Below are 133,373 nucleotides of genomic sequence, written 5' to 3' on the forward strand. Positions count from 1 at the left end.
GTAACTGTTGAGATTGGGCCCCAGAGTAAAAGGTAATTATCGCACTGAGGGCACACAACTGATTCACAGAAGCAAGTCTATGTTCCAGACAGGGCAACCGAGGCTGAAGAGGTTGCATCTAAGTCTTCTTCCGTTCCACTGAGGTGTCAGGGAAATGGAAGCTTCAGGACACCTGCCCAAGTGCAGCTGGGCTTAGTTTGCCCGAGCCCTTAGACTTCACTGAGGTTTAGAAATGGGTGCCCTCCTTGTCTGTCGTGTTCAGCTGCAAGTATTCCAGGGTGCCCTTCTTGTAGCTGGCTACCCGGGTTGGTTTTCTGTTCCTTATCCCTGAGGCCTGTCTTTTCTGTAAAGAGCTGGCGATCATGTCTACAAACTCGGCTTGCAATCGCTGTTGGCTTTCCCTGGAGAGAGAGTGCGGAGGGAAAACGGATCTTCTCAGCAATTCATACAGACTATCCCTCAGCTCCAGAACCGCCAGTTCCATTCACTGAATACTTGTTGAACACCTATTCTGGGCTGAACACAGGAAGTCCAGAGCACACAAAATGATCCTTGCCTTCCCTTGATGAGCTTAAAGATCTGTCATCCCTGCTCTGTGTAGTTGTAGGAAAAGCAGAATATATTTCGAGCAGGAAATTATTGATATATTTCAATTTCAAAGTGAAACAACATGCTGCGGAATTCGGAGGCACGGTTAGGTTTACACATACCTCTGCAGGGAGGGGAAAGGAAGCCAGGCGGGTGCTAGGCCCCTGCCACCACGAAACTCTGAAAACACATTGGTCCCACACCTTCCTAGGAGTGTGGCTTGTCTGGGGAGGGCTCACAACAGGTGGAGGGTTTCAAGAGTTTAGAAGGGACCTGGGGTGCTCTTAATAAGGGGCCAGCTTCCCCGTGACCCAGGGACGATCTGGGTTGTCTTGGCATCTCTACGGTCTTCCCCATGTGTCTGGGTCCTGCGTCTAGGAGTCTGCAAAACAGGGTTTCTCCACCACAGCAAAAGCCATTCCAATGGCCACAGTGACTGATCGCAGTGGCCAAGGTGCAACTGAAGACCGTTTGAATCATCTTTAGGGGAACCTGAAACCGGTTACTTGGACAGGAAACCTGTCTTCCTCATCTCACGGGGAACACATGCTCCATGTGAAAACCCAGACCCGCAGTCCTGGAGCTGGGGGCGTTCCTGTTTCATCGGGTGACGGCAGAGCACTGCAGGCACGGGAGGCAATGCAGTACAGTGTGCTCCACTGCTCTACTTTTGTTACGACCAGAGGGGCAGGGAGGGAGCCCTAAACTGTCCTCTGGTCTCCTGAGCAGACCTGAAACCCTCTAGCAGTCAGAGAAGGGAGGTTTCCAAGCTTTTTCATGTGTGTAGTCTCTCACCTTGTATTCATTGCATCACTGCCACTGGCAAAGCACTCGACCACAGTTAAACCGGCTGCACGTAGCACAACTTACAAAGCCAAGACCTCCCCTCCCCCACCCCTCCCCATCACAGCCGCAGGCAGCTTACGCGGTCGGAGGGGTTGGCAGGTTGTACTCCTGGTTCTTCCCCCCGGTCAGCCAGTAGGTGGTCTCAGTTCCTCTTCCCTAGAGAGAAAAGAAAGGTGTGTACCATGGAGACCAAGACAGTCGGCTCTAGCCCACCGTTCTGACAAGTATGTTTGCAACAGACATTTCACCTCTGAGTTTCTCATCAGTGCCCATATTTTAGGACAGCACCTGTTCCTGATATGATTTGCATTATCTGTACACCGATCTTTATGTCTAAGTGCCTGTTAAAAAATAAGTCTCTCATCCACCAGACGTGTTTTTTCAAAGTAGAATTTTCTTTTTTCCCAAAAGATATTTCAAAATATCACCACAGCAACAGCACTAGAGCTCTAAATGAAGAAGGAAGAACATTCCTCTGCAATCCTGCTACGCCAACGAATCCAACTGGTTTCTGTTGTCTACGTTTTATTACGGCCCTTTTTGTCCCAAAACTTTGCCACGAAACTTGTGCCACAGTTTCCCCACATTAAGTGTGTAAATTATAAACGCATGTGCATCATAATAAACATTCACTAAGTACCACTGGCTGGGCCCATCTGGAGGCTATAAAATAAAGGGAAACACAGGCAATTCTGGTTTTGCTAGAGCTTGTATTTGAAAAGGAGACTGGATGTTTATGTTTTAAAAAATCACTCATTCAAAACAGTTGTGGTTTGGGGCTCTGTTTGGACTGTAATAATCCTTAGACCACTTCTGTTTTGGGGGGAACACCCTGCAGAAAATGTATTTATGGAGAATTAAAAAAGCAAGTGTGATGTTTGGACACAACTACCTAAAAGGAGGCTTTCCCAGTTGTCACAGAGTAGAGGCCAGCGGCCCTATGACTAGTAGAGGCAGGTGGTCTTGGCCGATCAGTGGCTTCAGACCAACCGTGAGTGCGGTTGCCTTCAACTAGCAGCCGGTGGGCCACCTGGAGACGCGCGGTGGCTCTCGAGGGCTGCTGTTCTAAATGTGCGGGGCAGCGTGGCGCATCTGAAACGGGGATTCTTCCGTCTCCCTGCGCATCACAGTCACATAGAGTACGTGTTTCAAGTACAGATTTCTGATCTACACCCAAGGAGAGTCTGACTCCGCAGGCCTGTGGGGGGAGTCCAGGCATCCGCATTGTAACAAGTGCCCGGACGATGCTGAGTCAGAATGTGGAGCCACACCTTGAGGTTCACTGGTCCAGAACCTCAGAAAAGTACAGCAAGAAAGGTGGCCTTAGAGAGTAGCAGCATCTTGCAGTAAAAGCGAGGACATAAGTGGGGAGAGGGGGGCTTTGACTAAAGTAGTCCTGCAATAGACTTAGCTCTTGGGAGTGGAGGGGGAACTGGGGACAAACCTGGATACAGGTGAAAGAAATGGTGGCAGCATTTTATAACGTAGTGGCCATAGTTCAAAACATCAGGAGGGGTCTTTGGAGTAAAGGGATGTTCTGAGTTTATAGTCTTCGGTGGTAGCTTCTCCTACAGGGGAGGGTGGGTGATCATTGCGGGGAGAGTAGGAAAGCACCCTTCATTCTCATGCTCATCAATATACTGATCATTGGATATCCAGTCTCAAAGGAGGCATCCCCCAGGTGCTGGTGAGAGCTTTCCTCTGGGTGCTGTCTCCGTGGACTCCTTACCTTTAAGTACGTTTCTCCTCTCACTTCATACAGGAACTGGCACTCCGTTCTCTTCAGGATGGATATCGTGGAGCCGCTCACATGAATTCTCAAGGCTGGAAATGCGAAACAGATCAATGAAAATCTCACCCGTTTTGAGAGCTATTATGTGGCACCATTGGTTTCCCCTTGAGCCAGAATATTTATTACAGGTGCTCTTGGCAGCTTAGATACTGCAGTAAAAATACTAAAAAAATATCATCAGTGAGATAAGAACTATTATCGCACATGGGAAGAGAGAGGGTCCTGAGGGAGGGGGCTCCTTAGGCTGTGCCCCGTAAATTCTCATCCCAGCTCAGAGTGGGAGCCCCTGGGCCTGGCTTTGGATTTAGCCTGTGGTGCTGAGCTTAAAAGGTGGAATTTGCTCCGGTGTCTCCATATAGACATTCCAATAAGTAGCTAAAGTGTTGGCGGCAAGGTGAAGATTCTGGAGAGAGTTATAGAGTCTTGACTTTCTCGTATTTTACTCTTCCCGGGTAATGGTTATCCTTCTAACAAACAAGTGGTGAGGGCAATCTTGTTCACTGATTGATTACTATATAACACCTTCCCACTCTGGGTGCCACAGACAGTAACAACAGTAAGAATAACGAAAACCCCATATTGCCTGCCTACCATGTACCAGAGGGCTGCTCAATGCTTAAAACACATCACTTCAACTCCTTCCAGAAACACTTCCAGCAAGGTTGGAATCCCATCCTCAATTTGTATCTTCAACTTTCTGATGCCTAGAAAGATGAGGTAACTTCCTCCCAAGCTTACACAGACAGTGACTTGTATAGTTATGATTTTAACCCGTCTGTTTGGCCCCAACCTTATTATTTCCTTTACACCGTGATTTTCTAGTTCAAACCAGTATCAGGTTGTCAGTAGACTGCCAAAATACCATACTACCACCAGTGTTTTGTAAGCCCGCACACACATTACCAATGCTTTCTTTCTCTCTTGTATATATTTCTAATATTATCATAGTCATAGGTATTTATTGAGCATTTACTACATGTAACAAACACTGCCTCTACCTTGCCAGAAAAACGCAATATAAGCTTTTGCATATAACAAATACTTATCATTTTCTTTATTAAAACCAATTCCAAGGAAAACCAAATAAAAGAGGAATAGGAAAGTGAACCAGGGTATATACTCTGTATCTAACTCACTGAATTTCTATTCAGTTTAAGAGAAATCCTGCGTGCAGGAACGAAGACCCGACGTAGCCAAAAATAAATAAATTTAAAAAAAAAAGTAAACCTAAAAAAAAATTTAGCCCTGGAATGCATACCATGTCCTTCGTTTTTCCTTATTAAATGCTCAGTCCAGCACTTTGTAAGGCTATGTACATCAGGCAAAGTTCAGTGTTCACAGGAGCTTGACATTAGCTGCCTCAATTTATAGCTGTGGTAGTTTGTTCACAGGGGTGTCAAATTTGAAGTCTGTAGGAAACAGATCTGGGGCCCGAGGACAGATTAGTCTGTAGGACTGTCTGACTGTAACATGAGCAACACCAGTAATATCTCCAATTTCTTTTTGGGTCCTTTTCTCAGCTGATGCCTGTGAGGCCATGTAAATGGCGGCTGCTGCCACAGATATCAGGCTCCTTCCAGGAACCAAGTCCAACGCCACAGCTTTACGGGCTATACATGTAACTACCATCGTACTTTAAATGTCCTAGGAACTCCTTCCTGTCTGCAGGCAATAGAGAGACAAGCAGAAGCTATGGCATCATTAGCCCTTCCCTTCAGGCTCTTCTGTTCATACCCTTGCCTGAATAGATTCCTGTTAAACGGAATTTCTGTTTAACTTACATGGATCTATGCTAAATTTCATGGCTATTCCAGGTAGAGCATGCCTGAATGCATTGCAAATGAACCCAAATTAATGATAACAGTCTAAAACTGAGTCAAAAAGGAAGAATAAAACAGTTATCAGTAGGGCTTCCCTGGTGGCACAGTGGTTGAGGGTCCACCTGCCGATGCAGGGGACGCGGGTTTGTGCCCCGGTCCAGGAAGATCCCACATGCCGCGGAGCGGCTGGGCCCGTGAGCCATGGCCGCTGAGCCTGCGCGTCCGGAGCCTGTGCTCCGCAACAGGAGAGGCCACAGCAGTGAGAGGGCCGCGTACCGCAAAAAAAAAAAAAAAAAAAAAAAATTATCAGTAAACGGCCATTTGTAGCAAGGACCGGATTGGCCCAGGCTCACGGCCAGTCAGTGTGAAGAGTCATTCTTCATCTCACTGGCACTTATTCTGCATTTTATCCTACAATTCCCCTCTGCTGGAAGACAGAATCTCTGTCCTCTAAAAAAAGCAGTCTCCCTTCTTACGGAGGCCAGTGGATTCCATCCGCGAGGCTGTGTTGACTGTATCTCCGAACAGGCAATAACGGGGCATCTTGATGCCCACAACTCCGGCAGCACAGGGACCTGAGAGGGACAGAAAACAAGAGGTGGAGGCAACAGAAGTCACACAGTGGAGTTGGGGGGGGGGCAGGCCTCTTCTCAGGGTCACGATGCGCGATACCTCATTTCATGGAGAAGCGGTTCAAGGTGGGAAATGCGACCTGTGACTTTTGCTTTAAGTCAATGTATTCACTGGGGGAGCACCATTATTCAAATCACGCTTTCAGAAAGTATTTTGCTCTAGCACAGAGAAGCTCATCGGCAAGAAACAAGGCATCTAGAGATCCAGGCTGCAGAGGTGTAAAGTGCTCCTTGAGATTATATATGTGTGTGTGTGTGTGTGTGTGTGTGTGTGTGTGTGTGTGTGTGTGTGTGTGTGTATATATGTATATATGTATGTATATGTATGTGTATATATGTATATATATACACACATATATATAAAGATTTATTTATTATTTATTTATTTAATTTATTTTCAGCCACACTGGGTCTTAGTTGTGGCACACGGGATCTTTTGTCGCAGCGTGCGGGCTTCTCTCTAGCTATGGCATGTGGGTTTTCTCTCTCTAGTTGTGGCGCGTGGGCTCCAGAGCGCCTGGGCTCTGTAGTTTGCAGCACGCGGGCTCTCTAGTTGAGGTGCGTGAGCTCAGCAGGCTTAGCTGCCCCGCAGCATGTGGGATCTTAGTTCCCTGACCAGGGATCGAACCCGCGTCCCCTGCATTGTTAAGGTGGATTCTTTACCACTGGACCACCAGGGAAGTCCCCCTCTTTAATATATTAAATAGAAGGCTCTCAGGAAGGATGAAGACTATCCCACTGCTTGCTTCCTCTTCCAGCCACACAGCCCGGAGCTCTGAACTGCTGGAGGGCACAGTACACTCGAAGGCTCAGTGGCCCAAGTTTTATTTTATTTTTATTTAAGTCAGAGTAGCCTTTTTCGCATTGGTGGCCTGATGATGGAAGACCCAGAAGACAAGGACTTGGCATCTTCTTCCCTGAGCATTTCATGCACCATGTGAATACAGAATGGGGAGCCTGTCGCACAAGGATACTCCAAAAGGAAGAACAAAAGCCAAGGCAAGGCGATGCACAGTGGCATATCAGGTAGGAAAGAAGGGTTTGCTCATGCAAGCATTTGTGTGGAATGACGGAATGCAAGGAGTTAAAATTTTCGAAGTTAAAGATTAACTCCGAAACTGCAAAATTGGGTTTTGGATAGAGGTAACTATTGATTTTATGGTTGGCTGATTGGGTCTTGACCTCTATGAGTTTCTTGATAGATTCGTCCTACAAATACTCTGTGTTTATGAACACTGAAAAAATTGAACATTGAGTTGTTCATTGTTTATGAACACTGAAAAAATAAAAATACTGAACCCTCCCCTGTTAGGTTCAATGCAAAGAACAAAACAAACCACAGAGAAATAAAAAACAAGCAAAAACAGCAGCAGCTACTTGATTAGAAGCTCTCTGAGCTTCCCAGAATCTAAAATATGACACAAATGAACTTATCTACGAAACAGATACAGACTCACAGACATAGAGAACAACCTGTGGTTGCCAAGGGGGAGGGGGGATGAGGGGAGGGACAGACTGGGAGTTTGGGATTAGCAGATGCAAACTAGTATATGTATGTATAAATGAATCACTTTGCTGTACACCAGAAACTAATACATTGTAAATCAACTATACTTCAATAAAATAAATTAAAAAAAAAAAAAGATCTCTGAGCTTCCCAAGGCTGTGTCTTGACTAGTCACTTCAAAAATGGAATGATAAAACTGGGAAGGGCCTGGAGGTGGAAAATGCCTGCAGATGTTATGTTTTGTCTTCAACTATCAATATTTAACTGCAACCTTTTAATTTCTTAGGGATAAACCCGTCCCGGTATATGTGTCTACTATTTACTCTCATTCCAGCCCAATGTGACAGTGCCTGGGCCCTGGCAGTCACTCAGGCATTGAGTAGGTCACAGAGGAAAAGAGAGGGGACCAGGACCCAGAGCTCCATTCTCTCTCCCTGGTTCCATCAGTTCTGCTGCTGTCCCTTCCTCCAGGCCTGACAATTTGTGATGGGTCAGGGAGATGCCGAACAGTTCCCTTATGTGTATATGTAAACATCTACGACAATTTGGTTGTGACATGACCGGGGAAGGCCACAGCTATGTTCCTGGCTGTCAAAGATGTGGCAGCAGTTTTTAACTTCTAGTTCACTGATTCATTACTCAACCAACCATTACTCAACTCAACCATTACTCAACCAAATATTTACTTCTGTGCTAGGCACGGTGGATACAGGATGACTTTTGCAAATGCAGTTGTCTGGCCCTCACCACAAAGCCTGGAGTGACCTCTTGGGTTTTCTCTACCCTGTGTCTTCTGTGAGGCTTGGAGAGCAGAAAAAGGGGCAATGACAAGAAATTATAGGGAGATGTGATTTACTTTAACACAAGGAAAGACTGTCTAACAATTACAACTATTTGATAAAGGAGTGAGCTGACTTTGGAAATACTGAGTTTTCAGGGAGTCCTGGGATTACTTGTTCTAAACGTGGTTATATTATTACTTATCTTGGAAAGTATAATTTATGCCCTGTAAAAGATTGATCTAGATGACTTCTGAGTTCCTCTACCACTATATTCTTCTGTAATACCATAAGTCCCTACATAGGAACGAGCTCTGTTCTGAGAGTGTGTTAAGTCTAATTTGTTTCTAAGTCCAGCAAAGTTAGCCTAGGTAACCAACTAACACAATTGGCTATATAGTACTGTACTGTAATAGGTTTATAATACTTTTCACACTAATAATACATAAAAAACAAACACAAAAAATAAAGAAAACATTTTTAATCTTACAGTACAGTAGCTTGAAAAGCACAGTAGTACCAGCGACGTCATCGCTGCTTTTACGCTCACTTCTGGACATCCTGGGCTCGAAATAAAGATACTGTACTACTGTACTCTAAACAGTACTATACAGTAAAGTACACAAAAGCACAACCACTTGTAGAGGATGCACGCATGTGACAACATACGCCAGACATGTGAACTAACTTACATGACTGGACACGCGAACGCATGTTTGCATCTTTAAAAGTTCGCAACTTGAAGGTTCGTATGTAGGGGACTTGCTGTATTTGTAACTCATCTTCTCAAATCTCTACATTCAAGGTTGGATAAGGTTCATGGTCTTTAAAGTGATCCATGTACTTTCTGTACCACTGAGGGGTTGGGGGAATATAAACGCCCTTTTATTGTAGGGATCTGACCAGATATGTTTTCCCCCTGTAGATAACATAATCCATTTAAGATATTGTAATATTTCAGTGGGAAAAAAATACACAGAAGTTGGGGGTGGGGGAGAGGGAGGGAATGGGGAAGAGATAAATGACATAGTAAATAGGGCACCTTGAATAGGAAGTCCGGAGCTTGGTATTTTAGTTCGTGGTTGGTGGGTGTTTATCGTTCCATGAGTGCTGTCACGGCTGTCGTTTCCTAGAACTCTCTAGAGACTAATTATAGGTCTAATTATGTCAGGATGTGTAACGGGACTTCGTATTTGGCAGGAGGATTCAAGAGTAAACCTCATGTGAAAATTGATCACGTCTGAAGATCCTTTAACCTTTCTGACTTAGTCGGTGCACAGAGGTACATACGGTTCTCGATTGCTACAATGCTCAACTACATACCAGAGTGAATTCCAATGCGAATCCATATTGGGAGGCCGGGAAGATGCTCTAGCTCAAAGGTCCCCATGAAGCTGAGGATGTCCAAAGCCATCTTGGCGATGTCAATTGCATGCCGGTTGCCATTTCTCTTAGGCAAACCACTAGCCACCATGTAGGCATCACCAATGGTTTCCACCTGTGGAAGTAGTTTCTCATTAGTGAATCTGCCCCTTCTAATGGCACAAGAAATCAAACAGAAGCAGTTAGTCACATAAAAAATACAAAAATTTTCGAGAACTCAGTATGAGCATGGCCCTGTATGCTTTTTCTGGGACTAGCTCAAGACCAGTTCTACGCTAATTTCTTCAGGGTTTTTATAGCCTAGTGAAATAGCTGATAAAACAACTATAAAGGATTTTTAAAAATATTTTTTTTTTTTTTGCGGTAAGTGGGCCTCTCACTGTTGTGGCCTCTCCTGTTGCGGAGCACAGGCTCTGGACGCACAGGCTCAGCAGCCATGGCTCACGGGCCTAGCCGCTCCATGGCATGTGGGATCTTCCCGGACGGGGGCACGAACCCATGTACGCTGCATTTGCAGATGGACTCTTAACCACTGCGCCACCAGGGAAGCCCTAAAAATATTTTTAAAATTAATTTTTAAATTAATTTTTGGCTGTGTTGGGTCTTCGTTGCTGTGCACGGGCTTTCCTTAGTTGTGGCGAGCAGGGGCTACTCTTCGTTGCGGTGCACAGGCCTCTCATTGTGGTGGCTTCTCTTGTTGCGGAGCACGGGTTCTAGGTGCACGGGCTGCAGTAGTTGTGGCGCACGGGCTTAGTTGCTCCGCGGCATGTGGGATCTTCCCGGACCAGGGCTCGAACACATGTCGGCTGCATTGGCAGGCAGATTCTTAACCACTGCACCACCAGGGAAGTCCCCACTATAAAGGATTTTAACCATATGAAAGTACTTTATAATAATATGAATCATCCAGATGTAATGACAATTCTATCAATGTTGAAATAATCTGAATGGTTTTATATAATTTTAGGAACACCTCCAAATACCAGAAAAGTCATCTTTGGCTCTTATCATTTTTTATAAACTATTTGGCAAAAAATAATTATAAAACTCAAAATGGATTAAAGACCTAAATGTAAAGTCAGACACTATAAAACTCTTAGGGAAAACACAGGCAGAACACTCTATGACATAAATCACAGCAAGATCCTTTCTGACCCACCTCCTAGAGAAATGGAAATAAAAACAAAAATAAACAAATGGGACCTAATGAAACCTAAAAGCTTTTTCACAGCAAAGGAAACCACAACAAGACCAAAAGACAACCCTCAGAATGGGAGAAAATATTTGCAAACGAAGCAGCTGACAGAGGATTAATCTCCAAAATATACAAGCAGCTCATGCAGCTCAATATCAAAAAAACAAACAACCCAATCCAAAAATGGGCAGAAGACCTAAATATATATACATTTCTCCAAAGAAGATACACAGACTGCCAACAAACAAATGAAAGGATGCTCAACATCACTAATCATTAGAGAAATGCAAGTCAGAACTACAATGAGATATCACCTCACACCTGTCAGAATGGCCATCAGCAAAAAATCTAGAAACAGGGCTTCCCTGGTAGTGCAGTGGTTGAGAGTCTGCCTGCCGATGCAGGGGACACGGGTTCGTGCCCCGGTCCGGGAAGATCCCACATGCCGCGGAGCGGCTGGGCCCGTGAGCCATGGCCGTTGAGCCTGTGCGTCCGGAGCCTGTGCTCTGCAACGGGAGAGGCCACAACAGTGAGAGGCCTGCGTACCGCAAAAAAAAAAAAAAAAAAAAAAAATCTAGAAACAATAAATGCTGGAGAGGGTGTGGAGAAAAGGGAACCCTCCTGCACTGCTGGTGGGAATGTAAATTGATACAGCCACTACGGAGAACAGTATGGAGGTTCCTTAAAAAACTAAAAATAGAACTACCATACGACCCAGCAATCCCACTACTGGGCATATACCCTGAGAAAACCATAATTCAAAATGAGTCATGTACCACAATGTTCATTGCAGCTCTATTTACAATAGCCAGGACATGGAAGCAACCTAAGTGCCCATCGACAGATGAATGGATAAAGGTGTGGCACATATATACGATGGAATATTACTCAGCCATAAAAAGAAACGAAATTGAGTTATTTGTAGTGAGGTGGATGGACCTAGAGTCTGTCACACAGAGTGAAGTAAGTCAGAAAGAGAAAAACAAATACTGTATGCTAACACATATATATGGAATCTAAAAAAAAAAAAAAAAGGTTCTGATGAACCTAGGGGCAAGACAGGAATAAAGACACAGATGTAGAGAATGGACTGGAGGGCACCAGGAGGGGTAAGGGTAAGCTGGGACGAAGTGAGACCGTGGCATGGACATATATACACTACCAAATGTAAAACAGATAGCTAGTGGGAAGCAGCCACATAGCACAGGGCGATCAGCTTGGTGCTTTATGACCACCTAGAGGGGTGGGATAGGGAGGGTGGGAGGGAGACGCAAGAGGGAGGGGATATGGGGATATATGTATATGTATAGCTGATTCACTTTGTTATACAGCAGAAACTAACACACCATTGTAAAGCAATTATACTCCAATAAAGATGTTAAAAAAATAAATAATAATAATTACAGGTTCCTCTAAGACATAATACACTTTCTTGTACTATGATTCCAATCACTTTTCTTGCAATAGGTAGTAGACTTATTTATTCTTTGATAAATGTTCTCCCTTTTAATATTATTTTCATAATCATATACATAGTTCACGTGTGTTGGTTAGTTAACTTCATTTTGCTGAGTATCTCTAAAATGCATAATCGGGCTTCCCTGGTGGCGCAGTGGTTGAGAGTCCGCCTGCCGATGCAGGGGACACGGGTTCGTGCCCCGGTCCGGGAAGATCCCACATGCCGCGGAGCGGCTGGGTCCGTGAGCCATGGCCGCTGAGCCTGCGCGTCCGGAGCCTGTGCTTCGCAACGGGAGAGGCCACAACAGTGAGAGGCCCGCGTACCGCAAAAAAAAAAAAAAAAAAAAAAAATGCATAATCATTTTCTATTCAACGGGAACTCTTGTTAGCATGGCTTTCTGATCCACATAGGGTGAGGACTGGGCTAAGATAAATCCTAAAAGGAAGTCCTCCCGGTGGGTAAAACCATCATAACAGACTGTTACATGAATGACCCCTAAACTTAAGCATACAGAGTTTTAGTCATATTGTTTATCTCAGTAATCTTCAAAATAATCCACTGAGTTAGGTATTATTGCGCCATTTTACTGATAGGTAGATTGAGACTTGCTGAAATTAAATACTATATTTTATGAGGTGGGGCAACCTGGGATTTGAATAAAGAGCTCTAATTCTGAAGTTACTTGTTCCACATGCTCTGCTGCTTTTCCAACATGAAAATGTGGGAATGCAATTCTCCTTTACTCTTCCAATTCAGACATTATCAGCCCGGAACTGGCCGGCACCCTGGTCAGGCAACAGATCCAGCTCTGTTCTTTACTCTTCTTCGAACGATGCTTGCTACTTCAGCAACAATGACAAAAGATTCCAATTCTCCTGAGAATACCTCTGGTGCCTTCTCTCCTTCATTCATAATCAGCCTAAACACTGCCCATTTTGTGAAGATGACCGAAGAGTAAACCATTTTCCCTAACTTTAACACCCCAAATTCATTCCTGCTGGACTGTATGTTGTGTCTTTCATATTGGTCCTTAAAGTCACAAGGTCATTTCGACTTACGACCCTTCTTATTCTTCCACTTCCCTTCACTTTTAGCTCAGATTCAACCACTAATTCATTAAATCTTAAATTACAAAGGACAAGACCTGAGTAGAGCTGGCCTCTGTATCCACAGGTTCCGCACTGTGGATTCAACGAACCATGAATCAAAAATATTTAAACAAAATTCCAGAAAGTTCCAAAACGTAAAACTTGAATTTGCCACACTCCAGCAACTATTTATATAGCATCTACATTGTATTAGGTATTATAAGTAATCTAGAGATGATTTAAAGTACATGGGGATGTACATAGGTCATATGCAAATATGTCATTTTATACAAGGGACTTGAGCATCTGGGGATTTGGGGATCCATGGGGGTCCTGGAACCAATCCTGGGGCAGAGGGGCTAGTGGGTAGCGACGGAGGACTGTAATAACAGAAACAACCAATTCTGGCTCTGCTGACCTGGGGCTGAACCATCATTCAGCCTATTAGGTGAAGTGGTTACCTTGTACACGTCGTGGTGATCGAGAATGTGGTCAAAATTCTTATAGATGTCATTGAGCATGTCCACCACTTCCATGGGGGTGCTATACTTGCAGATGGTGGTGAACCCCACAATGTCACTGAAGTAGATTGTAACTTCCTCGTATAGTTCAGGCTCCACGATGCCTTTCTCCTTCAGAGACTTGACCACCAGCCTAGATGAGGAAGCGAAAAACAAGGCCTTCAACTTCAGCAAATTTCTTCTTCCCCTACAGAAATCTTTGAGGCTGTACTAATTGTCCACCAGGAATTCTAAAATTGGGGATTTCCAGTGAATTGTGTGGCTAGGAAGCAAAGATAGTTTGCATAAACAAAATGTATGAATATACTACACACACACGTAACACATGTATTTGACCTCAGATGAATAGGAGGTTCAGTATTAATTTAATACTTGATTATAACACTAATATACATGTACACATAACTGTAATACCTACACAATCCTAATACTTGCTCACTTTTTACCTCTCTATTGATAGCTTCTTTTAGATAGCGCTCTACATCCAGAAGCCGAGAAGGAGAGTGTGTCATTGATGTAAGAGCTTGACTCACGATAGCTATCAGATCTGACTTTCTCATCAGTAAATAGTTTTACTTCCCTGGCATATTTAACACGGCCTTGTTTAATATCACTATGAAGAAATAATGTATTTAAAATGAATTTTGATATATTCTGAACCCAGATTTATTTGAAACATTTTGGAGCAGAATTGGGTCCTTTAAAAAGCAACATCAGTTACCACGTAAACAAGTTAAAATTCTGCTAAAACTGCACAAGTCGAATAGAAGCAACTTAGACTATCTTTGTTGAACAGACATAAAGGGCAGTATATTAGGCTCAGAATTAAGAGAGAAGAACCACAAGAAGAGATGCCACGCTTCCTTTATGTGCCAAGTTGCCTTTTCATTGAGTAAATGGGGGGGAGGGGTGCTGACATGAGGCTGCGTGTTCCCTGTCTGCCTTTGGGATCACTTGGTAAAGGACCAGAGTATGGACCGCCTGCAAGCTGGGAGGTACGACAGAGGTCATAAAATCCCTTACTTTTCCAGATGAGAAAGCTGAGGCTTAAAAAGAAAGTATGGGGAGTTCCCTGGCGGCCCAGTGGTTAGGACTCCATGCTTTCACTGTCCAGAGCCTGGGTTCAATCCCTGGTCGGGGAACTGAGATCCCACAAGCTGCACGGTGCAGCCAGAGAAACCCAACCAAATAAAAAGTATGACTTGCACAAGGTCCCAGAGCCACTGAGGGCAGAGCCAGTGCCGGAACTCAGTAACTCCCAGCCTTCAGCCTTGAATTGCATCACATTCCTGCACAACCCAGGCCTCGGATCCTCGGGGTGATGGGGAAGCTTTGGAGGTGTGCTGGCTGCAGTAAAGGAAGAAGGTCTGGCACTTTCCTGGAAAACAGACAGCCAATCAACCACCAGCATTCCCAAAACTCATTTAGAAAACCTCCAGAGCATCAAGGGAGGTCCGTTCAGTGGGTACGACGATGAAATCTGGGAACTTGAAAACCGTCCCCGCCGTGTGGCTGGTCAGATTCGCAGGGGCACGTCTGGGGCGGCGGTTCTTTACGTGCCCCGTAGAAGGGTGCAGATTATTTGGAGGCTACATAGACTAATGATAAGATTGGATACTTCGCCATCTTTGCCCTTCATTTTACTGCTTATAGCTGAAAAGTCATATGAGCTTAGAAAATAGTATGTTACCTGAGAGAGAAACTAATGTTGGTGGATAAATGAAGGAAGGGCTATGACTTAACCTGGTGAACTTCGATAACAGGTTTTTGCTGACACAGTATACAGAGTCTTAGAAGTGCTTCCCACAGGTAGGTAGTTTTCTCCATAGGTAGAAAAAACTTCTATTTTAACCTGTTTCAAACCCCCCAGGAGTACTGTGAAATAAGTGTCTAAGTATTATCTGGCTCCTACCTGTAACTTATTCACAATTTTGCTGTAATATTTATTTTGGATTCTTCTAGGTGTCATGCATGTATATTTTAGTTTTCTTTTGCAAATACAAAGAACTTGTATATAAATGATCAAAGTGACTTGCCCTGCAGTCACTGTGTATTGCAGCCCTTGCTCTACAATCTTTGGTGATCCAACGGGAACATCTCCCGTCTAGTGGTCGACATGGCATACTGAACCAAGGGTAGGAAAAAAATCCACGGTGCTGAGCCAGTTGTTTCAAATCGTGAGTGTCATTACTGGTTAAAACCATCAGTGATAAAAAGCTGGGAAGGCAGCTAAATCATCAGGATGTTGTTTTTGTCACAACTCAGCATGAAAGGCCAGGCAAGGACTGATGCATTACATAAAGAACATTCGCAGAGCACTAACAGAAACTCCCTCTCTAAAGTGAATAATAAGGGCTCCAGCCTATGCCCAGGGTACCAATGCCAGGCTGAGGGCACGTGGGTTCTGCATTAGGCTTTCTTCAGGGCCAGATGGCTGAACAGGGCATGTGAGTAACTCCTACCTCCTCATTCAGGCTTGTAGAAGAGAAACTATTTCTTTATTTAGAAAACAACTCATATGAGCTCAAAATCATTCCTTTATTAATGTAGAGCTGATATGCTCAATGAGCATGGGTTCAAAATAAAATAATAATTAATGCAAGTAATATATAAAAGTCGTAACTACTATGCATAGTAATAACAACCATGGATGTTACAGACGCTGTGCTAAGTACCTTATATTGTGCACATTATTTTAGAGGATTCTTTGAGCCAGTCTATGACGGGAAACTGAGGCTTGCAGTGTTTAGGTAACTTGTCCAAGGCTGCAGATCACAAGTAGGTGGTGGAACCATGATTTGAAGTCAGGCCTAGCTGACCTCAGTTTCCATGATTTCACCCAATGCGACACTGCCTCGCTTATCCTTAATCTAAGAGGACAGTTTATCATTCATTGAGCAGAGAACATTACCTCTCACTTGTGACAGTTGTGGGCCCCTTGGTCCAACCTATTTCCCAGCTGTTCACATTTTAATTTCTTGCTTATCTTAACATTTCTTAGTTATTACCTGAGGACCAACACTTATAAAACGTTAAACTGGGATTTCAACCTTAATTTCTTTCTCTTCTGTCATGGTTGTAATATTGTTTCACAAAATAGAGGTCAGCCCGTAGATGCCTGTGTGATGAGACACCTGGGGAGAGTGGGACCATATCTTCTCCACTAAAGATGCTCCCACTTCTTGTAACTTGGCCTCTACTTTGAGGCAGACAGAAGAAAGCAAAGAAACTAACACTTAGTGCCTGAAAATGCCTTAAAGCTCACAGATTCTGTAGGAAAACTTTAATTTCCATTTTTGGACTGGGGAGAGACAGTGATTGGCCTAAGGTCCCAGACTTAGCAGAAGTGGCCAAGAGGTGCTGGAACCCAGGTCACCTTAACTCTACCATCCATGCTCCTTCCACGGCACTGCACAGCCACTGGAAAACAGCCTCTTTCTTCTAGCTATTCAGACAGTGCAAACCAGGGCAAGGCTTAGCAAGGTACATGAATTTTTAAAAAATATGTATTTTCTCATATTTTATTGTGCAATATAAACTTGACTAAAATGCACTAAGTAACAACATGTTATATTTAAATCAGCACTAAATTAAAATGTTTGGTGGGAAATAGCATAATTTATTTTAATATACTCCAAATCAGTCTGAAGGTGAGCAGTTTACTTCTGAAGGTTTAGAGATTCTACCTATAGCTTATTATTGAAACAGACAAATTTTTTGGTCTCTTTCTTCACCTTTGATTTTTAAAAATTCTTCTTCTCTAGTTCACAGTGTCATAGAAGTGTAAAATAAGACTGATAGAAACCACTCTAAAACATATGGCTTTATATACATAAAAAATTCAATAATGTTGTCACAACGCCTAATACAGTATGATTCTTATTTATTTACTAGCATCCAGAATAAATACATGTTCTGTACATATTAAATTGTTCAAGTGTATCTAGAGCAGTGCCTGGAAAAGTGGGGATACGTGCATTTTTAAACACAACAATCTGTTGAAGAATATGCGAAAGGGACCAATCCTGTATAAATACAGAGAAAACCAAAGCTAGACAAATATGCTTTGGCTTTCAGCCTTAAGGGCTGAGCATGTCTGCGGAGTCTGGAAGATCACGTCCGTGGGAGGACTTCCTTACCTTGGGAGCAACATGAAATTAAGCCTGTCAGCCCTGTCCCTCTCTGCCTTGTACAGCTGTGTCCTTTCTTCCACCAGATGTTCCAGGTTTCGGGAATACAGCTGCAGACGTCGGATCAAGGTATCCATGTAAGTTTCATTTTTTTGGTCATGGAAAAGGCTGTAGGTAGCGATAGATGAAGAGGTCTCCATATTATCAAGAAAACATGAACATCCATTAAAACAATGGGCAAATATCATAGACAGGTAATTAAACTAAGAAAGGATAAAAATGACCAACAAATGTAGCAAAAATTTTTAACCTGAGGAAGGATCAAAGAAATAACATTTTTTTTTTTTTTTTTTTTAGAAATAACATTTTAAAAAAAGAAAAACAAATGTGAGCACAATGGTAATCAATGTAGGTGAGACGGAAGAAAAATATACATTACAGCCTTTCTGGAGGGAAATCTGGTAAAATGTGTCATAAGCTTTAAGAATGCTCGTGCCGATCGGCCCATCAACCCTACTTCTAAGAATTATCCGAAGGAAACAATCATGCATGTGCTGAAAGTTAACTACAAAGAAAGCCACGGTATTCTTCACAAGCAAACATTTAAAAGTAACCTAAATGGGTAACAAAAAGTGATTGAAATATGAAACGATGGAATATGAATGTATCATTAAACACAAATTAGAATCGTGGTACACACAAAGATGCTACCTCTATATTATTAAGTGAAAAAAGCCAGTTTATAAAACAGCAAAAATTATCATCCCATTTTTAATTTTTGAAAACTGGTGGCCATCTATTAAAAACCAGGTGATGTTTTTACTTTCTTGTTTGTTTATTCATATTTTCTAAAATTTTAATAAGGAGCAACTTGCAATAAAGAGGAATATAAGAAAAGGACCAAGAAAAGTAAAGCTGCGCCTTATATAGTATCTCCTCAGACAGAGTCAGGGTCCTAGAGCAAAAGCCCTAACTCTGCAGTATTTTGTTAGATCAAGACAACTCAGATGAGATGGCAGCTTCTCGTGACCCTGTGACACGCCTAGGTGCAGAGCCCAGTCGAGAGGCACACTGAGTCCCACACAGCTGTTGTGAAGGGATGAATAGATCATACCATTTCATTATCACAACAACAATTACAAGTTGCCATTTCTGTACTCAAAAAGATGGACTACATCATAATCCCCTTGGTGTGGGGCGGGATGTTGGTTAAAAATTGAGTACTTTTCTGAGTCCTATCACAGACCTATATGACTGGAAACTGCTAGGTTTGGGATTAAGAGAAATATTTAACAAGGTCCCTAGGAGATTCTTACCGGAAACCATTATGGAGTCTAGTTGGGTAGAAAGAGTGAGGGAGCAGGTGTAAGGGATGGATTATCTTATTTCATGATGAATTGATTCAATTAAAACAGTTTCCTCAACCTTGGCTGTGTATTTTAATCACTTGAGGAGCTTATTTAAACTCCTGATGCCAGCCTGCACCCAGATCAATTACACCAGACTCTCTAGGGTAGGATTCTGGCATCAGTAGTTTAAAAATCTCCCCAGGTGATTTCAGTGTGCGGCCAAGTTGAGAACCACCATATTAAAGGCTAAATATCAGGGGCCTAGTTTTATCTTCACGAGCTTACATTTCATCTGCCACACATACAATCTCATCTGCTCTTAGTGACAGGTCTGGGAAGGAATGAAAATAATAAATCATTTATTATTTCCTGCTCCTTTTCCACATATGACGGTTTAGATCAAACAATCAATGGTCACACTTTCATTGTCTTCACTCTACCCCACCTCGGTCCTGGGCTTTATTAAATTAGCTTCACTAAGTATCTGTGTCTTTGACTTGATGAGAACTACAGAAAGAGCTGGAAGGAACTGCAGAAATCATCTTTTTCATTCCAATTTTATCAGCAACAAAATTGATACCCAGTTCAGGTGTTTTGCCCAATGTCCCACAACTAGCTATTATTAGATCCTAGCCTAGAAACTAGATCTCCTAACTCTTACCTCAGAGCTATTTTTCTCACCCTGCACCCTAACCGAAAACATGGGAAATCTAAAGTTCAGTCTTACTGGATAACCGTATGTTACTTTTTTTGATCCTGAATTATAATCCGATTCATGGCTCAAGTGCTTAAGGCCGAAGTTGCTGATCTTAAGATTTTAAAACTGTAAGAAACTTTTTTTTTTTTGCGGTACGCGGCCTCTCACTGTTGTGGCCTCTCCCGTTGCGGAGCACAGGCTCTGGACGCGCAGGCTCAGCGGCCATGGCTCACAGGCCTAGCTGCTCTGCGGCATGTGGGATCTTCCCGGACCGGGGCACGAACCTGTGTCCCCTGCATTGGCAGGCGGACTCTCAACCACTGCGCCACCAGGGAAGCCCTGTAAGAAACTTTTTGATCTTCAGAATTATCCAGGGTTTTGTGCAGATTTGTACTAGACTTCTAAATCCTAATTACCTGCAGAAGGGTCAGGGAACTATATTTTTTACAGATCAGTCAGAATTTATTTTCGAATCAGGCAAGTTTTGCCCTTGAGTACAGTACTTAACGTTTCAAGTGATTATTCCCCCAAGAAAACGGTCTGTTCATCTCCATACCATTTTAATTTTTTGGAGACAGGTATTGTAGTCTGTGATCTTTCATTAGAAAAGACATTCTCATACTTAGCTGCCACAGAATGTCAGCTATTATTAGAAAAATCTGAAATTAGAAGGGAAAAGTAAAAATTTCAGCCCTACCCAAATATCTTGGCCAGTGTATTCTCGATTTTCTTGAAGTCTGGCCTCTTTTCTGGATCTTCCTCCCAGCAGTTTTTGACAAGCAGATAGACCTGGAAGAAAGAAGAGGTGGAAGTGAAGTAAGTTGGAAGGAGAAAGACAAATACCATATGATATCACTAAATCTAAAATACGGCACAAATGAACCTATCTACAAAACAGAAACAGACTCATAGACATAGAGATCAGACTTGTGGTTGCCAAGGGGAGGGGGGAGGGAGTGGGATGGACTGGGAGTGTAGCGTTAGTAGATGCAAACAATTACATTTAGAATGGATAAACTACAAGGTCCTAGTGTACAGCACAGGGAACTTTATTCAGTATCCTGTGATAAACCATCAACCCTTCCCTTCGATCCTAAACTAAGGAAAACGGAGATACTGATTTAGACCAGGTGGGGTTGATGGGAGAGACAAAATGCTTCACGGACGGACGTTTGCAGGCTTTGTGCAGGGGATGGCAATAAACAGCTGGGCTCTGTGAGTACGAGGCAAGTGACTCTAAATGAGTGAGGCTCTATGACGTTAATTTCTGACCGTGGAATCGCCTGGGGAGCGTCCACAAAACTTCTTATGATTTTGGGAGATTCTGAATTAACTGGTTTGGGAAGGGGCCTTGTTAGGGTTCTCAGATATAGCAAGTAGAAATACAGGACACCCAGTTAAACTTGAATTTCAGATAAACAACGAATAGTTTCTTTAGCATAAGTATGTCCCAGAAGTTGCACGGCCAAAGGACACTAATCTATACATTTTTAAGTTCCCCAGGTGATGCAATGCCCAGCTGCGGTGAAGAGAAGCGAGGAAGGGAAGGTACGGAGGGAGAGGGAGATGCGAGGAAGCCTGTGAAACCATCTTTCATTTGATACCATTTGTTTGCAGCTTTTGTGGGATCAAAAAGCATGGTGAAAACCATTTGTTTTAAATAATAAAGTTTGTTCTTCACTCTGACCCCAAACAGGATCACAAATGGTACTAGATACAGTCCCTACCTGCGTTCTTTTGCCTTAACAAGAGTCCCTGGGGAGGGACAGGACCACGGTATGGAACCGTGGTTGCCTGTACTCACCATTAGGTGATGCTCCTGCCTGGGAAAACGATCTGCTGGCTTATGCCTTAGCAAAGAAGGGACAGAAGAAGCACTGACAAATGGGCTGATACGGCACCGCCCGTGAAACAGCAGATGCTCTTCAGGCATTGCCAAGTCTTGGAGTTTTGGGCCTGTATTCTGTTGGAACCAGCTACTAGATAATGCAGTCGAATTCCTCATATCCAATTCCAGAAACATCCAGCCACATGAGTGAACTGATGAGGAGGATGCTTTGGTGAAAGAGGTTGTAAATGACATGTGGATACACTCAGGCTAGAAAGGAGGGTTTGAGAAGAGAGATGCTGATGTGTGGGGAGGAATCCCAGGATCCAGAAAAGCAGGAGGAAAGGAAGGCATGAGGAGAAGCAAGGATAGAAGCAGATGTAGCTCAGAACCCTGGGTACAACCTGCCTTTAATGCTGCAAAAGAGAGAGAGAAGTAAAAATGGCCCATTCATGCCCAGCAGAGTCTGGCCATAACCGCATCTGGCAGGTTGCTTGCAAATTAAAGCAAAATATTTTTATCTTTATCCTGCAAGGAACAAAAGTTTAAAAAAATTTTTTAACGACCATAAATATATATATATATATATATATATTTTTTTTTTTGGCGGTACGTGGGCCTCTCACTGCTGTGGCCTCTCCCGTTACGGAGAACAGGCTCTGGACGCACAGGCTCAGCGGCCATGGCTCACGGGCACAGCCGTTCCGCGGCATGTGGGATCTTCCCGGACCGGGGCACGAACCCGTGTCCCCTGCATCGGCAGGCGGACTCTCAACCACTGCACCACCAGGGAAGCCCCCCGACCATAAATATTTTTTAAACATTTACTTACCATCTTCTGGATTATAAAAGCTCAGATAAAATTCTAAAAAAAAAAATTAGAATTTTTTTTCCCACAGGCCTTAAAGGCCTCTGTGAGGGATTACAAAAAAATTAAGCAGATACAGAGGAAATCTCCATTTTCTTCAGGGGAAGGATAGAAAGAGTGAAAGTACGTTTCTCTATTGTTTCTAGATGTTGGCGTATTTATTTTTTAACCAGGAGGTAGTATTTATAAGCTTAATATGGGTATCACATGGAATCTTGCTCTTTTAGCTCCTAAAAATCGAGAATGTAATGTGTACTTGAGTTCCTTCCTGAGCTGGGAGTATGGTAGGCTGATAGCGGCTCTCAAGGGTGTGTCCCAACCCCTGGAACCAGTTACCTTATTTGGAAAAAGGGTCTTTGCAGATGTGATTAAGTGAAGGGTCTTGCATGGGGAGATAATCTGGATTATCTTGATGGGCCTGATTGTAATCACATGTATCCTTATATAGGAGGGAAGTAGAGGGAGATTAGACAGACAGAAGAGGAGAATGTGGCCTGGAAGCAGAGATTAGAGCATTGCGGCCACAAGCCAAGGAATGTCAGTAGCCACCAGAAGCTCCTGGAAGGAGCAAGGAATGGATTCTCCCCTAGAACCTCTGGAAGAAGCATGACCTTCTGGCAACTCATTTCACACTTCTGGCCTCCAGAAGTGTAAGCGTATACATTTCTGTTGTGTTAATCCACCCAGTCGGTGGTCCTCTTGCAGAGGCCCCGGAAAACTCCACGCTGGGAGACATACTCACTTCCAGCTCTTTTTCCTCTGCTGTTTCCAGGAACAGATCAGGGCGGAAGGGTTTCACTCCGTTGGAATACTCCACTCTGAAAATCTTCTCTGGTGGGGTAGGAAGAATTCAAATTACAAGAAAGAATGCAGCGTGAAGGAATTTTAGCAGCAGCCTCCAGACTCTGAATTGGTTCACCGTGCCTGGGTGGGTACCCAGTGGGAGCGTGGCAGAGCCCAGGCCAGCACTTGACAGACAGATGTGAATGAATGGACAATCCACCAGGCGAAGGGGTCTCATGCCCCCTTACACCCAGGAGATTACCTTAAGTTAAGGCTACTAACCCTTTAAAACTTAACTCAGAGACCGCTGTCTTAGGGAGGCTTCCTCTGACCAAGACCCTAGCCTGTCCGCCCTATATCCCTTAGCCACCTCCATCCCCCAGACAGGTAAGAGCTGGCACATAATAAGTGCTCAGTAAAGCGAGGACTGGATGAACGGAAGGAGACGTTTCCTCCCTGAGAGGACATGTGACAAAACCATAGATCTGCTCTTAGTAAGAACTGAAATATGTGTTGTCCCGCTAGAGTGATCTAGTTCAGGTGTGAAGCAGACACACGTCTCTTACTGGAATCAGAAGAAAAGCAAGAAATGGTAAGGCGGGATTCTCTATCTCACAAAATTGCTGGCGGTAGTGGCAGCTGGCAGTGGTATATTGTCCTATGCTTTTCAGAGCCCTCTAATGTTCATACTGTCACTGAATTCCTCCAACTACCCCATGGAGTGTGGAGGGTAGATGCGACATTGTTTTCGCAGATGAGGGACTGAGATGTGGTCACAGAAACCTCGGGGTCTCAGTCAGCCTAGAATTCCTGCTGGGTCCCAGGGAAGGCCCCCAAAGGGTCAGACTCTCACCCTTCTGGTCCCGACAGCTGAGCGTGTAGAAGGTTTCTCTCCGCAGGATGATCTCCTGGGCGATGATCCCATAGCTGTACACGTCTCCTTTCTGCGAGATGCTGGCTTGGCGCAGGTGCTCCGGGGCAGTCCATAGGTCTGTGCATTCAGCATTGAGATCGCGAGGTTGAGGCGGGGGGTGAGCAGCCCAGAGGTCCCCAACTTGCTTTTATTTTTAAGTCCCTCTACCATACTGATGCTGGTGATGGGGCAGAACACACACTTGCCTTCCAAGCTGACTAGGTAATGCCAGGATTTGGGTGAGGACATATGGCAACGCCTTCCCTAAAACTGCCTGGATCACAGTTCTGAAAACCCTCAAGGTCTACCTAGACCAGAACCTGGGGTATAGGAAGCGCTCAGTAAATATTTGTGGGGTGAAGGCAGTAGAATGTAAGAGGCTGAGGATTTAATAGCTTACGGAACATATGGCAAAAACCTATGAAAGCCTCTATAAATATTTTAAAACTATATATTTATATATTTTATGTAATATAAAACATTATAAATACATATATTGATGTTTCCTGAAAGAAAATAAAGACAGAACATTTGAACAAAGAGACCATCACTGATATATTCTGTGTGTGACATACCGGCAGTCATGAAGTCAGCTATTATCCACAGATGTGTTTTCTTTGGTGCTCGCAGTATTATTTAAAAAAAGAACGCACACACTTTACTCGCGTTTTACTAGTGTGCCTGCTATTCCTAGTGCTTTCCATCAAGTCTACTTCACACGAGTGAAGCAATCCTGTGTCCTGTGTTTGGCTCCTATAGACACTTGGGTTTTGGACCGCTATCACATATCTTATGTATAATAATGAGGGCGTACAATTAATTATCCTCCAACATCCCTTGGAGGTTTTCCAGGATCACCTAGCTCCTTGCAGACTTTTTGAGATTTCTACCTTCAGCATTTTCAAGTAAATAAACCTACAGATTCATGTGTTTTCAGTACGGTGATATGCTTAAGATGAAGCACACTTTCCTCATTTAGTTTTCCATCCAACTGTTCACTGCCTTTTTGAATTTGTGTCTTGTGAATTCATGTGGCTTGTGATCCATGAACGACTGATCCTAATGGTTAAACTTGTGGGAAGGGAACTAAATCTGCTTATGCTAAAATTTCCGATAACCGACCCCACAGATAGGTAGGTATAACTGGATGATGTCCAGAAGGATAGGATTTGGCCTGCAGTTCATCTGATGCTGTGTCAGGGTGAGTCATTTCATGAAGGTGAGTCATTTCATGAAAGAGATTTGCTCACTCCATGATGAGCACTGCTTGGCACACAGTAGGTCCTCAACAAGCACTTACTAGATTGAGTCCAATGTCCTAGCATCCTTGACATGACTGAAGAAGTGGGGGGCAGAACTCTCATTTTTCCTCCATTAAGGGAAAACTAGAGGATTCCAAAGTAGAATTAGAGGCAGAATTTAGTTTTTGGATCCAGGTAGTATTTTGAGGCATATATGAGTCCTAGCCTTCTGAGGCTGTTTAACCCAGAATTCTAGTAAAGAACAGGTGAATGTTCAACATGAAAAGCCCTTTGTACTTTACAAGTCAGTTTTTTGTGTTACTTTTTTGACCCTCATCACAATCCTGAAAGGGATAAGTATGAATATGTTTTACTGATAAGATTTTTTTCTTATCATCATTTCTTATCATTATCACAGATAAATGAATGAAGTCTAGAATTGGGAAACGGGTCCTCAGCCTTGTACTCCATCTTCTTGGGCAAACCTCTTAACCTCTCTGAGCTTCAATTCTGTCTTCTACAAATGAAGAGGGTTCGATCAGACGATTTCTAAGATCTCTTACTGCTCTAACTTCTGTATTTTCTCACGCAGTCCTGCTTCCACAAGCCAATAACTTCTTTATGATTTCTCCCTGATATCAAGGACACACAGATGAAGGAAATCCACAGAGGAGATCTGTTCAACTGGACAAGCATGCACTGAACACTGAGAAGGGGGTAGTGCTGGAGAATGACCCAGCTGATGCCTCTTACAACTCCAAGTGTTTATTTTCTGATCAGTATCACCATTTCCTGAGCACCTTAAATGGACTTGTGAGAAAAAAAAATTTTTTAAGTGGGAAACTAGTAAAAATTTCATTCATCACAGACCTTTTCTTGGAGGTAAAATGGAATTGCAGCCAAAATCAGTTATCTTCACCACCATCCTACTATCCACCACGCAGTTGGTGGACTTCAGACGACCGTGGACTTCTGTCTTACTGGAGTGCAGATATGACATCCCCTGTAGTTTTTCACATAACAGGAAAACAAAGAGATATGACACTTTTCAGCAGCTCCATTATTTTAAGGAAAGAAATGATGTTTTGAAATTATTTTGGCATGCAGATAGAATCACCATCAAATTTTACATTTAATTCCATTAAGTTTAACTTTCAAAATGTTGTTAAAGCCCCAATATTTGCCTAAGCACTGCATCTAGTTTTGGAGTCTATTTAGGTGACACAGTAAAAGGCAGTTGTCTAAAGACTCTGTTTAGTGGTTGTATATAATATGAAGCAAAGACTGATCCTATTTTTTTAAAGCGTTTCCGCTTACCACTTATTCTGTGACTTTGAGTATGTCTCTAGTCCTCTGCTACCTCAATGAAAAAATATGAATAAGGCCTTGCCTTCCTGAAGGGAGGGGTGAGGCTAGATTATTTCCTAAAGTCTAAACGGTTTCATTCTATTTTGAAATAGAATGTTTCATTCTGTTTTGAAAGAGGAAGCCCTTTTTGAGCTGATGTGCTTCCCCCTGGTGGCCAGAGGTGGTATTGCAGAAACTGGTGTTGGGCCTTGATCCCAGGGATGAAATGTACCAAATAAGGTATTGTGTCACATTTTTTCCAACTGACTCTGATCCTATGTGACTTTCAAGTGATTTAAGACTGTATCACATAGCTTACTCTCGGGACTCGCTTTTCTTCATTCTTGAATGGGGCCCTAGTTACTGGTATCCACCTCCTTTTCATAGCACATCTGGGAAATATACATGTCCAGATTTATTATTGCCTCATGCAAGATGAATGCCTGCCCTTAATATTTTCTCTTATGAAGATGAGGATTCAGTCATCTTCTCTGAGACCTTACGTGATTTTTTTACTTCCAGCAAATCTGTGAAAATGTGTGCCCCAAGCCCAGTGTAGAAAGAATTTAATAATAAAAATAATAATGGCCAACATATATTGAATACCTGCTTGTCAGGTCTTATTCGGAGCACATGCATTGTTTCATAAAATCCTCACGACAACCCTATGACATAGGTACTATTTTTATTATCATTTTACAGATGAAGAGACCAATGCAATAGCTTGCTAGATCTGTTTTCCCAGATTTAACTTTCATAAATGTCTTTTGTGTTTGTGGGTCTCTTACCTTAGCAATGTCATACAAGACAGAGATCTTAAACTCCCAATCCATGAATGTACCATCAGGATAGGAAATTGTGTCATTTAAAACTTCCTGAGCAGGAGAAAAAGAAGAAGATGAGTTGTCTGAAGGAGGCTATTGTGGAAAGACTCTTACAGGCAAATAATGACTTTCTGATCATGAGGCCTTGGGCTCAGGAACAAGTTGGAACTCCATTGTCCTGGTTTTCCTGAACATGTGTTTCTTTTCTCTCTGATTTAAGAAACATTAGGTGGTTCTTATCCCAAGGAGATGAGCAGGAGATGACCATAGATCCAATATACCGGTTCTTCCACCAGGAGTAAAGGAATGAGCGGGCACCTGCCAGGAGAGTGGGGTGGTGGGCTGAGACGCAGGCTCTGTCTCAGCAAAATTACCCTAGTGTTTTTCAACAAGGAATTGCTATTAGGAAATTCCTTCATTAGGCTACGTTTTCACTTACATGATCAACTGTATCCATTGGCTTAATATCTCTAAGTGTTTCTTCTGTTTACTAAGTCCTCTGTCGTTAAGACAGAGAGCTTGGACTTTCATGGGAACTGTAGGACCTAGAATTTTGAACTCACAGTATTAACGTGATGATGGTTCTATCAAGATACAGGGTTTTAACTAAGCTGAAAACTATTCTTCGCAGTAAAACTCTAAACAGCACCCTAACTGAGAACCTAACAATAGTTTCTTGTTTGGGGAAAAAGCTCAGTTTTAACTCAGGTACTGTACCAATAGTTTCCAACAGAGGGTCCAAAGCCATCAGTCATTTCAGATAAGGGGCTGTGGATAGCAGGCCAAGTTAAGGGAGAGGAGTTCTGAGCAGACAGACCCTAAGTAACTCTTTCCTTGAGCACTGACATTTTTTACGTTTTTATTTGTTTACTATCTCTTCTCCTTACGAAAATGTCAATTCTGTGATAATCTTCATTTACTGGTGTATCTGCAACATCTAGTAAGTGTCTGGCACAGAACAGATGTTCGATAAATGTTTATTGCATGAATGCATCAACTGTTCCTAAACAAGGTTAGCCAAGGTTGCTGTATATATTTTTTTAATTAATTAATTTTTGGGCTGCATTGGGTCTTCGTTGCCGCGTGCGGGCTCTCTCTAGTTGCGGCGAACTCTTCACCGTGGTGCGCGCGCTTCTCATTGCGGTGGCTTCTCTTGCTGCGGTGCGCAGGCTCTGGGCGCGCGGGCTTCGGTAGTTGTGGCTTGCGGGCTCTAGAGCGCAGGCTCAGTAGTTGTGGCGCACGGGCTTAGTTGCTCCGCGGCATGTGCAATCTTCCCGGACCAGGGATCGAACCCGTGTCCCCTGCATTGGCAGGCGGATTCTTAACCACTGTGCCACCAGAGAAGTCCCGGTTGCTGTATATTTGTAAGATGGGAAGTATATTGTTTTTACTCTGTCTAGGGAGAGACTTTCTCATTTGTTTCCCCATAAAAGTAGTTTTCTGATGGGATTTGCCATGGGTTGAAGCCTAAAAGGATTACATCAGGGAGGGGAATGTAGTTTGCAAAGGCACAGCCTTTGCTTTGAGGTTCACAATACAAAGGAGTGGATAAGTTTCCTGTAGAAGCTTGTGTGGTCTGCTCCCAGCATGAGTCAGCAATGCCAGATGGGGGGCCCAGGACCACTCAGGTAATTGAAGTTTCCCACCATAGGGGAGAGAGCCAAAAACACTACGTATATGATATTTAAATGTTGGCCGGGCATTTTAGGGATTAAAAGACGGTGTGAAACCCTTTGACCAGGCTCTGTTAATTGGAAATTTCTGTTGCACTGAAATCAAATGAATCAGATATGGTCTAGCCTTTGTATGGAAAACACTGAATTTTGAAAGACCTGAAATTGTTATTATTAGAAATGTGTATATTTTATTATATCAGCAGCAATTTAAACGATCACTTTCAGCATCAATTAAAATGATCATATGGTCTTTCTCCAAAGACCTTTTGATATGATGCATTAGAGTAATATTTTTTCCATTCGTAGAATTAACTGTATCTAGTTGTATTACACTTTCCATATACAACTGGCTTAGTTACCAGTACTTTATCTATAATTTTTCATTTACATTCATAAATGTAATTAGTCTGTAATCACATTTAAGTATCAACTTTATGCTAGCCTTGTTGAATGTTAAATGAATTTAGAGGATGTTCATGTTTTTTGTTTAACTTTAGAACAGTATTTACATAGATGTTGAGAATTATTCATTGAAGTTTAGAAAAATTAAGCTGAGTCTGGTTTTCTTTGTAATGGGAGTGTTAATTTCTTCTATTGTTACTGACTTCCCTAAGGTTTTACTTTGAGTCAAGTTTTCATGATTATATTGTTTCTGAAGTTTTTCCTTTTTTTAAAGATTTTTTAAACTTAATAGTCATGACATTCTTTCATAATTGAAAGCATCTTTTTTATAGCTTTATTTTTTTTAATTTTCACTTTTGTGTATTTTTATGTTTGTTTTAGAGACTTAATTATAAGTATGAGAAGCTTGTATGTTTTGTAGTTTTTTTAAAAATAAACAACTCATGAATGCACTTTAAAAATTTACCAGTTTTATAGTAATTGAATTGTGAAGGTTTCCTGCCCTTAGGCCATAGTTATTCTTCTAAATTTTGCATTGAATACTTAGATTTTTTTTTTAAGAGAGAATAGCATTTAGGGATATAATTGTTTTCTTTGAAGACAGATTTGAGTTTATGCCATACATACATTTTTAAAGCTACATTCTTTTTTTTTTTTTCTTTTTCTTTTTTGGCCACGCTGCGTGCACATGCAGGATCCTAGTTCAGGATCCAACTCGTGCCGCCTGCAGTGGAATTGCGGAGTCCTAACCACTGGATTGTCAGGCAACTCCCTCTTGTGTTCTTTTTTTTTTTTTTAATTGAAGCTTATTGAACAAAAATATTTAAGTTATTAGTTCAGCACTTTTTATTATCTTAAAATTTTATTGAACTATGAATGTTTGGACCTCTTTGAAGCTGCTGCCCCCAATATTAGTATTCTGGCTTTGTTGGGGAAAACATTGAGGTTTTTAAGAGATACGAGGTCGGAAAGGAGCCCATAGGTAGGGTGACCACAATTCCTGGTTTGCTTGGGGCCAGCTGCAGTTTATGTCCGCTGTTAACACATAATTATTTTGGTACCCACTTTCATTCTCAAAGGATCCTGAGAATGAAATTATATGGTCACCCTACCCAAAGGTATTTAAAAGGCTGAAAGCTCTTGTAACATATGCCTAGAAAGTGTTCAAGGTGAGCAGCAAATATTTCGATGCTCTTTGAAGCAACTGTGCTGGTTTCCTTCCTGCCCCTCCCCTTTTCCTCGACACCTGACTTTGTTTTTTGTGTGAATGCTTCTGTGTGTGCCTGCCCTTCTGAGCTAGCCAATGATTTGATATTCTTAGCTCGATAGTTGGTTCTTCCCAAGAACTTGCCTCAGTCCTGTCTTTCTTTTTCTGCTTTGGACTTGTTCAGCCAGAATTCCTGACCCCATCTGGCAACTCCTGGGTCATCCTCAATCCTTCCCAAGGGAGACAATGGTAGGATTTAGACAGCAGAACTAGGACTTATGAACAAGCCTCCTTGCTATCGTAATGACCATCCAGTTTCCCTTTAATACAAAAGCAAGTATGCCAGTAAAATAAAATGAATCAAGAGGCAATCACTATTCCACATCTGTTCTTTGTTTTCTCAAGTCTACACTCCTGAATATTTTTTAGCTAGTTTTCTTATAAAGATATAATATGGATGACTGACAAGATCTGAGTGATCTAGTTTGACAAGCATATGGGCCCATACACTTTTCCTGATAACTCTCTGATATTATTTCACTGAGTGAGCCTTTACAATCGCTACTAAATATTCTTTTTTGCATATGGTTGGCTAGTTAGGGAATTGGAAACGATCCTGGTTCCTTACCCGGAGGGATCCTCTCTCGCAGTACTCGATCACCCCAAAGATCATGGAATCAAGCTTCACCGTGCCGTAGAACTTGGTTAGGTTGTAATAGTCAATCTGAAGCAACTAAGATATAACATGTTTATTTACAAAGCAAGTCAGCCAGAAAGGAGCGCCTGAGTAAAAACTAATATGTTAATAAAACGTGCCGTGTCTCAGATCTCTGGGAAGATGTACTGCTCTTGATACAATGAAGTGTCAGTTCATTTCCTACTGCAGTTGGAATTACATCTTACCCCACAGCCTTTCTTTTGTTGGCAAGGGGACTTGAATACAAACCTTTGAGTACTCTCAAATCACATCAGGACCACCTTCTAGGACATGCCAACATGTTTTACACCATCAAACATCACTCTTCAACATATTTTGGTACAATTTTCAGCGAGTATGATCACCCATTTCTTGGTCTGAGGGCTTCTCTGTCAGCATCCCCAATAACACCTTGCTCCACCAGGGACCTCAATGCTTGGGGAGAATGGGGTGAAGCTATTTCTCACTTAAAGGTTTTAAGGAAGGGACGCGTACCTTGTTCAATTCTATCTTCTGTTTCTCGGTGAAATTGCCATCGTTGTGCTTGAGATCCTTTAGAATCACTCGCTGCAAAGACCCATTGAATTAAGGAGATAATGTAGCATGACCACTCATATGCATGTTATAATAATTTGCTCACGTGTCTATCTTTCCACAACACTGTAAGCTCTCGAGAGTGGTAACACTTTTATTGCTGTTTATATCCTTGGTAACTAGTGCCTGGGATATGGTAGGCTCAGATGGGAATGTTTCTTAAAAATGACTAAATGAAAAGGAAGGAAGGAAGGAAGGGAGGGAGGGAGGGAGGGAGGGAAGGAGGGAGGGAGGGAAGGAAGATACAAACCCCCCCATGGGATTGTCATATTCCCACTGCAATGAGCTGAAATATATACAGGGTTGCCTGGACTACTCTGAATCTCTTTAATTTTTCCTTTTCCTTCCTTAACTCTCTCCCTCTCAAAAATTCTATTTTTCCTTCAATACACTCATGACTTGTGAGTGTTGTAACCCTTGAAGCAGAGCCCTGCCCACCCCTTGGAAGGCTCCAGGAACAGCCCTTGGGGTCAGCCCGGGCACCCCGGCCATCGTACTGGCAACATCAGAGCTGGGGCGACGATGAGTCAGAAGGCCCAGCACATACCCCTGATTGAGGGTTCAGAAGAGCAGAGGAGACTAGAGTCACCTTTTTGTCGTACTTGCACTGTCGCAGTCTCTGGATTGTATCACGTCTCTTGTCGTCATCGATCTGCCACAAGGAAAGGCCAATTATTCCAGAAGCTCCATATCTAGTCTCCCTCCACCCCCTGCCAGTGAAGGCTGAGAGGCTCTGTGGGTGGGCTGTATCTGTTGTAGTTGCTCACAGCACTCTGGGCGGGCTCAGAAAAACTGTCATAATTGACGTGTGTTCCCTATCATTCTCACGCTCTCCCTCCAAGGGTATCTTCCTTCCAAGTATCCGCCAGCTTAACCCTGGGTTTCCCTCCCTTCCTCCTGTGGCTTATTTCAGCCAGCGATTTCCTTTGCTTCCTTCTCTCTCAGCTCCCCCATCTACTGGGAGCCATTGCCTGTAGCTCCAGACAGACGCTCTCAGGGGAGCACGCTGTGCATCTGAGTTGCGAACTCATGCCTAAATGCACAAGCAGCAACGCAAGTGAGGACGCCGTGCTGGGGCTTCAGAGGACAGCCGCATCAGCTCTGGGTTCAGCCTGGAGTTGCCGGATCATCTGATTTGTCAAGAGAAGCTTGTAATATGCATTTTCTATGCCATTCCAAGATGTTTGTATTTGGTAATTAATGTTTTAAAAAGTTAAATGTGGAACGAAACGTAACACACACACACACACACGCACACGCACACGCACACACACGCACGCACCTGCAGGCTAGCATGGCTCTTGGTCTGCCAGTCTAAAGGCAGAAAACAGATTGAGAGCTATTGCATCTTTCCACTTGATTCTCATAAAAACCTGTGTATTATATTTGTTAAAACTTACCTCATAGGGACATTTTGAAAATGTGAGTGAAATAAGTTATACCCAATTCCAAGCATGATGCCCAGCACACTGCAGATTAATAAATGCCACTTGTCTCCCCTTCTCCTGTTTCTCATTTTATACATGAGGTACAACAGGGTGGCATGATACCACACGTGGCCTAAGAACACATGGAACCCAAGCATGACTTCTTGTCTAGTATTCTTTTCACCCGCTCAGGCCTCGATACGTCCTTTAAACCATTTGAGCCTCAGTCCCTTCCTTATCTGGGCAATCCTAACTCAGGGATACCTGGGAATCAACCGAGACAAACTTTGTGACATTTTCTTGCAAGCACAGGCGTTTTATCCTCAAATGAGTCCTCTGCATCTTTACCATTTTCTTCTGTCTGTTGCTCTCCCCTGGGGCTTTGCTGACTTCTCTCCCTCTGGCTGCCTTGGTTTTCCGACCCTCTCTCTTCTAGCCCGGGATGCTTTCTTCATCATCTCGCCCCTTAGTCTTGCTTCCTTATCCAGAGCTCGAACCACCGCCTGTCTGGTTGTGTGGCATTTTCCCCTTTTGCAGACTTTGCTGACGGAAGGTCAATTCCCAGCCGCCTGCTCCCTAGCTGGGCTGCACCTCAGAGTGACAGCGACTCCCCAATGCTCTGAATCACTTCTAACCTTCTTCCTTCTTGGTTACTGTCCCCAAGACCTATTCCTTAGCCAACTGATGAATTAACTCATAAAAATTATGTCATGCCTGACAAGGGGTAGATGGGGTATACTCCTAGGAGTATTTATATTTTAAGAAAACACGCAGAGACACAATGTTTTAGGCCTAACCCCAAAGAACAAAGTGCAATATTGGGGTTTTGAGGCAGTGGGGGGGGCTTGTGAGGAGTGGAGCCGTGGCTGGACGTGGCAGAGGTGAACCACGTGGGAGCCCATCCTCGTGTCACACCAGAGGCAGGGGACCACTCACTCCTTCTAAAGGTCTCCTCTCCCCTTCCCAGGGTACTGCTGGTAAGTCATTCAGGTCAATAAATTCTCTCTTTGAAAATCCAATAATCTGACGATTGTTTACATTTTACTGTGAATGACCACAAGATCGATTTCATCCTGACACTTGCCTGAGACAGATTGGTCTTTTTTTTTTAATTTTAGAAATATTTATTTGGTGAGTTAGTTGGTTAACTTTTTGGCCACACTGCACAGCATGCGGGATCTTAGTTCCCTGACCAAGGTTCGAACCCGTGCCCCTTGCAGTGGAAGCTCGGAGTCCTAACCACTGGACTGCCGGGCAAGTCCCTGGCCTTTGCCAACAGCACCTTTATTTTTGTGGTTCAGGATGTAACAGGAGCATCACTTTCGAGCGTGGCGCACTTCTGGAGGATGGGAAGACCCAGCCCTCGCACAGCCGTGAGGGGACCTGAGGCACCAGAGTGCAGCGTGCAGGACTTGGGGTGGAATGCCAGGAGCTGGCGGAGAGGCTCCAAGCACAAACCTGACCCATGAAGCAATTTTACTTTTGCTGATTCTAGGCAGGGAGGCACCAGGTCACACGATCCTGTTGGCTTGGCCCTGCTCTGAGGGACCCTGCTCACTCCTTCACGTGGAGGTTCTGGAACTCCATCTCCTCTTAGTATGCTTCGGTATAAAACCTCTGATAAGGCTGTGGTGTATGGTGAATGTTAGGATCGTGGTCTTCACGGTTACACAGACTGGGTTCACGCTGTGGCCACGCTCCTGAATTTCTAGCCCTGTTGCCTCAAAGTGCTCGGGAACGATGAAACGGGTCAATGCCTCTGGCACATAACAAGTGCTCAGGAAATGTTAGCTGTTACCATTTGTAGCAATCTGACTCCCTAGCTGTGTGTGACCCTGCCCTGCTTCTCAACCCTTTGCCCTTCAATTTCCTCATCGGCAAAATTATGACGGTAAAGTTCATCTCATGAGGTCCCTGTGGGGAGCAGGTAAGACCACTTAGGTCCCGCATCAACCTCAGCGGATGGGAGCAGTTATCACGGGGCTGCTGCTGAGATTTCCTGGCTGAGGGAGAATGTGGGCAAATATCAGCAGAGACCTCTCTTGTCAGCAACGAGCAAGTAAGTCACATGTCCTCAGTATAAGCAGAGTAGCTCCCCGAGGTTTAGAGGAGCTCAAATGCTCTTCCCATTTCCGTATCCCTTCCATAAAAAATTCTCACTCTGTGCATTTCTCTTCTGGGTCAGATGCAAAGAATGAGTAACACACCATATCTCAGCCTCCACCAAAGTGTTCATTGGTTCAGGTAGCTGACATTTAGTGCAATGAAGAGCCAAGGGAAAGACAGGAAGCTGAGAGTTAGAAAACATCTAAGTCTTGGATTCTGAAACAAATGATCCTGGCCTGGAACATTTCATACCACGTACCAAAGTCTTGTCAAATCCCTGGCAAGTTGCACTAGCCCTTGCATTCACCAGGTAAGGGAAACCTTACCTTTAGGCTAACATGGTTGGTCTCATTGGACTCCAGGGGAAAGATATTTTCAGGAGGAATGTGGAACCACTTTTTCTGTCGAAGTGCATAGTCTCTCTTATATTTTCTGTGAAAGGGATAGAATCAGCCAATAGGTTTTTATTAGTATTCATGCCATTCGGTTTCTGAACACTAGGAGAAATCTAGAGCTATGATGCCCTCAGGTGGATACGCGGTGAGTACAGCTGGCCCAATGGTGTGACTCCATGTTCTCCAAACTGGTGAGTGCTGACCTTTTGTGGACCTGTAAGGATTTCTGATGGTCTTCTGTACTCTTTCTTTTTTTTTTCTTTTTCATTTCACTTTCTCAGATCCTTCACTAAGGCAACCCTTTATTATAATAAAAAATTTGAACTGGGCTTCCCTGGTGGTGCAGTGGTTGAGAGTCCGCCTGCTGATGCAGGAGATACGGGTTCGTGTCCCAGTCCGGGAAGATCCCACATGCCGCGGAGCGGCTGGGCCCGTGAGCCATGGCCGCTGAGCCTGCGCTCCGCAACGGGAGAGGCCACAACAGTGAGAGGTCCGCGTACAGCAAAAAAAAAAAAAAAAAATTTCAACTGATGTCACAGAAAGCGTGAGGCGAAAACAGAGGATACATCAGATTCCCAAATAAGCCAGTTCCTCTTCGGCATATGTGCCTTTTAAAAAATCCATTAAGAAAATAGAAAAGCACAGAGAAAAAGTAACAACATGTAACCCAACATTCAAAATGTCAAGAATTTGTGATTGTTTCCCCCAGATAGTATAGACAAAGCAGCATTCTTGGGTTATAGGAATGCACACTCACAACTTTACAGACATTGCCAAATTGTTTCCCAAAGCGATTGCACCAATTTGCCCTCTCACTGTGAAAATTCCCGTTTCCTCCGTATTCTTAACAACATTTGGCATTAACTTTTTTTAACCCTTAGGATGTATGTGAAACGGTGTTTGTTGCTTTGTATTTCATTTTCTTGATTATAGAGAGATTAAATATCTTTTCAAATATTTTCTAGCTATTTTATAGAGTTGCCTATTCATAATTTTGCCCATTTTTTCTATTGCATTGTCTTTGCCTTATTTATTTACACGAGTTCCTTATAAATTCTGCAAAACAAATCTTTTGTCCTTTGATGTGTTGCAAATGCCTTCTTCTGGTTTATTGCTTTATTGAGCTTTGCTGTATAAAAAGTTTTGATTTTATTAAGGTCATGGTTATATTATTTTCTCTTTGACTTTTCTTTTTTATCTTGACTGAGAAGTATTTTCCTACTTGAGACATAAAGTCATTTTCTATTAATTTCTTCTGAGTTTGCTTTCTCACATTTAGGTCTGTAATCCATTTACAATCCATATGGAATGAAATTTATCTTTGTGTATTGTTTCAGGTAGGGCTTTCATTTCATTTTTTTCATGTTGAGAGCCTACTGTTCCAACATCATTTCCCAACTGACTCATAATGTTCCCATCATATGCCAAGTTCTCACGCTTGCTCGTGTCAGATTCTAGAATCTGTATTCTTTTCCATTGGCCTATTTGTCCCTGAGTTTGTCTTTGCTTGTGCTCATTTGACAGACTCCTATTCACCTTCTCAAGGTCATTGATGATGACGTTGTGAATGTCCCCTAAGCAGAAATGATTATTCTCTTCCTATGCTTCCATCTAACTCTGACTACTCCTCTATTAGATACATATAAAATAGTATATTATTGGCCAAAGATTTTGGTCCTAAGACCTGGTGGCAAGTGGCGTGACTATTAGGGCCTTGAAGGCTTGCAGACTCTCATCTCTGCACTGCAGAAGACTCCTGGGACTCCACAGAGCCAACTGCCATTCATACTGAATTAGAGGAAGCTATAAATCATTCACTACTTTTCTTGCATAGCTGTTGGAATGGAAAACTATAAGAATAACATCTGTCTTCCATATCTCCTCATGGACACAGTATTGCTCTCGCCATTAGGAAGCCCTATCTCTGCCTTCCCTGCGTAGAGAAAACGGAAAGTGCCTGTTTCCACCTGTTACTGTTTCTTACTTTGTGATTCATCCTATCTTAAGCTGACGCCCATTTGGACTTGGTGTCTGAGGGACAATAGCCACATCTGTGGCCCTGCTGTTGGCTGCCTTTACTCTCCTCAAATTTTGGTTTCCTCTTACCTTCAACTAAATGGTCACCATACACTGTAAATCATCTCTTACATTTCTTGGTAATACAGAGTCACAGGAGTCAAGCTCTGCCTTTAGACTGAAGAGAACGATCTACCCACTTTCCTGCAGAAACCTTTAACTGACATGCAACAGACTGGACTCTCATCATGAGAAGGTACAGTGACACACAGACCAAAGCGTGTGATACATAGAGAAAAACTGTTGTCTGGTTTAGTTAGGAAATGGGAATGATCCTGATACTATAATGGGATAGAAAGTTTTGTGTGTTTAACACACATAGATTAGGAGGTAGTGTGGGACTCACTCATTCATTTATATATTCAAGAAATATTTCTGAGTATACAGACTATGTCTCTGGCACTGCACTAGGCTCTTCATGTGTCCAAGCTGAGTAGAGCAATCATGGAACTGATGGTCAGAAGGACTGAGTTCTACCTTCGGCCCAACACACTACCTGGTGATGTGATTCCAGACAAGCCATTTGGCTTTCTGGGTCTCTCTTTCCTCAGGCTAAAGCAGGAGGTTTGGAATGGATGATTTCTAAAGCCTCTTCCAGCCTGAAAGTATGTAATATAGAGACTCTGAAATTGCCCACAATATACTAATAAAACAGCAGAAATAGCTATTTCTACCTGTAGAATGCCTGGTATATGGTCACGATACGGACCTTATTTCAACTCCTCACAAGAGTTCAGATGAGGATACTGAAGCTGAGTAACATTTTTTTTTTTTTTGCGGTACGCGGGCCTCTCACCGCCGTGGCCTCTCCCGTTGCGGAGCACAGGCTCCGGACGTGCAGGCTCAGCGGCCATGGCTCACGGGCCCAGCCGCTCCGCGGCATGTGGGATCTTCCCGGACCGGGGCACGAACCCGCGTCCCCTGCATCGGCAGGCGGACTCTCAACCACTGCGCCACCAGGGAAGCCCAGTAATATGTTTAAGTTGCTAATAATATGGTTAACACCACACGACCGGTAAAGCCCAGAACTGGAATTTGAGTTCAAACGTCTCTGAGGGCAAAGCTCTAATCCATCCACTGAGTAATATTCTGCCCTTGATGGAGTCTTTGATGCTGAATGCCTTCATGATCTTAGCTCTGTCCAGAGAGCTTCTTGTGAATGTATACTAGCATCCACAGACGTGCCTTCTCCCTCTTGCCCCCTTCCCTCTCTGAGTGGGGAGCACAGCAGGTTAGAGGGGCTGCAAGGTACCTGAGCACCAGGAGGGCGCCGAGCAGGAGCAGGGCCACTGCCCCCGTGAGAGTGAAGACGGCGACCAGCAGCACTTGAGGGCCTGGGGCAGAGAAGACGGTGAAAACGCACCAGTAAGGACCTTTGAAAAGACAATGCGCACACCCCACAAGATCCTAGCTGTGTAATATAACTTGAGGATGGGGAAAAGGAGAGACCTTTTAAGCTATCCGTCTTTTAGAGAAAGACAAACATCATACGATATCACTTATATGTGGAATCTAAAAGAATGATACAGACGAACTTATTTACAAAACAGAAACAGACTCACAGACTTCAAAACAAGCAAACAAGCTTAAAAACAAACAAACTTAAAACAGACTTCCAAACAAGCTTAAGTAAAAACAAACTTAAAACAGACTTAAAAACAAACAAATGTAAAAACAAACTTACGGTCACCAAAGGAGAAAAGTGGGAGGGAGGGATAAATTAATTAGAAGTTTAGGATGAACATATACACACTACTGTATATAAAATAGATAATCAACAAGGGCCTACTGTATAGCACAGGGAACTCTACTCAATATTCTCTTAATAACCTCTATGGGAAAAGAATCTGAAAAAGAATGGATATAGGTATATGCATAACTGAAGCACTTTGCTGTACACCTGAAACTAACACAACACTGTAAATCAACTATACTCCAATATAAAATAAAAATTAAATTAAAAAAAGATATCTGTCTTTTATTAATCTCTTCATTGGTAATACAGATCCTGCATCCTTGGTTTATGAGGAAAACCGACTGGAATGTGCTCCAAAGTGGCTTAATTTCATCTACCCTTATAGTTTAGACATCTCGTTTCTTACGGGAATCATCAAATGTTAGAAGGACATAAAATAGTTTCTGGCACACAAATAATTTTGGTGGGAAGACTATCTGATGTCTTTGATACCAATATACCTAAGGAGGATTCACAAAGGAAGAAATAGACAACTGTTTTTCAATACAGAGAACACATTGGAGGAAAAGTAGGACAGTGTGGAGTGAACAGTACATGACAGTGTTGCCCACCGGTCCTTTCCAAGCTCAACCGGGTCACTGAGGGAAGTCCATGAAGTACGTAAGGAATGTGATTTATTAGCATGTAGGTGAAGCTGTGTAGAAGGAGGAATTTGAGAGACTCGCAGAAGAGTCAGTGGAATTCAGGAAAACGTGGATCCAACCCAACGAAGCACTGAAGCAGACTCTGAGTGTGCAGAGGACTAAGCCTAGATTAAGAAGGACAACAACAATAATAAAACTGTACAAGAGGGTTTCCCTGGTGGCACAGTGGTTAAGAATCTGCCTGCCAATGCAGGGGAAGACCCCACATGCCGTGGAGCAACTAAGCCCGTGCGCCACAACTACTGAGCCTACGCTCTACAGCCTGAGCTCTGCAACAAGAGAAGCCACTGCAATGAGAAGCCCTCGCACTGCAGAGAAGAGTAGCCCCGGCTCGCTCGCCACAACTAGAGAAAGCCATGCACAGCAATGAAGACCCAATGCAGCCAAAAATCAATTAAAAAAGAAACAACAACTGTACAAGAAAGTCGTTGTTCAAACATGCCTCAGCAGATCCCTATTAGAATAGGAAGTTAGAGGGTTCAAGAAGAAGAAATGGAATGGATTCCAAGCAACAGATAGTGTGTAAGAAGCTGGAAGGTAATAGCAATATGGTGAAGGAGACAGGTTTTTTTTCTTTATAGCATAAATAAGAGAGACCCAATCAGAAACTCTAGGGAAGTATGATCAAGGAAGGCGCATCTAAAAATAAAACGAAGTAAAATAGTTTGAGAATTTGGAATTTAAAAAATCCATTTGTGTGTGTGTGTGTGTCACAAAGGAGAGACATTGGAGTTATACAGAAAGAAATGTTATCCTGACATGCTATCTAACTTTATAAAAATAATAATAACAATGAAAATGTTTAGTAATTTTCAACTGATAGGTAAATGACAGAGGGCTTCATATGGCTACCAAAAAAATATTATCAGTCCAGACAAATTAAAGCAAAGTACAGGAGAATCTGGGAGGTGGGAAGGAGGTAGAAGAAAGGAAAGTGACACTAACATCTTCATCTTACAAAGCTGGGAAGCAAGAACTTTTATATATACTTGATAGAACTCGAAGCTTATGCAAAATTAATTAAAATTACAAGGCACCAATAAATGTATTGACAAAAAGATATAACTATATTGAGAAAGCTTACAGAAAAGTAGGGCTAGTGAAAATGAACTATATCTTCATTTATCAATACAAGAAATAAATAGATAACATCTAAAGCTTACAAAGCAAAAAATATATGCATATTATTTAAAAATATGAAAAAAACAAAGCAGAAGGGACTGCAAGACCAGGAGTGCACAGAGGTGGGACCAGGTACACTCTTTCCATTATGAATATTTCTACTCTTGGCTTTTAAAATCATGTGCATGAATTTTTATACAATAAAAATATAATTAATGAAGGTGTCCCTGGAATGATGAGTGGCCAGATCTTATTCAAGTAGCACCTCAACACCTCACACTGTATTCTCTCTCATGGCACCATAACATAGACCCTTGAGGGCATGGCCGGTCTTCTGTCTGCTCATCCTGATACCTTTAGCACGCAGCACCAGACCTGGTACCTGGTCACGTATCAATAAAAAATTACTGAATAAATAAATAATTGAATAAAAACTTGGCCCTGCTCATCTCACTCTCTGAGAAGAGGCAAAGAAAAATGCCCAAATAATATATGTAAATAAATTCACATAAAAAAATCTCTTGTGCTATTACACTTAGCTTACATGTCACATGTATTTTTGAACCATTTTTGTTTCATCACATTATGTCCTTCTAATGAGCTAACCATTTTTTTTTTTCTGAGGTAGAGGGTTTAGTAAGGTTCATACTGCAGCAACTTTCTATAAGGGATGAATTGGAAGGAGTTATGCTTTGCTAACTTATAACTTTGCCTCTGCTTGTTATCTTGTTTTCTGCTAAGGGGAAAATTTAACAGTGAAAATGTGAGCCCTGGATTTCTATTCTCGTTAGCGCAGAAATAAATTATTCCTTTGGAGGTGGAGCTGCATTGTGGGCATATTTGACTTTGGTGAATTCCGTTTATTACTACAATCACCACTTCCATTCCCATCACCACCACTCTTATAACCCCAACCCCACACAAAAAACAACAGTGAGTACGAGAAATACAATTTCAACAGTGCAGACAATTCTACTCATCAGTCTACTAAAATCACCCAGCCTCCAGACTACAGCATAAGTTGGAGGGAATATCTGCTGAGTCCTTAGCCCCTCTCAATTCTTCCCTAGTATAAACATCACATTGCATGAAATATAATTATGATATTTAAATATACTACATACTATTTAAATACAGTAATTTTTAATTCAACATACTTGTAAATCACCGTATCACATTAGTTCTAAGGTTAAGTTTCTGCTGCCCTCTGGTGGCTACTGTGGTTATCACAGCCTATTTAACTAGATAGACGGTGAATGCAGATTGAGTTTTATAACCCCAAGGTCATAGAACATGATCGTTGGAAAGAACTTTGAGATCAGTTAACAAATCTCCTGACTTAACAGAGGAAGATACTCATAGTTAGAGAGTAAGTGGACTGAAATTAACACTGTCTAGATTAGTACTGAATAGCAGCATATTCATAGTTATACTGCCTTTCATTCCTCACTTCTTTCCTTCCTTCATTTCTTCCTTCTTTCCTTCCTTTCAAGGCACCGTGTCTGAGTAAAGAACGGACCCTACACTTACACGGTGTATGGTGTAAACAAATAAATGAGATATAAGTAATATGCTAGAAGTCCGGTGTAATGAGGGCAAGATCAATAACCCCCTGAGATGCTAAGAAAAAGCTTAGGAAAGGTGAAATCCAAGTTACACACTGAGGATGAGTGGTTGTTTACTAGTTCTATGGGGGTGTGTGGGACAGATTTTAGTCAGAGGGAGTAGCATCAATAAAGACCCAGGAGCACGAAGCTGCAAGACCCTTTCTTTAAGGAAGTAGGAGGAAGTTGAGAGGGTGGGGAAGAGATTTCAGGTAAGATGAAAAAGGCGGCTGGAGACGTGGGAAGATCAGGGACATTCCGTGCTATAACAAGTCATTCGGACTCTGAAGACAAAGTGGAGCTGCCAATCGAAGGGTTAGAGCAGCTGGGTAATGCGACTGGATTTGCGCTATCCCTCTGGCGGCAGTGGTGGTTGGGTTTGAGGTGGGCAGGAGGTGGGGCTGAGCAGGAAGACAGATGGATGTCATTGGAACCCAGGAGGTAGCTGAGGAAGGCCTGGGTGCGGAACAGGAACCAGATCTGCGTTGTACACTGCTGCGTCCCAGGTGCTTAGAACATTGTCTGGCATTAAGTAAATATTTGTCAGATGAATGAAAAGACAGTGATGGTAGAAATCTCCTGATGAAACGTTCTGTTACTTAGTTGGCAGTTGTGTACACAGATGAAAGACCGGGCATGACTATCTTATTTGTATACTATTTGAAAGACTGAGTTATTTAATTTGTAAAGTCTGAAACTAAATGTAACAGTTAAAGAATGAAAAGCTCTGGCTAACTGAATTTTCTAGTTAACTGAGGATGAAGTAAAGTTGCCCAGGATGAGGCAACGTCCCTGTCGTATGTAATGTAAATATTTAATGGGATCTCGTTTAGGTAAATAATGAGAACTCTCTCAAAAATCATGTTTTGAGAAGTTCATTATTTTACACAGTACAGACTTTCTGTTAAATAACCAAAATATCTAAAAACTTTTAAAGAAATATATTAAAAATACAACCCAACTCTGTCACTGAGGGCTATAATTAAGGAAAAGGAAAAATAATTTTAACTCAAAAAATTACAAAAGAAAGAAGCATAGAGTTGCAGAAGCCTGTGAGAAAAGAGATATATTCAAGTTTGGCTTGAATCTAGGAAGCTTGAAGATGGTTCTAGAGATAATTAAAAAGAAAAAAAAAGCTTGCTAAAGAAAACAAATCAACTTTAAAAAGCCATGATGACAGTAAATCATTTAGAAGAATGGGATCCCTACTTCCTACCTCTCTCTTTGCTTCAGTCAACTGCCTCATGTCTATTGACTAAAAACACAGGATTCATTTTTAACCAAATTTGACTCATGGAACACAAGAACTAGAAACATAGTTACAGCTATAATGTAAACAAGCCCATTTAATCAGAACTGTTCTCTTCAGCCAGATCAACCTTTCAGCCAGAGTTTCTGGCTGTAGAGCAGGGCTAGGATAGAAGTATTTCTAGTTTATAATTTTTAATATTTTTTAAAAATGGTAAATTAATAGAGTCATTATGGAAAATTTAGAAAATTAAGAAATATATAAAAAAGCAAAAAGAAAATCTAGGATACTGTTACTCGGAGGCTACGACTATTGACATTTTAGCATACTTTTCTGCAGTCTTATTTCTATACATTGTTTTGCAAAGTTAGACTTTCATTAAATAAAAAAGCTGTATTACTTTACTCATAACTTCCAATGTCATTTAAAATTCTTTGTAAATAATTATTTTTAATTGGTTGCATGTTGCCCCACTTCTGAATACATTGCAGTTTTCTAAGTCATTTTATTAATAATGTTTCCACCTTTTTTTTTTCTTTGGCATCTTTGGGCATAAATATTTGTTCAAATTTAAACTTTTTTCCTAAAAATTGATTAGTAATATGGAATTACTTACTATTCATTGTGGAAAGCCTTGGCCAAGACAGCCATGGGCAGAGTGTCCTAAGACCTTGTTGCCCATGAGACACTCAGCTGGCCCTGTCCAGTGACAGTCAGTGTTATACAGTTGCATGGCAAGTTGCATGGGTGAAGCCCTAGCCGTGTTAGGGCTTTCATGACATGATGGGACCTCATCTCAGGTAGGAAGGTGACCGTCATTATGACCCAAGTATGTGTCCTCTGAGGAAACGGGGGAGACTTCAGAGGCCACGCTCACTTACCACCCTCAGCCTAATGACATCGAGTATTCCTTGCTGAAATATACATTCCATGAGTTTCCTTCAGTAAAATGTAAATGGAGTGAGACTATGTGTCTCTGTGTTCATTTTGCCAATTGCCAAACCTAGTTTTCTATAGGAAAATTTATGTCAAGGGGTAGGTAGGACACCCTATTAAAGACACCCTATCTTAAAGACAGTTATAGCTAAATTAGAATGGGATATCTTCAGTGTTTTATCAGAACTGTAATATTATTCATTGGACAGAGACGTAAAGTCCATGTTTACAAACCTGGCAAATCTAATACAGACAATAAGCAAAACAAAACAAAAAACACAGGCTAATTTCATAAACCACAGAATTTACTCTCCTTACCAAAAAGACAATTTCAGGAAAAGAAGCTTCATGAAGGATATCTTACCCTTGCCTGGTCTATCTTTAGGAAGTTTGTGGTTCTTCCAGATGAATGTGGGCCTCTTATCCACTGGGTTAGTCTGGTTTATGCGGGTGTCATAGGTCAAAAGAACCTTGTACTGTGTCGGGGCATGAAAAGAAGAAGGATGAACAGAAAAAGACATTTTAGAATGACTTCTGATGAGATTAACCGTGCTGCCCAATGACATTTGAATTTCATAGCAATGTTTCTCAGTGAAACAAGGTAAATGTTACCAGCCAGGACCTAGTCAGGATCTACTTGGTTCTCACCATGAACATGGATTTAAGCTCCATGTGGGCCGATTAGTTTTCTGTTTCTTTATGACCATATGCTACACCTGCCCAGCAGAGATTCTTTGGGTCTTTCTAGTTCAAGTCTTTCATTTTACTAATGTTAAAATAGAAGCAAGAAAAATTAAATGGCTAGCTCCAAGTCACATGACAAGGGAGGCAGCAGTGTTTTCCACAATATTAAGTTGCTACTAAAAATGATGTCTTGAGAAAATGCACCATAGCCAACATCCATTATCCATATTTATACACGTCAAGGGGCTCCTAGAGAATTCTACATTTCTTAAGTTCTGTCAATTACATAATTTTTGAATCTCTTCTAGCCCTACGCTCTAATGTACTTTCTTAGACACGGCACTCACTAGGTTTCCAAGATAAAAGGTTTCTTTTTCAAGTAATCTGTCAATGGAAATATTAATATACCCTTAAATTACTGCTGCATATATTGAGTCAGTTTTGTAAGAGGCATCTGGAAAATGTTCATCCTTCTAAATTCACCACTGCTCCCTCAAAACATTCTGGACAAAATTTTACATTCTCAAAATTATACTCTTAACTTGAAAACAGAATATAAACTTGCATATATTGAGGATAGAAAATATCCTATGTATTAGGGGCTGGTAGATTATATCTCTACTGAGACCTACTCTGGTTATGGAATAACTTATCTATAGCCCTATGTTTTGAGAATTAACCCCTGGTTTCCCCATAGATACATATCATATAGCACAACTGATGGCATTAGATTATTGAAAAGTTCAACTAGACTTGCCTGTGGAGACAGCAAGTGCACAGAACCACATTTTTCATTTTGAAGAGCAATCATAAGGCTGACATAGAATCTCACCGCAGGTATCTGCCTCTCTCCAAGGGAGGCAAAGCCATCATCCCAGGTGCAAATAACTTAGAGGGGCATGTAGTTACCTCAGTAGTTACTATTAGAAACTGAAGTATCGAGCAGATTGCATTTTAAGGTATTCCCATGGTATGATGCCAAATACAGCATTGTAGTAAAGGTTCAGTATAAGTAAAACAATGTAACTAAAAACGATGCTTTACTTTTCTGAAATGCTGCCACCCCCCACCCCGAACTTCTAGTTTAACTTTCTCAATCTGAGCATCTTTTCTCTTGCTTTCCACATTTCGCATTATAGTTGTCTTTTACAAAGCTGGGTCAATACATACACTCAATATATGGGTTAGGGATGTCAGAATGCTCATATTGGAAAATTACATGAAAAAATGAAAAACTTTTTCTAGTAGATTCCTGGTTATGTCAGGACCTAACTTCTTAAAGAAGAAAAGGTTTCTACCTGCCATTTGGTTGGTTAGAACAGTGGCTTCTAGTTCATGATGGGCACAACTCTGGGTGACATAAAGGCAGGTATTTTTGTTTTTAAATTAAACACTTAGCAGCCGTCACCTATGTGCCAGATAAGAAGCTAAGCACAGGAGACGTGGAGAAATGAGATCCACCCCTTTCTTCAAAGAACCTACTGTGTAGGTGTGTGAATATGTCTATCTATCTATTTATAGATAGATAGATATGTATTACATATAGTGTGTGTGAATATAAAGCACATATGTAGGTGTGTAAATACCTATCTATAGATAGATATGTACTATGTATATATAGTGTGTGAACATAAAGCATAACATTAGAAGGCTGTTTGTATGTGCCAGAGGGATTACACAATTAATGATTTTCATGAGACTTCAGAAGGAGAGAGAAGAGGTAATGCTTCATTCAAATTTTTAGTTGTGGAAATGAATAAACAATTCTTAGGAAAAAAACATCACCTTCTCATTGGTATCCCATCAACAGTCTGGTCTTTATACCAGTGTTTTCTGGGTGGGTATTTTTTATACAGTAAATAGAGTGGATATTCTGAATAAGAAGTTCTATGGGAGAAAATGTTTAAGGAATACGGCCCCAAGGGGGGCATAATCATAAATCTGAAATAAACTAACTTCTAGATTCTAAACATAACTTCTCTAATTCCTTTGCTAGTATTGGGTTGGCCAAAAAGTTTGTTCGGTTTTTCTGTAAGATCTTAGTTACAGAAAACCTTTTGGCCAGCCCAATATTTACCTTCCAGGAGAACCCTCCTCACCTAGTCACTTAACCCCAAGTTGCCGATAAGAAGTCAGACATACTTTGTTGGTGTCCACAGAGGTGTACAGAAGGAACATAGTATTGTCAATATCCCCACAGTCATCCAAAGTCACTGGACCCACACGCCCTAGGGCAAAAGCAGAAAGAGTTAGATGCCATTGTTGACTTCTTGACTGAACGACCAGTTACATCCTGACAGAGGGTATAAAATAGATTCAAATTGCTCTATTTTACTGAAAAATTGACCTTAATGATGCAATCTGAGGGCATCTGGATTGGTTCTTGGCCCTGAGATCTCTGAAGGATATTTTTATAAGAGATGTTATTTAGTTAGAAGGAAAATTCTTTTTCATTGCATTTAGAATGGTGACACTAAATGTAATCAGTCAGTAGACTTCTCCTGATTATTAGTGACAAGTTTTTGTTGAGAGTATTGACTAAACTAGTGGCACAGTGTTTGTCGCTCCATAATCTAACTTAGACTGTAAAAAGGTCAAAATCCCTCACTACCATGTATGAGCTGAACACATTGAAAAAGTTAAGTTGAAAAAGTTAAGTTATTTGAGTCTCAGTTTTCTCAACTATGAAATGATAGCCATATAGGATGAGCCTATGAAATGGCTGTTTAGGTAAAAGAAAAAAATTGATGAAATATCAGCAATTTCACATGGTTCAACATAACAGCTAATACTTATTTTGTGTTTACTAGACCAGGCTCTGTGCTAAGTGCTTTATATGCATTTATCATTTTATTCTTCCCCAAATACCATGACATAGAAGCTGTTACTATCTCCATTTTATTGATGAGAAGTCTGAGGTCAGAAATATTACTAACTTGTTCCAGGTTATAGGTACAGCTAGCAGGTTCACAGAGGTGCAGGCAAAATGGTGGCAGCCACTGCCACTGCACCTCCCCCATTGTTGAAGCCCTTCCCCCTCTGCTGATTATGACTGTCAAGGGATGTAAAGGGTTGGTGGTCCCCTCAATCCTCCTTCGTTTTTCTCTTTTTCCCCTTTGAGAGACAGACATTGAAGACTAGAATATTCAAGCAACTGCATATATGGGGGAAATTAGAAAGCTACTACACATGCCCAGGGGAAGGCAGAGGCTCAGAAAAGACCTGAGAAGACCTTAAGTTTACACCTCAGGCTGATCCTCAGCAGAGACAGTCTACAACAATAAAAACAAAAAGCAAAACCAAAAAACAGCAAACCCTGGGGAATGAGAAAATTCCCCATTCCCCATGTGATTTCCAGGATTACTGATTATTAGATTCAAATGTCCAGCTTTCAACAAAAAACACAAAGCATACAAAGAAACAGGAAAGTATGGTTCATTCAAAATAAGAGAAAAAAAAAACAAAACCCAGTGGAAATTATCCCTGAAAAAGACCTGATGGTGGATCTACTAGACAAAGGCTCTAAAACAACTGTCTTAAAGATGCTCAAAGAACTAAAGAAAGGCATGAATAAAGTCAAGAAAATGATGTATGAACAAAATGTAAATAGTAATAAAAAGGTAGAGAACCTAAAAAAGAAACCAGAAAGAAATTCTGGAACTGAAAAGTACAGTAACTGAAATAAAAAATTCACTAGAGGGATCAAAGGCATATTTAAGCACGCAGAAGAAAGAATCAGTGAACTTGAATATAGGACAATGGAAATTATCAAATCTGAGGAACAGAAATAAAAAGGATTGAAAAGAAGTGAACAGAGTGTAAGGGACCTGTGGGACACCAGCAAGCAGACCAATACATGCCTTGTGGAAGTCCCAGAAGGAGAAGACAGAAAAACGGGTGAAGAGACTATTTAAAAAAATGATGGCTGAAAACTTCCCAAATTTGATGAAACACATGAATATAAACATCCGAGAAGCTCAATTAATGCCAAGTAGGATGAATTCAAAGAAATCCATGCCAAGGCACATTATAATCAAACTGTCAAACGCCAAAGACATAGAATTTTGAAAGCAGCAAGAGAGAAGTGATTCGTCACATATAAGAGATGTTCAATAAGATTTATAGGCAGATTTCTCATTATAGACTTTGAAGGCCAGAAGGCAGTGGGCTGATATGTTCAAAATGCTAAAAGAAAAAACTGTCAATCAAGAACGCTTTATTCAACAAAGCTGTCCTTCAAAGTGAAAGGAAAGTAAGACATTCTAAGATAAAAGTTGAGAGGGTTTGTTACCTACCACTAGACCTGCCCTGCAAGAAATGTTCAAGGGAGTCTGGCAAGTTAAAATGAAAGAACAATAGACAGTAACTTGAAGCCATGTGAGGAAATAAAGATCTCAGTAAAGGTAAATACACAAGCAATTATAAAATCTAGTATTATTGTAAGAACAATGTGTTACTCCACTTTTTGTTTTCTACATGACTTAAGAGATGAACAGGGCTTCCCTGGTGGCGCAGTGGTTAAGAATCCACCTGCCACTGCAGGGGACATGGGTTTGAGCCCTGGTCCAGGAAGATACCACATACTGCGGAGCAACAAAGTCCGTGCACCACAACTACCAAAACTGCACTCTAGAGCCCGCGAGCCACAACTACTGAGCCCACGTGCCTAGAGTCTGTGCTCCACAACAAGAGAAGCCACCACAGTGAGAAGCTCACACACCGCAACGAAGAGTAGCCCCTGCTCGCCACAACTAGAGAACGCCCATGCGCAGCAACAAAGACTCAGCACAGCCAAAAAAAAAAAAAAAAAGAGAGAGAGAGATGGACAGTGGAGTGGACTCTCCACTTTCACTAATGGATAGAATAACAAGACAGAAGATAAGTAAGGAAACAGAGGACTTGAACAAAATGATAAAGCAACTAGATATAAGAGACAAATACAGAACATTCTACCCAACAACAGAATGCACATTTTTCTCAAGTGCCTGTAGGACATTTTCCAGAATAGACCATATGTTAAGCAACAAATTAAGTCTCAGTAAAATTTAAAAGATAGATATCATACAAAGTATCTTCTCTGACCACAATGAGCTGAAGTTAGAAATCAATAACATAAGGAAAACTGAAAAATTTGCCAATTTGTGGAAATTAAACAGCACACACTTAAACAATCAATGGATCAAAGAAGAAATTACAAGGGAAAAATTTTAAGACCTAGAGATAGATGAATATAAAAATACAACACACCGGGCTTCCCTGGTGGCGCAGTGGTTGAGAGTCCGCCTGCCGATGCAGGGGACGCGGGTTCGTGCCCCGGTCCAGGAAGATCCCACATGCCGCGGAGCAGCTGGGCCCGTGAGCCATGGCCGCTGAGCCTGCGCGTCTGCAGCCTGTGCTCCGCAATGGGAGAGGCCACAACAGTGAGAGGCCCACGTACCGAAAAAAACAAAAAACAAAAAACAACAACACACCAAAACTTACGGGGCACACACAGTGAAAGCAGTGTTAAGGAGAAATTTATAACTATAAATGCTTACATTAAAAAACAACAAAGGTCTCAAATCAACACCCTAACTTTACAACTTAAGGAACTAGTTAAAGAAGAACAAATTAAACCCAAAGCTAGCAGAGGAAGGAAGTTGTAAAGATTAGAGCAGAGATAAATGAAATACAGAATAGAAAATCAATTGAGGAAATCAATTGAAACCAAAAGTCGGTTCTTCAAAAAGTTCAACAAAATTGACAAACCTTTAGCCAGATAGAATAAGGAAAAAAGGAGAAGACTTGAATTACTAAAATCATAAACGAAAGTGGAGACATTACAACCAATTCTAAGGAAATAAAAAGGAATATAAGGCAGTACCATGAGCAACTGTATGCCAAAAAATTTGATAACCTAGTTGAAATGAACAAATTTCTAGAAACACAAAACCTACCAAAACAAAACCATGAAGAAACAGAAAATCTGAATAGACCGATAACTAGTAAGGAGACTGAATCAGTAGTCAAAAATCTCCAGACCCTCTACCCCCTAAGAAAGGGCCCTGAACCTAATGACTTTACCAGTGAATTCTACCAAACATTAAAAAAATAATTAACACCAATCCTTCTCAAACTTTTCCAGAAACCTGAAGAGAGAGTAACACTGCCTAACTTATTCTATGAGGCCAGAATTACTCTGATACCAAAGCCAGACAATGACACCAAAAGAAAAGAAAACTACACACCAATATCCCTTATGAACATTGATCTAAAAATCCTCAGCAAAATATTTGTAAACAGAATTCAATAGCATATTCAAAGGAGAATACAACATGACAAAATAAGATTAATTCCTGAAATGCAAGGATGGGTCAACATATAAAAATTAATCAATATAATACACTACAAGAGAATGAAGAAAAAAACCACATGATCATATGAATTGATGCAGAAAAAGCATTTTACAACATTCAATACTTTCATGATAAAACACTCAACACACTAGGAACAGAAGGAAACTACCTCAACATAATAAAAGCCATATATGAAAAACCCACAGCAAACATCATACTCAATGGTGAAAGGACAGAAAGGGAGATATGGAAGGACGAAAATTAAACTGCAGCTACTTCTCTTCTTGCTGGTCTCTAAGCAGAGTCAGGACATCACTGCCCGAAATGCCCTGTGATGAGCTTGTTCATAAGTACCGGGCCTGAGCTACCTGCTCTTTCTTTGATATCCAAAGATTCTCAAGTTCTGAAGCATAAACTGGGGTCTAGTTATAGATTATAGCATCCCCGAGGTTTATGCAATTATGTTTGCCTCCAATTAAGTTAAAAGGTATTTAGCTGTTGATCCATTTATTGCCACACCCTCTCTTTGCTTCCCAAAGTCTGCCCATAGGGCCCATATTTCATCAGATTCCTCTAGAAACTGTTAGGTAAGTGTTGTTTGCTCCTAGGAAACCGGTACCTTCAAAAGTGACGTTCCTGAAAGCATGAGCAAATTTAGGGGTGGTAACTTCTTCTCCATTTTCAAGAAATATCTTCAACATGTGTCCAAAGAGCAAGACTCCATTAAAGTAGGCAGCAGCGAAATCATTTGTCTGAATGAGAAAGGAAAATCTTAAAATGAGTTCCAAGAAAAAAAAAAAGATTCTGGTCTTGAACCTGGAGAAACACATTCTTGGGGTGAGCAGGGTAACTGGAAAGGTAAAGGAATATTAGGGGAATTGTAGGGGTGGTATTAAAGGAAGTTTTGGAAAAACTTTTCTTGGACCAGGGCTCTTTATCATCCCCACGTGACAATTCTGTCTTCTCTTGGGATCAATAAACTGCATACCCTGCCTTTAGGGAAGTATCTAAAAGCAGCTGTGCTTCCTCCTTCCCATGATGAGAAAATATTTTACTTCGACCAGGGAGGACAACATACAGCATTTTCGATTCCTGTAAGGTTTCATATAGAAATAACGCTTTCATTTAAGAGGAAAAGAGAACAGCAACAAAAACAACCCCACTGCCTTTGAGTATTCTGATGGGGTGGGAAGAGTTTTGATTGGGTGATACCATTGAATTTGCTTTGGAGATAGTCCTGATTGGGTGTTAGTTCAAGCCACAAAGGTCTGCCCTGGGAAACATAAGAAGGGGGTCAGAACTCCTCTGCCTTTGCAACAGTTGTGTGGTTGTCTTCACAGAGATGGGCTATGGATGAAAAGTTCTGTGCCCCCCAGAGACCACATGAGTTCTGTCGGCTCAGACACTTTGGAACTCCCACCTGTGAAGAATCAGACTTTTGCCAGAGCCTAGAAGCTGTGCAAATGATATGTGAATACTACTACACCCAGAAGTATATTTGCTAGAAAATATAAAAAGGAAAAACTAAAACACTTCTCATTGGTTTCAGTGTCTTTTGCTGAAATCATCCTTTCATGACATGAAAAGAATCAGTTAAGACCCAGCCCCCAAAGGAGTTGCAGCCCCTAATTTTGGCAGGGTTGCAAAACACAGGGCTTAGAACTGCTAGTCTAGGCAAAACTGTGATTCTCTCAAAGGTCCCCAACTTTCCTCACTGCTCTTTGGGCCTTGTCATCCCAAAGTTGTTCAGGGTCCTCAGGACAGACTGCCCCTCCACTTCCCTCTCCAAACCTGCTCTCAACTGTGTCTGAGGGCAGAAAACATCCGATGAATTTAGTCACGTTAAGGTGCAGTGACTGATAAAACCCAAAGTGGTATTAGAGGCAGGGGTCTTGCATTTAATTGAGACATTAATGATTTTTTAAAATATATTTTTTTAAATTTCTTTATTTTCTTCCACTGTGTCTGGTCTTCTTTGCGGCGTGTGGGCTTCTCTCTAGTTGTGGCGTTCGGGCTTTCTCCCTCTAGTTGTGGTGTGTGGGCTCCAGAGCACATGGGCTCTGTCTGCAGTTTTTGTGGCACATGGGCACACAGACTCTCTAGTTGAGGCATGTGAGCTCAGTAGTTGTGGCGCGTGGGCTTAGTTGCCCCGCGGCATGTGGGATTTTAGTTCCCTGACCAGGGATCAAACCCACGTTCCCAGCATTGGAAGGCGGATTCTTTACCACTGGACCACCAGGGAAGTCCTGAGACATTAATGATTTAATGTCCAATTGGAGGTTCTTTTTCTGGGACAAATGCTAAACCAGATGGGATGCTGGGATAAGAGGAATAAACCAGGCCTCGCCTGGACAAATCTGAACAATGGCCAACCTAATTTAAAGAAAAAAGGACAATGTCTTAACCTAGGAATATGTATCTCTAGAGGTAGAACTGTGATATCAGGGCCAGCAGAAAGTTGCTTTAAGATGTAGGGGACTTCATTTATCTTTCATTGTTTAATTTCTACCTCCCCTACGTTAGCAGGGCTTCTTCTGATCTTCCCACACTGTCATTTCTGTTCTGATGTTACAGCAGTGTGCACTGTGGTGTTGATCTAGAGCCTAGCGCAGTGACCTATAGTAACAGTTTTAGTAGCAGGAATCCTGCTATTGGCCTCAGTTAACATTTGTTGAGTGAACTGGAACAAGTGAAAAAAACGAATTGCTTATTTTAGAATTGGGGTCCCAAATGGAAGAATGATACTTTACCCTTGCCAAAAAAAAAAAAAAAAAAAAAAATATATATATATATATATATATATATATATATATATATGTATATGAAGCTTACCAGTGATAAATTCTTGGAGAAAGAGCTATTTGAGACAGGATTTTCAGGAGGCAGTGTCAGAACAAGAACATTTTTCATATAGTCGGGGGCTGTAACATTGTCCATGAAGTAGTGGTCACTGGAATAAAAAGTACAAGTTTCTCATGAAAATTAGATTCCTCCAAAAATAGAAATGGAGCTTCTAAAATTCATACAGCAGGCTTGAAATAGTTTAAAACATCTTTTTCCTGCAAAATGTTCTACTTTTCCCAGATAAGTTTCTTCTACACCTGCTACCTTGAATAGCAGAAATTAGGCAGCTGTGGTTAACATACACAAATGGAAAGGAAGATCAGAACACAGACACTTCTTTGAGGAAGCTTTCTTAGGGGCTCTGGGCACATAAGCTTCTTTTCAAGGCTTAATGACTCTTGGCTTATACCTGGAAACTTTCTTTTCCTTAAGTGCTCATAACACTTTAGAGATTTAGGGATAGGATAGAGAGAAATTTTATGAATTAAATTTACTTTCCAGATGGTGAAACATAAGCATGAAAAGACTAAGCATTTTCTCTAACACTGTAAGCTTCTTAACATTAGATTATCGGTCCTTGTATCCTCGACTCCTAGACAGTATCTGGTACACTGTGGACCCTCGATACCATCTGGGATGGCACTGCCAATCATATGGGTCCCAAGCTTCCTAATCATTTTAATGTTTTAATATGCAAATAACCTGACAAGCTTGAACCACTGTAACTAGGATGACCATCATTTAATAGGCAAACAGTAGGTGAACACATCTACGTACAGAGGACTGTGTTGAATAGTTTGCGCATATTGTCACATCTAATCCTAAAAGCATCCTTATCAAGTAGGCATTTTTATTCTCACTTTACAAATGAGAATCTCAAGATATACTAAGTAATACCCAAGAGGCAAATGAACCAGAAGTGTCAGAGTTAGAATTTGAACCCAAGTTATGTCTAGTTTCAAATGAATCTATCTCATGAGCATTCCGAAACAGACCCAGAGGTCCTTAGGGAATAGTGACAAAAGAATGCCAACACTTCGGCAGTTGATTGAGGATTTGCTAAAAATAAAATTACACCAGCCTGGTTACATTGAGGCCTCCTTCCAGAGGGCAAAGCAGCTATTGAAAGCAGCTATCAATGTGGCTGTAGGAATAAAATGTTGATCATTTTCCCCTCTTTTTCGTATTCTGCAGCTAAAAGGCTCGGTTGACTAGCTTATCTTTGTGAACAAGATAGGCCTGCACTTCCTATGCTTCATTTTTCTCAATACTGGGACAAGTGCATTTAGTGTGGGTGAAATGACGAGGCAAATATGATATAGTGCAGGAATAGCTTCTGGTCTGAATACGGACAGGGAATGATTAATGATCCAATCAGATAAGTGAAGTCATATGAGCTAGCTGATGGGGCAAGGGACACAGGTGTACCAGCAACACCTTTTTTAAGCCTCATCTGACTCAGATATTACCTTTGCACAGTTTGTTTGTGGGGTCTCCAACCATGTTAGAAAATGAGTAGTGAAAAGAGGGAATGTGATAAAAGGTAGTTTCTGTTCTCCAGAATTTTCTCCCCTTAGTTCCAGATAAGTGCAGAGGAAAAGATCACCACCCAATGACTATACCACAGACGGCAAAGAATAACTGTGTAAATCAAATTCACTTAACGGGAATTTTTCTCTTACCGAAGGTGGCTGAAGGAAAAATAATCTAGGACCAAAGGCCATTAGCAATTGAAGGCATAGATAGGGCCCACGTTCTCAGAAATATGATTGGGATATTAGTTGATTTATTACTGCCTGGAAAAAAAACACCTTAAAATCAAGCTGAAGACCAGGATCTTTGTTGAATGAGCATGCGGGTTTAATGGGGATTTCATAAAACTTTTGTATTTGACATGACAGGGATGTCAAAGGTATACATCTCTGCTAAAGCTATAATTAATTAAATAAGAATGAGGGTGTGATAAAGAAGAAATGAAACACTGGTTAAAGTATTATCTTCATACAGAATCCCATTTTAGGCTGTGCAAAACGTGAGAAAAGAGAATATCTTCCAGAAATCCTTAGAGTATTTCCTTTCTGAAAGGAGGAGAGTTCTTCCAAACATTATACCTACTTGAATAAATCCACTAGAATAATGACAGTGTCTTCAGCCACTGCTCGGTCACCCTTGAGGATGTTGATGGTGTTTGGTGTACCACACATAACAATCACTGCAGGAGAGAGAGCAAGACAGGGAGAAAAATGTACAATAGTCTACTCCCAAGCAGGAAGGGAACCGGGGGCCTGAATTTGAACCCAGTAAGTCCATGCTACATTCGTGTTTTAAGATTGACACCAGTTCCTCCAATTTACTCCCCCCCTCCTTTTATTTTTCATTTACAGTCATAGAAGCAGAGGAGAACTGCATGGGATCTTAAAAAGAATCCTCTAGTCCTTGCCCTTAATTTTACTGATTTAAGGAGACTGTAGCTAAAATGTCAATGAGATAAAAAAACCGGTGGATGAATAATTCTGATAGTCAAGTATTGGAGTCTGGCTTTGTGCTTATTCCATTACACGAGGCTGGAGTAGTTATAGAAGCTATTTTCAGTGGTAAGTGAAGGGCACTGCCACTTGTAAAGGAGCTGGAAAAGATATAAATTAATGTGAGAACTGATGAAGTCTTCCTAAGCACCTTTCCTTGGGTTTTGGTCGCAGCTTCTTAGCTCAGAAAGTGATTTCAGTGATCGAGTTCCAGTCTGATTCTCTAAGCTCTCCTATCCACTGCAGCCAGATTTCCCAAATGCATGGATTGATGAGTAAGATGAATAAGCTGGGAGACACTTCATTAGATCTGTTCACACACTGTGTTGTCCAGTTGAACTGTAAACACTTTATGACATGAATCATCTTATACTTCTTGTTCCCCATATCCTGGTTAACGTTTTGCATATGGTAGGCTCTTAATATGGCAAACGCTTAATTATAACAGCAAATGATACTTCAAGCGATACCAGGAAATCCTGACAAGCAAGAACATTTCCTCGTAGAAAATTCCACAGTTGATTCCTTTGCTCCTGATATATTCTTATTTGCAAAAAGAACTCTGTGGAAAGTGAAATAAATCACCAAATAACTTAGTATCCCATTGGCCTTTCACACTTGGCCTATAACTGAGAGATCATTAGGCAGGTAAAATACCGACAGAGTAAAGCAAAGTGAGACAATCCTTGCCTAACTGGTAATTTTGCTTAAGGCTACATATCAATAAATACATCCTCTTGGTCACCAGGGGACGAGGGTTCAGAATATTTGAGAATTCGTCACAAATCCAACAATATATTAGATTGTGGTGAACTTAAAAAAGCAGTTTACTAATAGTGGATCGTGATAACATTTTTGGCTTATAAAAGCTGGATTTTAGCATCATCATTACTTTCATAATGTTAATATATTTGCTCAACATTACTCTGCTAATTTTGCTCAGAGGATAAGGTTTTAATCAGCAAAAGGAACAGTATAATGGAGGTGCCCGCAGCTACAGATCTCTGCAAATATACACAAAATATACAGTAACGATGATAGCTCTGTGGTGGTAGATTTGTCAAAATGACTCATAGGGAGGTGGTGGTTGTGTGGACGTAGCTGGCCAAAAATTATCTTCATGTCTTCTTACCATTGCTTTCCCTGTCCTGGCCCATTAAGATACGCTGAAACTCGTCATCCCTTCTCAGCGTCCCCTTGAAGTTAAGGTTCTGAGAAAAATAGGAAACTCCAGCCTCCAGAGCATTGAGGTACCTAGAACAGAAAAAAAGAGAAACTCTAAGAAATCAGCTTAGTTTCTTCATGGCTTTCCATGTTGTTTGCTCACTGTTTACAGATCTGTCCAGGGACTTGTTCGCCTAAAATTCATTTCTACACAATAGACAATACACAGCGTGATACCAATGGTTAGGACTACGGACATCTAATTTAGGGAAAGTTTTAGGGAATCTTCGTGTATATATACAGATAGTAGACATTTGGCAAATCCCTTATAATGGCTTCTTGTTATCTGCTGAAGGAAGACTATTCTGCTTGTCCCATTATCACAGATAAATGGAAACTTGTGAATCTATAGTACAAAAATTCAGAGTTGATAGGAATAATTTCTCCTACTGTGTGGAAAGGACTTTTGTGTGCTCTAAGTTCACCCCAAACTTTCTAGGGTGCTGCCTTAGGGCTGATTCTTGTGTGTTCCCAGGGGTACCCTATTTTGGTCCTCTGGATGCTTTGGTGGAGAGCTACTGCAGACTCCTTCAAGAGATTCTTTCTGCCACCTTTGCTGGAGTTGTGTGAGCTTTGTGATTTTATTTTAGCAATGGTACCCAAGATCCTGCTCTCCCCACCACTCTTACTCCTCTGAAAAGCTGTGAGAGAAATGATTTCTAACTTGTGTAGGACAGGCAGAATGCACATTCTCTGCTATCATATGTTGCACGGTAATGTGACAGCATTTACTTCTCGTTTCCCTTCTCCTTATCTGTAAAATGGAGATCATAGTACTTGTTCTCTTTTCTTTAGAGGGTTTATCTTCATGAAAATATATTTATTGGGACTTCCCTGGTGGTCGAGTAGTAAAGAATCCATCTTACAATGCAGGGCACGTGGGTGTGATCTCTGGTCAGGGAACGAAGATCCCAAATGCTGGGGGAACTAAGCCCGCGTGTCACAACTACTGAGCTTGCACGCCTCAACTACAGCCTGCGTGCCGCAACTAAGATCCGACGCAGCCAAGAAATAAATAAATAATAAATCTACAATATATAAATATTTATTGCTAGGTCACTTATGCCATTTGGGAAGAATTAGAAAAAAATTTAGTCAACGTATTTACGATTACATAGACACTTTATGTCACTCACACTGAGACAACAAAATAAATCAGATCACTGTTAACTAAAAAACTCTAAGAGAAAATGCAACTTTTTGAAAATATGTTTAAAAAACATTTATTCAGAGTTCTCAAGACATATAACACACTCCATATGATTCCTTTTTATTAATATGAAACATTAGCTGCACATCCTATAGAATAAACGTTCATTATTCAATTGAATCTTAGACCTCATATCCTAAGACTGTCAGCCTCAACATCAGACTCTCCTTCTTACACCACTACATTCTAGTAGTTAATAACAATTTGGGTAGAGGTCAGGAAGAAAATTGTGGCCACCTTGAATAACTCCATGCACTCCTTTTAGGAAATAAATATTAGGTAACTTTTAAAACATGTTCTTGAAAAGACATTTTTCATTTGCTGTACAGCAAAACTAACACAACATTGTAAATCAGCTATACTTTACTCCAATAAAAATTCTTTTAAAAAGAGAGACGTAGATGTAGAGAACGGACATGTTGACGCAGTGGGGAAAGAGGTGGGTGGGACGAATTGGGAGATTAGGTTTGACATAAATACTCTACCATATGTAAAACAGATAGCCAGTGGGAACCTGCTGTATAGCACAGGGAACTCAGCTCTGTGCTCTGTGATGACCTAGGTGGGAGGGAGGTCCAAAAGGGAGGGGATATAGATATGCATATAGCTGATTCACTTTGTTGTACAGCAGAAACTAACACAACACTGTAAAGCAATTTTACTCCAATAAAAAAAAAAATGGCTTCAAACCAAAAAAAAAAAGAAAAGAAAAGAAAGTGCTTAGTGCAATGTTTGGCAAAAAGTAAGGACTCAAAGAAAGTTGCTGTTAAAAAAAAAAACCAGACATTTTTACCTGTTGCTACTGATTTAGATCATGGAATCAGTGAAGTGTTGTACACTTCCAAGTGAAATTTCAATTTGACCTAAAGTTAATGGGTATCTACTTCAGAGAGCTATGCTTAATATACCTAGTTCAAACAGGAGTAACAAACAGCCTTATCTAAATATATCTACAGCTTAAGGATGAAATCAATTAATGTAAGCTATGTACCACTTGTGTGTAAGAAAGTGGGCTGGTTTCCATTCCCAATGCTACTATTCATGGAAGGCATGTCTGATAATAACTAGTGGCCTGCTGAGAGTTTATGGCTTCTCTCCCTGCTAAGCGCCAGAAGGACATTAATGGTCCTGCTTACCAGAAACAGTCCTCAGACTCGGTACCATTCTTGAAAACATAGGTACTGTTCCAGGAAAAAGTTTTGAATGGAAAATAATTGACCTTCCAAAAGTCAACCAAGAAGTACGTCAACTTCCTAGCTGGAGACATCAGCCTGGTTAAAGTTTCTTTGTAGTCACACGACAATCCAAAACTTCCAGCTGAAATCATGGGATACTTCAAATCTGTGTCAAGGCTATGCCAAGGGGTGAGAGAGAAACCAGTATCAGGATTAACAACCTAAGTAGTACAAATAAGATCCCTCTTTAAGCTGTTTCAGCGTGTGGGTATAAATCACAAAAATGAAACAGGGTCACTCAAGCAGGTGTTCCATGGGTATAGGTCTGTCCCTCACAGGTGAATCTAAAACAATATTTACTGAACGTATGCTATGTTCTACGCATACTCTGGGTGTCTTCTTGTATGTGTGGCTTGGTTACTTCGATTTATTCTAAAATGAGTTGTCATTGGGTTGTCCTAACATCTAGGCTAGGACATATGGACTTCGGGGAGTAGGGCAGAGAAAAAATAGAAAATGGGCCACCATAGCTACTACAAATGTTGTAAAGCCCAGAAGATGCCCTCTGCAGCTTCCCTCCATGCATTGCCTTATTGCTAGCTCTTCTACGAACGGCCTTTGAGACAGACATCACCTGAGGACCTTACTGTTTTCCTTCCGCTGCTTGGCCCACGGGTCTGCTTGTGGTCCCTTGAGCATAGTAAGCTTTATTTTCTACCAGGGTCTTTACAGATGCCAGAAATGCTGCTCCCCTCTGTCTTTGCCTGGCTGATACTTACTCATCCATCAGGTCCTTAATTAAACATCTCTTTATCCATCAGGAGAGCTTTCCTCGATAACTAAGACCAGGAATCATGGGTGAGAACCTGTTGAATACCTGTCTCCTCCACCAGACTGCAAGCGCCACGAAGGTGGAATCACACCCAGCTTGTTCACCGCAGCATTTCCGGTCTGCCTGCTTTATGTGTAGATGCTTAAGATGTATTTGATAAAGGGAGGAAAATGACCTCCCCTTCCATCTTCGGTGCTCCACTGAAAGGTTTCACTTGGGTGTCCTGCTTGCATTTCAAACTCCTCACGGCCACAGTTAAATTTGTCTCTTAGTTTTGTTTCTCAGAACTGTTCCTTATCCTGATTTTCCCATTTCTTTTAGCGTTTTGATATCTCAAAGCCTTTTCAACAACTACTTTTCGTCCCACACTCCAGTATCCGATCAGTTATCAAATGCTATTGATTCTACTTTTAAATATCTTTAAGGCGATCCTCCTATTCCAAGTCAACTGCTTCCTCACTAGTTCAGGATCTCTTCCTCCCCTGATTTTCCTGTCCTCAGTCTCTCCTGGTGGGCTCCAGCCTTTCTTCTACACTGTTTCCAATTATTCTTCCCCAAAGTTGAGCTGCTTCTGATGGTACTTCCCTGCTGTTTTAGTGGTTTCTGATGCAAATCTAATTAAAAACCCTTCCCTCACTTAGAACTCATGGCCACCCAAATACGGCCCTGTCTAATTTTCCTAGTTTTCTCTCTACTACTCCCCTATACATCTCTTTCCCTCCAGTTAATACAGACTTGCACAAATTTTCTACACTTCCCTGATGCTTTGCTTTCACATATGCTTCTCCCTCTGCTGGCTGGGATGCTGATCCCATCACCTCTACCCATTACAATTTAACCCATTCTTCAACACTCAACTCATACACCATCTCCTTCATGAAGTCTTTCTCCTCTTGAAGCTTAATTCTCCCAACCACAGGGACCATTCCCTCTGTGCCTCCGCAGCACCTTGCTTGTACTTCTCTAAGGGAACCTGTTCCACTCTGCCTTGCATTGGTCACCAGTGTCCTTGTCACCTTCTCTATTAATTGTCTCCGCTCTGACACAACAAAAATGCGTCTTTGCACATGGAAGTTCCTCATAACTGGTGAATCAAGGTCCTACTTCTCCTTTCCTTCTGGGCACACTCGCCAGCAATATCAGTAAATGGTCAGGTAAGATGACAGCTGGAATGAGCACAAGGAAGATAAGATTCTGTATTCGTCTGCACTTCGGTACAGAAGATGAGGTCAAATGTGCTTCTGTGGGGTGTCTATGGTCTGTGTGGGTTTGAACGTCTGAGTCTGTTTATACAGCTGGGTGGGAGGTGTGAGAAGCAGACTTTGCAACAGAAATTTCAGAAGTCTAATGTCTACCCTTCAAAACCTATTGCAAGTGTTCCTTCAGCATAGTTTTCTCTGTGTAGACAAAGGGTGATCCTTGATTCACGGGGAGATGAAACAGGTGAAAGAAAGGCCTGTGAGAGGGATTTGGATTGGGGGAGAGGCGATCTGGCAGAACAAAGTGTTTTGCAGTGAGGAGAATTTCGCTGAGTGAAATGATCGAAAGCGGTGAGGGCGATTTTCCCAAAGCCAGGAAGTATTTTCACTCTAAATACAGTGGAAGCTTTTTCTTTTTTTTCTAAGCTGATAAGGGCACTGTGCAAAGTACTTTAGTATGTTATATATATAATCCTCAAATAGTGCTTTGAAATAAGAACCCTGCTACCTTCCCTATTCTTACAGCCCTAAGGAGGGAACGGAGCCCTGTTAATGCCCAGGCTGCTGCACTTTCCTTTGTGTTTGGGCACATTCTGCCCATACTTCTGGGAAGATTTCCTTTATTCAACTCTCAAAATATCTAAGTTCACTATCTTCCCTGTGTCCTGCCTGGAGTCTAACTTTTCACCTCTACCTTTTTGCTTTTCAAGCTCAGATGTTAGTAACAGAAGTGGAATATCTACTGTCATCCACCCCACACTGAGCAAAGGCAGAGTTACCCGGATGAGGGAATGACAGTTATAGAGAGACTGTAACATACGAGGGCCCTGGCACCCTCAATTGTATTGCCCTGAGTAGACTGCTGTTTGATACATCAGTTAAATCTTGATATGATGTCCTGACTTCAATTCACAGGGGCATGAAAACAACAAACCAGACTACTTACTACATCTGGAAGGTGGAATAGGTACACGTGGGCCCCATGAGGACACATCCCATCTGTTTGGTCCCCTGTAGGAGAAAAAAATAACAACCAATTCCTAAAACTAAAACTGCGAATCAATGCACAGGAAAGAACCAGCAAGGGGAAGGCTCCCAGAAGGCTAGAAAGCGGGCCTCTCGAGATGTTAGAATGTAGAGCAGAAAGGAGCCGCGTGCATGCCTTGGGCTGGGCGAGGGCCAGCCGAGGGATAAAGGGGTCCGAGAGGGGAGAGGCTGCGGATGGAGGGAAGGGCATCCCACTGAAGGTGAGCTGACTGACGTGACCCTGGACTCTATCAAGAGGAGGATGTCCAGTGGTGGGAGAGGGACTGGCAGACTGTCACATTAGCAGTTATCTGTAGGTCAAGGGGTGAAGACGCTAGATTTGGAGGTGCTATGCAGGGACAGGGCAAGTTTCGGGTTTAGGGAGAGCTACAAAGCGGGGCTGGAGAGAACAAAATGCAGTGTGGCTGGGTGAGAGACTATAGATCTTAATTCCACTCTTTCTCAAGGGGAAACTGATTAGGAGCATTCTGTTGTTGGTGTTGGAGAATGAGGTGGGACCTCCCACCTCCGGAGACAGGGATGAGGCACACCTGTTTATTAAACTCCCCTTGCTCGCTCCTTGCCCTCCCATGATCAAGAATGACCACTTCCTGGGCTCCCCTGGTGGTGCAGTGGTTGAGAGTCCGCCTGCCGGTGCAGGGGACGCGGGTTCGTGCCCCGGTCCGGGAAGATCCCACATGTCGCGGAGCGACTGGGCCCGTGAGCCATGGCCGCTGAGCCTGCGCGTCCGGAGCCTGTGCTCCGCAACGGGAGAGGCCACAACAGTGAGAGGCCCGAGTACCGCAAAAAAAAAAAAAAAAAAAGAATGACCACTTCCTGACAGGAGTGCAGCCAATCCGGTCGATGTGATGTTACCGATCAGAGCTTCAGAGCCATGGATCTGTGCCCAGTGCTCAGCTTCCTGGACGGCCTTCCCTTAGGTCTCTGTACCAAAGGGACACTCACACCCTACCTGCCTCTAGAGAGCTTGGACTACTCTTCAGTTCCAGAAAGCTCTGGTTGGGGATGGAGTTGGCAGGAGGAACTAGGCAAGAATCTCTGTCTTCCCATTTCTACGGATTGACATTACAGTTACTACTTTAAAGTTAGGTTTCAGATTCAGCCCTTAAGCAATAAACCTGCGACCGTGTATATGGTGATGGCTTGTAACAGATGTCTGGTGTAAGGCTTTAGAGTATATTTTTTAATGGGGCACCTCAGATTTTTCTTGAGGGACACGAAGGCAAACCAGTTAATACCAACATTTAGATTTGTTAAAAGTTCTAAAAACAGCTGAAAACAAAATAATTCCCCTCCATACCACTGAACGTGTACAGACAGAACATAGCTAAGGTTCTCCCCGCTTTCCTAGATTCCTGGAGGGTGCCCATCACTTGGGAAATAGATGGGGATACAGTCGGAGCACCTGGTCCCCAAATCACTCAGCTGCATAGCTGGAGACGATGCGAGAGATCCTGGCGGGCCAGCGCCCGAGCTCACGCTGCGGCCCTCCTGAGGCAGGAGGGTGTGAGCTGACTCTGCGAAGGCAGGTACTCACTGAAATCGTCCTGAGTAGGTCGAGGCCTTCACAGGTGCTGCTCCGGCAGTCACTGGACTTATAAATCATACTTTCCGAATTGATAAAGCTGGCATTCACGGTCACATTTAGGCCTATTATCCAGAAATGAGGGGAAAGAGAAGGCCAGTGTTATTTCTCAGGAAGTTTATACCAGCCATGAGACTTTATTTTTCTACCTCTCTAGAAAGAGGAGATCTGGAGAGGTAAGTTAACTTGCTCAGGGTTCCCAGCTGGCAGGGAGCGGAGCTGGGTTTTGAACATACGGCAGTCTGATTCTGGAACCAATATGCTATAGAGCAGTGGTTCTCGAAGTGTGTGCCACAGACCCCTGAGGCACCTTGAGACTCTTTCAGGAGGTCCATGGGGTCGAAACTATTCTATTAGTTTAAGACATTCACGAGCATATAGTGAGGTTTTCCAGAGGCTACATAATATGTAGTATGGCAACATTTTAATTGCAGAAGCAGATAGGAGAATCCAACCATTTTCTATGAAGCCTGATATTAGAGATTTGCTAAAATGTGAATTTCTGCCACTTTTCCCACCTACTTCTAAGAGTTTTTGGTTTGAGAAATATGTTTTCTTTAATATGAAATTTTATTTATGTTAACAAATTCTTACAATTGTTATTTTAACTGCATCAATAAGAAAATATTTTGAACATTTTTCAGTTTTAATTTCCCATATAATAAACATTGATAAATGTAACATAAACGAAACGCTTTAGAACCCATGATTATTTTTAAGCGTGTAAAAAGGCCTTGAGATGGGAAGTTTGAGAACCACTTCTGTAGAACGTACTGTGGTGAGCTGCTGCCTCTCATGATTATGGTGCTGTGATGTCCTTTTGCTTACTTTTATCTCCCCAAATCCCAAGTGATTTCTCAAGAAAATACTGAACACTTTTTAGACAATGGGATGGGATGACTTCAAATCAGGCTTCACTTTTGAGATATGCCTGGTAACGTGTTCCGACACCACAGCAACAGACACAATATCAACGTCCTTCACAAGCACAACAGTAAGAGCAGCAACAATAAAACAACAGCCATTTATGGAGCTCTGGCTATGTATTAGTCAGTGAATTAGGTACTTTATGTGAACCTCCTCATTTAATTCACACCACACCCACGGAAGGAAACTACTATTTATCGTCATTTTACAGGTGAGGGAACTGAGGCTCAGAAAATGTAAGTAACTTGCGTGAGGTCACTGGTGATGAATGGTTGGATAAAAGGCTGGAATGTGAACCAAGGTCTGTCCGATTCCAAATCTCTGCTTCTAACCACAGTGTCCCACTACCTTATTTTCACGAGCAATGGATGGGTAAAGATCTTACAGTGGCGACATGATACACTCTGTGGAATCTGACAGATAGGGGTTTGACTCTCATTTCAAACAGACAACTTGTATGACTGCAGCAAAGTTATTAAACCTCTGCTGTGAAACAGTGTCAGCAGTGTTGATCGTACAGAGCTGTGGCGAGTAAAGAGATTCCATATCTTACTTAGCACTTGACAGGTACTCAAAAAACAAGAACACCAAGTTCAGGGAGACCAAGGGAAATAGCTCACATGAGATTGGCAGGGACTCCAATTCAGGTCCTCAGACTGCGAATCAAATGTTCTTTCCACTATACCACACTGCCCAGGTAAATAAGGGGATTTTATTAAATGACCTCCTAGTTCCATTACAGCGCTAGATCAGATCCATCCATTTATATCTGAATCCAGTCTCAGAAAGGACTGAAGAAATGTATATTGCACAGAAGACAGTTATTACACATATATGATATATGATCTATGATACCTATTGCTATTATTACCACAAATTTTAAATAGAGAAAATTAAGACATCCTCTCCTTAGAACCATAAATAACCATTAAGATGTATGAAATACTCATTGACTCAGTAATTATACTTATGGCAATCTCACCTCAAAGCATGGAAAAAAACTATGTACATAAAAATGTTTATTGTAGTAGTTTTTAAATAATCGTGAGAAATTAAAAACAATGGAATGTCCTACCATAGGGAATTATTACATGATTTGGGAGGATATCTACTCTAAGGGGTATTGGTCATTCATTCACATGATGCTAAGAAGATTATGCAGCTCTAGGAAAGCCACTTGTAGAATCATGTGAAATGAAATAAGAAGGACAGAAAATTGTTTCTGTGCCATAGTGACCTCAACTATGTTCTTAAAAACAAGAAACTCAGAGGCATATGAAAAGATACTGGAAATATCCAGGTGGCTGGAAATTATCAGGGGTGACTTTTTTCCCTTTATTCTACATGTTTTATCTACTGGTATAGCTTATTTTAATAATTAAGAGATACATGCAAACTAGCATATATAGTATGGATAAACAACAAGGTCCTATTGTAGAGGACAGGGAACTATATTCATCCTGTGATAAACCATAATGGAAAAGAATACACACACACACACACACACACACAACTGAATGACTTTGCTGTACACCAGAAATTAACACAACATTGTAAATCAACTATACTTCAATAAAACATTTTAAAAAGTAAAATAAAATAATTTTCTTATACCCCCCAAAAAAGAGATACAATAAAGAACTTCAACACTGAATTTGATTGCAAATTTATCATATTGACTGTATCTTATAATAACAGCCACCAGAGATGTCAAGAGTGAATAGATGGATTAAAAATCCCAGTGAAAGATTTAGCACCTGGATCTTTACTTAATTCATCTTCTTGACTGGTAACCCTGTGAAATCTCAGACACAGACCAAATCTTGCCTCTGAGAAGCTACAGAAGGAAACATAATGCCTTCCTGATGCTGAGTAGTGTTATCTACTTAAGTCCAGTTAAGTTAAATCCAGCTTTAGCTGGGACATTTCACTGCTGTGAACACCTGGGTCGGGGCCATCCCCAAAGCAGAGTAGATCATGAGTGAACTCATTGAGGTAGGGCTCAAATCCTTCTCTTTGAGGATCTATTGCCTTGAAATAGAAAAGGCCTGTGGGCCAGGCCCTTAGAGAAGGTTGGGTGATCAGGCAGAGAACACAGGTCTTCGCTTAGCAACCCTCTGACCCCAGAGGTGGTAACAGGGAGGAGAATTCTGTTACCATCTTCTTACCAGCTTCAAGCAGACGCTGTCTCACTATTTCCATTCCCGCGTTCACCACATCTTTCAAGTTAACCTGGGACTCTGGGAAGGCCGAGTTGTTCACCATCAGCACAGTGATCTCGTAGCTGCCATTGTGGCAGTTCTGACTCACTTGGGAGGTCCAGAACAAAAGCCCTGGTCGGAGGAGCAGTGACCACAAAGCCAAGGCCAACAGTGGCGTCTTCATGACCTCCCTCACCTCAGCACCATACTCCTTGCTTTACTCTGGGCCTTTCAGGGAAGCAGGAACTCCAAATGAACAGCCTGTCACTGAGTCCCGTGGTCTACTCTTCCCCACGCTCCTTTCTGGTCACCCCACTGGTCACGTGGACCACAGAATACAGCCTTCCTGTCGGCAATTAGCGGCTACATTACAGTAGGAGATAAACCAAAGTTCACTTTGCGTGTTTGCTCACAGAAAGGTCAGAGTTATAAACAAGATTACCTGCGCCTCACCCAATAAAAAAAAAATCACTGGTGACACATCACTGAGAAGAGGGAAAAGAGGAAGAGGGCAGTATTGTATATACCAAAAACACTTTGTAAGATGGAAAATAAAGGTCAAAGTGTTCAAGGCAAGCACAAATACGATAGATTATTAGCTTTTAGGTTATAGTTGCAAATTGAAACTGAATCCTTCACATTGAAACTGAATCCTTAACTAGGAAGATCTGTGTTTCACTCACCCAGTCAGCAACTATTATTGGGACTTGACGGGGCATTGGAAGGGCACTGGGCATACAGCCATGAATGACATGGATACATTAATGTCTTCACGGAACACATGTCTACTGGTGGGGAAGACAAACATTAAATAAATAATTATGAATAACTAAACTCAACAATGAAAAACAGTGCAGAGTGCTGTGGGAGCACATGGCAGATTAACCTAACCTATTCTGGAAAGTCAAGGACGCGTCCCTGAGAAAGTAACCTTTGAGCTGAGCCCTGGAGGATGAACAGGTGTTAGCTGAATGGGAAGTAAGGGAGAGCATGTGAGGCTGGGACAGAGCTTGTGCAGAGGCCCAGAAGTGGGAGGGGGCATGGATATTTGAGGAACTGAAAGAGATATAGTATGGCTGAAGTGAAGAAAGCTAGTCCAGGGCAGTAAAGGATGCCAGAGGAGTAGGCACGTGTAGGCCAGGGGGTTTCCTGTGAGCCATTACAAATTTGGAACTTTACCCTAAGAGTCAAGAAAGGGACATGATCAGATAAATGTTGTAAAGAGCACTTAGGCTGCCATGGAAGAAATGACCTAGAGAGAGGCAGGAGTGGGGTCATGGAGCAAATTAAGAGGCTGCTTCTGTGGTTTAGGCGAGAAGTGAAGGGGGCCAGATGAGGGCCGTGGCAGTGGAAGTGGGTTCAAGAGACATCTAAAAGGTAAAATGATAAGAAGATATTTCATTGGACCTGGGGCATTAGAGAGAGGGAGGAGTCAAGAGTGACCCGTTATACACTCAGCTGGGTGGATGGGAAAGCTGTTGACTAAGCTCTGGGATTCTGAAAGCAGCAAGAGAAAAGTGACTCATCCCATGAAATGGAACCCCTATAAGACTATCAGTGGATTTCTCAGCCCAAATCTTGTAGGCAAGGAAACAGTGCAATGATATGTTCAAAGTACCTGAAAGAAAAAACCCTGCCAACCAAAAATATTATACCGGCAAAATTATCCTCTAAAAATGGAGGAGAGATAGAGTCTTTCCCAGATAAGCAAAAACTAAGATAGCTCATCACCTCTAGACCTGCCTTACAGAAATGCTTAAGGAGTTCTTCAAATTGAAATGAAAACATACTAAACAGCAACGCAAAAGCATATGAGAGCATAAATCTCATGGCAAAGGTAAATATATTAAAAAATGCAGACTAGGGAGGGGGAAGGGTGAGCTGTGACAGGGCGAGAGAGAGTCATGGGCATATACACACTAACAAACGTAGTAAGGTAGATAGCTAGTGGGAAGCAGCCGCATGGCACAGGGATATTGGCTCGGTGCTTTGTGACAGCCTGGAGGGGTGGGATAGGGAGGGTGGGAGGGAGGGAGACGCAAGAGGGAAGACATATGGGAACATATGTTTATGTATGACTGATTCACTTTGTTATAAAGCAGAAACTAACACACCATTGTAAAGCAATTATACCCCAATAAAGATGTTAAAAAAAAAATGCAGAGTAAAGTAATATTGTAATGGTGGTACCTAAGTTATGTTTAAGCTTAATATAAAAGTTAAATGATAAAAATTTGTTATTGGGCACACAATATAGAAAGTGTGGGGACAGGAGAGTAAAAGTACAGAGTTCTTGTATGCAATTGAAGTTAAGGTGTTATCAACCTAAAACAGATGGCTACAACTACAAGATATTTTATGCATGCCTTGAGCTAACCACAAAGAAAAACTATAGTAGATACAAAAAAAGATAAGAGAAAAAACTTGAAAGCAAATCATTACAAGAAAACCATCAAATAGCAAAAGAAGACAGCGAGAGAAAGTAGCCCTACAAATTTTCCCCGGAAGTAACTCTATTTACAGTTTAAAACTGACCAAATACAATATATGAAATGATAAATTCAATCAATCATGGTGGTCGGCCACCAAAATTTTTTTTTTAATTTTATTGGAGTATAGTTGATTTACGGTGTTGTGCTACAAAAAAATTTTAATAAAAGCTGGGCTGTTGCCACTCTTCAGGTTAACCTGAATGGCCCTCTAGTGATTTACCATGTCCCAGCTGATCACACCTCTACACTGGGAGTTGCATCCCCCACTGCAGGGCCTACAAGGAGAATGGACTTCCTCAGATCATGACATGAAAGAGATCTTGTGAGTGATCACGGAAAGGCTGCCTCCAGACCTCCTGGGACAGGACAGGAATTGCCTGGTGTAACACTCCCTTGACTTAGCCTTGTCGGTTCTACTGTTCATCCCAGGTGAAAGAAGAAATGCATTCTGGGTACTCAACGAACCAGACATTAATAGAAGGGATTAGTAAAATTGAATGGGACAGTATTCGTGCTTCTCCTCATTTTATAGTAGACCAAAACCTGAAAAATAGGCTGGTTCTAGAAATCCACTCAGTGATTGAAAACAACCAGAAATTATGCTTCTTTTACCAGAAGCAGAGGAAAGAAACAGAGTGATAACCAGAAGTGGGGATAGGGTTATGAGAGGATTTTTAAGGGTGAAAGTTAGTTGAGTTATTTAAATGTTGATAAGGAGCTGGTGGAGAGGGAGAGGTGGCAAATGTGAGAGAGGAGGCGTAAATGACGATGGCTCCAAGAAAATGAGAGGCAATGGGATTCCAAACATGGCAGAAAGAACAACTCTTCCTTATAAAAGGAAGAACGTGTTGTAGGATGATTGTGTATGTTCCTGAACAGAACTTGGATCCACCCACCTAGATACGCAGCAAAGCCAACCTACTGGGTTGTGGTGAAGGAAAGCTCAGTGTTTACTGCAGGGCACCCAACAAGGAGAATGGGCAGCTAATACTCAAAAACCCAAACTCCCCGATGGTTTTCAGAGAAATGTATTTAAAGGCAGTGTTGGGGTGAGGGTCGCAGGGTGTGTGATCAGCTCATGGACACTTTTCGGATTGGTAGACAGTAAGGTGACAGGGTGGTGTTTCAGTAATCTTGATCATCAATTTTCCAGCTCCAACCAGTCTATGGTCTATGTGTTCAGGGTCAGCAGTTTCCACCTGGTCGGGGGTCTGGTTTCCGTAAGAAATAACTTAAGAATGTGTGTCAGACACTGTTATCTGTTTTTCTCAAGGAGAACTAGGACTTTATGACCCAATCCTTCAATTTTACTTATTGCTTAAGTTGTTATCACCTTCCTTGCTTGACTGCCTTTTCTTAGTTCCTGCTTTTGCCCCTCCTTAAATGATTAATTGCTTGAATATGTTTTCTGAAACAGGCCAGGGAAAATAAGGTTGTTTTTTTTTCCTAAAGGTGGGAGTGGGGGAACATGGAAGGGTCTGCAATCACGAAGGCCCTGCAGGGATCTGCTCGGTTTCACACATACACGTATATTTCTAGACTTGTGGGCTGGAAGATGAGATCATTTATGTATGATTGTTTAAATTTATTTTCTGAAGGAGGTGAGTCATTGGCTGAGAATGAAAGGAGAGCTGGGCTAGTCAGAGGCTTGAGAAGGGAGGGACTTGAAAAGTTACTGTGATGAGTGAGAGAAGGGACTGATAAGAGATGTGTCCTAATGTTGTTTGTCAGTGGTGAGATTCGGAGATGAGTGACTGAAAACTGGCCTTACTCAGCCCAGCTTTATGATTTTCTCTAGCAATGTTTAGCTGCCCAAGAGCAGTACAGGAAAGCGAATGGTTGGGCTTATTCAGGTATGGTTTTTCCAGGTAGGTGCAATGAAAGAACAAATGGATAAAAAAAAAATTGAACAAAGTCAAAAGAGTGGAGAGATGGACTATAAAATCTAAATTGAATAACAATGAAGTGCATGCAGGAGGGGAGTGAGGGAAAGGCATAAAGAAGAAGCTTGAGGGAATTCCCTGGTGGGTTTTCTGAATTACTGATTTGAAAAGTTCAAGGTGGCTGAGGGGGGGAAGGAAAATGTTTTTGAACAGAGGAGTTTCAGGAACTCAGAGTCCAGTCTGTTGGACAGGTCACCTCCTGGGTATGAAAATCAACCAGACTGATAGCAGGCCCTTGTTGGGGAGGAATAAACCAGAGAGAATATCCAGGACTTCAGTAGCTGACAGTGGTTGATGAAATGGGATAGAGAGTATCCTGGCTAGATGGTACATGCCTCAAGAGAACAGAGGTATTTTTTTTTTAATTTTTAAATTATGAAGTAGATCATACATGTAAAGGAATATCTACCATGAATATATACAAATTAAAAGAATAATAAAATGAACACTCATGTACATACATTACAGCCTAAGGTATAAAATGTTACTAGAGCCTTTGTACTCTGTGTGCCCCATCCCTAACACATGACCCCTGCTTCTCCCAACCTAGCCATGAGGTGTACGGAACAGTCCACAAAGAGATACAGGATACTGAGGCATGTGTTGAGCATGGCATAGCAATATGGGGATGAAAAAAGGCTAGAGAAGATATGACACCAAGTACCCATGTTTGGGGGGATGAGTGATGTGGAATAAGGTGGGTTCAATTCTAGTGTCTCCTGGAGGGAGGACGGTAGATGCTCAGACTTCATAGGATTCAGCTTTGATTCAGAAGGAAGGCACTGGGGTTATTTTATGGGGGGGGTACGCGGTGATGAGTGACTGAGAGTGGTCAGGAGTGGGTGCCCCTGGATACTTTTAGTGTACGTTAGGAAGAATGGAACAGCAGGCTGCAGAGAGGCACACGGCCATCACATCAGTGATTAACCTTTGCTACAGGTAACGATTTTATACGTTGCACATTTGGTGGCCACTGTGGACTCAAACTTGGTTGTCTGTTAATATGTTGCTATTCCCACTTCCTGTGGTAGGAGAAAGAGTAGACTGTTTTTGTTTTTTGATTTGGCCGCAAATTGCAAATATGAACGAAAGCCACGTCAAGGGATGGACGAAGTTGTAACTGTCAGGTGCTTTTAATTCAGATATGAAGACAGAAGGCAGATGCAGTTCTGGGAACCCTTTGGTTATAGCATGGAACCAGGAAGATTTTCAGAAGGGAACAAACAAGATGACAGTCCTTTCTGGATCCTTTAAGGCAAACATTATGTGTCTTCTTTATGTTGTAAAACTACCAGCATGTAGATCATGATTAAAGAGAGGCAGGTTCTGCTGGGAAAGTTTCAAGGGTCAAAAACAAATAATGGAACACTGAGTTGCCAGATTTATGAGATATACTCTTCAGTAGAACACAAAAGCCCTAAAGATAGGAGAAAAAAAGGGAAATTACTCCTCATGGGAAGGGGCAGCTTAGCAGGTCACCTGCATGTGCCGCTCTTTCGTTTCTGGCGAGACTTTGGGTCTCTTTTGTATGCTTCTCATTAAGATCCCCTGCTCACCTTCAGGCCTATCAGAGTACTCGGCATCTCTACAGTCTATAGCAGTCCTAGGCTTCCTCTCTCCCTATCTCAGTGCAGATGCAAAAGTGAGTTTACGGACTAATGTAACTGATAGAACTAAAACGTGAAAGTATTTTTTTAAATAAGCACAAAAGTAGAGATTCTGATCGGGATTTATTGAGGAAAAATGGCTACAGTGAAGTACTTCTCTTTTTCCAGTGTTATTGAGAAATAATTGACACACATCACTGTATAAGTTTAAGGCACACAGCATGATGGTTTGCTTTACATATATTGTGAAATGATTACCACAGTAGGTTCAGCTAATAACCATCTTGCCACATAAATGCAATAAAAAGAAAAGAAAGGAGGAAAGAATAAAGGAAAAAAAATTCTCCTTCTGATAAGAACTCATGGAATTTATTCTAACAGCTTTCCTATATATCATATAGCAATGTTAGCTGTAGTCATCATGCTGTACATTAGAGTATTTCTGAATGGACGATTTAATAGACGCACCAGATTAGCTGAAATACACCCTGAATGCCTGCAGCCAGTGTTCGTGAATACTTCTGCTCCTTCCGATTAAGTCATCTGCTTACCAAGGGTCCCTTGTGCTTGCGCCCAAATTTGCCAAACATATTTATTAAATTATGTCCTTAATTAAATGTTATGTAATCTGATAAAATACATACAAAAACTGTTGGAAATCTTAAACAAAGCAAATTACTAAGAAAACTGCTGTGGCGAGACTGCTATAAAACACCAGGGAATAACAAAGAAACCTAAAAGAAATTCTGTCCTTAGAGAACTTGTCAATTACCTTAAAACATCAAACACCAGAAGTAGCACAAGATGCACTAGGGGTGTGGTTTACTTAAGAAAGCTGATACGGGGGGAGGGACAAATTGGGAATTTGGGATTAACAGATACACACTACTATATATAAAATAGATAAACAACAAGGATCTACTGTATAGCACAGGGAACTACATTCAGTATCTTGTAATGACCTATAATGGAAAAGAATCTGAAAAAGACACAACTGAATCACTTTGTGTCACAACTGAATCACTTTGCTGTGTACCTGAAATATTGTAAATCAACTATACTTCAGTAAAAAAAAGAAAGAAAGAAAGCGGATACAGAGCTCCAACCTGGCTACTCATGCTTAAAGAACATTACTTGGCCTGACATCAACCAATGGGTGAATAAACAAACATGAATATGTTTTGAGATAAAATAAAACTTTTAAGGTATAAATATATAATTTTTAATGATTCCTAGTTTAACTGTTTATTTCCTGTGAAGGAAATCCTTACTGGTCCTATTCGCATAGGATAACATAATGCCAGATGGGTTCACGTAACTAAAAGGCTATACGGTTTGGCTGAGCACTAAAATGGATTTGGTTACACAAACCTTCTGAGTTAGGCATAGAGAAATATAAATTGCTTTACATGATAAAATGAGGAAAATGTGAAGTTCCCAGGGCTAATCCAGGAACAAGGGAATGAGGAGGAGAGATGGAAAGAGATAAAGGGAAAGAGATGGGAGCTACATAGAAATAAATGGCCTGTGGGAAAGGCCTAGTGGGATGCGGGCTGAAGACATTTAAGAACAAGGATGTATAAAATAAATAAGAGGTTGCTCGTCTTTTCCTTGAGGAAAAGATGCCTTACTTCATCCATACAACAGATATTTATTGAGCATCCTCTAATCGTTCTCAGCATTGGGGTTATACAATGAACACATTTCTGCCTTCATGATAATTGTATTCTAGCGGGAATTTAAAACTGATAAAACTGGGAAACCTTCAGTCAAGTCTGTGCCAGATACGACTTGCCTAACTTTTGGGAATTATGGAAAGGTGCTCATATCTGTGTCTAGATTCATGGGGTAAGAACAGGAGTAGGATGGCTAGGTGACTCTCAGAAGCAGGAGTCTGAAGTCAGAGATGATCATGGTAGTTTAAGACTTCAGGGTTTGATGGAATATTGGGAAGTGTTTTTGAACTTTCTACAAGGATGAGATGAGGGTCAAAATCATGTTATCTAGATCACAAGGTCGGGTGACCCGACTGACACCCAAATCACTATTGTACACTAGGGCTGCATATCTAAATTCTCGCACCAGTGCCTGGGCGCTTCAGGCTGACAGGCTTGTTTCTTTTCCTTGTTATGCCTGTTTCCTCTTGTCTTCCCCTCTCCCATTCTCAGCTCGGTGCTCTGTGATGACCTAGAGGAGTGGGATGGGGGTGGGGTGGGAGGGAGGCTCAAGAGGGAGGGGATATATGTATACATATAGCTGATTCACTTTGTTGTACAGCAGAAACTAACACAACATTGTAAAGCAATTATACTCCAATAAAACAAACAAACAACAGAAGAAACTCTATTTAAACCCTGAGCAATGTCTTCCTCTCCCTCCTTCCCCAGCCCATTTTGTACAGTCTTCTCATATGTTCAGGAAAGGCTGGAGTAGGTCATTGTTATACACTTGCAGGGGCAGCTGGAATTCTGTTCAATTTCCTAGTGACTCTTGGATTACCTCCTCTGTCCAGGTGGCTAGTTTTATGTACTTAGGGAAATATGTGCTGGAGACAGTAGTAATGCATCTTAGCTGCAATAAAGTTCTCCATGCTCTGGAAACAGCTTTGTTCGTTTTCTCTTACCTCCGACACACAGAAGGAAACAGGCCGTAGGCTGCCAAGAGTGGTTGGTTGGGTTGATATGTCAATCCTGAAAAAGGAACTCTGTATCCTCCTGTAGAGAAGCTGGACATTACTCTTCCCCAACATGCCAAGGCAGCTGAAGGATTACTTCCTCCTAGTTATACGGGTTAAAATAATAGCTTGGGAAAGAAGGAAAAAAAGTGATCAGTCCCCTGAAGTGTAAACTCCTTACGAACAGAGTAATTATCAGTTTTGTTTATTGATGCTTCTTTACAAAGTTGGAAAGGTAAGGCAAGCATTTAAAGAACAGAATTGTATATCTTGAGGTAAAGAAGAGCATCTTTGAGTTTCAGGAGGCAGTTCGATATTCTTATACAAAAAACCAAGACCCACGAAACTTGAAGCTGGATTTGAATCATGTTTCAGCTGTTTGTTAAGCATATGAACTCCAGCAGATTACCTACATTTGCTGATCTTTAGTTTTCTTATTTGTAAGATAAATTTAATTTCTATTCTAGCCAGTAAGCCTGAGCTGTGACCCTTGTTGGAGTTTGGAGGTGGGTAGGTGTGCCAGATGATTGATGGGATTTGCCCAAACAACATTCACTCACCTGGGGTTGAAGAGTCACACCACAGGTGATTCACTCCCAGGGAAACAGCCAAACAACAGCTCCATATTATTCCAGCCTGTCTCCAATCCAGTCCATACATGCAGACCTTAGTTCAAAAGAGAAAAAGACCTGGAATAAAAACCCGGAAGAACAACCTGATAAAGAAGTCAGCAGAATATTGAGTCATACATATAACTGCCTAGGGCCACGCTAACAGGCTCTATCACACAAAGAAGAGGGATGTCGTGCTTCACTTGATCAAAAACTGGCAGCCTGCTCTGGCACTTTGAGAGTCCTCCACGGTGGCTGTCGGGATTGCTGGAGCTGTGTGGTAGCACCCCGTGGGGCACTTCAATGTGTGAGCAAACTGCACTCACCAGGTGGCAGAATCCACTGGAGACCCTCATGCTCAGTGGGCCCACAGCAGTTCCCGGGACAAACAGACTTATTGGACAATATTCAAGACATGCCTAGCAACTTCTAGATATATCCACAGGAGCACCAGCAAGTGAAAATTAAGTTACTACTGTTGCGTGAACTTCGCAGATTCTAGCACAAGGAAGTTTGGTTTAATTAAAGCAGAAAATGGTATTATAAAGTTCCTGGCACCTAGTTAGTTATTGTTATTCCTTGATGCCCTTCTCTAAACGGCAGAATCAATTGCTCCTTCCTTTGCGCTACTTTTGTGTATAGTAGGTATATCTTCTCTAACTTTAATTGAACATTTATTTAATTGAAATTAATTGAATTGAAAAAGCGAAGTATATGACAACTTCACTTTATTAGAAAAGAACAGTAATGGAAAGAAATTTCAGTTGTATTCAAGAAATAATTATGTGGCTAGATGTGATTGGAAAATTGTCCCTAAGACAAATATTTGGAATCTACCACAGGAACAAGAATTTAAACTACATTTATTTAGATATATTTCTTTATATTTAACAGTGAATCAGCAGGATATATTTGAAAGAAAGAAGTTCTGAAATGTAGAGTGGTAGATATTCCTTTTCACCTTATGTATGAGGTTAGGAAAAATGAATTTATCGAATGCTTAAAACTTGGCAAAATTATTTGAAGGAGGAACAAGTGCCTGATGAAATAGGATTAGATGGAAAGGGATAAGAAGATCAGGGGAGAAAAGTCTTATTAATGCTTCAAGACTGCAGAAACTGGTCGCCCAAAGACACATCATATCAAATGTATTAGATGCGACCACACTTAATATATTTGATATGCATCATTTTTCTGTCAAACATTTTTTCTGTACAAAATGGAAAGGCGTCTCACAGTTTTGCCGTCAGCTTTGACTCTGTAGTTCCTCTTTTTGAATTTGGAGCCAAGATTTCTTTCTTTTAGGTCTCAAACACCTTTATAGGCCTTTAAAACGCTCAGAGGTCTAGACAGTGACAGACCGTCCCTGATAGGTAAGGATGTAAAATAGACTGTGAGAGGGCTTCCCTGGTGGCGCCATGGTTGAGAGTCCGCCTGCCGATGCAGGGGACGCGGGTTCGTGCCCCGGTCCGGGAAGATCCCACATGCCGCGGAGCGGCTGGGCCCGTGAGCCAGGGCCGCTGAGCCTGCGCGTCCGGAGCCTGTGCTCCGCGACGGGAGAGGCCACAGCAGGGAGAGGCCCGCGTGCCGCAAAAAAAAAAAAAAAAAAAAAAAAAGACTGTGAGAAAGAAACCAAGCCCATTTACAGCTGACACCCACAGCATCCCTGTGAAATAAAAGGAGAGACTATTTAACTTAAGGTGTTTATCAGAGAAATGGAGGCCAAGAGTCAACAAAACAAAGTACAAAGCTGTAAATTTGTCGGGAAAGAATATACAATTATATTGAGGATGTGAATGTAGAGGCTAGTGAGAATTCTTGACATAAACTTAGAAAGTTGCAAGGGTAGCTTGAAACACACGTGAAATCAGCAGGAATGATGACAATGATACTGGAAGTTTGGATTTTGCTGCCGAACCAAACTGGGGTCTGCTTGCCTGCACATAAAGTCAACCTACTGGGTTGTGATGAAGGAAAGTGCACTGTGTATTGTAAGGCACCAGACAAGGAGTCTGGGGCAGCTAATGCTCTAAAAATGCAAACTCCCCAGTGGGTTTCAGGGAGGCATTTTTAAAGACAAGGTGAGGGAGGGAGTCACAGGGTTGTGATCAGCTCTTGCAATTCTCTGACTGGTTGACAGGGTGAGGTAACAGGGCAGGGTCACAGGTTTAACACTATCAATCCTCAGGCTCCAATAAGTCTGGGTGCTCATGGTTATCAAGTAGTTAACTTCTTCCATTTGGTGGGAATTTTAGCATCTGTAAAACAACTCAGGAAATGTGCATCAGATAACTGTTACCTAGGTACTTCAGAGAGGAGCTAAAGCAGAGAACCTGAGGGGGAGGGGTCTGTCTCAGGAAGGCCCTTCACACAGCTCCCCCCCCAACTCAACACCACAGAGGGGTGGGCTGACACCTGAGCCAACCCTCCAGCCCGACACCTGGACACACCTCTACCCTCACCCCATATAAGGAACTAGCTCGCCCCATCCCCTCAGGGAAGCAAGCTAGCAAGGGACTGTTACTTGTTCTCGCTCCCCTCTGCTGCAGCAGGAGCCCCAGTAAAGGCTTGCCTGAACTTCTTGTCTGGCCTGTGATCAATTTCTATTGATTACGGAAGGCCAAGAACCCTGGTTGGTAACATTTGGGTCCAAGGCCGCTTGGGTGGTAAGTAGCAGAGCCAGAATTTGGATCGGTTTTGCCACATTCCAGAAGCCTAGGCTTCTCCACTCTGAGCTTATTAATTGAGACTGGGGGCTGGGGGCTGGTGAGGAGGGCAGGTGGTGAAACATCTGGAGGGCAACGAATTAGACGGACTTAAATAACAAAGAAGTAGTTTATGGAATCAGAGTGAGGAAATTTTGGAGGGAATAAAATTTGACACATAAAGGTGTAAAAGAGTATAAAAGGATAATAGACATAGGAAAGCAAAACAGGTAAAGGGAAAATGGCAAAACCTTGAAAGCGTTTAATTTATAAGGATATAATTTCGTGCCACACAAGGCATTTTGTTTAGTTAGCTTTTATGAAAAAAATTATAACAATGAACTGTCCCAGTACTTGCTGTTGGAGGCAGGGGAGAGAAATAATTTTCCCTCTACTCTTCTGAGTTCTTAGCTGAGACCCTTGTAATAAAGGACAGATTAACAAGAGAAAAACAAACAGAAGGTTATTAATATGTATACATGACGGAGATAAGAGGTACAAATTTCCAGTTGCAAAATACATGATTCACAGACATGATATGTACTGTGTGGGGAATATAGCCAATAACTATGTAATATCTTTGTATGGTGACAGATCACAGCTAGATTTATCATGGTGATCACTTTGAAATGTACAGAAATATTGAATCACTATGTTGTGTAACAGGAAATAACATAGTGTTGGAGGTCAATTATATTTCAAAAACAAACAACAAACTCATAGGAAAAGAGATCAGATTTGTGGTTACTGGAGGGTGGGGGGTGTGTGTGGGAGGATTAGATGAGAGCAGTCAAAAGGTACAAATCTCCAGTTATGAGATAAATAAGTCCCAGGGATGTAATGTACACTATACACTTTCATGTATAACATACAGCAGCGGGCGGGGGCTACAACGAAGAGTAGCCCCCCGCCCGCTGCTGTATGTTATACATGAAAGTTGTTAAGAGAACAAATCCTAAGAGTTCTCATCACAAGGAGAAATATTTTTTTCCATTTCTTTAACATTGTATCTATGTGAGATGACGGCTGTTCACTAAACCTATTGTGATAATAATTTCATGATCTATGTAAGTTGTCATTAAGCTGTACAACTTAAACTTATACAGTGCCCTATGTCAATTATATTTCAAAAAAATGGAAGAAAAAATACAATAAAACCTGTTGGAATAGTTAAAAACAAGTAAATAAATAAATAATAAAGGATCTTTTCAAATCTTCCCTCCCCCAAATACAAAACAAAACATGTATACTTTATGTATACGGGGTAGATTCCCAGGGAAAAATGAGTAACTTATAAAATGGCTTAGAATTCAGACTTAATAGGGAAAGGGGAGGAGGGTGGTAGACCTCTTGGGGAGAGTAAATGATTTTTAGGAAAGATGAACGGACCTTCAGACGAATAGATGGGAAGTATGTTAGTTTGTGACACAGTCTGTCTGGCTGCGGTGTCCACTTTTATTCTCCTCTCCTGTGACAAGAGTCAATCTTCCCTGGTTGACGAAGCTCCCAGGGAGGGGATTTATGACAACTGAACTCCTTTTGAGGATCTGTCTTTAGGCAGATAAAAGGAGTTCAGAGAAAGCCCCTGCTTGTATTTGCTGTTTTTCAAGTGACTACAGCTCAAAATAATCAATATACCAAAGGGGCATTTTTTGGGGGGGCTGCATAGTCTGTTATCTTTCAATGCCTACACTTTCATCCTAACAAATCTCACCCATGGCTTTATATAATCTCTAGAAGGTGACTGAACTTAAGTTTACATCTTAAACCCTGAACTCTTCCTGAACTAACTCCAGATTCAAATATCTGTCTTGATATTTCTACTGGGACGTGGAATAGAAGCCTCAAACATGGCATGTCTGGAACAGAACTCTAGATTGCATCACCCTGTATCATGTTTCTCTTCCAGTCTTCACCATCCCAGGAAATGGAATCCTCATCTACCCTATTCAGTCAAAATCCTAATAGCCATCCTTGATTTCTCTTTGCTTCATCTTCCACATCCAATAGGGTATGCAAATCCTATCAGCTCTGCTGCCACAATATTTCCCAGAAAGGTTCACTCCTTCCCTCTCCCTTATTACCACCCTAGTCCAAACCATTATCTCTTGTCTGAGATGCTGTCAGAGCCTCCTAACTTGTCTCCCTACTTCGGCTTCTATCCTCTTAAAATCCATTTCCTACACAACAGCCAACAGATTTTTTAAAAAAAACTACTATATCAGATTATGTATTACTGCTTCCTAAAACTCTCAGTGGCTTGCTGTTATATTTATAATAATAATAATGACCACGTATAGTATTTGCCAAGAGCCAAACATAATCTAAGTGATTTATATAAATTAACTTAATAATCACAAAAATCTATGATATCAGTTTCATTATTATTCTTGTTTTTCAGATGGGGAAACTTAGGCAAGACTGATTAAGTAATTTGTCTGAGGTCATACACATGCTGAGTGTTGGTTCTGGGATTCAAACCTAAGCAATCTAGCTCTAGAGTCTGTGTTCTTAAGCAGAATATTGTACTGTCTCTCAGCAGAACCTGAATTCATAAATTTACATCTCCAGTTCTTAAACTTTTGGATCTCAGGACCCCTTCTTAAAAATTACTGAGGATCCTAAGAGCTTTTGTTTATGGGGTTTTAACTACTGATACTTATTATACTGAAAATAAAAGAGGGATTCCCTGGTGGCGCAGTGGTTAAGAATCCACCTGCCAATGCAGGGGGCACGGGTTCGAGCCCTGGTCTGGGAAGATCCCACATGCCACGGAGCAACTAAGCCTGTGCACCACAACTACTGAGCCTGTGCTCTAGAGCCGCGAGCCACAACAGCTGAGCCTGCACGCCACAACTACTGAAGCCCATGCGCCTAGAGCCCGTGCTCTGCAACAAGAGAAGCCACCGCAATGAGAAGCCCGTGCACTGCAACGAAGAGTAGCCCCTGCCCGCTGCAACTAGAGAAAGCCTGTGTACAGCAACGAAGACCCAACCCAGCCAAAAATAAATAAATAAAATAAATTTATCAAAAAAATTATTTATTTTAAATAATAATGTTAAACCCATGACATGTTAACATAAATGCATTTTTTTGTTGGTGTAGCCACTATGGAAAACGGTATGGGATTTCCTTAAAAAAACTAAAACTAGAGCTACCATATGATCCAGCAATCCCACTCCTGGGCACATGTCCGGAAAAGATGAAAACTCTTAAGTCAAAAAGATACATGCACTCCAATGCAGCACTGTCTGCAATATCCAAGACACGGAAACAACTCAAGTGTCCATCAACAGATGATTGGTTTAAGAAGATGGAATATTACTCAGCCATAAAAAAGAATGAAATATTGCCATTTTCAGCAACATGGATGGACCTAGAGAATATCATACTAAGTGAAGTTAGACAGAGAAAAACAAATATTATATGATATAACTTGTATGTGGAATCTTAAAAATAACACAAATGAACCTATATACAAAACAGAAACAGACAGACATAGAAAACAAACTTACAGTTACCAAAGGGGAAAGGGGAAGGGATAAATTAGGAATATGGGATTACAAACTACTACATATGCAATAGATAAGCAAGAATTTACTGTATAGCACAGGGAACTATATTTAATATCTTGTAATAACCTATAATTTGAAAAACGATATATATAATTGAATTACTTTGCTGTACACCTGAAATAACACAAGATTGTAAATCAATTATACTTCAATAAAAATATATTTTCATGAAAAACATCTGTATTTTCTTAAAATAAAAGCTGATGTATAGAGTGATTTTGTTTTGCATTTTTGCAGATCTCCTTGATGTCTCTTTAATAAAAGACAGCTGGATTCTTATATTTACTTCTGCATTCAATTTGTTTTAATTTGTTGTTTTGGTTGAAGTATATGAAGAAAATCTGCCCTCACACAGATATGCAGCTGAAAAAGGGGTGGCGGAGATATTTTCATAACCTTTTCAGATATCCTTTGATTTTATACCCAAACTTGACAAGTGATAGTTTCTCAAAGGTTAGTTGAAATTTGAGATCTGGAACCATATCAAGGAAATTTCATACCCTGATATATTAAAATCTATTGAGCTATCATGGACTTTGATTGAATCTTTCACACATGCATGATTTTTAACATCATGAATCAGTTAATTTGGAAAATACTGTTTCACTGAGTTCTGCAGATTTTTCAAATTTTAACACATCGCATGATACAGTATCAAAATATCGCATTTGTCGTGTCACTGTTGGTCTCATTAGAAAAGTCAAGTATCAAGAAGATGTCAAGCTCATGGTAGCAGATACAAGTTTTCCAAAATTTTAATTTTTACTTGTATGCATGACTTTTTATCATCGGTAACAAATACTGTCAGTTGTGTTCCTTGAAGTGACAGTCTCACTTGGCTTACTTTTTGAGAAAATGTCTGCAAACATTCAAATCTGAATAACCATCATTTGTCTTTCAAGTAAAAATGGTTTCCACAAAAAGGTGACTAGTTCAGCTTGCAACTCAGTCATGCAAATGATATGTGATGGACGAAGAATATAATACTAGTATAGTCTGGGTATCACTACCTTGATGTGCTGAGGTTATAGTAGTTTTACCCACCATTGCTTCTGAACTATTAACACTAATGTCAACAAAGAGAAAAAGGCAAATAAAATGTTAGTATTCTTTTGAAAACAGTTTAACTCTGTGACCCTTTAAAGTGCCTTTACCCAAGGAGTCTACAGACCATACTCTGAGAACCACTGTTTTACATGGTAAGTGTCTTGCCAAGTTGCATGTCCCCTCACCTATCCCGCTCTGCCTTGCTAAGTTCCACTCACTTAAGGACATCTGCATCAACTGTTCCCTCTGCTGGGAACTCTCTGACACTGCTATCTTTATTGTTATCAGATTTCAGCTCAAATGGCACCTCCTAAAGACACTTCTTGTGATTAACCAGTTTAAAAGACACCTCACTCCCCTAGTCATTCTCTATTGTTACTCTGCTTTACTTTCTTTATAAAAGTTATCATCATTTGATATTATCTTGTTTATTAATTAATTAATTTGCCTCCTCCATTAGAACTTAAGGTGTAGGAATTCAAGGAATTGAGCTGTCTTATTCATTTCTGTATCTCCATCTCCTAGAACTGTGCAGTCAAAATTTAATAAATATTTTAAAAGACCTTGAGGAATTAAAAGCAAAAGTAGATATTGCAGTAATTTGAAAAGCACAAAGCATTATACGGTGGTTTATAAGTTTTCAATATTACTCTCCCAATGACTATTAACTCCTGACACTTTTTGTAGTTTATAATCAACTTTAATGTTCTCTCCACACCAATATAGAACTTGTATTCTTTTATTTTCCCCTTCCCATTTATTACACTTGGATGGAATGCAAACTATTTTAGGATATAGATGAAATTAGAAAGGCACTTAAAATATTCTTCTAAAAAAAGAAATTTCTTCCACAGTACTTTTAGAGCATAGTGTGTGCAAAGGTTAATATCTATGAACATGGTCAATTTGGGGTATTAGGCGTCTTTAGTATACTGAGCCTACTTATTCAGGAACATGCTCGGTCCCTTTACTTACATCTTTACTGATGCATCTAAATGAAGTTTTATTATTTTCAACATAAGTATACTGTACACTATTAGAATTATTCATAACTATTATATATTTATATATGTTTGTTACTGCAAGTAAATTGTAAGTTGTGTTTTTAAAATCTCATTGTTTACAGATAAAAATTAAAATTTTTTTGTATTGATCTCATATTGGCAACCTTGCTAAGTTCTTTTATTACATACTAATAGTTTGTAGATTAAAGTTTTTTATATATGAAAGCACATCATTTACTAAATGATTTTTTTCTCTTTTTATTGTATTGTTCCCAATAGATCTCGGAAGATTGTGCACCTTAGTTTGCCTAGGTGGGTTGGTAAGATAGTTTTTATACACTTATTTTCTCTCTTTTCTTACTTACTGTTTTCACCTAGTAGTACATATTTTGTTATATTTCCTATTTTAAAGATAATGATTTTTAACATTTCGTCATTAAGTATGAAATTCACTGTAGGAGTTTAGTTTTTATTTTATTTTTTAGATTCTTTAATCATGTTAATGACATTTCCTTCTATTTCTAGGTTCCCAAGTTTCTAATCATAAACGATGTTTTAGTTGTATTGTCTTTATCTATTGAGATGATCAAATGTTTTCTTCTACTTTTATTTTTTCATGAGGAAATTATATCATTAATTTCCTCATGAAAAATATTTATCATATTGAACTATTCCTGGAATAGTTGAATCCTGAAATAAACCCAATTTGGTCATGATATATATTTATTTCTTATTTACACATTGCTAGATTTTGTTTGCTATTATTTCATTTGGATTTTTGCATCTATGTTTTGAGTGATATTGGTCTGTAATTTATCTTTATAATATGAGAAAGTACTGCCTTTGCCAGGTTTTGGTGTCAATCTCGTAACATGAGTTGAGGAGTACTGTTTCTTTTTTTTATTCTTTGGAAGAGTTTGTATTGAATATAAGGTTGAAATAATCTGTTCTTGAATATTTAGGAGGGTGAGACTTTTAAAAACAACACAAAAAAGTGAAAATCACAATGGGAAAGCTAGTTTTTTTCTCCTACACTAGAATTAAGAACTTCTATTCATCAAGTGCACTATAAAAAAGAGTAAAAATAATTGTAGCATGAATAATTGCCAAAGGGTTAACATGTGCAGATTACCTTAAGACACCTACAAATCAGTAAGAAACAATCAAATATAAAAATGATCTACACAATTTAATTCTAATCGTTGTCCCCTCTATTCTGTTCTACCAACCTTATGCAGGTTACAATTTTTAATTTTGCTTTAATCATTCCAGCTTTTTAAAAGCATAGATGAATATATATTATTTTTTAACCTTTTTTCTTGTCTACTGACATCATTTAATGACAAAAATCTTAGAACTATGCTCATACCTGTACATAGAGATCTTCATTCTTATTTTTTAAATAACTGCATAATATTTCATCATGTAGATTTTTTATTGTTTATTTAGGCAGTCTCATTTTATTGAACATGATTTTTTCCCAATCCTTGGCTACAAATATTGCTCAAATGGGTAATTTGTATACATTATTTTATAGCTGTATAATTGTATCTGAGAAATAGATTCCCAGAAGGGAGATATTTGGGTCAAAGAGTAAATGCAAGCTATAGTTTCTGTGTATATTGCTAGATTTACCCACTTTGGCCTTTCATGTGAGGCACTCCCACCTGTAATATGTGAGACTACCTGGTTCTTCACAGCCCCTCATACAGAATGTGTTGTTAAACTTTTAGACTTTGGGTTACTTAATAGGTGAGAAATGATATTTCAGATTTCTAATTACATTGCTCTTATTAGGAGTTAAATTAAGAATTGTTTTATAAGTTTAAAGACATTTTTCAACAGCTATACAATTTTAGGGTGACAGTACTTTGAAGATATATTCTGCCATCTTCTGGCTTCCACTGTTCCTGTTAAGAAGTCATCCGTCTAATCATGAATCCTTTGTCTCTTCTTTCTAGAGTTTTTAAAGTATTCTTGTCTTCTGGCTTCTACAGTTCTACCAAAAAGTTTCTAGGTTGATATTTATTTTTATTTTTCTATTTGGGATTTATTGATATTCCTGATTATGAGGATTGGTTTCTTTGATCACTTCTGGATAGTGCCAACTACTAGCTCTTCAAATACTGCCTCATTCTCATTCTTTCTCTTCTTGCCTTTTGAAAGTTCTATTAGACAGAGATGGACCTTCTCACTTAACCTTCTATGTTTCTTTCTACCTCTCTCATAGTGTTTTATTTTTCCCTATCTGTTCTGCATTCTGGATCATTTCTTCAGATTTATCTCCCAGCTCTCCACCTTTTTTTTCAGCTATGCCAAAGAAGATGCTTAACCTTCCCATTAAGAGTTTAAATTTAGAAGCTGTATCTTTAATTTCTAAATAAGTTTTACCTGTTTTCTAATCTACTAAGTACGTTTTGGAAGTTTATTTTTTTAATAATGGTTTCTTTTTTTAACATAATAAATTCACTTATTGCATGCTCTGTAACTGCTAAATCCAATATCTGCAAACTCTGTGGCCTGATTCTGCCATTGTTTCTTCTGACACTTGTTTATGTAGTTGTTTGTGTGTGGTAGTGTTTTCTATTGGTATCTCATTTCGGGGGGAAATTTATCTCTGTAACATTTTTGGGGCTTATGTGTTAAACGTGTTAACCCAGGGATTATTTTGCTCTTGCTTTCATCAGTTGTCTTAGGGGTATTATTAATCAGAAACATTTTAAAAATGTTCTTACTTTATTTTATTTTTTAAAATTAGACTTTTTATTTTGAGGTAATTGAAGACTTACATGCAATTCTAAGAAATAACAGAGATCCCATGGATCCTTTACCCAGTTTATCTAATGGTAACATCTTGCAAAACTATGATACAATATCACAACCAGGACATTGACACTGATAGAGTGAAGAATCTCTCAAGTTATTCTTTCATAGCCATACCCATTTCCCTCCTACCATCCCCATGAGAACCTCTAGCAACCACTGACTGATATGTTCTCAATTTCTATATTTCTTTCAAAAATGTTATATAAATGGAAATACACAGTATATAACCTTTGGGGACTGGCTTTTTTTCACTCAGTATAATATGGAAATTCCTCAGGTTGTTGTGTACTTTAGTACTTTATTCTTTTTTATTGCTGAATAGTATTCCATGGTATAGATGTACTGTAGTTTGTTTAGCTGTTCATTCATTTAAAGACATCTGGGTTGTTCCAGTTTTGGACTGTTACAAATAAAGCTTCTGTGAACAATCATGTACAGGTTTTTCTGTGGATATAAATGCTCATTTCTCTGGAATAAATGCCAGTGAGTACAATTTCTGGGCAGCATGGTAGCTGCATATTTAGTTTTGTAAGAAACTGCCCAGCTGTTTTCTAGAGTGCTGTACCATTAAATTCCCACCAGCAATCTATTAGTGATCCAGTTTCTCTGCATTCTCATGAGCAGAGAATGTTAGTGTTGTCACTATTTTTTTTTTTTTTTTGCGGTACGCGGGCCTCTCACTGTTGTGGCCTCTCCCGTTGCGGAGCACAGGCTCCGGACGCACAGGCTCAGCGGCCATGGCTCATGGGCCCAGCCGCTGCACGGCATGTGGGATCTTCCCGGACCGGGCACGAACCCGTGTCCCCTGCATCGGCAGGCGGACTCTCAACCACTGCGCCACCAGGGAAGCCCACTGTGGTCACTATTTTTAATTTTAGCCATTCTAACTGGTGTATAGTGATAGTTCATTGTGGTTTTAATTTTCATCTCCCTAATAGGTATTGATGTTGAACATCTTTTCATGTGCGTATTTGTCATTTGCATATCTCCTTTGGTGATATGTATGTTTATGTCTTTTGCCCATGATTGTCTATTCTTTCACAGTTGAATTTTGCGAGTTCTTTATATATTTTTACATACTACTCTTCTGTCCAATATGTGGTTTGCAAACATTTTCCCCAGTCTGTAGTTTATTTTTTCATCCTCTTTTCAAAGGGTCTTTCACAGAAAAAGTTTTTAGTTTTAAGTCCAGTTTATGGAACTCTTTTATGGATAATGCTTTTGTGCCAAGTCTAAGATTTCTTTGCTTAGCCTTAGATCCCAAAGATTTTCCCCTAGTTTAAAAAATAGTTTTATAGGGGCTTCCCTGGTGGCGTAGTGGTTGAGAGTTCGCCTGCCGATGCAGGGGACACGGGTTCGTGCCCTGGTCCGGGAGGATCCCACATACCGCGGAGCGGCTGGGCCCATGAGCCATGGCCGCTGAGCCTGCGCTCCACAACGGGAGAGGCCACAGCAGTGAGAGGCCCGCATAACGCAAAAAAAAAAAAAAAAAAAGTTTTATAGTTTTAAATTTACATTTAAGTCTATAATCCATTTTGAGTTAATTGTTTTAAGTGAGACTGAGATGGAGGGTTGTTATTCATTCATTCGCTCATTCATTCATTCCTTTATTTGCCTATGGATGTCCAATTGCTTCAGTATAATTTGTTGGAAAGGCTATCTTTCCTCTGTTGCATTGCTTTTGCAGAAAGAGAAAAACAAATACTCTATGCTAACAAATATATATGGAATCTAAAAAAAAAAAGGGTTCTGAAGAACCTAGGAGCAGGACAGGAATAAAGATGTAGACGTAGAGAATGGACTTGAGGACACGGGGAGGGGTAAGGGTAAGCTGAGACGAAGTGAGAGAGTGGCACTGACATATATACACTACCAAATGTAAAATAGATAGCTAGTGGGAAGCAGCCGCATGCACAGGGAGATCAGCTCGGTGCTTTGTGACCACCTAGAGAGGTGGGATAGGGAGGGTGGGAGGGAGATGCAAGAGGGAGCGGATATGGAGATATATGTGTACATATAGCTGATTCACTTTGTTATACAGCAGCAACTAACACAACCATGTAAAGCAATTATACCTCAATAAAGCTGTTAAAAAAATCATACTTGTGCAGATTTAGTTTTGGATTCTCTGTTCAGTTGTAGTGATGTATAGATTTATCTTTCTGCCTTAAACAAAGTCTTTATGACTGTACCTATATAAGTCTTGAAATCAGGTAGACTGATTCTTCCTACTTTTCTTCTTTTTCAAAATTGTTTTAGCTGTTCTAGTTCCTGTGCCTTTCCACATAAATTTTAAGATAATATTGTTTATGCCTTCAAAAATCTTGCCACTATTTTGATACAAATTGCACTAATCCTGTATACCAACTTTGGAAGAATTGACATTTTTACTATGTTGCATATTCCAGTCCATGAACGTGTATCTCCATTTATTTCGATTGTATTTGATTTCTTTCCCCAGAGTTTTCTAGTTTTCAGCATACAAGTAATATATGTGCTTTGTTAGATTTCAAAGCATTTCATTTTTTGATTAGAAGTGGTGTTATATTTAAATTTTTGGTGTCCATGTATTCATTACTTGTACATAGAAATACAATTAATATTGATTTTGAATAGTGTAACTTTGACCTTGCTTTGTTTTCAGTCTTGGGGAAGAGAAGGGGAGAATTCAGTATTTCATCATCAAGTGTAATGTTAACTATAGTTTTGTTGTAGATGATTTTTGTCAAATTGAGGCAGTTTCCTTTTATTCCTTATTTTCTGAGAATTTTTATCATAATTTATCATAATTTTTATCATAATGGATCTTATGGATCTTAATATTGTCAAATGATTTTTCTGCATCTATTAATAATATTATGCAATTTTCTGTTGATATGATAGATTACATTAATGTTCAAATATTGAACCATCCTTTTTTCCTTAGAATATACCTAATTAATTATGTAGAATTCTTCTTCTATATTGTTGAATTATATTTGCTAATATTTTAATAAGGAATTTTGCCTCTATATTCATGAGGGATATTGGTCTGCAATTTTCTTCCTTCCTTTCTTCCTTCCTTTCTTTCTTCCCTCCTTTCCCTCCTTCTCTCCCTCCCTCCTTTCTCCATTTCTTTCTTTCTTTCTCAGGATAATATTAGGCTTATAAAATAAGTCAAGAAGTATTTCCTTCTCTTCTATTATCTAGAAGAGATTGTTTAGAATTGGCATTAATTCTTTTAATGTTTTGTATAATTCTTGAGTGAAACCATCTGGGCCTGGAGATATTTCTTTTGGGGGACTTTTTTAAAGTGTAAATTCAAGTTCCTTAATAGTTATAGGTCCAGGCTTCCCTGATGGCGCAGCGGTTAAGAATCTGCCTGCCAATGCAGGGGACATGGGTTTCAGCCCTGGTCTGGGAAGGTCCCACATGCCGCAGAGCAACTAAGCCCATGCATCACACGTACTGAGCCTGCACTCTAGAGCCCATGAGCCACAACTACTGAGCCCACACACCACAACTACTGAAGCCTGCGCACCTAGAGCCCATGCTCTGCAATGAGAGAAGCCACCGCAATGAGAAGCCCATGCACCACAACTAAGAGTAGTCCCTGCTCACCGCCGCAGCTAGAGAAAGCCTGCATGCAACAACAAAGACCCAATGCAGTCAAAAATAAATAAAATAAATAAATTTATAAAAATAGTTATAGGTCTATTAGCATTATCTATTTCATTTTGGATAATCTGTGATAGTTTGTACTTTTTGAGGAATTGACCCATTTCATTTAAGTTGTCAAGTTCATGTGTATAGAGTTTGTTCCCTTACCATGATTCTAGTGTGTGCAGTCTGTAGGGCTAACCCTATTTTATTCTTGATATTGGTAATTTGTGTCTTTTCTCTTTTTTTTATCAGTCTTGCTAGAAGTTTATCAATTTTATTGATCTTTAAAAATATCCACGGGGAATTCCCTGGTGCTCCAGGGGTTAAGACTCAGGCTTTCAGTGTGTGGACCCAGGTTCGATCCCTGGTTGGGGAACTAGGATCCCACAAGCCACGTGGTGTGGCCAAAGTTAAAAAATTAAAAATTAAAAAAATAAAAATTTTTAAAAACTCACGGTTACGTTGACTTTCTGTACTGTCTTTCTGTTTCCAATTTCATTGATTTCTGCTCTTACCCTTAATACTTCCTTATATTTGTCTCCATCGGATTTTCTTCACTCTTTTTCTAGGTGAGAGCTTAGATTATTGATTTGAGGCTCTTCCCCTTTTCTAATAGTTTATTTAATTTATAAATTTCCCTTTTAGCAATGCTTTAGCTATATCCAATAAACTTTGATATATTTTCATTTTCTTTCAATTCAATGCCCTTTTTATTTCCTTTCAGGTTTCCTTTTTGAAGAGAACAATGAAGTATGCTGTTTAATTTTCAAACATTTGTAGAGTTTCCTGTTTTCCTTCTGCTGTTGATTTTTAGTTTGATTCCATGATGGCAAGAGAACATGCTCTGTGTGATTTAAATTTTAAAAAATGTTTGTTTTATGGCCCAAATATGGTCTATCTTAGTACATGTTCCTTGGGCACTTGAAAAGAATGTGTATTTTGCTATTTTGGGGAGGACTGTTTTATAAATGTTGATAAGATTCTGTTGCTTGATGGTGTTGTTGACTTCTATATCCTTGCTGGTCTTCTGTCTAGTTGCTCTATCAATTATTGAAAAAGGGGTGCTGAAATTTCCAGGTATAATTGTAGATTTGTCTATTTTTCCTTTCCCTTCTATTTGTTTTTGCTATACATATTTTGCAGTTCTGCTATTAGATACATACACATTTAGGATTGATATGTCTTCTTGGTGGATTGACCCTTTTATTATTACATTATATCCCTCTGGCTCTGGTGGGTTTTGTTTTGTTTCTCTGAATTCCGCTTTATCTGATTTTAATATAGACACATATGCTTTCTTTATTTTTATTATTATTTTTTTTGCGGTACGTGGGCCTCTCACTGTTGTGGCCTCTCCTGTTGCAGAGCACAGGCTCTGGACGCGCAGGCTCAGCGGCCATGGCTCACGGGCCCAGCCGCTCCGTGGCATGTGGGATCTTCCTGGACCGGGGCACGAACCCGCGTCCCTTGCATCGGCAGGCAGACTCTCAACCACTGCGCCACGAGGGAAGCCCATATATGCTTTCTTTAGATTAAAGTTTGTGTGATATAAATTTTTACATCCTTTTACTTTCAACTTGCCTACATCTTTATATTTGAAATGAGTTTCTTATAGACATCATATAGCTGAGTCATGTTTTCAAGCCCACTCTGCCAAGATTACTTTTAATTTGTTTACTTGGACCATTTACATTTAATGTAATTATTGATATGTTAGGGAACAAGTCCACCATTTTTTATGTTTGTTTTCTACTTGTTCTCTGTTTTTGTTGTTTCATTTTTATTGTCTTCCTGTGGGTTATTTGAACATTTTATAGAATTCTAGTTTGGTTTATTTGTAATGTTTTTGAGTATATCTCTCTATATAATTTTTTAAATGGTTGCTCTAGGTGTTATATACACACATAACTTATCACAGTCTACTGGTGCCATCGTTTGACCAGTTCAAATGAAGTACAGAATCCTGACCCTCCTTTATATCTCTTTACCCTCCCCATTCATAATATAATCTTATTAAATATTTACTCTACATATATTTAGAATCACACCAGATACATGTTAAATTTTTGTCTCAATCATCAAACATAATTTAAGAAGCCCAAGAGAAGGGAGTCTATTGTAATTATTCATATTTTTGCTTATCATATTCTTTCTTCCTTTGTGATGTTCTGTGATTTCTTCTTTCATTGTTTCCTTTAAGTTTAGAGAACTTCTTTGAGCCATTATTTTAGAGTGGGTCTGCTGGTGACAAATTCTGTTAGTTTTCCTTAATGAGAATGTCTTGATTTACCCTTCATTCCTAAAGTGCATTTTTGCTATATACAGAATTCTGGGTTGTCAGTTTTTTTCTTTCAGCATGTTAAAATTGTTGTGGCACTTCCTTCTAGCTTTCACAATTTCTGATGAGAAATGTGCTATCATTGGTATAGTTTTCCTCTTATATATAAGCTGTCACTTCTCTCTCACTGCCTTCAATAATTTTTGTCCTTAGTGTTTGGAAGTTTGACTTTTATGGGCCTTGGTAGGATTTGGGGGGTTTTATACTCCTTGGAGTTTACTCACATTGTTGAATCTAAGTTTATGTCTTTTGCCACATTTGGGACATTTCAGACATTATTTCTTGGAATACTTTTGCAGCCCTCCTTTCTCTTCTCCTTTGACATTCTAGTGACAAAAATGTTGGATCTTTTGTTATATTCCTACAAGTTCCTGAGGCTGTTTGTTTCTTGTTCTGTTTTCTTCCTATTATTCAGACTGGGTAATTTCTATTGTTCCATCTTCAAGTTCACTAATTCTTTCCTCTTTTCTCTACATTTTGATTTTGTGCCTATCCACTGAGTTTTTATTTAAATTAATTTATTTTTTAGTTCTAAATTTTACATTGGATTCTTTTAACAGACTATTTTTTTTACAGCAATTTTAGATTCACAGCAAAATTGAGCAGGAAATACAGAGAGTTCCCATATATTCATGGCCACCACACAGCATGCAGAGTCTTGTCCACTATCAACCTCACAGCATCATCACCACAGAGTGGTACATTTGTTACAATTGGTGAGCCTAATTTACATTGTTATTACCCAAAGTCTACAGGTTACAGTTCACTCTTGATGCTGTACATTCTATGGGTTTAGATATTGACAAGTATCCACCAACATAGTATCATACAGAATAGTTTCATGGCTCCAACAAATCATCTGTATAATTCTTTTTCCTATCTTCTATTTCTTTGAAGAAATTTTATTTTTTCATTTGTTTCGAGTGTGTTCGTAACCTCTCATTAAAGTATTTTTATGATGGCTGCTTTAAAATATTTGACAGATGATTCTAACATTTCTATCATTTCAATGTTAGCATCTACTGATTATCTTTTCATTCAGTTTGAGGCCTTTCTGGTTCTTGGTATAACATGATTTTCTATTGGAATTTGGATATTTGGATATTATACTATGAGACTCTGAATTTTATTTTAACCTTCTGTTTTATCTGGCTTCTTTGGACATCACTCTGGCAGGGAAAGGGAGAGACATAGCCTCATTACTGCCAGGTAGAAATAGGAGTCTAGGTTATTCACTCATGCCTTCTTACAGCCCAGCAAGGGTGGAAATCCGAGCTCCTTTTCTGGTAGAGGTGGGGTGAGACTACAGTTTTTCTTTGGTATTTGGCTGGAGAGAGTTGTAATTGTCTAAAAGTTTTCTGTCTTGTTAAGCTTCCCTTTCCTCCAGCTAGAGAGAGCAGGCTTTTGTTGGGCTTGTTTTGTCTGCATTTGTTAGTGTTTCCAGTTTTCTAGCTTCTGCAGTTCCAAGACTGGGATCTACAGGCCAAGAAGAAAACCCAGAAAACTCACCACTTTGTTGTTCATTGGATTCTGAGTTCCCTTGTCAATCTGTCTTTTTCTCTCCACCTTTTAGAGTCTTCTTTCATTTGCTTTATATATAGTGTCCAGGGTTTTGGTGTACTTAGCAGGAGGAACATGGCAAACTACATCTACCCTACTATTTTGGAAGTGGAAATCTACTATTGAATGTTGTCTTTAATTTTCTTCCTTTACACCATAACTAGGTTGGCTCCCAGATCCTTTAACTGAGCAATAAACAGTTAAAGACCTGAGATGGCAGGAGTTGCCCAAGTTTGTGAGGGAAAGAGAAAGGTGGTTAGCCTTAAATGGCATTATTGGCCCAGTGCAAAGCTGTTCTGTGAGTATGAGGGTCACAGAAAAGAAAGAGGATAATAAGGAAAGTGTACAATGAATATTTATCTGTATATCTTCTTTACAATGTGGGAGGAGTGCTTGAACTGTGAGTAATGCAATTAAGTCTCTTCTTTTGTCAGGAAACTGTATTAGTCTAATTTATATATGAAACAGAAAACTATTTTGCACACAAAATGAATTTTGTATTACTAGTGCAACAATAGTGCAACAATTAGAAGATAAAAGTAAAGAGAAGACAATTTCATACTTAGGTATCTAAGATTCTGTAAGCTTTTCCAGAATCAAATTAAGGTAAGTAATTAAAGCTTTGATTTCATAGCAAAGTATTTTGCAGAAAGTTATTTAAATAATTTACATCCATTATTTTTTAACTATCAAAACAACTCAGTCAAGGTGAAAATAAGCCCAGCTTAGTTTATGTCAAAATTGATGGATTAATAATTAATAAAATTTACTAAAGTGAGATATCCATTAGAGATTAGCTCATGAAAATATTTAATACAGAATAAACTGCCACACGGGTAAAAAAAGTATCTTATTTTTCACTGTAACATGTCACACTTCCTTTCACTTTCCTTTCGCAGCAGAAGAAAGCTGAAGAGGAGGTGGTATCGGTAAGTAATATAGAAGAAATGAGAAAGACTGCTGGAAATACTCCCACCTGCTGGAAGAAGGAGGAAAATGCCAGACCTTTAAAAGCTGCCACTGAAATTTGATCTCTGCTCCTAAAGACATCTATAATGATTATAAGGCCCATCCCTCCTTTTTCCTGGCAGAACCACAATTTGTACAGCTATCTGCTAATCCTCATGCTAACATAAGCTTCTGGGAAGCTTGGCTCCTCCCCTGCTCCAGCAGGTGACTCCTAATTAACTGATTCAGTTGCAATGGTCCCATTGCCTTTGTAATGAGCTTAGGCATGGCCATGTGACTTTATTCTGGCAAGTGAGACATGTGGGAAGGTTTTTTAGGGATCTCTGAAAAGGTTTCTTTGCTCTTAAAAAGGATTTATGAGTTAAGAGATGGTCTTCATCTAACTCAAGATTCCAAATGCTGTCTATATGCTGATAACACCTAAATACATATATTTCTAACCTTGACTTCTCCCCTAACCTCAAGAATTTTATATATAACTGCTGACTTGACATTTCCACCTGGATGTCTAATACATATTTTAAATTTCTCATGTCCAAAACTGCACTACTGTTTTCCTCAGCTCCTCTCTCCAGTCTTGCTCCTCCCCAAGTCGTTCTCATCTCAGTAATTATAACTCTACTCTTCTACCACTCTACTTTCTCAGGCCCTCCTTTTTTTTGTTGTTAATAATAATACCACTTGTAAAAAATTTATTAGGTAATTAATTAACTTTTGGCTGCATTGGGTCTTCATTGCTGCACGTGGGCTTTCTCTAGTTGCGGTGAGCAGGGACTACTCTTTTGTTGTGGTGCGTGGGCTTCTCACTGCGGTGGCTTCTCTGGTTGTGGAGCACGGGCTCTAGGTGCATGGGCTTCGGTAGTGTGGCATGCGGGCTCAGCAGTTGTGGCTCACAGGCTCTAGAGCACAGGCTAAGTAGTGGTGGCACACAGGCTTAGTTGCTCCGTGGCATGTGGGATCTTCCCAGACCGGGGCTCGAACCCATGTCCCCTGCATTGGCGGGTGGATTCTTAACAACTGTGCCACCAGGGAAGTTCTCTCAGGCCCTCCTTGATTCTTCTTTTTCTTTTATATCCTACATCCAATTCCTCTCTAATTTCCAATATGTTGGCTCTACCTTCAAAATACATTTAGAATCAAATTACTGCCATTGGTCCAAACTATCATCATCTCTTGTATTCTTGCCTCCTACAGTTTATATTCCTCACCACCAACAAACTAGCTCTTTTAAATTATAAGTCAGATCATATTACTCCTCAGCTTAAGATCCTCCAGTGGATCCCCATCTCATTCAGAATAAAGGGCAATGCCCTTCCAGTATCTTAAGGCAATAGATCCTCTGACCACATCTCCTCTCAGTCTTTCTTTAGCCAACTCTGCTTGACCTTCACTGGCCAGCTGGGTATTCCTTGAACATACAAGGCATGTATTATGGTCTGAATATTTGTGACCTCCAAAATTCATATGTTGGTGCTCTACTTCTCAATATCATGATTTTTGAAGATGAGGCCTATGAGAGGAAAGTGAGGTTAGATGAGGTCATGAGGATGGGGCACTCATGATGGGATTAGTGCTCTTATAAGAAGAGACACCAGAGAATTTGCTCTCTGTCTCTCCCCATGCATGCACAATGTCCTTCTAGAATTCAAAACTTGGATATATACTTGGCATTTAATGTGGCATTACTTTCAAATTAATCTCCAACTAAAACCATGGCTTCATTTGTTTCTTCCTGGCAACAATCTCTTTGGTTGGTGACTGAAGCAAATTTCACTGAAAAACCCCAATTCACCACACACCAGGAATTAGTCTTTCAGTGGGTCTGAATATATGTAACTTTATCAAAGACAATGGCTTTCTGAAAAGATCTAGACAGATTGAAGGTGCTGTACTGGGTTGTATCTTTCCTATGAGATAGTATTGGAGATAATATTGAAATACTAATATGCACTGGTAGAGGTAATTAATGACCAAGCAGAAATTAAAATTCCTTATAAACAGTTCACAGATAAGAATAAAAGGGAAATTTTATATGCTTTTGGGTAATTACTACATTACTCTCACTAAAATTATAAATTGCTGTTTCTCAAAATGGATCTTAAAAAAAGTTAACAAAGTAATATGAGTATATGGTATCAAATCAAATAGAAAAAAAATGTTACGATGTCCTTACAGATATCTCAGGTCCACTTCACATAGGAATTTTAAGTTTGATCTCCTTTTTTGTAAGCTGAGAATAATATTGCTTCTATCATTTCCTCTATGGTTCCTTCATATCTTTCACTCCAACAGTGTAAAAGTTATATTGTCCAGATTGCTAACAGTTACATTCTACTCTGCAAAGACCAAGGGAAAAAAAGCCTGCCATGTGACTAGCCTAAGAAGCTAGGTTCTGCTATCCATTTTGCATGAAGCCAAATAAAAATTCTAACTCTATGCCTCTGGAACTAGAAAAAGAAGAGCAAACTGAGCCCAAAATTAGCAGGAGGAAGGAAATAATAAAGATTAGGGCAAAAATAAATGTAACTGAGAACAGAAAAACAACAGAAAAGATGAACCAAACTGAGAGCTGGTTCTTTGAAAAGATAAAGAAAATTGACACACCCTTAGCTAGACTAACCAAGGAATAAAGAGAGAGAACCCAAATCAACAAAATTATAAATGAAAAAGGAGACATTACAAATGATACCACAGAAATGCAAAGGATCATAAGAGACTACTGTGAATAACTATATGCCAACAAAATGGACAATGTAGAAGAAGTGAAAAAATTCTTAGAAACATACAACCTACCAAGACAGAGTCAGGAAGAAACAGAAAAATCTGAATAAACCAATTACTAGTAAGGATATTGACTGCATAATCAAAAATCCCCCAATGAGAATGAAAGAAAAGAACTATACGATTATCTCAACTGAGGCAGAAAAAAGCATTTGGCAAAATACAGCAACTGTTTATGATAAAAACAATCAACAAATTAGGTACAGAAGGAACATATCTCAACAAAATAATGGCCATACATGAGAAGCCTAGAGCAAACATCATACTCAGTGGTGAAAGGTTAAAGTCCTAGCTAGAGCAATCAGGCAAGAAAATAAAATTAAAATTATCAGAATTGGGAAAGAAGAAATAAAATTTTTTCTACTTGCAGATGAAGACACAACCAAAAAACTGTTAGAATTAATAAATGAATTCAGTAAAGTTGCAGAATATAAAATGAACATAGAAAAATCAGTAGCGTTTCTATACACAAACAACAAATTTTCTGAAAAAGAAATAAAGAAGTTAATCCTATTTACAATAGAATCAGAAACAATATAATACTTAGGAATAAATTTAACCAAGGAGGTGAAAGAATTCTATTTTGAAAACTGTAAGACACTGATGAAAGACATCAAAGAGGACACAAATAAATAGAAAGGTATCCCACATTCATGGACTGGAAGAATTAATATTGTTAAAATGTCAATACTACCAAAAGCCATCTATAGATTTGGTGCAATCTCTATCAAAATTCCAATGCCATTTTTTACAGAAATAGAAAAAAAACCTCCTAAAATTTATATGGAACAACAAAAGATCACAAATAGCCAAAGGAATCCTGAGAAAGAAGAACAAAGCAGGAGGCTTGTCCTGATTTCAAGCTACCTATAATACTATAGTAATTAAAACAGTATGGTACTGGCATAAAAACAGACAAACAGACCAATGGAAAAGAACTGAGAGCCAGATATAAACCCAAGCATAAATGGTTAACTAATATTTAAACCCAAGCATAAATGGTTAACTAATATTTAACTAGGGATTCAAGAATACTCAGTGGAGAAATGATAATCTCTTTAATAAATGTTGTGGGAAAATTGGGTATTCATGTAAAAAAATGAAAATTGATTCCTATCTTATACCACTCCCCCAAATTAACATGAAATGGATTAAAGACTTAAATGTAAGATCTGAATCCATGAAACTCCTAGAAGGAAATGTAGGAAAAAAGCTCCTTAACATGGGTGTTGGTCATGGGTTTTTTTGTAAATCACACCTAATGGGCAAAAACTAAACAAGTGGAACTGCATCAAACTAAAAAGCTGCACAGCAAAAGTAACTCTCAACAAAGTGAAGAAAACCTACAGAATGGGAAAAATATTTGTAAACCGTATATCTCAGAAAGGGTTAAAATCCAAAATACATAAAGAGCTCATAAAGCTGAAAAGCAAAAAAGCAACTAATTCAAATAAAAAATGTCAAAAACCTGAATAGACATTTTTCCAAAGATACACAAATGGCCAACTGGTACATGAAAAGATGTTCAACATCACTAGTCACTAAGAAAATGCAAATTAAAACCACAATGAGATATCACCTCATACCTGTTAGAATGGCTGTCATAAAAAAGACAAGAGATAACAAATGTTGGTGTGGATGTAAAGAAAAGGGTATCCTAGTGTATTGTTGGTGTGATTGTAAATTGAAGCAGCCACTATAAAAAACAATATGGAGTATCCTCAAAAAATTAAAAATAGAACTACCATACAATTCAGCAATTCCACTTCTTGGAATATATCCAAAGGAAATGAAAACACTAATTTGAAAAGATATCTGCACCAATGTTCATAGTAGCACTATTGAAATAGCCAATATACGGAAATAACCTAAGTGTCTATTGATGGATGAATGGATAAAGAATGGAATATTATTCAGCCATAAAGAACAGTGAAATCCTACCACATGTGACAACACGGATGAACCTTGAAGGCATTATGCTAAGTGAAATAAGTCAGACAGGAAAAACAAATACTGAATGGTCTCACTTATATGTGGAATCTAAAAAACAAAAAAAAAACCCAAACATACCAAACTTATAGAAAACAGAAAAAGAGATCAGGGATCAGATCTATGGCTATAGAAGAGGGGTGGTGGGAGGCGGAATTAGAGGAAGGTGGTCAAAAGGTACAAACTTCTAGTTATAAGATAAATAAGTACTAGGAATATCAGGTACAACATGATGACTATAATTAATGCTGCCGGATGATATACAGTTATTCCTTGAATAACATGGCTTTAAAATGCACAGGTCCACTTACACATGAATTTTTTTCAATAAATACATATTACAGTACTATGATCTGTGGATGGTTAAATCCACAAATTTGGAACTGAATGAGGAGGCCAACTGTAAAGTTATAGGAGGATTTTCAACTGCATGGGGGTTGGTGCTTCCAACCTCTGAGTTGTTCAAATTCAACTGCAAAGGAAAGTTGTTAGCAGACTAAATCCTAAGAGTTCTCATCGTGAGGAGGATTTCTTATCTTTTTATTGTATCTATATGAGATGATGGTTCTTAACTAAACTTATTGTGGTGATCATTTCACAATATAGGCAAATCAAACCATTGGTGATGTATGTCAATTATTTCTCAATAAAACTGAGAAAAAGAAATAAATTGACATAATCCAGAGCAACACCAAAAAAGCTCAGAAACTATATGGATAAAACCATGTTTGATCATACCACAATAAAATATTTAATCACAATTTTTTCTTATTTTACAAATAATATGTTTACCTCAGAAATTTTTAAAATATGTTTATATTATACATGTTTTGTGGCCTCTGCTTTAAGATGGGACAATTCAGAGTTATAATTCCCTCTCCAGGAACTCTTGTGGATCAGACCAAGGCTAGACTTTACCTGCCCTTGGAAACAACTTCCACTGTGCCCTCACGTTTTCTTGAAAAGCACTCCCTCAGTAAGTCATCTGCACCCAAGCCCCGTCTTAGGCTCTGCTTCAGGGAAAGCAGTTCCCTAATGTGAAGAATAAGTTGAGTCAGTATATTGAAAAGGAGTTACCACAGTAATGGAATACAAGAACAAAATAGCTTCAAACATACCCTGGTAAAATGACTGAACTCCAAGGATAAAAATAAAATCTCACAAATAATAAATGAATAAAGGCCAGTGAACGAGCATGGGACTTCTTAGCTGCACATTGGAAGCTGATGGACCATGGAACATTATCCAGACTTCTGAGAAAAAAAAAGAGCTACAACTTAAGGGTCTATATATCATTTAGGTAACATTTATCAGTCAGGGTGAAGGAAAGATATGCCTAGAGCTGCAAAATTTCATAGACTCTATTACCCACATACCTCACCTAAGGAAAATTCTTCAAAAAGGACTACTCAGTTGAAAAATAAATCAGGGGACTTCCCTGGCGGTCCAGTGGTTAGGACTCCGTGCTTCCACTGCAGGAGGCATGGGTTCAATCCCTGATTGGGGAAGATCCTGCATGCTGCCTGGCGTAGCCAAAAGTAAAAAAAAAAAGAAAAAGAAATCAGAATAGAGACTTCAAAATCGGGGAAGATGAAGAAGAGAACAAATAGTAGTGAACTATGATTCCTGCAATGTACGTATAATTAAGTCTGAGTAGATAATGATACAGTGATTGGGAATTTGTAATATAAATGCTAAATAACGATTCTTGAAAAAAAAAAAGTCACTCTGCAAGAGAAATCAAAATAGTCTAGAATTAAAGTGCTAAATCATCTCAACAGATCTTTGGAGTTGACAGGGGATATATAGAAGAGAATAGGGCTTCCCTGGTGGCTCAGTGGTTGAGAGTCTGCCTGCCGACGCAGGGGACACGGGTTCGTGCCCCGGCCCGGGAAGTGCCATGATTACTCCCACACTCCAAGTAGAAAAAGAGGAGGAAAAGGGAACTACAAAGGATCTCTCATCTGAGTTACCCTCCTTTTTAGTCAGGGTTCCCAGAAGCTCCACCCACAGCTTCCACCAGCCATAGGGCCCTCCTCTCACCACAGGGGCCTTGGAAATACAGTTTTTCTCCTGAGTGCATTATCACTCCCCCCAAAATTTAGGTTCTGGTATTAAGAACAAACGGGAGAATGGATAATGGATGTCTGCCAGTGATGTCTGCCACAGCGTTGTGATAAAACCAGTAGAAATAGCAAAAAGGAACAGCAATAGAAAAACATAAAGATGGAAAGAAAGAATCATGTTTATAGTTGTTTAAATGTGACAATGGACTGAATTCTTTTAAAAGCTAACTGTCAGATTAAGTTAAAAGTATAAAACCACTATAAGTTGCAGAGAAACAAAACTATAAGAAAATTATTTCCTAAAAAGGCTGAACTCAGGCAGCACCTTCCTCCAGTTTCTTTATCTTATTCTTCAGTGAATAAACAAGAGTTTAGGGCTTCCCTGGTGGCACAGTGGTTAAGAATCCGCCTGCCAATGCAGGGGACACGGGTTCGAGCCCTGGTCTGGGAAGATCCCACATGCCGCAGAGCAACTAAGTCCGCGAGCCACAACTACTGAGCCCACGTGCCAAAACTACTGAAGCCTGGGAGCCTAGAGCCCGTGCTCCACAACAAGAGAAGCCACCGCAATGAGAAGCCCATGCACTGCAACAAAAGGGTAGCCCCTGCTCGCTGCAACTAGAGAAAGCCCGCACACAGCAATGAAAATCCAATGCAGCCAAAAATAAATAAATAAAATAAATAACAAAACAAAACAAAAACCCAAGAGTTTAGCTGCAATGATTATGATAATGAATATGAGTAAAGATGATGCAGAATTGCAGGGATTTATTTGAAAATATAAAAGTATCTCTTTTTTTTTTTTTTTTTTTTTGCGGTACGCGGGCCTCTCACTGCCGTGGCGTCTCCCGTTGCGGAGCACAGGCTCCGGACGCGCAGGCTCAGCGGCCATGGCCCACGGGCCCCACGCGGGATCCTCCCGGACCGGGGCACGAACCCACGTCCCCTGCATCGGCAGGCGGACCCTCAACCACTGCGCCACCAGGGAAGCCCAAAAGTATCTCTTTTTTATATATCTAGAATGCCTAATTCAAAGGTTTAGCAAATTGTTAGATTAATATAAAATTTATCTCTAAGATAGCTTGCTTTTAATCAAGTTTCATATATCCCATAAGAAAGTATTAGAAACCAAGTACTTATTGTTACGCACGATTATAATCTTCAAGATAGTAAAGCAGTTGTTCGGATTTTGGTACATTATTATTTGAGTGAGCTCAAGGAAAAGAGTTTTGTGAAAGATAACCTTAGAATACAAAATACGTAGGTATCTATGTATGTAAGTACAAAAATATTTAGGTAGAATTTTGGATTTGATAATAAGCAAACTTATTTCTTATTATCAGAATATAATCATTATCATAATGTTTAATGCCAGTTATTAAAGAATTACTAAGGGTAAACATCAACTACAATTTTTGTTTGTTTATTAGTTTTTAATATTCCACATATGATATTTAAGGTAGCCCTTCTCTCCACCTGTCAGGTCACTTTGCTGACCAATAAAAATGGTTAAAGAATCTGAAAAGGGGCTTCCCTGGTGGCGCAGTGGTTGAGAGTCCGCCTGCCGATGCTGGGGACGCGGGTTCGTGCCCCGGACCGGGAAGATCCCACATGCTGCAGAGCGGCTGGGCCCGTGAGCCATGGCCGCTGAGGCTGCGCATCCGGAGCCTGTGCTCTGCAACGGGAGAGGCCACAGCAGTGAGAGGCCCACATACCTCAAAAAAAAAAAAAAAAAAAGAATCTGAAAAGATAACCAAAACATAACTTCCAGGGCAGGTCAAGGCAAATGGTTTACTAATAAATTTAAGGGACAGATAATTGTCATAGTATAAAATCTTTTCAGAAAATGAAAATATATGGAAAACAACTCATTTTAGGAAGATATATTAACATATTATCAAATAGATAATTTTCCCAAAACATTAATAAGTACCTATGAGTATTCCAAATTCTAGGTCCGAGGTTCTAGGGGTACACATATGAATCAGATTCTTGCTTTCAAGGAGTTCACAGACTAGTCGGGGAAAACACATAAATTCAAATGCTGTAGTTAGCGAAATCCACTTACAGCAGTTTGGCAATCTACACAATCTGAATGAACCTTCTAGCACAAACGCTGCATTATTATGGCCAGAAGAAAATAAGGAAAATCAAAAAATAAAAAAAAAAAGGACAGTGAAATAACAACTGAAGGTGAGAGGTAAGCAAGCATCCACTCTAGGGTTGCAATGGAGAATCAATCTGTAAGGAGGCGAAGTAGAATATGAGCCTCTTCAACAAGCTGGGACACCCACAGGGCGCTAAAATGGTCACAGGTTGATAGCAGCATCCAGCCCAAAGGAGAAGAAAATATTAATTTTCTGTGGAAGGCAGCAATGCTCAGTTAGTTCCTCAGGACTCCCACAGGTGATCTTCAACCATATATTAGTTTAGAATATATATTTGCCAAATAAATAAAGCCACAAGTCTTCATGTATTTTGGACCACCATGAATTGACTGTGTTTATCAGTTCATTCTGACTGCCAAATTATATCACACCGTAATTTATTCATCCAGTCTCTTGTCCAGTCTCTACCAAGAACTTTAGTGAACATGCACCATGTACATAAGTGCTATCATTTCCCTCAGGTAAATATCCAGGAGTGGAATTGCTGGTTCAGCATAAATGTGAATCTATTTTCAAGTTCACAAGACAATGACAAAGTTTTGTTTCAAAAATAGTTGAATCACTTTATACTCCTACTAGTGTTATAAGAAATTCTGTGCAACACTTACTATTGTCATTTTAAAATTTTTAACCCATCTAGTGAATGAAAAATTGCATTTCACTGTGGTCTTGATTTGCAATTCCCTGATGACTCATCAAACTGAACATCTCTTTCTATGGTAATTGGCCATGTTTTTCCACTGTCTTTTGCTCATTTTTCTATTGGCTTGTTTGGACTTAGTTTCAACGTATATCCAACCGTTTACCTGGTCCATCACATTATTCTCAGGCAACAGGACAAATCAGATATCCAACATTAGAAGGTTTCCCAAATACATCATGCCTAGAAATTACTCTGGCATTTGTTCACGCTGTTTGCTCCCCAAGCTTGCTGTGCTCTTCTCCTTCCCCAAAGGGCCTTCAGCTCAGAACAAATGTTACCTGATCTTTGAAGACACCCCTAGGCCTGATAAAATTTGTTCTGTACACCAAGAGCATTTCATTCATGCCACTCCATTATAGCAAACCACATGTGTACCACATAGATGTCTTCCCCTTCCCTCGCTCTTTACTTGGAAAATAGAAGCTTCTTGATGGCTTATTTATCTCTGAATCTTCAAAAGTTAACAGTTCTTGGGACAAAAGAGGCATTAAATGTTCAAATTCAGAAGAGAGGACTTTGCTACAGGATCTAATTTCAACAGCATTTCATTCACATTGTAAGAAAAGCCTTATAGAACAGCTTTAAATTAAGTTCTTTAACAAACGTGTAGGAAGGCATTTTATTAGTCAACTTCAGAAAATCTCAGTCAGTTCTAATTTCAGATATCTTGCATTCTCAAATCATGTGACCCAGTTTTGGTTTGGAAAATGATTATTTCAGGACTGGACACTACCATGGGACTCATACTCACAGACAGAAACAAAAGATTTCTCATGTTCAAATAATTTGGTTATATTTTATAAAGTACATAAAACATGAACATGAACAAAAAAAAAAAAAGCTGTGCTACAAGGGAAAATAAAGTTCTACTAGACAGGTTCAAAAAAATTGAGGCCACCAGCAAAAATATAAACAAAAAATTGATTCCAAATAACTTAAATACTTAAAGAATAAATATTTTAAATTATCATATGAATACCTATTTTCATGCTCCACTGCAGTCCCACCTTCATCCTCAATAATCTGATTCACACTAAATTGGGGATTTAATAGGTGCATCTATCTACTCAAATGCACTCATTCGCTCACTCAACAAATACAACGGCACAGAAGTGTGCCAGACCCTGCTGCTTCTTTTTAAGTAACTCAGGGGTTTTTTCACTTGAATTAAAGAAAGTTGAACGTATGGGACTGTCTCACTGCCCCAGAAATTTAATTAATACCAGCACCATGGATACACTTGAGTATGGAGTAGAAGAAACCACTTAGAAGTGAAATGTCAGCAAATAGGGACGGGAGTCTCCCTGGCAGAGTCAGTAGCACGTAAAGGTTAACGTCAAAGGGTGCAGCATCCAACAGGGCTGGGTTCAAATCCTGGCTCAGTTCTGCCCCAAACCCCGTATCAGTTTCCTCATCTGTAAAATGGTAATTAATAATAAATAATTCTAAATTTGCTGGGGAATCAAATGCAATCATGGAATACAATTTGTCCCAAAGTGTCTGATATGCAATAAATGATATGATGCCAGCTTCTGCTGAGGGAATACAAGAAATGTTTCCCTGGCTAGAGTACATATGAGATATATTGATATATCGCTTAAAATGAGATACACATACATCGCTGTCAAGGCTGGGAAATTACCCCAAAGCCAATCCAGGCAACCACCTCTAGGAAGCTAAGTGATTTCACGATGTCTAGACAAGCCGGAGCTGGGGGAGATCAGTTAAGGTGCATGGGATCACACCGCATTTGGGGGCCTTAAGCCCCTTCCCCATTTCCCTCATATAAACAGGTTAGTTAGGAGTGACAGAGCCAGGAGTCGAGTGAGGCCCTTTAATGACTTCGGTTCCCGCCTCTCCCCGCAGGCGGCCCCTGCCTGCGGCACGCAGGTGGGGCCCCGTCTCCAGCTCCGCCGGCGACCCAGGAAACCGCCCGCAAACGGACCGTTCCTTGCTCTCCCGGGAGGGATTACTGCGTAGGACTCCACGACTAAACAGCTCTCTCGCCACACCCTTTTCACTGAACCCCTTAGAACCCAACTCGCCTCCTCTCTCCTCTCCTCAGCCCCGCCCGCGATTCGGAAAACGACTTTTACTAGGAAGTGAGGGTTTATCTCCCGGCTGCTACCGGGCCACACGACCCTCTCTCCCGAGCAACAGCAGCGCATGGATGCTGGGCAGGACGCTGCCCTGCGCCCCGGCCACGCTGCCGGCTAACTCCTGGATTCCCACCGCTAGGAGTTCAAGCACCGCCGCCGGCTACTCCGGAGTCGGGACGCTCACCTGCTCGGCGCGTCTATCTTTGTGCAGCTGACCCACGGCTAGCGCAGGGGCCGAGGGCTCAGGCCCAGGCTTGGACTTCGCCCACACGCAGCCACCCTGCACTCAGAGCCTGAGCTGGGTGACCCCTTACTCACAAAGTCTGTGAAAAAACAAAATATTCACACCCGGCAGACTCCGGCGCGCCACACTACGCCTGCACCTCGAGCTTTCCTATTGGACGCCGCGACATCCGCGGTCTCAGAGACGGAGCGGGTCGACCAGCGAGAACCCGGGTAGCACCAGCGAGAACCGCCCCCTCTGACGCCTCCTATCCAATCGGAGGAGGATAGCCGGCTCACCCTATTTGCATACAAGCCATTCTACATATGCTCAGGGCCCGAAGCCTCCCCCGCTAAGAAGCGTGTACCACTTCCAAGACGTGGGTTAGGAAAAGTAGCGATGCCTACTTTTCCCAAAAGGAATCCAAAGTCGGCAGTCCGGCTTTGAAACAGAGAGCAAAATCACTACTGCCCCGCGCCGCATTTCCCAGGCTACGTTCTAAGCGCGCGCTAGGTTCCCGGCTCGAGCTCTGCTGCTCACACCTCCCCAAGCCTCAAGCCTAACCCCAATTAACGCTTCATTTGAAGCACCTATCTGCACATTCACACGGCAGTTTAAGCACTACCAACTCTTTTCTTGACGTTTTGAGGGCCCTAAAAAGGGCCTTTTGGGATCTGGAGATAAGCCACAGGCACACCTCAGCCGCCGAAGCCGTAAAGGGTGCGGCCCTGGCGTTTCAGCGCATACACCACATCCATGGCCGTGACCGTCTTGCGCTTGGCGTGCTCCGTGTAAGTCACCGCATCACGGATCACGTTCTCCAGGAACACTTTGAGCACTCCCCGGGTCTCCTCATAGATGAGGCCAGAGATGCGCTTCACACCACCACGGCGAGCCAGACGGCGAATGGCGGGCTTCGTAATACCCTGGATGTTGTCCCGTAAGACCTTCCGGTGGCGCTTGGCGCCTCCCTTACCTAGCCCTTTGCCACCTTTACCTCGTCCAGACATCTTTCACAAGAACACGTCTAAAGCCAAACAGCAAGCTCCTAATGGTTCTGTGAGCTGTGAACCTGGGCTTATATTTCCTTCTAGCGGACCTGTTTGAAAACCTCGAGAAAGTGGGCGGAGCTATAGGCTCCAGGAGATTTCTTTCTTTCTTTTTTTTTTTTTTTTAAAAATTCCCTCCCTATAGGGCTTCCCTGGTGGCGCAGTGGTTGAGAGTCCGCCTGCCGATTCAGCGAACGCCGGTTCGTGCCCTGGTCCGGGAAGATCCCACATGCCGCGGAGCGGCTGGGTCCGTGAGTCATAGGCCGCTGAGCCTGCGCGTCCGGAGCCTGTGCTACGCAACGGGAGCGGCCACAACAGTGAGAGGCCCGCGTACCGGAAAAAAAAAAAAAAAAAATTCCCTCCCTATAAAATTTCTTGTTTGCTTATTTGGGAAAGATTTTCTTATTTTTGCCATGAAATTGAGGAAAGACTCGATAAAATTTATTTTGCCTTTTCTCTCTCTCTCTCTGTAGGGCGCGGGAATTCTAATTTTATAGTTTTCAAACGGAATGCTTACTCTTATAATACCATTCTCAGAGTAATGTGAAAATCAATAGGAACCAGGAATGCTTTACTACATGTTAAATTTAAAAGCAGTTGCTTTACACCTGTGGATCTTTTTAAGTCACTAGTTGGGGTAGAGAAAATCTTTTAATGGTTCTTTTTTCTCTTTTGGGGGCCCCGTGGAGAAAGAACTAAAATCCTTTCAAAAAGTCTAACCTTACCCATTCCCCCCAATCCCCCCAGACTTTTCCCTTGAAGATTCTTCTGCACAGTTGGCAGACTTTACTGCCTCCGCCGCCTCCAGCCGAAGCGCGTTTTTTGCTTTTCAATCAAATAACTATTTCTGTGATTATTTAGTTAAAATACTGTAATCTTATTTCATTAAAACTCGAGGTTCTCACTTAAAAATTCAAAGTTTCTGTAAAATAGTGGATGCCATGATCGTGGCTTTAAATAGTGATTTATACTGCAGATCCCCAATTAGGAGGCTCTCCATTCTTTTCTTAAGAGAATCCCTGAGCAAAAACGAAACTTTTGAGTAGTGTCGCCCCTCTAGGAGATAGGACTGTCTGTCTTCCCAAAAGGGTTTACTGCGATAAAAGGCAGCAGTATTTAGAAGATGATTCATAACTCTTTCCCAGGTACTTAACACCTTGAGGAACAAATATTTTAGTAAACTGTGCTCCCTGTCCCTAGTCCTGACGAATAAGCCTTTCCAGCAGGAAAGCTTTATGGTAAATATTTATATATACCTAAATGCTTATTATTTACCTATCCTTACCCATCTCCATAGCACAAAAAAGTTACTGTTATTGTTGTTAAAGAAGAATTAAAAGAGGTCTCAGAACACTCTCTGGATGGCTGAAAAAAAAAATCCTAAATAGTCAAATTGTACCACATGATTTTAATCCTTGACTCAAAGAAGAAAAGTCTTGAAGAATCAGGATTCTTGTAATGGTAAAATAGGTCGGCTTTTAAATATTTACTAAGAAATCAAGGTTAGAACATTTTCAAATTAGAGATCTTTCTTGTTTACAAGAATAAAAAGTGTCCATAATAATAATAATAATAATGTCAAAAATTGGGAGCATACCCTGCGACCTCAAGTGCTAGAGGCATTTCTTGCTTCAGGCCTTGTACTTTAGAGTAGCTCTCCTTCCGGATTTTTCTTTTTCTTACCATGGTTTCTTAATTTTTTTAAACTTTTTTAAAAATTTATTTATTTATTTTTGGCTGCATTGGGTCTCTGTTGCTGCGTGCAGGCTTTTTTATCTGGTTGCGGTGAGCAGGGGCCACTTTTTGTTGCCGTGAGCGGGCTTCTCATTGCAGTGGCTTCTTTTATTGTGGAGCATGGGCTCTAAGAGCATGGGCTTCAGTAGTTGTGGCATGCGGGTTCAGTAGTTATGGCTTGCAGGCTCCGTAGTTGTGGCACACGACCTTAGTTGCTTTGTGGCATGTGGGATCTTCCCCGACCAGAGCTAGAACCTATGTCTCCTGCATTGGCAAGCGGATTCTCAACCACTACACCACTAGCGCCACTAGGGAAACCCGGTTACTTAATTCTTAAGACGTTATTTTCCTGGGAGTGAGCGAGGACGTTGAAACCTCAGGATCCTGTTAAGTTCAACTGAACCCCTGAAGGCGGAGCAGTCGGGCCCAGGGTATTCATATGGAAGGTTATGTAAATGAGGGTTAGCAGTTTTTCTTTTGATTGGAGCAAGCTGGAGAAGGCGGTCCTTCTGCCAGCGCTCTAATTGGGAGAAGAGCCTGCCTGTCATTGGTCACCGGAGCCGAGGTTGTTGCCGCGCCCAATGGGAAGGCGCTGCCTAGTGTCAGCAAAGTGTTGGTGGAGGCAGTTCAGATGTGGTACGTTGCCCTCCCATTCTAGGAACTGGACCGCTGGGTTTTATTTCCCCTAGCTGGAGTTTTAGGCGAGAGACAACATGTCTGGTCGCGGAAAGCAGGGCGGCAAAGTGCGGGCAAAGGCCAAGTCCCGGTCCTCTCGCGCGGGCCTGCAGTTCCCGGTGGGCCGAGTGCACCGACTGCTGCGCAAAGGTAACTACGCAGAGCGAGTGGGAGCCGGGGCGCCGGTGTACCTGGCAGCGGTGTTGGAGTACCTGACGGCGGAGATCCTGGAGTTGGCTGGCAACGCCGCGCGGGACAACAAGAAGACCAGGATAATTCCTCGCCACCTGCAACTCGCCATCCGCAATGACGAGGAGCTAAACAAGCTGCTGGGGAAAGTGACCATCGCCCAGGGCGGCGTCCTACCCAACATCCAGGCCGTGCTGCTGCCCAAGAAGACGGAGAGTCAGAAGGCGAAGAGCAAGTGACCCTGACGCCGCCACAGGAGAGCTGGCTTCCTTAGCAAAGGCTCTTTCCATAGCCACTCCGCAGTGTTTTTGAATACGGTTGATGTTATGGAGGGCCGGCGCGACCTAGTGGGGAGGTGGGCGGCGAGGGGCCCATTAGGATCGGGGGCCAATAAAGTCGGTGAAAGTTGTCTGGTCGAGAGAACTGTGTAATCGCGGGGGCCTGCCGGGTGACCCAGGGGGCAACCGGGAGGCCTTTGGAGGAGGTACTGGTGGGTCGGCCTGAGCCACTTTCTGGGCTGCTTTGGTCCGCAGGTCACCCTCAAGGCGGGCAAGGGAGACCAGAAGGGACCCACTGGCCTGGAGGTGGGCAGAGTTGGGAACTCTTCCTCCTCGCCTGAAGGCGGAGGAGAGACAGAGTAGGTGCGAATGCGGCTGGGGGATTTATTTTTCCTTTCCCTTCCCAGGGCCTTTGCTCCCCTGCCCTGTTTGGGCAGTTCAGGAACCTGTTCTAGGAAGGAGACGGTGGCTTCGAGCTGGTCTTGGGCAGGAAGTTGTCTCTCCGCCCATACTTTTCAAAAGGTAAAATAACTTGCCGTCTTGGAAGTGTGGCTCTGATGACACGGTGTCAACAGATTTTTCTTGGCCTGACAGCTGTTGTGTTTTCGGTATCAGATTTTTTTATGAACACGCTTATGTTCACATTTCTCTAAAATGAAGAATACGGAAGCATGAGTGTGTAATGTGTAATACGGAAGCATGAGTCACGAGGTTGGAAGTTTGTTCCCCTGACACTCATGTTGCAGAACAGTGCAGCACCTTTAGTCATGAGTTACATATGCTTATGAGCTTTAAAAATGATTTTCTCAAGTTTCTAGCTTCATAATGGTCTTATCTCCACCATATTAGATTCCTGTGGAAATGTAATTGGTTTGATTTTGCTTTATAACAACAAATCACCCTCTTGATGTCCCTTATGTTCTACCACTGGCCTGAAGTAATGACCTCATTCCAACAATGCCTATTGGGGTTGTGTTGCTTAATGGTACAGTAATGCTTTAATAAATATGTGAGATGTGAGAAGAGGCAAGGACAAATGATTTCAGATCAAGAATTTGAAAGTTACACACTAGCAATCCAATCTGTCCTTAACTGACCCTTCCATTTCGCCCTTTGCTACAAGATTTGTCCTGGCCCTCATGCTCCACAAAATAAGATCCCCGTTTAGATTTCACGTCTTTGGATTCATCTTTCCTGTGAGTCAGAGTTGAAGTCTTCTTGAAAAGAAAAAAAAAAAAAGAGTACGTCTTCATCCTTGGTAGTATTGTAGTTGGCCCGTTTTCTCACATGGACTGTCTTTATTTCTTCCCCAATATTTATTGAGCATGTCTATATGCTATGCACAGTACTAGGTGATGGGTGATGGGGGTATAGCTGTAGATGAGACCAACTGGATTTTGACTCTTAAAGCTCACTTATTTGTTCAGTGTCCTGAAGATAGGACACTGAACAAATAAGTTACTATCAAAGAAAGAATTCCCCATCAGCTTCCACTAGTACTTGTGTCTCTCTGTTGCTTGTGGAATGAATGTCGGGATTACTTCTCCCATGTGATCAAGATTGAAGCATACCAAGGTCAGGCCACACATACCCCTGTTCGGAGGCCTAAAGTAATGACCTCATTCCAACAATGCCTATTGGGGTTGTGTTGATTAATGGCACAGTAATGCTTTAATAAATATGTGAAATGTGAGAAAATACCCAGGGTATGTACCCAGGGCAGTTTCCAAGGTGTCCAGCTGTTTACTCCATTACCACCTTCTACTCAGAAGGCTTCCTCATATGTAAAATAATAGTCATAATACCTATTTTGATGACTGAGATTGTTCCTTTATTGCATGCCAGATATTAGATGCTCAGTAAATTGAAAGAAGTGCCATTTTCTACAGGGATATAGGCTTACCTTTATAGGTTAGGGAATAGGTAACTGTAGTTAATATGATTTTGTTGTTTTTAATGCCCAATTATTAGGAATAGTTCTCATTGTTACCACTTTGTGGAGTGATGGGCAGTGGAGGGAAAAAAAGTGTATATCAGGTGCTGGTTTTGACACTTATGTCTTAATTTCCTAAAAAATTTGAGGCACGTGAAAGATTATTACCAAATGGTAAAGAAATTAGGATAGGACATTTATAAGATAAACTTTTCTTTTCCCTCTAAAGATTCACAGGAGTCTAATCCTGTTACCTGAAGATAAAAACAGGCCAGATACAAGGTACAGTGATGACCCCCATCCTCATTCTACCTCGACCACCACTGTCCCAGAGATTCTTAGGCTCCCCTTAAATACTTCCCCTGCTGCAAGCTTCAATCAGTCCCTCAGCATTTCTGTTTTTGAGGGGTTTTTAAACCTGAATAGTTTATCGGCAGTTAAAAATGCATACACCTAAAAAAAATAAACACACACTCCTAAAAAAAATAAATGCACACCCCTTGCCAAATCAGTTCAGCCTGTAGATCTTTGATGCACAAACAGTTCTTGCCAATGTATGATTGTTAACTTAAAAGGCCAATATTTTTTCAAGCACGAGACCTGATGGAAGAAGATTTAGGACAAAAACTGGTGGGACCTGAATTCTTGTCCTTAGTAGATTTCTAATCCATAGTTGTGTGTGTATACGCACATGCGCTTTCTCGTGGAGATAAGCCATTCAGCGTGGCAGGCTGTGACTTGGCCAGGATTTGTTCATTCTTTTGTTTTTTCCTGCAGGGCCAGTCTTGCCTTTGTGTCCCTGAGAACTGGTCTGTTTAGTTTTGTCTGCCTGGAATCAAAAGGTTTAGTCTGGCCCCATAATTGGTGATAACTATATGCAAACTTTTCACAAATCTCCTTCCGATGGTTGAAAGGTCATATACTATGGTGTTTAAGAACTTTTACTCTCTGGAATGAGACCTGGGCTCAAACCCACTCACCTCCTTAGTAGGTGGGTGATTTTGGAAATGTTACTCAATCTCTTTAAATCTCAGTTTCATCTACTAATTGGGCGTAATAATAGAGTTACATCAGTGGATCCGGGGGAAGAGTTAATGAGATAATGTAAATTAAGGCACTGAGCTTCCCATATAGAAATGTGCTCAATGAATAGTAACCATTAGTATGTGAAACTGGATTTAGAGCAAGTAGCAGTAGTCACGGGACCTATTGAAGTTAGTAAACATCTGGCATTCTAGCAATTCTGTGACTTCTCGTCTAACGCACCATAAAAACAAGCTTAATGGCTGTTTTACTAGCTATAAGACATCTACAATCCAGTCTATAACAGAAAAGAGAGTCGTAAATAGCGAAATGAACCTTGTGAACCTGAATTTGTATTTTTTCCCCCTTGAAGGACAACCTAGTTTGGAATTAGTAGCTTGTTAAATGCACCCACTCAGATTAAAAATGGAACCTGTTCGTTCAACAATTTATTGAACATATGTTACATGTTACATCTATGATTGATAACTGGCTGTCAAGAAAAATGATTATCATATAATTAGAAAGATGATTATAATCTAGCAGGCTACACCTTAAGAAAGGGAGATGCTCAGGGTATTATAGTAACAGAGAAGAGGCACCTGTGTTTCTCGGCCTGGTGGGGAGAGTGGCACCTGAGATGGGTCCAGTGCAAAAGTGAGCCTGACACGACAGAGCATTCTAGGCAGAGGGACAGCACGTGCAAAAGCATGGGGGTCAAAAGGCAATAAACCTGCGTCCAGGGAATCCAGGGGAGAAAGTCTGGCCTGGAGATAAGAATCTTGGAGTCATGATTAACAATGGTCTTCATGGGTAAAATCATCCAGAGGGAATATAAATCTAGAGAATGTAGGGAAAGGTGTATAAGTGAATCTCTGAAGGGCGTGTGGGATCTGTGAGGTCTAATCTCCTGTCGAGGAAGAGCAGCCTTTCAGAAGATGACAGGACACAGACTGAAGGAGAGAGCGTCAAGGGATGGAGATTTTTCACAATTTGGGTCGCTGTGCTCCCAGACACTTCCTAATTTGTCTTTATTTTGACATGTAAGTAGAATATGTTCTTTAAAAGTTATTACGTTGTCCTACCCAGGGAACGCTGGCAAGCTGGCTTACTTTACCAGTGGCACTGGAATGGAGATGCATTTTCTCCTTCGCATTTTCACATTGCATATACAGAAATTAGAGGGAGATATATCGTGACAGCAAAAACATTTTTTAAAATTTTATTTTTTATTTTTTTAAATTTTTAAATTGTTCTGGCTGCGCCGAACGGCATGTGGGATCTTAGTTCTCCAAGCAGGGATTGAACCTGTTGGCCCCTGCATTGGAAGTGTGGAGTCCTAACTCCTGGACTGCCAGGGGAGTCCAAAAACATTTTTTTACAAAAGCCGAGAAGAATATTGGCAAAGAACCATTTGAGAATGCATCTTTTGTTATCATCCCATATATCTGAATACAGGTTTTTACATATTTTAATTTTAATCAATGTTTTAAGTTTCAATTTTAAAGAAGTTATAGAAATGGTGGCAACTTTTTTTTCTTTTTGACTTATAGTTGATTTACAGTGTTGTGTTAGAGCAACTTATTAATTCATAAAGCCAATGTAGGTATTTTAGAATGACTAAAGCAGGAGAAATTTGACCCTGACAAACTTAGTTAATGTTTAAGTGTTTAGTTTCCCAAGAGAGGGAAATGGAGAGTAAGAGGAACAAAACAAAACAAAATGAAAAAAGAAAGGAAGCTGGCTGGCTTCAGGCAGATACGAAATTATCACCGTAAAGCTTTATTTTGTTTTCTCTACAGGGAGAGGAAAGAAAGTTTAGGTGTTGAAAAACACATTTTAACATATATATATACACAAAAAAAGGTTAACAGTGGGTTTGGATAGTAACTGGGGTCTTTGATAATTTTATCAAGCCATGCAATTAAAAAGCCAGCACTGCCTAACTCCAAATGATGGAAACAAAGGAGGGATAAGCCCTACACTAAACAAAATTATCTTTCTTTTAGGCAAACCAGACAAGCAAAGTGCTCGTAAGGGTTTACTTGCTTTCTGTTTTAAAGTACTTGTCAAATGAACTCTCTTGTTCATGTCAAAAGCCCAGGGGTCCCAGATGTTCACACTATTACTGACTTGAGAGTCCTGGTCCAAGTAATGAGCACTTTAGTTGAATCCATAGTTTTGTCTTTGCCCTTCAGCCAAAGACCACCAGGAACATACCTGTAGTTTAACAAGTTGGGTTTGTTGTTCTTTGTAGCAGGGAGCACACATACTGGGGAGATGTGAGGTGTCTAATATATTAGAAAGGATTTGTTATAGGGCTTGGGTCTGTGTATAGGATGTAGGTCTGGGGCTTTGCCCAGGATTCCATACTGTGTAGGGAACAGAGGTACGTCTTTGATTTGGTAGCTTAATACAGCTAATCAGGTACAAGGAAGGAAGTGAGGCTACAGCTGTAATAGGTGAAGATGCTAATGCATATGGGCCGACACAGGGGCTGTTTGGTCATTTTTGGGGTTTGGACAATGGTTTTGTTTTTGTGTTCATATATGATACAGAGATCTCGGTTTTGTTTTCATTTTTCACAGTAGAATGGCCTTGTGTGTTGTTGGTGTCATGTGAAATGGTTTATGTTCCACGTAATACCATGGTACAGCTATGTCAGGCCAACTCCTAGTAACGCCAGGGTCTAGCCAATAGTCCAGGCCAGTTTCAAGCTGTCATGGGCTGTTTTCCCCTCTCTCAATAACTAAAGAAAAAAGCGTGACCCTGAAAAGAGGACTTGCTGAGCAGCGGAGGTAGACAGAGACATCCAAGGCGAATGTCGGCAGTGTCCAAGCACCACGCAAAAGAGGGAACCACTGTCCCACATTCATGTACTTTAAACATCCAAATCCTCTGACACCATCCCCTTGCTTTCACGTTCATCAAGGAACGTTCTCTCTTGAATTTATCTTTTTGCATGTCTTCACATAGGGTAAAAATGTCCTGGTATTTTTCACATGATAGTTCATGTATCAATATTTCTAATAATAAATTGTTTTAAATTTTATTTATATATACTTTATATATATATAATTATACATAATTTTAATACATTTAAATGTATATATTAAGTAAATACCATGACCTCACTTTTCTCCTCTCTTCCAATATCCTGCTTCCCATTGTCGGGCCCAAACAGAATCCAGTCAGTTATTCTGATTTGAACTTACGCCAGGAAGAAAAGCATTCAAACCAATAAAAATCTAGGCATTTATTTATAAGCTTGCTAAGTCTTGGTTTTCTCATGCATAAAGATGGGATAATAGTATCTTTTCCTTATCATAAAGCATTTAGTGTCTAGTGTATGGTAAGAGCTCAATAAATTACTGCTGTTGTTGTGATTATTACCTTATATTTTCTACTTCGATTTTCTCTTTCCCTTTTGTGTTCCCCTGTCTCTCAGTGTTTATGGTATATATCCCCTACCTGCCTTCTAAACTTCACACTTCACCTGCCTACTTAAGATCGCCATAGGTTATCTCACTGGGGTCTCAACCTCAGCTGTTCCAAACTGGACCAATTCCCATCATTCCACACCCGCCTCTTCCAGTCCACTACCTAGGTTTGAATTTCTGCTCCCCTAGTTGTGTAACTCTGGGAAAGTTATCTGATCATTCTTCACCTCAACAGACACATCTGTAAAATGTGTACTAGCTACCCCACGGGGTTGTAGTAAGAATTAAATAAATTAATACATGTAAAGCACTTCTGAAAATGCCTGGCACACAGTAACGTTCCATAAACGTTAGCTGCTGGAGTCATCTTCTTCCTGCTGTTCTTCATCATCACCCTCAATAAGGCAGCTTCACAGCCTTTATTCGCTGGACACTGCCAGGCAACCAAAGCCCTAAGCTGGAGACCCCACGTTCTTGTTTCTTTCTGCCTCATCCCCTACATCAGATTGGTTATCCAGTCTTGTGCTTTCTTCCTCTGGAACAGACCTCTCGACTCCTCCCCTCGACCCACCTGTGGTGGTCTGGCACTCTTCATCTCTCCCCTACAGTGGGGAAAGATGCATCTTCCCACCTGGGGTCTGTCACCTTGCAGCCAATCTGTCCTCTCCATCACAGCCATAGGTCTCATTCTGAAAAGCAAATGTCATTCTAACAAACATGTATGTACCATGCGCCAAACACTATTCTGGGAGTTTTATAATATTAACACATTTGTTTTCTGTATTCGGTGACTTCTCTGTCTTTTATATATTATTTATTCAACACATCCTCTGTTGAATATTTATTCAGGTGCTAAGTCAGCCAGGATCCTGTCTGGAAACAGATGGCATGCCCAAATGTGATTTTAGGACAGTTTAATGAAGGGACTGCTTACAGTGATGCAGGGAAAGCACATGGAAGGGCTGGTGACCGCTGGGCTCCACCACCCTCGGCTGATGGAGTGAAGGGGTGTGGTCACCAGACCTGGTAGGAGAAGGTAGTGTGGAGGGGCCCGCATGACAGGGAGAGTCAAGAAAAGCTAACCCAAGGCAACCATGCGGGGAGGGGCCAGGGGAGTAATTACCATGACCTCACTTTCCTCCCTTCCTCCTACACAACGCTTATTACCCAGCCTAAATGGATGCCAGAAGGTAAGAAACCCCATTAAGGCAGTTTCTACAGTTCATCCTCCTTAGGGGCATAGAAGAAGGTGGAATCATGTAAACGGGGGATCCGGACCCTTAGTTATACAAATATAACATGAGCAGGCACCCACTGCTATGGGGAGGAATGTCACCGGACCTTTGCTAGCACGACTAAGTTTATCCCCCTGAGAAAAACCCTTGATACACAGTGTTCTAGCAAGAGCAAACAGGACAGATGGAATCCCTGTGTTCCTGAAGCTTCCATAAAAGTAGACCTTAAAGGAAGTCTATAAAATTCATAGATTCCAGCCTATTCTTCTGCCGTGTTTTCATATATATGCCATTTGCCAGCCATACCAAAGTACTTCCTGTCTCTTCCGGCGGCAGGGGGTTAGGAATGCAGGGAACTCACACCCACTTTTTGCTTCGGGAAAGAACTAGTTCATGCTTAAATCTCACTGCAAAGAAGGCTGGAAAACTTAAAAGAGCACACGGAATCCTTTAGTGAGTACCACTGTCTCTGTCAGAGTTTCTGAGTATTTTTTGCTTACTTCCTAGTTCTTAGCTTTGTTCTACTTAACAAACCCCTAACATAGATGGCCAGTCAATTGCAGTCCTCTTGAGATATTTTTAAGAACAAAATGACACACAGAAATTTTATCATCAGCTAATACGCATAAGCTAATGGCCTAACCACCCGCCAGAAGGAGCTTGAGAAACATTCCATAGATTTTTGTTAAAGGAATTTGTGCCAATAATTTTACAACTAGGTTGTGAAAGTGGAAGTAAAAAGACTGAATTTTCCTTATGCTCTCGTGTGCCAGTTATAAATTTATTGCCTCAGGGCTCCAAATTCCAACTTTATACGGGCTCTGTGGTAGTGGTTGGAGTTCCTCTGGGCCTGCCTTCCTTACAGAAGCGTGATGCTAGGCTCTGTGGGGAGAGGGCACTGAGGGCCTTGGCAGGAGGAAAGTATGACTCCTGCTGGCTCAGGCTGCTGCCCGGTTGTGGTGGGTAAGCAGTGAGGGGGTGAGGATACCGGGTGGCTTCTACTCCAGCCTCGTGCCCAGAATGCACATTCCCTGCACGACCTCCAGCCCTGACTCGCCCTGGGGACCACCTTCCCATGGTCCTCCCTAGGGGGAAACCACACACGCTGGGCCTCCAGCCTTCACTGGTGCCCTGACTCCCTCACAGGCCCACCTGTCCAGAGTTTCTCTCTCCTGGGTCCCTCCCCACGTGGCTGTGGAGTGTGACCGGCCACCTGCCTGTACGGCAGGTTTCACACTTCAGAGGCAGGGTTGAGTAGTTGTGGCAGAGACTCTGTAGTTCCCAAAGCCCCAAATATTTATGGAAAGCTTGCTGATCCCTGTTCTGGTCTATCAGTGGAAACAAACACACAAAAATAAAAAGTAATAAACACAAAGCATCTTTTAAAACAACTTCTGTTGCTCTATTTGGTTTTTCTCCATAAAAGTGGTACTTTCATGTTATTCTTTACTTCTTTACGTTAACCCTCAAGTTTTTAAAATGAACATGTATTTTTATGGATAAACTCAGTACAAATATGGATTTAGAAATACCTCCTCCTGTGATTTGGGTTACTCTGTAATAAGAATCGTCTTAGGAGCAAATGTTGGATTTGTACTCTGCCTGTATTTTAATTCCCTCCTCACACAAGAAAGCCAAGAGCCGTTATTAGAAGGTATGGGTTCGTCTTACAATAAGTCCCTAAATATGGCAACCTTTATCAACTCATTGAAGAAAGCCAGGCCTTCATGAAAATAATATGGACTTTTCATTTGTGGGTGGTACATTTCATGAAACCAGGCAAGATTTCTAGAGCTATACTAATGTTCTTTTTTCCCCTCTCCCTACCTGAACTTTGGCTGTCACCTTCCTTCGTTCTTTACCTCACTCCCCAGTTTATTGGGGTCAAGGTTGCTGGGTGCAATGATAATGAATAACGTAGTTAATTGTGTTCTTCTTTGGACTCTAATTTTTCTTGAGATTCAATGGATATAAACATTACTGCGTTCTAATTTTCCTCACAAAATATTGTACAAAAAGTCCTGAAAACATTTTTTGCATTTCATAGCATTTTTAAAGTGTTAATTTTCCTACATATCAGTTATTTATCTCCTGCACATGTGGTATAATTCTTACTAAATATGGATTCATTATGGTAAATGACAATAGAAAACATCTTATTTTTAGGCTTCAGATGGCTAAAAAGGGGAAATACTTTGAATAGGATAACAGATCAAGGAAAAACATGTATTTGGGGAGCCATGGTTTTTTCTTTGAAAACTTTTTTTCTCTTAAGGAAAATGTTTTCTCTATTTGGTTGCAGCATCATTAAGGTAAGCAGTTGATACTTAGTATTTTTAAATGTTCAGAGAAAACATTTTCATTTTTTAAAAATAACTATAGAAAGGTAACATATAAATATTATAAAGGTCTGATGAGTATGTCTGTGCCAGCACGTGGCACATGCAGACCTCAGATTATTTTTTTCCAAATTGTTTATTAGTGCAGGTTAAAAAAAAGAAATTCTTTAAAAAAATTAGCATTGGTAAATACTGTATTCAAAGTATGAGACAGAAGTAACATAGACATTGATGTTTATCTCCTGGAATTTCCATTAGAGCCATGATAGTAGAGACCTCATCTGATTTTCTTACTACTGCTTTCCTAGCACCTAGCTTGCAGCAGGCGCTCAATAACAATCTGTGGAATGAATAGTTTATACTCCCTCACGCCTCCCCAAACCCTCAGGTACCTCATACCATCAATTATCCTCTCATTCTCCAACCTCTTTCTCTACTGGCTATTGACCCTCAGCAAAACGAACAGGCTGATTAAGGAAAACCCCTCTGCTCACCCAGTCCTGGCCACTTGCCCTGTCCTCCCTAGTTTTCCTTCACAGCCAACTACAAGGCCTTCTTAGAGACAAAAGAACTGGAGTAGGTAGTTATTTTGGTCTCACAGAAGTCCCAGCTCCCAACTTTACCAAAAGTCCTTATTTCCAGGAATGTAAAGAAAAGCTTCCCCAAAGCTCATTTATACCTTCCCGAACCCAGGACCTGGATGTGTAAATTTATCTACAGCTTTGCTCAGGAAGAGCTCTGAGCTCCAGAAGTCCTGTGATAAGGCTGTCCTCCAAACTGATTCTGGCTGAGGAACATTCCTAGGTATTAGACCTGCTCCAGTTTGCATTCAGGACAAAACAGAAACGTGCAGTTCGACATGGGGTGGTGACTGTGGCATCTTCTGTGATCTGAAGAATGACTTGAATGCAGTAAAAAGTAGTTTAACACTAAAAAATGTCTCCCAGCTAAATATAAATAGGGAGATATTTTAATAAAGAGCACAAACTAGAATATGCAAAATGAGAATTGCAACTAGACCTTAGATGTCACCTCGGGCTTTATGCTGATTCCATGCCACGTGATGATCCTTAATTCACACTTTATAGTACCTTAAAGGAATTTCAAAATGATGTTAAGGAGTAATTAATGTGTAATAAAGTGATACTTGGATAAAGAAATGGTAATATTTATCCATATACCTGACTGAAGATTTGTATCAGGCTTACATTTCACAGCAGTGATCTAACCAGAACAAACATTTTTATAAAACCATGATGTAAATGACAAATGCCTACCCAGAATCTCCCTGGAATCAGAACCGCTGATTCTCCTTTCTTGCAGATGCAGCTAACACATGAAATGTGCCAGATTTTACCAGCTAAAAGAATTTTCAGAAGATAAAACTAGCAATATTAGGGAATGACTTTTATGATAAACTATTATATACACAGCTTCCTTAAAGCGAAATAGAAATCTCACCAAGAAAATCACAAATTTCAAGCAAGAACACTGTTGCACACCAAATACCAAGGAGTAATTGTTTATGCTTAAAGAATTGATTTGATGACGTAATTGTGTTCCACCTTTGCATCTAAACAAAGATTCGATTCACCTGCTGACCCACATTGATTATACTAAAAAAAAAATAATAATAATTCCAAAGTCATCTATAGACTGCTTTGGCAGGACTTGCTTTAATCTGAAAGAATAAATAACTTCCCAAAGTCACATAGACAAAAGATCTCAGAATAAAAATTTTAAATCCATCAAAGAAATCAGTTGTAAAAAAATAAAAGGCTTATTGTATTATTGTACTACCTTTTTAGGGTATCACCCATTTTCAATGGTATGGGATTCACACGAAAGGCGTTTAAGATACAATGGAGAGGGCGGAGTCAAGATGGTGCACTAAGAGGACGAGGAATTCTTGTCTCCGTGCAACTAGGGCACCTACCTGGCACCGGTGGGGGACCACGGACACCTAAGGGGACGGGAGCAACCCCCAGCGACTGGGTAGGACATGGGGCATGCGGGGAGTGAAGGGGGAAGAGAAGTGGAGGTAGGACGGGACTGGCCCCTTGAGGGGCGGCTGGGGGAGGGGAAGGGATCCTACACCCAAAGGGGGAAATTGGGGGACCACTGGGAGGGCAGAGGATCAAAAGGGAGCGTGGTCAGATTTCCCCTGCCCACTTGGGCCCCCAGGAGCCTGCTGAGATCCTGGGCCTGATCCTCTGCCCATCGAGGCCCCCTCCAGCCACGCGGGTCCTGAGGGAGTGAGAGGGCGGGAAGGGGGAGCAAAAGTAAAGCCTGGACCTCTGGGACCAGCACCCCTGAGGGGTGGCTGGGGGAGGGGAGGAGTTCCTACACCCAGCGGGACCCACTCACAGTTAGGGGTCCAGCAGGGACAGGAGAGACCCTGGGGGAGGTGGAGGGGTAGGGGCACAGAGGAACAGAAGGGAACTTGGCCAGTGCTTTCCCTGTCCACTTAGGCACCAGGAAGCCTGTTGGGCTCCCAGCCTAATCCTCTGCCCTTGGAGCCTCCCTCCTGGGGTGCAGAACCCAAGCCCCGCCCCTACACACCCACCCAGGGCCCCACCCCTACACTCGAAGACCCCCTGTGAGACCCCTGCCAATGTGCTGGGCCTAAACCCCACCCACACACCCTCACCCAGGGCCTTAGATCCAAACTCGGGAACTCCACAATCCTCCTTCCGAAGTGCTGCCTCTCCCCTTCTGCGTAGGTCCTAAGCAGAGGCCCCGCCCCACACCTGAACATTGCCCCGCCTAGGCCCCGCCACACGCTCAAACGTCACTCCCCCACCCACCTAGGTCCCACCCCACCCTAAACGCCACCCCTGCGTAAGTTCCACCCGTGCCTAAACTCCGGCCCCACAGCCAAGGCTTTTTTTTTTTCCTTTTCTTTTTTCCACTTTTAGATTGGGGGTCTGTTTTACCTTGTTTTTTCATTGTTGTTGGTTCTTTTATATTTTTACTTTTCCTAATAAATCTTTTATTTTTCTAATTTTATTTTATTCTTTATACTTTGTTATTGTTCTCTCCTTTGGGCTTGTTCCCCCCACCCCCCCTTTTTTTTCTTTTTTCTGTTGTGGTTTTATTTTACCTTGTTGCCATTGTTTCAATTATGTTTTTATATTTCCTAATATATTTTTTATCATTCCAATTTTATTTTGTTTTTTATTCTTTGATATTGTACTGCCCCTTTTTTTCTTTTTTCTTTTTGCCACGCCATGCAGCTTGCGGGATCTTGGTTCCCAGGCTGGAGGTTGGTCCTGAGCTCCTGTGGTCGGAACTCTGAGTCCAAACCACTGGACTAACAGAGAACCTCAGACCCCAGGGAATATTAATTGGAGTGAGGCCTTCCGAAGGTCCTAATCTCAGCACCAAGACCTGGCTCTATCCAACAGCCTGCAAACTCCAGTGCTGGATGCCTCAGGCCAAACAACCAGTAAGATAGGAATACAGCCCCACCCATCAAAAAAAGAAAAAAAAAAAAAAAAAAGAAAGACAAAAAACTATGTTACAGACTAAGGAGCAAGGTAAAAACCTACAAGTCCAAATAAATGAAGATGAAATAGGCAATCTTCCTGAAAAAGAATTCAGAGTAGTGATAGTAAAGATGATCCAAAAATCTCAGAAACAGAATGCAGAAAATACAAGAAACATTTAACAAGGTTCTAGAAGAAATAAAGAGCAAACAAACAGTGATGAACAACACAATAACTGAAATTAAAAATACTCTAGAAGGAATCAATAGCAGAATAACTGAGGCAGAAGAACGGATAAGTGAGCTGGAAGATAAAATGGTGGAAATAACTGCCAGGGAGCAGAATAAAGAAAAAAGAATGAAAGAATTGAGGACAGTCTCAGAGACCTCTGGGACAACCTTAAATGCAACAACATTCAAATTATAGGGGTCCCAGAAGAAGAAGAGAAAAAGACAGGGTCTGAGAAAATATTTGAAGAGATTATAGTTGAAAACTTCCCTCACATGGGAAAGGGAACAGTCAATCAAGTTCAGGAAGCACAGAGAGTCTCATACAGGATAAACCCAGAGAAACATAGTGAGACACATATTAATCAAAATATCAAAAATTAAATACAAAGAAAAAATATTAAAAGCGGCAAGGGAAAAGCAACAACTAACATAAAAGGGAATCTCCATAAGGTTAACAGCTGATCTTTCAGCAGAAACTGCAAGCCAGAAGGGAGTGGCAGGACATACTTAAAGTGATGAAAGGGAAAAACCTACAACCAAGGATACTCTACCCAGCAAGGATCTCATTCAGATTTGACAGAGAAATTAAAACCTTTACAGACAAGCAAAAGCTAAGAGAATTCAGCATCACCAAACCAGCTGTATAACATATGCTAAAGGAGCTGCTCTAGGCAGGAAACACAAGAGAAGGAAAAGACCTACAATGACAAACCCAAAACAATTGAGAAAATGGTAGTAGGAACATACATATCGATAATTGCCTTAAATGTAAATGGATTAAATGTTCTAACCAAAAGACAGATTGGCTGAATGGATACGAAACCAAGACCCATATATATGCTGTCTACAAGAGACCTACTTCAGACCTAGGGACACATACAGACTGAAAGTGAGGGGTTATAAAAAGATATTCCATGTAAATGGAAATCAAAAGAAAGCTGGAGTAGCAATTCTCATATCAGACGAAATAGACTTTAAAATAAAGACTATTACAAGAGACAAAGAAGGACACTACATAATGATCAAGGGATCAATCCGAGAAGAAGATATAACAATTGTAAATATTTAAGCACCCAACATAGCAGCACCTCAATACATAAGGCAAATGCTAACAGCCGTAAAAGGGGAAATCGACAGTAACACAATAATGGTAGGGGATTTTAACACCCCACTTTCACCAATGGACAGATCAACCAAAATGAAGATAAATAAGGAAACAAAAGCTTTAAATGACACATTAAACAAGATGGACTTAATTGATATTTATAGGACATTCCATCCAAAAACAACAGAATATACTTTCTTCTCAAGTGCTAATGGAACATTCTCCAGGATAGACTGTATCTTGGGTCACAAATCAAGCCTTGGTAAATTTAAGAAAATTGAAATTGTATCAAGTATCTTTTCTGACCACAACGCTATGAGACTAGATATCAATTACAGGAAAAAAAACTGTAAAAAATACAAACACACGGAGGCTAAACAACACGCTACTAAATAACCAAGAGATCACTGAAGAAATCAAAGAGGCAATCAAAAAATCCCTAGACACAAATGGCAATGAAAACACGATGATGCAAAACCTATGGGATGCAGCAAAAGTGGTTCTAAGAGGGAACTTTATAGCAATACAATCCTATCTCAAGAAACAAGAAAAATCTCAAATAAACAACCTAAACTTACACCTAAAGCAGTTAGAGAAAGAAGAACAAAAAACCCCCAAAATTAGCAGAAGGAAAGAAATCATAAAGATCAGATGAGAAATAAATGAAAAAGAAATGAAGGAAACAACAGCAAAGATCTATAAAACTAAAAGTCCATTCTTTGAGAAGTAAACAAAATTGATAAACCATTAGCCAGACTCATCAAGAAAAAAAGGGAGAAGACTCAAATCAATAGAATTAGAAATGAAAAAGGAGAAGTAACAACTGACACTGCAGAAATACAAAGGATCATGAGAGATTACTACAAGCAACTATATGCCAATAAAATAGACAACCTGGAAGAAATGGACAAATTCTTAGAAAAGCACAACCTTCTGAGACCGAACCAGTAAGAAATCGAAAATATAAACAGACCAATCACAAGCACTGAAATTGAAACTGTGATTACAAATCTTCCAATAAACAAAAGCCCAGGACCAGATGGCTTCATATGCAAATTCTATGAAACATTTAGAGAAGAGCTAACACCTATCCTTCTCAAACTCTTCCAAAATATAGCAGAGGGAGAATACTCCCAACTCATTCTACGAAGCCACCATCACCCTGATACCAAAACCAGACAAAGATGTCACACAAAAAAACTACAGGCTGATATCACAGGTGAACATAGATGCAAAAATCCTCAACAAAATACTAGCAAACAGAATCCAGTAGCACATTAAACGGATCATACACCATGATCAAGTGGGGTTTATCCCAGGAATGCAAGGATTCTTCAGTATATGCAAATCAATCAATGTGATACACCATATTAACAAATTGAAAGATAAAAACCATATGATCATCTCAACAGATGCAGAAAAAGCTTCCGACAAAATTCAACACCCATTTATGATGAAAACTCTCCAGAAAGTAGGCATGGAGGAACCTACCTCAACATCATAAAGGCCATATATGACAAACCCACAGCCAACATCATTCTCAATGGTGATAAACTGAAACCATTTCCTCTAAGAGCAGGAACAAGACAAGGTTGCCCACTCTCACCACTGTTATTCAACATAGTTTTGGAAGTTTTACCCACAGCAATCAGAGAAGAAAAAGAAATAAAAGGAATCCAAATCGGAAAAGAAGTAAAACTGTCACTGTTTGCAGATGACATGATACTATACATAGAGAATCCTAAAGATGCTACCATAAAACTCCTAGAGCTAATCAATGAATTTGGTACAGTAGCAGGATACAAAATTAATGTACAGAAATCTCTTGCATTCCTATACACTAATGATGAAAAATCTGAAAGAGAAGTGAAGGAAACACTCCCATTTACCATTGCAACAAAAAGAACAAAATACCTAGAAATAAACCTACGGAGACAAAAAACCTGTATGCAGAAAACTGTAAGACACTGATGAAAGAAATTAAAGATGATACAAAAAGATGGAGAGATATACTATGTTCTTGGATTGGAAGAATCAACATTGTGAAAATGACTATACTACCCAAGCAATCTACAGATTCAGTGTAATCTCTATCAAACTACCAATGGCATTTTTCACAGAACTAGAACAAAAATTTTCACCATTTGTATGGAAACAGAAAAGACCCTGAATAGCCAAAGCAATCTTGAGAAAGAAAAACGGAGCTGGAGGAATCAGGTGCCTTCACTTCAGACTATACTACAAAGCTACCGTATATCAAAACAGTATGGTACTGGCAGAAAAACAGAAAAATAGATCAATGGAACAGGATAGAAAGCCCAGAGATAAACCCATGAACATAGGTCACCTTATCTTTGAGCAAAGAGGCAAAAGTGTACAATGGAGAAAAGACAGCCTCTTCGATAAGTGGTGCTGGGAAAACTGGACAGCTACATGTAAAAGCATGAAATTAGAACACTTCCTAACACCACACACAGAAATAAACTCAAAATCGATTAAAGACCTAAATGTAAGGCCAGACACTATAAAATTCTTAGTGGAAAACATAGGCAGAACACTCTTTGACATAAATTGCAGCAAGATCTTTTTTGATCCACCTCCTAGAGAAATGGAAATAAAAACAAAAATAAGCAAATGGGACCTAAAGAAACTTAAAAGCTTTTACACAACAAAGGAAACCATAAACACAACGAAAAGACAACCCTAAGAATGGGAGAAAATATTTGCAGACGAAGCAACTGACAAAGGATTAATCTCCAAAATATACAAGCAGCTCATGCAGCTCAATATCAAGAAAACAAACAACCCAATCCAAAAATGGGTGGAAGACCTAAATAGACATTCTCCAAAGAAGATATACAGATTGCCAACAAACACATGAAAGGATGCTCAACATCACTAATCATTAGAGAAATGCAAATGAAAACCACAATGAGGTATCACCTCACACCGGTCAGAATGGCCATCACCAAAAAATCTACAATTAATGCTGGAGAGGGTGTGGAGAAAATGGAAACCTCTTGCACTGTTGGCGGTAATGTAAACTGATACAGCCACTATGGAGAACATATGGAGAGTCCTTAAAAAACTAAAAATGGAACTACCATATGACCCAGCAAGCCCACTACTGAGCATATTCCATGAGAAAACCATAATTCAAAGAGTCATGTACCACAATGTTCATTGCAGCACTATTTACAATAGCCAGGACATGGAAACAACCTAAGTGTCCATCAACAGATGAACGGATAAAGATGTGGCACATATATACAGTGGAATATTATTCAGCCATAAAAAGAAACAAAATTGAGTCACTTGTAGGAGGGTGAATGGACCTAGAGTCTGTCATACAGAGTGAAGTAAGTCAGAAAGAGAAAAACAAATACCGCATGCTAACACATATATATGGAATCTAAAAAAAAAAAAAAAAAAAAGGTTCTCATGAACCTAGGGGCAGAACAGGAAAAAAGATGCAGACGTAGAGAATGGAGTTGAGGACACGGAGAGTGGGAAGGGTAAGCTGGGACGAAGTGAGAGCGTAGTGTTGATATATACACACTACCAAATGTAAAACAGCTAGTGGGAAGCAGCCACATAGCACAGGGAGATCAGCTCGGTGCTTTGTGACCACCTAGAGGGGTGGGATAGGGAGGGTGGGAGGGAGACGCAAGGGGGAGGGGATATGGGGATATATGTATGCGTATGGCTGATTCACGTTGTTATACAGCGGAAACTAGCACAACATTGTGAAGCAATTATACTCCAATAATGATGTTTAAAAAAAAATAAAAGAATTGACACTATATATTAGAAGCTAAAATCAATAAAAGCAAAAAACTGGGGTGACTACTAAGTGGACAGAAAAAAAAAAAAAAAAGATACAACAGGAAAGTAAGACCAGGTATGTCTAGCCTAAATGCAATGCATAGATTGTCTCACTGTGTGTATACGTATGGTGTGTGTCTTTGTGTATGAAATACACACTATGGGTGCCTGGATAAATCACACGAGCCCTTTAGTTCCGATACCTTCCTCTGTAAAATGGGGAAAATACCTCCCCAGGATTACTGGATAGGTATTAGTTATTAAAACACTTTGTAAAGAAAGCATCAATGCAAATTAAAAGTGTTAAACATTCTCATTCATTTTCTGTGCTTCTAATAATAAAGGCTCATATAAATGACAAATTCAAAAAAGAAAAAGTAGCAGCCTTTTCTGGCTGATAGTTTAGAAATGATTTAAAAGAACCTTTTGCCATTCACTAGTATCAGTTCACAAAGCTCTGGAAAAGAAAGTAATCTTTGAGAAGAAGACTCATCTTTTTACCAATATATAAACCCTCTCAATTTCTCCAAAGCTAATAT

The 133,373-nt window shown here is 40.7% G+C and overlaps 3 protein-coding genes across 3 annotated transcripts; 1 reads left to right on the plus strand and 2 right to left on the minus strand.

The window, feature by feature from the left end:
* Nucleotides 1–226: 226 nt before the first annotated feature.
* GUCY2C (guanylate cyclase 2C) lies at nucleotides 227–69,453 on the minus strand (the record flags this gene model as incomplete). Its single annotated transcript, XM_082849719.1, has 27 exons — nucleotides 227–401; nucleotides 1,514–1,590; nucleotides 3,164–3,258; nucleotides 5,523–5,621; nucleotides 9,288–9,462; nucleotides 13,551–13,743; nucleotides 17,750–17,908; nucleotides 20,484–20,575; nucleotides 23,225–23,313; nucleotides 24,119–24,256; nucleotides 26,290–26,422; nucleotides 27,555–27,641; nucleotides 31,504–31,608; nucleotides 32,068–32,139; nucleotides 32,756–32,818; nucleotides 36,026–36,131; nucleotides 39,423–39,504; nucleotides 45,846–45,957; nucleotides 48,308–48,393; nucleotides 53,120–53,252; nucleotides 55,333–55,450; nucleotides 57,460–57,556; nucleotides 59,002–59,123; nucleotides 61,440–61,655; nucleotides 64,456–64,520; nucleotides 66,094–66,206; nucleotides 69,237–69,453. The coding sequence occupies 27 exons, from the start codon at nucleotides 69,451–69,453 to the stop codon at nucleotides 227–229; spliced, it is 3,219 nt and encodes a 1,072-aa protein (XP_082705845.1).
* A 41,520-nt stretch (nucleotides 69,454–110,973) lies between these two features.
* H4C16 (H4 histone 16) lies at nucleotides 110,974–111,301 on the minus strand (the record flags this gene model as incomplete). The annotated part of the gene is made up of 1 exon (XM_082849745.1): nucleotides 110,974–111,301. The coding sequence occupies one exon, from the start codon at nucleotides 111,299–111,301 to the stop codon at nucleotides 110,990–110,992; it is 312 nt and encodes a 103-aa protein (XP_082705871.1). The 3' UTR covers nucleotides 110,974–110,989.
* A 2,397-nt stretch (nucleotides 111,302–113,698) lies between these two features.
* On the plus strand, nucleotides 113,699–114,341 carry H2AJ (H2A.J histone). Its single transcript, XM_082849946.1, is given in 2 exon segments — nucleotides 113,699–114,154; nucleotides 114,157–114,341. Coding segments are annotated over 2 exon segments (423 nt in total). The 5' UTR covers nucleotides 113,699–113,787; the 3' UTR covers nucleotides 114,213–114,341.
* Nucleotides 114,342–133,373: the final 19,032 nt, after the last annotated feature.

The sequence above is a fragment of the Leucopleurus acutus genome, assembly GCF_964270905.1.
Source record: "Leucopleurus acutus genome assembly, chromosome: 11".
In the NCBI taxonomy this organism is placed as follows: domain Eukaryota; kingdom Metazoa; phylum Chordata; class Mammalia; order Artiodactyla; family Delphinidae; genus Leucopleurus; species Leucopleurus acutus.